At 32.8% G+C, this 144,179-nt stretch overlaps 12 protein-coding genes, 1 long non-coding RNA gene and 1 other non-coding gene across 17 annotated transcripts; 6 read left to right on the top strand and 8 right to left on the bottom strand.

The window, feature by feature from the left end:
• The first annotated feature begins 23,130 nt into the window (after positions 1-23,130).
• LOC137816205 (uncharacterized) lies at positions 23,131-24,187 on the top strand. The gene is made up of 2 exons (XR_011081783.1): positions 23,131-23,319; positions 23,951-24,187. It is a non-coding gene; the product is annotated as an uncharacterized lncRNA (long non-coding RNA).
• A 2,615-nt stretch (positions 24,188-26,802) lies between these two features.
• Positions 26,803-27,252, bottom strand: LOC137816075 (uncharacterized mitochondrial protein AtMg00810-like). The gene has a single exon (XM_068619172.1). It carries the CDS (start codon positions 27,250-27,252, stop codon positions 26,803-26,805), a length of 450 nt encoding a protein of 149 aa, XP_068475273.1.
• A 3,059-nt stretch (positions 27,253-30,311) lies between these two features.
• LOC137816074 (auxin-induced protein X10A-like) lies at positions 30,312-30,650 on the top strand. The gene has a single exon (XM_068619171.1). The coding sequence runs from the start codon at positions 30,312-30,314 to the stop codon at positions 30,648-30,650; it is 339 nt and encodes a 112-aa protein (XP_068475272.1).
• An 11,347-nt stretch (positions 30,651-41,997) lies between these two features.
• On the top strand, positions 41,998-42,372 carry LOC137816073 (auxin-responsive protein SAUR71-like). The gene has a single exon (XM_068619170.1). The coding sequence runs from the start codon at positions 41,998-42,000 to the stop codon at positions 42,370-42,372; it is 375 nt and encodes a 124-aa protein (XP_068475271.1).
• A 5,965-nt stretch (positions 42,373-48,337) lies between these two features.
• LOC137814468 (membrane magnesium transporter-like) lies at positions 48,338-51,401 on the bottom strand. The gene is made up of 4 exons (XM_068617237.1): positions 51,163-51,401; positions 51,013-51,065; positions 50,839-50,939; positions 48,338-48,653 (listed from the first exon to the last, which is right to left on the bottom strand). Exons 1-4 carry the CDS (start codon positions 51,233-51,235, stop codon positions 48,560-48,562), a joined length of 321 nt encoding a protein of 106 aa, XP_068473338.1. The 5' UTR covers positions 51,236-51,401; the 3' UTR covers positions 48,338-48,559.
• A 4,516-nt stretch (positions 51,402-55,917) lies between these two features.
• On the top strand, positions 55,918-55,991 carry TRNAI-AAU (transfer RNA isoleucine (anticodon AAU)). Its single transcript has one exon. It is a non-coding gene; the product is annotated as a tRNA-Ile (tRNA).
• A 14,289-nt stretch (positions 55,992-70,280) lies between these two features.
• LOC137814465 (small polypeptide DEVIL 16) lies at positions 70,281-71,195 on the bottom strand. The gene has a single exon (XM_068617231.1). It carries the CDS (start codon positions 70,950-70,952, stop codon positions 70,755-70,757), a length of 198 nt encoding a protein of 65 aa, XP_068473332.1. The 5' UTR covers positions 70,953-71,195; the 3' UTR covers positions 70,281-70,754.
• A 1,997-nt stretch (positions 71,196-73,192) lies between these two features.
• LOC137814466 (RNA polymerase sigma factor sigF, chloroplastic-like) lies at positions 73,193-78,784 on the bottom strand. 4 transcript variants are annotated; one of them, XM_068617234.1, is made up of 10 exons: positions 78,460-78,710; positions 78,074-78,213; positions 76,959-77,083; positions 76,656-76,847; positions 76,266-76,566; positions 75,951-76,181; positions 75,518-75,658; positions 75,115-75,315; positions 74,743-74,847; positions 73,193-73,789 (listed from the first exon to the last, which is right to left on the bottom strand). In XM_068617234.1, exons 1-9 carry the CDS (start codon positions 78,503-78,505, stop codon positions 74,773-74,775), a joined length of 1,452 nt encoding a protein of 483 aa, XP_068473335.1. In that variant the 5' UTR covers positions 78,506-78,710; the 3' UTR covers positions 73,193-73,789; positions 74,743-74,772. The 4 variants fall into 4 exon arrangements, with proteins under 4 accessions (XP_068473335.1, XP_068473336.1, XP_068473334.1 ...); XM_068617235.1 differs by having other exon boundaries at positions 76,266-76,554; XM_068617233.1 differs by lacking the exon at positions 74,743-74,847 and having other exon boundaries at positions 76,266-76,554; positions 78,460-78,784.
• Positions 78,785-79,435: 651 nt separating this feature from the next.
• Positions 79,436-84,921, bottom strand: LOC137814467 (OVARIAN TUMOR DOMAIN-containing deubiquitinating enzyme 12-like). Its single transcript, XM_068617236.1, has 11 exons — positions 84,613-84,921; positions 83,192-83,605; positions 82,944-83,104; positions 82,407-82,480; positions 82,083-82,137; positions 81,586-81,660; positions 81,402-81,475; positions 81,246-81,294; positions 80,767-80,851; positions 80,379-80,435; positions 79,436-79,742 (listed from the first exon to the last, which is right to left on the bottom strand). Exons 2-11 carry the CDS (start codon positions 83,523-83,525, stop codon positions 79,681-79,683), a joined length of 1,026 nt encoding a protein of 341 aa, XP_068473337.1. The 5' UTR covers positions 83,526-83,605; positions 84,613-84,921; the 3' UTR covers positions 79,436-79,680.
• Positions 84,922-90,465: 5,544 nt separating this feature from the next.
• LOC137814464 (serine/threonine-protein kinase PCRK1-like) lies at positions 90,466-96,065 on the bottom strand. The gene is made up of 5 exons (XM_068617230.1): positions 95,671-96,065; positions 94,594-94,984; positions 93,427-93,687; positions 92,371-92,493; positions 90,466-91,464 (listed from the first exon to the last, which is right to left on the bottom strand). The coding sequence occupies exons 2-5, from the start codon at positions 94,969-94,971 to the stop codon at positions 90,949-90,951; spliced, it is 1,278 nt and encodes a 425-aa protein (XP_068473331.1). The 5' UTR covers positions 94,972-94,984; positions 95,671-96,065; the 3' UTR covers positions 90,466-90,948.
• Positions 96,066-97,633: 1,568 nt separating this feature from the next.
• LOC137814463 (uncharacterized) lies at positions 97,634-105,667 on the top strand. Its single transcript, XM_068617229.1, has 7 exons — positions 97,634-98,023; positions 99,027-99,123; positions 99,209-99,324; positions 101,348-101,389; positions 101,818-101,843; positions 102,041-102,176; positions 105,107-105,667. Exons 1-7 carry the CDS (start codon positions 97,699-97,701, stop codon positions 105,232-105,234), a joined length of 870 nt encoding a protein of 289 aa, XP_068473330.1. The 5' UTR covers positions 97,634-97,698; the 3' UTR covers positions 105,235-105,667.
• Positions 105,668-112,419: 6,752 nt separating this feature from the next.
• LOC137816072 (auxin-responsive protein SAUR50-like) lies at positions 112,420-112,863 on the top strand. Its single transcript, XM_068619169.1, has one exon. It carries the CDS (start codon positions 112,420-112,422, stop codon positions 112,861-112,863), a length of 444 nt encoding a protein of 147 aa, XP_068475270.1.
• Positions 112,864-124,510: 11,647 nt separating this feature from the next.
• LOC137814462 (uncharacterized) lies at positions 124,511-126,870 on the bottom strand. Its single transcript, XM_068617228.1, has one exon. It carries the CDS (start codon positions 126,583-126,585, stop codon positions 125,176-125,178), a length of 1,410 nt encoding a protein of 469 aa, XP_068473329.1. The 5' UTR covers positions 126,586-126,870; the 3' UTR covers positions 124,511-125,175.
• Positions 126,871-129,995: 3,125 nt separating this feature from the next.
• Positions 129,996-133,919, bottom strand: LOC137814461 (adenosine kinase 2-like). Its single transcript, XM_068617227.1, has 12 exons — positions 133,767-133,919; positions 133,529-133,582; positions 132,771-132,817; positions 132,593-132,624; positions 132,404-132,505; positions 132,251-132,318; positions 132,013-132,089; positions 131,801-131,898; positions 131,658-131,728; positions 131,512-131,578; positions 131,235-131,418; positions 129,996-130,309 (listed from the first exon to the last, which is right to left on the bottom strand). The coding sequence occupies exons 1-12, from the start codon at positions 133,847-133,849 to the stop codon at positions 130,167-130,169; spliced, it is 1,026 nt and encodes a 341-aa protein (XP_068473328.1). The 5' UTR covers positions 133,850-133,919; the 3' UTR covers positions 129,996-130,166.
• Positions 133,920-144,179: the final 10,260 nt, after the last annotated feature.

Genomic DNA, 144,179 nt, shown 5'->3' with positions numbered 1-144,179 from the left:
TGCCGGGTTTGATGCCGCTCGAGAACAGTTCGCATGCCTATTCCCTGATCTCGACCTCAGCATGGTGTCATTAAACAATGAAGTAGTAGATGGAAAGGTCGTTCCCGCCGAAGGCTCAACCAATTCTACCCCATCTGCTTCTTTATGAATTCACCTATATTTGCCTTGTAAAAAACTCTTGCACACGTATTTTGAACAGCTTCTTATTTCAATAGCGAAACTCGGACATTTCTTCTGACTCCTTTTGAGCGCTTTACTTTCTTTGTATGTTTAATTCTGCTGCGTTTAACTTAGCGATTTTGCAAACATGACGTTTGACGTAACTGCTCCGAGCCGATTCAAACTTGAGCAATAATCGCTTTAAACAACTTGTACCTCTGAGGCACTAACCTGGTCGTAAGAAAAGTTCCAAGCAACGAACTGTGATCCAAACATCGGTTCAAACAACGTCCCACTCGACCCGCTTTATCAAACAAGTCTCTCAACCTTCTCGCCGTGTTTGCACTTTTCGCGATCGCCTAGACCTCTTGGTAACACCAGCTTTCCTTAGCCTCAGGCTTTGGCAACCATTTCTTTATCTGAGGCAGAAATGCCCTTCGGGATCTTCCTTTACCAACCTGAACCCCAGAGCTAGTGACTGGCTGGCTAGGCGTTCTCTTCGAACCTACCTTAGCCAGCCTTCCAAGCTTCTTCCACCCTCTTCGTCGTACCTGAACTCGTTCAAGACGAGAAGGATTTTATCTTGCCTATACTCGCGCACAAGCGAGAAGGTCTTTTAACTCGCCTGAACTCGCTCATCGGCGAGAAGGACTTTACTCGCCTGAACTCGCTCGACGGCGAGAAGGACTTTAAACGGCCTTAACTCGCTCGACGGCGAGAAGGACTTTGTCAGGTGCCTCAACTTGCCCAGGGTGTACATCTCCTCCCCCCTGGATGCACTAAGGACCTTTTCTTTCTCACGCCCGCACTCGCTCGACGGCGAGGAGGTCTTTGATGGGCCTTAGTTCGCACAACGGCGATAAGGACTTTATCCGGTGCCTCAACTTGCCCAGGGCGTACATCTCCTCCCCCCTGGATGCACTGAGGACCTTTCTCGCCTGCGCCCGCACAACGGCGAGGAGGTCTTTAACTTGCCTCTACGTTGTCCCGGGAGTTACATCTTCTCGCTCCCAGAAACACGGAGGACTTTTTCTCTTTCTCGCCTGCACTCGCTCAACGGCGAGGAGGTCTTTTAACTTGCCTCAAAACGCGCGAGGGCGTTGAGGTCTTCCATCTGGTGCCTCCGATCGCCGAAAAACGATGAGGACTTTAAAAACTTAACTGGTGCCTCAAATCGCCGAAAAACGATGAGGACTTTAAAACTTTAGAAAACACGCGGCATATCTTTTCGTGCCTTAAATCATGTACGAATGACAAGGTCTTTCTTCGAAACTTTTGGAAATAACACATATGCAATCTGAGAACACCTTATACTTCGAAAACTCTTCTTTTATTGGGTGGCCTCCTTAGAGAAAAAAGAGTGCCCCCTTAAAACTGTTTTAACAGAGACATTGCGATGTAATATTTGTGTTTGTCTTTACTTACAAAGCTCTTAGCTATAGTACAACTTCAGGTGTGTGGCGTTCCAGGTACGAGGGATCGCCCCCCCTTCCAACGTCTCCAAGCGATAGGCTCCGTTTCCGAGTGCCTCGGTTATTCTGAACGGTCCAGTCCACTTGGGTGATAGCTTATTCTCCATCTCGTACTGGTGGGCCTTTCTCATCACCAGATTGCCTTCTCTAAACTGCCTTGGCATCACCTTTGAGTTGTACCTTCGCTCGACCCTTCTCTTCACCGCCTCAGCCTTCAGCCTTGCCTCCTCCCTGACTTCGTCCAGCAGATCCAGGTTCAGTCTTCTCTTTTCATTCGAGTCTTCCTCTACAAAGTTCTGGAATCTCGGCGAGCTCTCCTGAATCTCGACTGGAATCATGGCATCACACCCATAGACCAAGCTAAACGGGGTCTCATGGGTTCCTGACTGCTCGGTGGTGTGGTACGCCCAAACTATTCGGGGTACCTCCTCAGCCCAACTTCCCTTGGCTTTCTCAAGCCTTCTCTTCAAACCTCTCAGCAACACCCGGTTAGCTGATTCCACCTGGCCATTAGTCTGAGGGTGCTCGACGGATGCAAACACTTGCTGAATTCCGACCCCTTCGCAAAGCTTCTTCAACAGGTGGCTCGCAAACTGAGTCCCATTATCTGATACCAGGCGCTTAGGCACTCCAAACCGGCACACAATATTCTTCCATACAAAGCCTTCGATCTTGTGCGCGGTGATCTGGGCCACTGGTTCTGCTTCAATCCACTTGGTGAAATACTCAATCGCCACCACCAAGTATTTCATCTGCCTGATCGCCAGTGGAAAAGGTCCCAGGATGTTGATTCCCCAAGTATGAAACGGCCAAGGGCTATAGATCGACTTCAACTCCTCGGGAGGTGCCTTGTGCCAATCGGCGTGCTGCTGGCATTGTTTGCAGCACTGGGCGTACTTCTTGCAATCTTCTCTCATGGATGGCCAATAGTAGCCTGCACGGAGAGTCCTCGCGGCCAGAGCTCGACCCCCGACGTGACTTCCACATATTCCCTCGTGGAGCTCTGCCATGATCCTCGTGCACTTCTCGCCGTGTATACATTCCAGGAGTGGGTGAGTGAATCCAAACCTGTACAGCTCGCCATCAATCAATGTATACTTGCTGGAATTTTTCTTTACCTTCCTAGCTTCTGTTGGATCTAGCGGGAGGAGGCCATCCGCCAGGCACCGTTTGTACTGTGTTATCCAAGTGTCTGGCTCGTGGGTGGCACAGACATGCATCACGTCCACTTTCTCTCCTCGACATGCTCTAATTCTCGGCGATCTCAGAGTTTCTTGCGTCAAAGACTTATGGCTTCTCGCTGCTCTCTCTGTCGACCTGCTTATCTGAAGGACCAGGTGATCTGCCACAAATGCCCTCGGCGTCTTCAAAGTTTCTTGAATCACTGTCCTCTGCCTACCCCCCTTGCCTGAGCTGGCGAGCTTAGCAAGCAAGTCAGCTCGGGCATTCTGTTCTCGGGGCACATGCACCACTTCAAAAGAGGCAAAGGAACTCTTCAATTCCTGCACATACGCCAAGTAAGCCGCCATTTGTGGATCCTTAGCCTGGAACTCGCCTGTTACTTGCCCTGTGACTAGCAGCGAGTCACTCTTAGCCATCAGCACTCTGGCTCCCATTTCCTTAGCCAGCAGAATCCCGGCGATCAGCGCCTCATACTCTGCTTGATTGTTGCTGGCTTTGAAGGCGAATCTCAACGATTGTTCGATCAGCACGCCGTTGGGTCCTTCCAATATGACCCCAGCACCGCTACCCTGCTGGTTTGACGATCCATCCACCGAGAGAACCCAACGGAAATCATCTCCTTCAACCCGCGTCGCCTCTGAAGAGAGCTCGACTACAAAATCTGCGAAGATTTGCCCTTTGATCGGGCCTCGAGGCTCATATTTAATGTCAAACTCTGACAACTCCACTGCCCACTTCACCATTCTTCCTGCAACGTCAGGCTTCTTCAAGACCTTCTGGATGGGCAGGTCAATCATCACCAGTATTGTGAAGCTGTGGAAGTAGTGGCGCAACCTCCTCGCCGAAAACACCACAGCCAAAGCAGCCTTCTCCAGGGCCTGATACCTCGTTTCTGGGCCCTGCAACACCTTACTCACGAAATAAATAGGCTTCTGAGCTTGATCCTGGTCCTGGGCGAGCACCGCACTCACCGCCCTCTCAGTCACAGCGAAATACAACCTGAGAGGGATTCCCGCCAGTGGTTTGCACAGAACCGGCGGGCTCGCCAAATATTCCTTCAGCTTGACGAAGGCTTCCTCGCACTCTTTCGTCCAAGCGAACTTGTTATTGCGCCGCAGACACTGGAAATAGGGATGTCCCTTTTCTCCGCTCGCTGACACGAAGCGGGATAGGGCCGCCATCCGACCCGTCAGCTGCTGCACCTCTTTCACTGTAGTCGGGCTTCTCATCGCCAAGATGGCGGCACACTTGTCCGGGTTGGCCTCTATTCCTCTTTCAGTCAAGAGAAAACCCAAAAATTTTCCAGCCTCCACGCCGAAAATGCATTTCTCCGGGTTGAGCTTCAACTTGAACTTGGCGATCGTCATGAACAATTCTTCCAAGTCTGCCACGTGCTTGCTTTTCTCCTGCGAGGTCACGACCATGTCATCGACGTAAGCTTGCACGTTCCTTCCCAGCATTGGTGCAAGTACTCGGTCCATCAGCCTCTGGTACGTGGCCCCCGCATTCTTCAGCCCAAACGGCATCACCTTATAGCAGTAGCACGACCTCTCCGTCATGAAGGCTGTTTTTTCTTCATCCATGGGATGCATCTTGATCTGATTATAGCCCGAGAAGGCGTCCAGGAAACTCAGCAGCTTGCACCCTGCAGCACTATCAACCAGGGCATCAATGCTTGGTAAAGGATATGAATCCTTTGGGCAAGCCTTATTCAGGTCGGTGAAATCGACGCACATGCGCCATTTCCCGTTGCTCTTCTTCACCAGCACGACATTCGCCAACCACTCAGGGTACTGGACTTCCCTGATGTGGCCTGCAGCGAGGAGTTTCTGGGTTTCGTCCCTAATCGCCTGCCTCCTCTCTTCGTTAAATTTCCTCCTTCTTTGCCGCACCGGTCTCACCATGTTGTCCATCGCCAGATGATGGCACAAGAAGTCGGGATCGATCCCGGGCATGTCCGAAGCGGACCAGGCAAACGCGTCCAGATGCCGTTCAATCACCTTGGCGATCTGGTCCTGGAGATCGACCTCCAGAGATCTTCCGAGCTTAAAAACTTTCCCCCCGATCTCCTTCTCGAGCCACTGCTCGACGGGCTTGGGCCTTGATTCTCTGGCGATCACCGCCTTGGCGATTCCGAGTTCCCTTGCTCCCTCCGGGCGATTCCGCGCCTCTTCCTCCTCCAGGGTAGCATTCCTCTCCCCCAGCTCAGCATCTACCATCTCTACGTCCCTTCCGGCAGCCTCCTCCATCATCGGCGGTCTGGGCTTCACACCGGGTGGTGGGGTGGTTGTGACATAGCTCACTGATCTTTTATTTTTCAGGCTATTCTCATAGCACTTTTTCGCTTCCTTCTGATCAGACTTTATCGTGATTACCACCCCTTCCATGGACGGCAGCTTCACCTTCATGTGCCGAGTCGATGGAATTGCGCCTATCCTGTTAAGGGTGGGCCTTCCCAGCAGGATGTTGTATGCTGAAGGGGCGTTTACGATGAGGTACTTGATTTTCTCCGTCCTCGACCCAGCCTCATCGGTAAACGTGGTTCTCAGCTCAATGTACCCCCTGACTTCCACCTGGTCGCCAGCGAACCCATACAAGCACCCTCCATAGGGCCTTAGCTGGTCAAGGGGCAATTCTAGCTGCGTGAAAGTCGGCCAGAACATCACGTCTGCCGAACTTCCTTGGTCCACCAGAACTCGGTGAACCTTCCTCCCCGCCGTGATCAACGAAATAACAATGGGATCGTTGTCGTGAGGCACAACGTCCCGAAGATCCTGCTTGGTGAACGTAATGTCCACTTCGGGCGAGTGATCTTCAAACATGTCCACCGACATCACCGATCGCGCGTACTTTTTCCTCTGCGATGCGGTGCATCCACCACCTGAGAAACCCCCTGCAATGGTGTGGATCTCCCCATGGATAGGCATCTCGTGTTGCTGGGCTTCTCCCCCCGCCGGCTGGGAACTCGACGCTCCTCCGGTCCTTCTGTCCAGCAGATAGTCGTTTAGGAACCCGCTCTTAACCAGATCGTCGAGCTGGTACCCTAAAGACAAACACGAGTCCAGGTTGTGGCCAAAGCACTGGTGGAACTCGCACCAGACGTCCGGCTTCGACCCCAGCACCTTGTCGCCCACCTTCTCGGGCGCCTTCAATCTAGCAGATATGTTAGGGATAGCGATCAGGTCCGCTAGTCCCATGACGAATTTGTGCTTAGGCGGGCGATTGTATTCCCGGCGTGCTGGTTGTTGGCGTGCCGGCGGTTGGCGCGCTTGGCTTCTTCCCTTGTTTCTCCTATCGTAAGGATAGCGAGTCCTTTGATCCTTTCTGGCCGCCGCTGCCGCTTCCAGCACCCTCTGTGGCTGGATCCTGGTCTGGGCGGGTGGCCTGACGGGAACCACACTGCCTCTCTTCTCGGCGACCTCACTCTCGTCGGCGATGTGAGCCATCGCAAGTCGCCTGACCTCAGCGAACGTCGCTGGATGAGCCCTGATCAAGGCTTCGCAGAATGGCCCTGGCTGCACGCCCTTCTTGAAGGCATAAACCAGCATTTCTTCATCCTTGGCCGGCGATCTGACCATCTGTGCTCCGAAGCGATTGAGGTAGTCTCTGAGGGACTCCCCATGGTACTGCCTTATATCAAACAGATCATAGGACACTCTGGGCGGTGCCTTGTTCACAATATACTGCTCGACAAAGATTTTCGAGAACTGCTGAAAATTAGTTATGTGGCCATTAGGCAGGCTCACAAACCACTCCATCGCCGTTCCCTGGAGCGTGCTCACGAACATCTTACAATAGACAGCATCCGACCCCCCTGACAGCATCATCTGTGTGTGGAACGTGGTCAGATGAGCCTCTGGATCTTCCACGCCAGTAAAAACAGCTTTAACCGGGACCACGCTCGTGGGAATTGGCGTGTCGGTAATCGCCTGAATGAAAGGCATTGGGAAAACACGAGGCGGCGTCGACGGTGCCACCTCTTCAGCGGAAGAACGAACCTGCTGCTCCTGAAGAGCTCGACGTAGCTCCTCAGCTACCTTGCTGAGCTCCTCGTTTCTGGCGCGAGAGGCGACCAGGTCTTCATGTATCCTTGCCTGCTCGACGCGCGAGGCTTCTACGGTGGCCTGCAATGAGCGCATCATTTCTGCCATCTGCGCCATGGTCATGGCGGCGTCGCCTTCAGCTGCGACGGGAGCCACGGGACTGGAATGATTGCTCCTCATCTTTCTCATCAACTTCAGCGAACCACAGAAATACAGCAAATGACACTCCAACCACGAACGAACCAGCTACAAATCGGGGAAAACTCAAGAAACTGCGCAAGAAACCAAAAACACCGCAAACCTTCGCAGAAAACCACCAAAGAACTCGAACCTCCACCAGACAGATTGCGCGCAAGCAACAAAAGACCTCACTCCATCACTCCACCGATTGAAAGACAAACAAACGGCACAAACACAAACTCACCGAACGAAACTCAAAGAAACTGCCAACGACGGTTGCACCGGCACACAACCGCGCAGAAAACCTCGAAAAACTCCACGAACTCACGCTGCGGATGGGAGCACGTTTTACACGGCCCCACGGTGGGCGCCTGATGATCCTGCCTGTTGACCGGAGCGCTGGAGAATGCCTCGTCAGAGGATCGACGTGCGCGCCGCTTCTCACTTCCGTTCCTCCTCTGGATCTATCTCAAGAACCTGCAAAGAAACGATACGGCGCCGCTGCGGCCGATCGCACTCCGACGCTCAAGTCAGTGACGGTATCACCAAATACTAAGAACTGGAACCGTGCAAATCTCTCTCACAAACAGCTCTGTCACTCGCAAGCGTAAAGTATGAACTGAACGTGCGTACCTTAGGAAATCTGTTAGGAACTCTTATATACCTGGTGATTTTCTCTCTCCTGGCAGTTACTGACTTGGACACGTGGCTCGTATCCAACCGTACACGTGCCATCATCTGGAGGCTCCCTGACTTGGCGCTACTTCTACTCTTATTTTGGCTAAGTTACCTATGCATGGTGCTGCCCAGTGCATAGCTAACTCAGGAGTGCGATCTCTACTGAAACTGGCGAGGTAGGGCCTTCATACACCTTCCCTGTGGTCTCGCCGGCCGCCTTCATAATCTGCTTCTCTTTTGACTTCGGCGATGTGCTTGTTCTGGCGATCTCCGACTGCCTGGTCACCTGAGTCTGCATCTGGCGACTTCGTCCTCAACCTGGCGATCGCCTATTCTAGTAAGCTGGAGATCGGAACACGCCAACTTAACTATCGGCGACTACACGTGCCTCCCGACTTCCTTCCCAACTGTCAACCTGGCGCCTTGTCAACACGCCTACACTGTAACAGGATGCCACGTCATCGCATCCGACCATCAGGGCGGTACACAAGCTAATACCTTACAGAAAGGGCCATTTAATACATACTAGTAAATGGTATGAATGAGAGGGACAAGACGAGCAACGACGGAAGAAGAGGCAAATGGGGCCCCAAATGTGTTGGGAAAAACGGGTAATTTTCCCACTAAAACAAAACCCTAACAGAGCTACCCGACAAATAATATTGAATAAATAAAGCGGAATAATAAAAGAGATAAAGAGGAAATAACACACCCGAAAATTGTTAACGGAGTTCGGCCTGTTTAGCCTAATCTCCGAGCACAGCAAAAACAACTCCCTTTTATTATTATGAGAGAAGATATTACAAATTGGGATATATAACAGTGAAGGAGGGGATGTTAATATATAACCCTCAAACCTCCCTCCCAAACAATGAACCCACCGATGTGGGACTTGGGATTAAGCCAAAATCAACAAATCTCCACCTTGGCTTAATTTCAAGTCCCACCTAAAACAAATCTTCTCAAAACATAACAAAAACAAAACTTTACAGTGCTTCAAATTTGCGCCTCTGGGCGCCAACTTCAAATGTGCAAAATATTAACCAAGTCTAAACAATGTTCAAACTTGGCCCTTGTAACCACCTTGGTGAGCATATCTGCAGGATTCTCCGTAGTGTGAATCTTCTGGAGAACAATCTCCTCTTCTTCGAGAATCTCACGCACAAAGTGATAACGAACATCAATGTGCTTCGTCCGTGCATGAAATACTTGATTCTTTGCTAAATGAATAGCACTCTGACTGTCAGAATATAACTCAAGTTGTTTCTGACCAACTCCCAAGTCTTTAAGCAACCCATGAAGCCAAATTGCTTCTTTCACAGCCTCTGTAATCGCCATATACTCTGCCTCTGTCATAGACAAAGCCACCGTAGACTGCAAGGTAGACTTCCAACTAACTGGCGCTTTTGCTAAAGTGAACAAATAGCCAGTTGTAGACCGTCGCTTATCCAAATCACCTGCATAATCAGAATCACAATATCCAACTATGCATTGACCAAGTGATTCATCTTGCTCAAATGCCAATCCAACATCTAAGGTATTTTGGAGGTACCGTAGAATCCATCTCACAGCTTGCCAATGACCCTTGCCCGGATCATGCATGTACCTGCTAACAACACTCACAGCCTGTGAAATATCTGGTCTTGTACACACCATTGCATACATCAAGCTTCCAACTGCATTTGCATATGGGACTTTCGCCATGTATTCTCGTTCTTCATCAGTCGTCGGAGATAAACGACTACTCAATTTCAAATGAGGAGCAAGTGGGGTACTTACAGGTTTTGTATCTTCGTGTATACCAAAACGTTGTAGTACCTTCTGCAAATACTGCTTCTGTGACAGCCAAAGTTTTCCCCTCTCTCTGTCCCTGTTTATCTCCATGCCGAGAATCTTCTTGGCTTCCCCCAAATCCTTCATCTCGAACTCTTTACTCAACTGAGCCTTTAACCTATCAATCTCAACTTAGCTCTTTGTTGCAATCAGCATATCATCAACATATAAGAGTAAGTAAATGTAGGAACCATCTTCAAGTCTGCGCAAATACACACATTGATCATATTTGCTTCTCTTGTACTTCTGATCCTTCATGAACTTATCAAATCGTTTGTACCACTGTCTCGGAGATTGTTTCAGTCCGTACAACGATTTGCTAAGTTTACAAACCCAATCTTCTTTACCATCAACCTTGTATCCTTCTAGTTGAGTCATATAGATTTCCTCATTCAAATCACCGTGTAGGAACGCGGTCTTTACATCAAGTTGAGCAAGCTCCAAATTCAACTGTGCTACCAAGGCCAACAAAATTCGAATGGAGGAATGTTTAACAACTGGAGAAAATACCTCATTATAATCAATTCCCTCCCTCTGAGCAAAGCCTTTAGCAACCAACCTTGCCTTGTAGCGAACATCTTCTTTATTAGGAAATCCTTCTTTCTTTGCAAATACCCATTTGCACCCAATTGCCTTCTTACCTTTCGGTAATTGTGCCAGCTTCCACGTCTTGTTCTTCTTCAAAGACTGCATCTCCTCTTCCATCGCACCTGCCCAATTACCACTCTCTGAACTCAGAATGGCTTCTGGGTAAGTGGATGGAATGTCATCAACAACTGGAAGTGCATAAGCAACCATATCCATGAAACGAGTAGGCTTCTGAATGTCTTGTCTCTGTCTTCTAACTGCAATTGACGCTGATTGTTGTTGAGATTCTTGGGTAGGAACCTCTTCCTCATCTGACTCTTCTTCTGCCATAGGAGAGTGACTTGTGGTATTTCGTGTTGGGATCACCACTGTCGGCTCAAACTCCACCTGCTTCCGGGCACACTCCACCTGTTGTGGAGTACTATCAGCTCCTTCTGGATTTACCTTCTTTAACATGGCAGATTCATCAAAGGTAACATCCCTGCTAATAATCGTCTTCTTTGCCTCTAGACACCACAAACGGTATCCCTTCACTCCAGGACTAAAGCCCATGAAAAGAGCTTTCTTTGCCCGTGGATCCAACTTTGATTCAATCACATGATAATATGCAATAGAACCAAAATATGCAAAGAATCATAATCAGTTGCAGGTTTTCCAGACCATACCTCTAACGGGGTTTTGCCATCTATAGCAGATGATGGCAAACGATTGACGAGATGTTGAACGTATGTCACAGCCTCAGCCCAAAACTCTCTGCCTAACTCAGCATTAGACAACATACAACGAACTTTCTCCACAAGTGTCTTGTTCATACGCTCCGAAACCCCATTCTGCTGTGGTGTTTTTCTAACAGTGAAGTGCCGAACTATGCCACAATCTTGGCATACCTTCAGGAACGGATCACTCTTGTATTCTCCTCCATTATCTGTTCGGAGAACCTTAATCTTCCTTCCTGTCTGGTTTTCAACTTGAGCTTTCCACTTAAGGAAAATTCCAAGCACATCATTTTTGTTCTTCATAGTAAACACCCAAACTCTCCTGGAAAAATCATCAACAAAAGTGACAAAATAATGCCTACCTCCGATTGATGGAGTCTTGGCAGGTCCCCACACATCTGAATGCACATAATCCAGAATACCCTTGGTATTGTGAATTGCAGTGCCAAACTTCACTCTTCGTTGCTTTCCCAGAACACAATGCTCACAAAATTCAAGTTTGCAAGCCTTCGTACCTTTCAACAATCCCTGCTTGGTAAGAATTTGCAAGGATTTCTCTCCAGCATGTCCCAACCTCATATGCCACAACTTCGTTGCCTCAGCATCCTTCTTAGAGCTAGAAGTTGCTGCCGCTACTGTCCCCACCACTGTACTACCTTGATAGTAATACAAATTGTTCTTCATCACGCCTTTCAACATCACCAGTGCTCCTGAAGTTGCTTTAAGAATTCCATCTCGCATCGTCACGACTAGGCCTTTAGATTCTAAAGCCCCCAATGAGATGAGATTCTTCTTCAACTTTGGCACGTAGCGTAGATCCCGCAAAATTCTAGTGGATCCATCATGATTCCGCAACTTGATTGAACCTATCCCGACTGTCTTACATGGATTATCATTACCCATGTAAACAACCCCGCCATCGAGTTCTTGAAAATCAAAGAACCATTCCCGAATGGGACACATATGATAGGTACAACCTGAATCCAATATCCACTCATCTGGATACGATGATGCTGAAAGCGAGACAATTAAAGAGATATCTGATTCCACATCACTTTTGCATTCTACAACATTTGCATCTTGCGGAACCTTCTCTTTCTTCTGCAGTTTTGGACAGTCTTTCTTCCAGTGTCCTTTCTCATGACAGAAAGCACACTCATCTTTGGCAACGGCTCGACCTTTAGACTTAGACATCCCTCTTCTCTCCTTTGTTTGGCTTTGCTGACGACCTCTTGCCACCAATGCTTCTTCTGATGTCGTTGATTTGGTTTTCATCTTATCCTGCTTTCTCAATTCATGACTATATAAAGCAGAACAAACAGCATCTAACGACACATTCTTCTTCCCGTGAAGGAGCGTAGTCTCCAAATGTTCAAATTCATCAGGAAGAGATGATAACAACATCAAAGCCAAATCCTCATCCTCAAACTTCATATCTAAATTCAACAGGTCTGCTACTAATTGATTAAACATAGTGATGTGTGCATTCATAGTAGTACCTTGTTGGTAGTCAAATCGGAACAACCTTTTCTTCATCAGGAGCTTGTTCTGACCACTCTTCTTCAGAAACTTGTCCTCCAATGCCTTCCACAGTTTGTGTGCAGAAGTCTCGTTTTTTACAGCGTACTTCTGCTCTCTGGACAGGCAGGATCGAATAGTTCCGCATGCCAACCGGTTGATGATGCTCCAATCTTTCTCCTCTACCTCTTTTGGTTTCACTCCTTCAATAGCAATATCAAGACCCTGCTGAAAAAGAGAGTCCAAGACCTCTCCTTGCCACATGCCAAAATGTCCAGTGTCATCAAATATTTCCACCGCCAATTTCAAGGTGGACACCGGGAACCTCGACCATGATGAAGAGGAGCCCGACACTCTGGATACATCCTTGGCTTCTTCTTCTTGATTTGCCATTACAAACTCAAAATATAATATTCAATATTACAAATAATTTCAAACAACCCAAGGCGAACCTTCGGCTCTGATACCACTTGTTGGGAAAAACGGGTAATTTTCCCACTAAAACAAAACCCTAACAGAGCTACCCGACAAATAATATTGAATAAATAAAGCAAAATAATAAAAGAGATAAAGAGGAAATAACACACCCGAAAATTGTTAACGGAGTTCGACCTGTTTAACCTAATCTCCGAGCACAGCAAAAACAACTCCCTTTTATTATTATGAGAGAAGATATTACAAATTGGGATATATAACAGTGAAGGAGGGGATGTTAATATATAACCCTCAAACCTCCTTCCCAAACAATGAACCCACCGATGTGGGACTTGGGATTAAGCCAAAATCAACAAAATGGAGGATCCCTACCGGATACAACACGTATGTTGATGAAGATGATGGAGGCAATGAGGATACATAACGATGAACGTGTTGAGGATTTCAGAAGAGCACAGGAGGAAACAAGGCTAAGGATGAAAGAAGCATTAAGAGGATAGGAGCAACTCCAAAGGTGAAATGAGGAGCTTTAGAGGCAGGTGGATGGTCGGATGTCAGGTACAGGTGATGGAGGAGGTGAAGCCATATTAGCAACCTTAAACCCTAAACCCTAAAAATCAAACATGACTTTAGATCCATACACCATTGAGCATAGGTAAAAGATGCTAACCTTTCTTTACACGTGATCCCCGACCACGCCTTTAGTTGAGCCATAGTAAAAATCTCAGAGCTATCAACTCTATCATTCTTAAAAATGATGAGATTCATTTGCTTTCAGATTTCCCCAACCACAACAATCCACACACTTCCCCGAATAATGTTAATCTAATTTGAAGCCCATCACAGTTTAAACTGCAAGAAATGGGATCTGGCATCCCGATGGTATACCATAACCTCCCCGATCCACTTACTACACATGCACAACCCTCCAAGTTACTTTACAATTGAAGAAAATATGACTTCCAGATTCCTTAACCTCCCCACACATAACACACAAGGTGTTTTCCAAAATTACTCTTTTTTCTCCAAGTTAACACAAGTCGGTAGCCTATCTCCCAAAACTTTCCATGCAGTTGTCATTGATGAGGTTAACACCTTAATGCTCCAAAATGCCTCATACAATGATCTAAATACTCCCCCTTTTGTCTTCTTAAGACAAATATAGACCGAGCTCACCGTGTAAACTAACCCTTCATCCGCCTTCCACAACCATTGATCCGTTGACCCCGTTGAAGGGACTTTGTTAACCAACCAAGACAACAAATGATTTTCTTCTTCCTCCTCCCAAGCAAACAAACCATGCCTCCAATACACTCTCTAATGCCAAATGTCATTAATCCAAGATCTCATTTGTGATAAATTTGTATTTGTATTGTTATCAATGGTAATAGAAAAAAGTCTCGTAAACTTTATTTCTGTAGCCTCACTGTGAAGCCACTTATCTTCCCAAAACTTTATTCGCTTCCCATCGCCTAGCCTCCAGGTGACATTATCCTCAAAGTTAAATCTCCATTCCTCCGACCTCCAAACTTTCTTTAAATCCTTCCACCAAAAAGACTCCTTAGGATTACTTTCCTCACTTCTTAGGTTTCTCACCATACTTTGATTCAAGAATCTCTTTCCACAATTCATCCTCCATAGGTTGAAGACGTCAAATCCACTTTCCAAGTAATGCTACATTAAATAACCTAATATATTTTATTCCTAGCTCACATTCATCTCTAGAATCACATACTTTTTCCCACGCCACCCAAACCGTTTGCATGAATTTGTTTGTTATATTGTGTAGGTGGTTCTATTGTTGTGGTAAATTGCTGCTCTTATCATGATAAGATTGATGATATCATGATAAGATTGATGATAGTGGTGACTATGCATGTTAAAAATATGTGGGAGTTTATTTTATTATATGTGTATAATTAATTTGTGTTAAAGAATTGATTTTAATAGATTAATTGTTTATTTAAATTTAAATTTAAATTTAAAAATTGATTTTAATCCTACTAGTGACCCCAATCGTATTAGTAACCTCAAACTAGTAATCCTAATATTACATAAATTTATTTAACATTTTTTCTTTAACAATATTATTAATATAAATAAATAATAATAATAAAAAATAAAATTATAACATAACAATAACATAATTATTCATAATAAAAAATTATATAATAATAATTATAAAAAAATTATTTAAATTTAATACAAAAGTAGTTTTTATTTATATATATTTTTTAAATTATAAATATTTAAATTATATATTTTTATCTAACAATTTCCAATTTTATATATATTGATAAATTTTCATCTAAATATTTTTATAATTATAAATATTATAATTTTATTTTAAATTGAAACACAACTATTTTCTCACAAAAATTCACATAATTTGTTTTTTTTTTTAAAATTAATTCCTACACAGAATAGAAAATAATATTTTAATTATAAATAACTAAAATACATAAATAAAGAAATCATATTTTTCTAAAATTATTTTAAATATAAGAGTAAATTTGTATACATTTAAATAATATTATTTTTATTACAACTTTCTATATTCCAATTTTTTAAGTAATTCATATTTTTTTTCAAAATAATTATTACTAAAAATAATTTACAAAATATTAATTAACTAAAATCTAAAAAAGATAACTCATATTATTTAAAAGATTTTAAAGATAAAAATAAATTTATAAACTTACAATTTATCTATTTTAAAAAATTAAAGATTTTACCATAACAATAAAATTTTTCACCAATTTCAATAAATGTACTCAAGAAACCTTAATCCACACAAACTTTTAGTCAAACATAAACATTAGTTAATTTACACTTTTCTTAAAATTTGAAAATCATAATTTTTTTTCTATAAATTGATTTCTGCGTGAATGAGCTCAGCCCATCTATTTTTATCTTACAATACCTCAATTTACTTTTATAGTTTGATTTTATTTTTCATTTTGAATCCAAACTCCTGAATTATTAAAAAAGGTAGATTCAAACTTGATGTAAGAAAAAAATCAATTTTGATGAGTTTCTAAGTTTTGTTATGGATTGTGTTTTGCAGAGCTTAACACAACTGGTGCATTGCGTACTGGTTTAGTTGTTAAGGAGAAGAAGTAGAGAACAGCATCCATAAAGCCAAAACACGCACTTGACATTGCAAAGTAGCCACCACCATCCACTTACGACGACGTTCGAAAGAATGAGAGTGGTTGTATTAACCATTATTTCTAACCTAGACATGTTTGAAGGCCAAGGTAGGTTTTTGTCCATTTCTCTGATCACAATTGGAAGGTTCCACGAAGCTTCATCTTGTCACCACCACCATGCCACCACGGCCTTTCTCCCCAACCGTACACCACTTCAGCTTTCACGTTTTCAAATTAAAATAAATTAAATTACAATTCACGCCGTCCAATTCCACCTACGGTGAGTCATGCCATTCAACAACCAACGAAACGGTTGGTTCCTTTTTTTAGTGGAAAAATCATCTAAGAGATTAAGACTACGAATTGATTAATTATATTATTAATTATGTTTATGACCACAATTAAGCCACATAGGAGTCTCTGCTGGATACTGTTTCTTCATGACCTAATCAATTAGGTGAATATAATTAATTGCACATAAAACATTTTATGGTGACCACAAGCCAACAATATTATTTCCATTCTGTAACATCACTACTCACAACTGCCATTTTCGCTATCCATCTCTCATCTACCTAATTTCAATTCATTTGTACTTTTTTTTAATTCATAATTCAATTGTATTTTATAGATTCCAGTTATTAATTTTGTTTCCTCTTAGTTATTTTTAAAGAAATGAACCTTAAAGAAAGTTCATAATGCATGCATGAATCTCAGTGATATTCAAGTTTAATGATACGATTGTTGAAGCAGAAGTTATTTGTTGTTTTCTTAAATGACGCTAGATAAAACAAATAATTGATCACCAAACATAAGACAAATTACAGTTTATTTTATTTTAAGTTATACTTTTAGGAAGTTATATTTTAAAAATCACACACACAAATGCGAACTCCCCAAATAAATATTCATCTTATGATGTCAACTTTTTAAAATCTTGTAATTAACTTTGTCGGTCGATGATGACATATTTGAAAAAAACAATATATATAAAAGATGGAAAACAATGAAATATTTTGAGAATGTAACAGCTTCAGTCCAGAAGATTTTCATCTAATATGCTTCTAGATGTGTTTCCAAAGAGGACTATAACAATTTAAATATCAGAAAATAATGTAATTATGATTGGCCATAATTAAGGAAAAAGAAAAGAAAACGTAGATACAAGTATTTTTCTTATGTATGCATACGTAAGTAGATACGAATATTATCGCATATTATTTTTCAACGATATTGTATTTTAATGGCTCGTGGTGTCTTTTAGTTAATAATTTTTTTTATCCGCATCCATCTAAGAATAAATTACTTTATCTTACCCCAAAAGGGTAATAATAATAGCCTTTCCTTTGCCGGTTTTATATAATAATGTATGAGAACTATAATAACATTACAAAGGTTAATATGTTTATAGTATAAAATGTTGGGTATGTGCAAATTTCTGATGACATTTTTTCTGAATTTTCTGAATGATTATTGTTTTGTAATATTGCATCAGGAATATCCTTGTAAAGTGAATTGGCTCAGTATTATTTGTTTGATTGATTTAGATTGAAAAAGAAAGGATGGTGAATTAGGTGATGAAGACACATCATGGACATTAAGGTTGTTCTTGAAAGGGTGACACGTGGATTTGTACATAGTGTCTGATTTTGAGGAGGAACTAGTTTACAATAAGTGAAGACAACGTTAGTTACTGTTAAAGAAGATTTTGGCAACAGCGTTTTGGTGAAATAAAAGATACGAAATGTTGTGGTGTTGTTGAAACTGAGAATGAAGAGGAAGGTGAGTCATGAGTGAGGTCCTAATTATGACTCACCCTTCATTGTGACACCAAGGACAATGTCGGTTTCTTCAACATTATTCATGGCCCATCATTTTTTTCTCTGCATCATCAAATGTTAACACATACATCATGGATCATGGATCATGGATCATGTGTCATTGGAATGATAATAATAATAGTCTTAGGTTTGGAATGTTGTGGATGAAGAGGTCAAGGAGTTTAGAAGTAGAAGGTGGAGTGAATATTTTACTTAATTTATTATTTAAATATTTATCTTAATTTAGTTGAATCGAGTTAAGCCTAGCAATCATGGGACAAGATTTGATTTGGTGGGTCCAATCCAAGTCATCGACACGTGGCGCAGTGTTGGCGTTTGAGTTCGCACGCGATAGTGGGGCTCTGCTCTGTTACATGTCTCTTATTCAATGTCTCTCTTGTTTTCCAAATGAATAATTAAACTTAATGCGTGGGTTTTCAAGAATTTGGCTAAAACTATGTTAAAACTATGATGGTTAGTTCAAAATTTAATAATGGAGATTGTGTGAATATTTTTCCAAGGTAACACGTTTTTCCATAACAACCCAAAAGTCTGAATTCTTAAAATGTACTTTCATTGATTGATCTTAAAATTATTTCATCTAACTTTGGTTGCAATTTGATCTTACACTAAAATTTGCCCAACTTGGTTTGACTTGTCCTAATCTTTGAGTTGAAAAAGAAAAACTTGTGAGTTGAAAAAGGACAATGGATTGTTTCAATTCTTGACTTTTAGAGGCAGATAAGAATATGAATTAAAATCCCTAATTTTGTGTCTGAATTTTCAACTATTTTGACGACGCAAGTGTTGTAGGTACAAACTGGGTTGTGTTCGATATGAAGATGTCAATTACGTAGACGAAGGGGGAAGAGGAAAACCTTATAAGTTCCACAAATATGAGAAATGAATATAAAATGCCTTTTAAATAGATTAAAAATAAAATAAAATAAAATAAAATAATCTCTGTCTTAATGTGCAGCATCATTCATACAGTGTCTTTCCATGCAGTCTTGTATCGTATCCAACGTACAGAAAACTCATTATGCCACATTACACAATAATGGTAAAAAGTACTTCCCATTCCGAATAACACATTTTAAAAAACATTTCGGGTAAGGTATCACAGAAAACAAAAGTGTTATTATGATAATATTTTCACCATTTTAAATATATTAAATTACAGAAAAGAGATAAATTCGGATAACAAAGAAGTGGGTAAGGGGTATTTTTGAATAATATAAAACATATTTTAGATTAAGCATTTTGAAAGAGTAAAATATCTTTCAAAACAACCATTCGAAATAATGATAAAAAATTTCCTGAAAACATGAAAAATTATGTAAAATGAACACTATTTACCTAATTTTAGACACGACATTCCCGAAAAAGAAATCCAGATATGTAAACTGAATCCTAGACACTTTAAAAAGGAGAAGGGGAAATGAAAATTTGAAAAAATATGAATGTGCAGGAAGTAAAGTGTGTGTGGAGAAAGAAGAAGCCTTTTTTTTTTATTAAGCTCTTTATTATGCTATTTCACCTTTACACTACTGGGCCACAAATTGGTTTTGTTGAGTATTTGCACCATGTCAAGACTGTTTCTTCCTGCACCTCCATATCTTCTTCTGCCACCTCCATACACAACTTGAAAATACATTTTTATCCTTCTTGTGTCACTCCCATAGATTAGTTTTCGGATTATGTAATCCGGAAACTTATTTGAAAAAAGACTTCCGGATTACATAATCCGGAAATTAAATAAGACTTCCAGATTATGTAATCCAAAGAGTAATCATTGATCTGAAAAATGACTTCCGGATTATGTAATCCGCAAACTAATTACACATTTGAAAAATGACTTCCAGATTACGTAATCCAGAATATTTTAAAAGGGTATTTTTGGAAATTTAAAAACTTATGGAGGTGAGAGAAGAAGGTATGGAGGTGCAGGAAGAAAGAGTCCCATGTCAATAATGGTGTATAAGATATGGGGAATTACTTTCTGCACCTCCATATTTAACCTGTACCTTACAATTAGGTGAAATGACCAAATTATTCCTTCTGCTCCTCCCTATTGCACTTGTCATTGCTTTCACCACTGCCGTCATCATCAGAGGAGCTCACACTTAAGGAGAAAAAATAAAATAAAATTAGAAATAAACTTTTCAGAATATATATGAAATGTATTATGGAAAGCTCTCTTAGAACACATAAGTGTGTTATGGAAAACTTATTCCAGAAAAAAGAATTCTAGAAAGTATTATATATGTCATAAAATTTATTTTAAAAATATTTTTTGTATTTTCAAGAATGTATTTCATGAATTTCGGAAAATTTTTAAAAGCAGAGATAATCGGAAGTTACTTTAAATAAGGGCAAAATAGTCTTTTCGAAATCTGTGGGGGTGCAGGTTCAAATTGAGGGGGTATAGCTAGCAATCCCCTAAGATAACTTATGATACAAATACAACACTTGAAAGCCCAATGCAAGTTCGGGAGGAGACTGTTTCTTCCTGCACCTCCATATCTTCTTCTGGCACCTCCATACACAACATGAAAATACATTTTTATCTTTCTTGTGCCACCCCCATAGAATAACTTTCGGATTATGTAATCCAGAAACGCATTTGAAAAAAGACTTCCGGATTATGTAATCCAGAATATTACAGAAGGACATTTTTAGAAATACGAGAATCTATAGAGGTGAGAGAAGAAGGTATGGAGGTACAGGAAGAAGCAGCCTCGGGAGGATGAGTTTGCTTAAATGTCTTCCTGCACCCCATCATATTTGAAGAAAATTGTTTTACCCATTTTAAAAATAAGTTTTGGATTGCTCTTTCCAAAATATTTCCATAACATATTTTCCAAACACATTTTATTAATTCTGGAAGTACTATTTTTGAAATAAAAAAAATGTATTCTAGAAGAATATTTTGGAATGATTTTTTATCTTACCGATTTTGGAATGATTTTGTATTCTAAAAACATCTTTTCTTACGGAATTTCTATTCTTAAATCACTTTTTTTCTTATGAAATTTCTATTCTAGAATTAAATAAAACTGTGAAAAAGAATAATTTCGATATTTCAAAGAATATAGGGATGCAGGAAGAAAAAGGAAAAAAAATGTAGGGTGCAAGAAAAAACTTCTTATTTTCATTTTGTCAGTAATCAAGAAAGCAACTACACAGAATTGTGTTAGCCTGGTTCCAGAGCACGTTCATGCGATTGAGTAAAATTTTACAGCATAAAATATATTTTCCCAAAGTATCTTGAAATTTGGTTTTAATTTTCTAAAAATTATATGTTATCTAATAAAAATCCATGCGTTTAAGTTAAGCGAGGATTTAAAATCACAATAATTTTAATAAATATTAAAACTAAATTTGTATTAAATTTTTACAAGGACTACACTTGAATCTGAAAATATTTTAGAGCAAAAATATATTTTATCCTAATTTGGATTGACATGTGAGTTATAAACAAATAAATGATAAACTAATTAAAAGTTAAAATTTGAAGTCTAGTTTAAGGTGCATAAGTAGAGGTTAACTAGTTGAACTGAGTCAATAATTAGAAATTTAGATTTAATTTGTGTAAAAAAAAATAGGTGGCTAAAGTTTGAGTCATTTAATTAAACAATCATAAAAGAACTTAGGTTTCACTTATTAAAAAAAAAGTAAAGCTTGAAACTTTACTTGTTGAGCTTGTTTATAATTTAAATTTTTATTTTAAAAAAGTTATAATACTAGATAATAATAATTTTCAAATAGAAATGTATGCTAATTATACATTTGTGGAATGATGTTGTGAATTACATATGGACACAGGAAGAATATATATATTAGAAGTAATTTAAAAAAAAAAACTCATTTCTATTATTGATTTTCTTTTAATTTAACAATTCTACCATTAAAAGAACTAGATTTTAATAGCTTCCAACAATTCCTTACAACAAATAGGTATTTAAAATTTGGCGTCTGAATACAAAGTATATATACGTGTAATAGTTTTTAAGACTATTCAAAGTGAGTATTAAATATTTTATTCTTTCTAACACCATTCCAACAATCATGAAAATCTTTATTTTAGAAAAAGTGCAAATTATATATGATAATCAAAAGTGAAGGGTCACTATATAATCTCTGCTTATGAGTACTTGATCCACTTAACATCGATGAAAATTTTGACCATAGCTTAAAATTTGAACATGAATTAAATATGAATCATTTTAATCAGATTTGGACTTAGTTTACAAAAGCTTGTACAAAACTAGGGTTAAACTACTTTTAACAGGTTGAATTAAATGAGTTTTCTTGTTCTAACCTGTTAGTAACATCAGGCTTACATTTGTCTTAAATATTTTTTTTTTAATTTTAATCACAATTTATGTTTGAAGTTTTTTAACCTAATTTCATTATAACCCATAGACCCATATAGTCTTAGCGATAAAAAAAACAATACTCACCTGTATAGGCTTTTTTTTCTGGAGTCTCATTTTAAAAGTTAAAATGTACTTTTTTTTTTTATTCAAATTCATTATATAACTTGCTATTTACATTAAGCTCATGTATACTTGATGAAACATATACAGAGTTAGTATTTTAAATTGTTAGTAATAAAATCTATTCCATTCACTTATGGCCAATCCTAGCTTGCAAAAACCTGAAAAAAGATGTAACATATTTATGTGACTGTGCTCTCAATACAAGATATTAATGGAAAAAACGCACGCGTAGCAACACACATAATCACGAATCAACTGTTAAAAATAAACAATACAGAATTTAATGTGGTTCGGTTGCCAACTGCAAGACTGCTGTAAGTTTTCGATGAGATTCTTAATTTGAATAATGTCTTAAAAAAATGAATAATTTATCAGAAAACTAAAATTTGAATACAGTGTGAATTCTCGATTTTAATATTGAAATTTTTCGATATTTAGTAAAAAATAGGAACCTTTCATCATTTACGTTTTTTGACATCCACGACAACTATTAGATTTTATTTCTGTCCAGTTGCACACCAATTACAAATATAATGATATCTAAAAAATATAAATTATAAAGAAACACAATGATTAAACTTACTAGATATGATATCTAGTGAGTCCAACACCATTGGTCGTAACATTCTGTAACATTCTTACAAATAAAAGGTAAAAAAATTGGAAAGACAAAGGCATTATTTTCAAAAAGAAACTTGGAATGGAGGGTAAGAAAGACGTCAAGAAGATAATTTTTTCATTTGCTTAAACTTCCAACTATTTGCTCTAACTTCCAACCACTAGTACAGTAGGTTTGACATTGGCTGCAACTCTGCAGTTGAATTCAACAAAATGAATTACATTATCTGAAATCAAATTATGCAAAACCAATGAACTATGTTGGTGGTGTGGGCAGATTCTCCCATTTCCATAATCATAACACTCCTTCTCCTCTTCTTCCTCTTACGCTTTGCTCTCCTTTTCCTGTTTCTCCTCCTCCTCTTCCTTCTCTGTGCCAACCTCGTTCACCTCATCTTCCATTGATTCTCGTTCTAAACGGTAAGCTCCACTTTCTCAATCCACTTCTCATTTATTTATTATTTTGGTTCTTGCATAATATGCTACGCTGTTTGGGGCACCTGTGCGTACCCCTTGTACGTAGCTTCTTTTGATTTGTCCTCAAACCTTAATTACTCCCGCATAATGATTCATACCAAACACTAACAAAATATTTTTGCCCCGTCATGTACGGCTACACATGTACCTGAGACCGTGTTACGCCACGTGCCCTGTCCACTTCTATTTATACATACCCATACAATTTCCAAGTCGCCCACCCTTCTCGATGCGGGACTCCAAAATAACTTAATTTGTTACCTCTTCCTCTGCAATTATTGATTTTCCTGTTCTGTGTTCGGGTGGGGGTGGTAGGTTAAGGTTACTATCACGCAGGTGTTAGTTAAGAAACAAAATTAATTATCACGCACGTTCCATCACTTCTTCTATGAAAGGTTATTTTTAATTGTCTCTCTTTCCTGTCTCCTTGAATTTGGGGTAAAATTAATTTCAGGAGTTAAGTTCTGAGCTTAATGGATACCATCTTTCTGGATTGATCGGATTCCTGTTTTGCTGTCTGTTATTTTAAAAAACTGTTTCTAATTAGAGTACAGGAATTTCTTATACTTTGCAGGAGGCACTGCTTCATATTTCACACTTCACATTACTACTGATGATGATGGGGAACTTCACGGGTGTTCTTTTTATGGACAGTAGAGGGTTGAAGTTTTAAACCACATGGCCTTTCCAAAACATGCTTTTGTACAAGTTAAAAGTGTTTTTTACAACTTCTTTAGAATTACTTTTAACTTTGTATCCAAACAGATTAAATACTAGATTTGGTTAGAACTATTTGTTGTGCTTGCTTACAGTTACAAGTGTCTTTTATAAGTAGGTTCAGGATGGTGTTGATAAAGTTTGGAGCAACCTATTGAATTTCGGGTTGAAAAGGAACAAGTAATCTATGTATAAAGGAATTTAACTCTTCAAAGGTTTCATGTTGTTACTTGTTGGGTCCTTCAAGTATAATAAGAAAGAAAATGTTAATTTTACAATTGCATCATAAAACACATCACTATGATGTAGTAGCACAATGTAATTTCAGAATCTCTCCAAGTTGTATAATATATCAGCACTCAACTAAGAAAGAGTTGTATATTGTCTGCATGGGTGTTTGTAACGATAACTTTACTGCACTCTGAAATTATCCTTCCACTGCTCCTATACCCAAAGAGCCATATGCAACTTGGTAGAACATACCTGCTGTGATACATGTGCATGTTGCCTTATGCAAAGGATAATACCTCAGATCATTGATGCATAAGAAAGTGCCTGAGTAAAAAAGATGAAATCATATCTATTTAAAAAACCACATTTTTCTGGTCTTACTTTAGCATCTACTGACCTTGTATGTTCAATAGGAGAAAAGAATAAAAAAAGGTTAAATTAACCATTTTACAAGTTAAAAATTAGTTTATCTACCATTTAATTTATAAAAAAAATATTTTATATAATTTATTTAAGTTTAATAATCTTAACTTATATATAAATTAATTTTAATTTATTTTTTCTGCTTATTTTTTCCTTCAAAATTATTATGGAGAATCCAAACTCATCATATGCTATACATTCATATACATCTCAATTTGACATATACTTTTCGTTATATTAATGTATGGAATTGTGGTTTAAGGTTTTGGACAACTATCACTTTATTGTGTTAACAAACTTTTATATAAAAGGGAAGCAACTAGTATTTATTGTAAAACCAGTTTTTTAGTCTTCTCTCCACTTTCGCTACTCCTCCCTTTCATCCAATTTTTGAGAAAATGAATGATTCTAATTTTCTTCTATTGAGGCAACAAGTTGAACTAATGATTAAGGTGCATACACTTTAACTCTTTGTTGCAAACTTGTGATTTTTATCTGGTTTCTCACCGAAGAAAATCATCTAGTAGGAAGCAAAAATCCGGCATATATATTGAAGTTGGGAATCATATCTTTTTGTTGTGGCTTCAATCAAGAAGCTTTATCCAACATCAAGAAATTAATTCTTCCAGTTATAACTATATTTTCAACTCGCAAATTATATTAACATTTCTTACATGAACCCACGTCTATACTCTCGGAACTCATTCCTACACATTCACTTTTATACCCAACAAATAATTGTTCTTCTAACATTATTTTAAGAAAATAAACATAAAAGCAAAAAATAAAAAGAAAACTTGGGGACCAGTCAATTATAGGTAAATGTTCTTAAATAATTTGTGCGTAGTTCGATACCTTCATCTACTGGTCGCTATCATGGTAACCATAATTTTCTACGCTCTTTCCTGTATATCCACTATTGTGTAAGCAGAAGTGTCTTATCAATAGTTGAGAACATTCTTGCCCAAGGATAAAGAATAAAAGTAATGGGTATTGCAAGGCAAAAAATTAGCTTTTTTTACTGCATATTACAATTGCTCTCTTCATTTAAACATGCAATGAAAATGTGTTTGCTCACATTTCTTTGTCAATGCCTAGTTTCAAGTATTTGATTGTAATTGCAGCTTTGTGTATATGGTTATGTTGGAGATATTAGAGCCTTTCATTGTATATAAGTGGGTGCAAACCTCAACCCTATGAGCCGGTTTTATGGGGTTGAGTTAGGCTTAAAGCCCACTTCGTAATAGGTTATATAAATGGGTTTTGATGTTTTGACTTAACCCATTGACAGTATCCACCAAAAGATATATATGTATGCACTCTTTTAAAATCAAAGTGTTTGACGTGATTTTTGAACCTTAATTACATGTTTATTGAGCGTGTGTCAAAGATGCACTATCTATCAACAAATTTTTCATTATAAAATAGAAAATAAATAAACAAAAAATAAAAGGAAAAGGTAAAAGATATGAGAATGAATATCTCTTCTATTATTTCTTGGAATCAAAACAAATAGTCTGAATATATACAAGCAATACACTCATTTTAAGTATAAAGAGAGAAAAAATCAATCAATAAATACTCAAATCATAATAGATAAAGACAAAATAAAAGTTATTCACTTTTACAAAGATAAACAACTATAAGAACTATAAAAGACACAATTAATATTAGCATCCTTCTATAACTCTTGTATCCATATCTTTTAATACCCCACAAGCTGGGGAGCAAATATTGATGAGACATAGCTTGGAACAAATACTCTTGAAAGATTGAGGACTTAACTATTTCTATGGTGAAAATGAGAAGCAAATGGATGAGACCCTTTTTTAATTTTTCTAACAGCATGACAAACTATTTCTATATGTTCCGTACGCTCTCGTGAAACACTGGATTTACTGCAATGTATCTTGCTAAGTCATTGTCATAGTATAAAAGAGATGGTTGCTCAAAAGGAACTTTGAAATCTTGAAGAACATAAGTTAACCATTGAATTTCACATGTAACAGTGGCCATTGTCCAGCATTCAGCTTCACAAGAACTCTTTGATATTGTTCATTGCTTCTTTGATTTCCAAGATATGAGAGAATTCCCAAGATACACACTAAAACCAGTCACTGATTGTCTTGAATCACTGCATGTGTCCCAATCACTATCACAAAAGGCTTTGAGATGAGCAGAAATGTTGGAAGAGAAAAATAAACCAAGACTTTGAGCTCCTTTAATATCTCTGAGAATTATAATCGCTACAATATAGTGAGAAATTGTAGGCTTAGCAAGAAACTGAGTAAGTTGTTGCACATAAAATGTTATGTCAGGTCGGTTATTAGTGAGATACATAAGCCTTCCAATCAATCTTTTATAGGCTTGAACATCTGTGAAAGGAGGAACACTTCCAGTAGAAGAGAATTTTTCATGATTATCAATAGGAGTGGGTGCAGGTTTGCAGGATAAAAGATTTGCATCTGTTAACAATTCCAATGCATATTTCCTTTGATTCACCATTATTCCTTTTTTACTTCTTGCTACTTCTACACCAAGAAAATATCTTAAAACCCCAAGATCATCAATCTTGAATGTCTAATTCAAGGCTTGTTTAATTCGAGCAATCTCTTCTTTATCATTTCCTTCGGAAGAATGAATGAACAAGGAATGATCATTCATAGATTGAGTATATCCCATAGAAAGCAAAAAGAATGACAGTTTGACAAACCACACTCTGTTGGCTTGCTTAAAGTCATATAAAGCCTTTTTTAGTTTACAAACTTTTACTGGTGGAATAGAAGTCAATCCAAGAAGAGCAACCATGTATAAATATTCTTTCAAATCTCCATGTAAAAAGGCATTGTTTATGTCTAATTGTTTCAATTCCCAATTATAGATAGAAGCTAGAGAAAGAAGCAACCTTATGGTGGTCATCTTTGCTACTAGAGAGAAAGTATCAAGGTAGTCAAATGCCTTCTGTTTATGTGTATCCCTTTGCCACTAACCTTGCTTTATACCTTTCAATTATCCCATCAACCTTATATTTTATTTTGAATACCCATTTGCAACCTATGATAACTTTGTCCTTAGGCAGAAGAACACTCTCCCAAGTTTGATTTGACTCTAAAGCAAATATCTAACATTGTATAGTTTTTCTCCAACAATCATGTTTCACAACTTCAGAATAAGTGTTTGACTCACCATGTGAAGAAAGAGACATAACAAAAGATTTGTAAGAAGGTGATAATTTGTTATAAGACAAAAGAAGAATTCAAATGATATTTAACTCTTGAAGATGTATTGGAAACATTAAGATTACAATGATAATCCTTTAAATACCCAGGTGGTCTTTTTATTCTTGTACTCATTCGGACAGATTGATCTAATTCAAAATTTTGTTATATGTCATGATCTTCATTGAGGTTTTGATCTATATAGGAGCAAACATCTTATGGAACCTCAATGTCTGACTCAGTTATTATCACTGTTATTTTCAGCATTATCACAAGGTGCAAGAATGGCTTGTGATGGCTGACTTAAGACAGGTTGATCTTCAATAAACAAAATTTGATCATAAATGTTAGGACTGTTAGTTTCCTTGCTAGTATCTTGAACCCTTTGATATGGAAAAAACATTTTCATAAAAGACAACATCTCTAGACACAATTTTTTTTCTAGATTGAATACTCAACAAAAGACATCCTCTTGTCCCCCTTTTAGAACCAAGAAAATCACATTTTGATGCCCTTGGATCAAATTTCTTTCTACTGGTTGACAAAGTACTAGCATAACACAAAAATCCAAACACCTTTAATACCTTAACATCAGCCTGCAGTTTTGTAAAACATTTCATGAGGAGAAGAATAATTTAAAACAAGTGTTGAAAGCATGTTTATAATATGCGCAACATGTAAACAAGTTGTATCATGAGAGCTCTTGCTACATTTAATATATAACCATGTTTTCTTTCAAATATGTTATTTTGTTGTGGAGTATTGACACATGATGTTTGATGCACTATTCCTATGTTAACAAATAAATTAGTCAATGAAAAATTCAGTCTCATTATCACTTCTTATTATTTTTATTGCTGTCTCAAATTGTGTTTGAACAAAAACAACAAAAATTTCCAAAATCTTGACAACTTCAAATTTTTGTTTAAAAAAAAAATCCACGTGTACCTCCAATAATCATCAACTATGGTCAAGTAATATTTTATTTATGACCATGAATTGATGGTATTGAGTATGGTCCTCATACATTTACATGAATCAATTCAAAATATTTTTTAGATTTAGATATACTAATATAAAATGGAAGGAATAACAGAGACTTGACTATAAACATTAAACATTGGTAGGCACTGGATTTGGGCTTGTTGTAAAAGAGCTAACAATGTTTGATACTGCTAAGGAGTAAAACCAATTTGTTGAGACTCCACTTTTGACTTTGAACCTTCATGATTCTGCTCATTATTATTAAAATTTGTATTATGAAAAACTGCATTAGTATGACTTTGATCATGGTTATGATTTTTAAACTTCAAATGAGGTGGAAAGTCATGTTTTTTATAGCATGTATCAATGGTATGCCTTGTCTTTTCACAATGACTACAAACTTTGGAAGTATATCCTCTTCCATAGCTTCCTCTTCTGTATCCACCACCTCCGCCATAGATTGTAGCATTGTTTTTATAACCTCCTTTGCTAGTAGCAATCATTGCCTTGGATTGATCACAAAGATCTTATCATCAACTTCACCCATGGAATAAATGTAGCAACCAGAGCTCTGATATCATATTATAAAATAGAGCAAAGATGAACAAAAGAGAACATATATGAACAAAATAGTAAAAGGAAGACAAAGGATATAAAAATAAATATCTCTTCTACTATTCCCTGGAATCAAAACAAATAGTCTGAAAATATACAAAGCAGTACACTCATTTTAAGTCTAGCTAAAGAGAGAAATAATCAATCAATAAATACTACAGACAAAGACAAAATAAAGATTATTCACCTAGAAGAAACAACTAAAAATTAGAAAAGACACAATTAAGATTAGCATCCTTTTATAACTTTTTGTATTCATATCCTTTAATAGTTTTTATATATTGATAAGACTGGAAGTCGTTCTTGTTAGATATAAAGCTGAAATGGATGAATTTTTTTGTTGACACTTTTAAAGGTGATGTTAGCATCCTTCATGTGTTTATTGAGAGGCCCCCTAAACCCTTATTGAATGAAGGCAAATTGAAATGACTGTAGGGTTGTACCTTTTGCCTAGTCTTCCTTGCATATGTTTTTTTTTTCTTCTTTGCATGTAGTGAGTTCAAAGATGATGCATCAAGAATGGAGCTAACTTGGTATCCAAAACGGGGGGGAGCAGTGACATTAATTAACCTTTAACGAAAGCTCACATGCCATTGTCCCCACCCCTATGCAATTATGAACTCCAATTCCATTGTCACCTGACACTTATCTTTTGGCCACACACGCCACTATATATATATATTCCAGCTTTGCATGTAAGAACTTCCAAAAAGCTTGTTCTGGTTATTACTGTTTGTTCCTCTGAGCATGGGTAAAACATGTACAACTTGTTCTTGGGGACTGTGGATGGGAGGGCTCGGAGTACTGGTGCCTGTGATGAGGAAAATACAAACCTCTTTCTCACGTTCAAAAGGGGTGAAGCAGGGCCATTTTGTGGTGATTGCAACTCAAGGGTGGAAGCCAGAGAGATTCTTTATTGAATTGGGGTATTTGGATCACCCTGACTTTGTGAAGTTGTTAAAGCAAGCTGAAGAAGAGTTCGGGTTCTCTCAGGTGGGAGCACTTGCAATTCCATGCGAACCTGATGAACTTAAGAGAATCATTGGAAGGGAAAAGAATAGGAATTGCATGAGACTTGCCTTCTAATTTTCTGTTCCTGTTAGTTACTTTCTTTGTAATAATGTTGTGGCCATATATATATATTTGAAATGCAGTTTGAAGTTTGCTAATGAAAAAACACAATTTCTCATGCACAAAACTCAAACAAATATTTGTCTCATTGAATTAAATATTAGTTATGTTTAACGTAATTTTTATTCATCGGATTACTTTTGTTTTTATCTTCTGTTTTACTGACAGTTTCTCTTCAATTTCTTGTCTGTTTTTAAAATTTGTACAGAAAGACAGTGCAAACATTTGTCAGATTTATGTTTGTTAGTCAAACTTGTGGCACAAGAAGGCCATATTACCATCTGGTTCTCTTATCAGTGTTGTCTCGTTGGGAATGGACATTTTTTTTTTCAATAAAGCAAACTATTTTGACCATGGAGTACCTACTGAATTACACGAATATTTCACAAACGAGTTTTTATATGATATACAAGGAAGGACATCAATCTAGGAAAAAAATAACGTACGCAGATTAGCATGGATATTGCCCCGTTCCTAATAATTTCGTTGTAACATTTTTAAATTTAGCCTTGGCTTTGACTAACTTCTAGTTTTGATTATTTGCATGACTTCACTGAGAATACAGATTAAACTAAAATGATTTCTGTGCAACGATAAGATTACACATATAGCTAATATTGCTTATTAGAGCCTCCAAATTTGCTTGTATTTCCTCTCTTTTATAAGAAATGGTTGTGATTTTTGTGAATACTGAAGGCCTTGCCAATAAGTATATAATTACGAAGTTAGTGCAATGGAGTTACTGCTATGAGAAGGACAAAGAAAAATTGACATGATGGAGACGAGGTTGGTGCTTGGATATCGGAAGATAATGAAGGTGTGCTATCTCCTATTTTCAACTGTTGTTTTCTGATACAAGTTCCTTTGTTCCCTTTTGTCTCTCGAAATCTTTTTCTGGTCTGGATTCTGGCCATCTTAGTGCTTTGAGAAGAGAGTTATGATTTAGTCCAAAACATGGGAGTGATAGATGATCTATGTGACATGGCAAGCCAATTTTTGGGAAACGAGAGAACATCCAAGATCCAAATGAAACGCCTATCATCCTCAATCTCTAGAAGGAAAATGTTGTAATTTTAAAAGATTTTTGTTCCATAAGCCTATGAAACTTTTCCAACAAAATAGCCACCTTAGCACAACACTTAGGGAGCCTGAAGCACAAGTTGATTGATTCCTTCTAAGTTAGTTTTGTTCTTCACATGGAGAGGACTAATAATATTAGTCCATGAAGTTTTTTACTCAATGAGAGTGAAGAAGGGGCAAAAGTGTTGAAAGACAATGAAGATTGATCTTAAGAAGGCGTGCTACTATAGACTAAATTGAGATTTTGTAAGAGAAATCCTCTTAACATTGGCTGCTCTACTATTTTTGCTCATTTTGTTTGGTATTGCATATCCTTGGTGAACATACACATGTTGTGAAATGGAGAGGCTTTAGACAGGGATAAGACAGGGATCCTTTTCCCTGTATATCTTTGTCCTCTATTTGAAAAGATTCACACACCTTATTATAATCCTGTTACTTCCAAAAGCTGTTGGAAATAAATCCAACTCAATAGAGAAGGCCTTACATATTTTCTCTCACTTAAGCTTTGTCGGTGACTTAATTTTGTTTGTTGAAAGCCTCAAAAGACCAGGTTTATGTTATTAAACAAACATCGAAGATCTTCTGTGAAAGTTCTGGATCCAAAATCATCACTGATAAAATAGAGATTTCTTTTTTGAGAAATATGAAGTGACAGATTAGAGATAATCATTTCCACTAACATTTGGAGAAATACCTTTGGACTCCCATCCACCAAAGACTTGATAAGCAGTACCTTGTTTCTATGGCTAGCAGAGTTACTCTCACCAAATATGTACAACCTGCACGATGCAAACTACTACTATTCCACTTCTGTGTGCAATGCTATTGACCGAAAGTGTTAATCCTTTGTTTGGAGAGATAAAGCTGAAGCTCTAGAGACCAAACTTTATAGAATTTGTTGGCGTTGGCTAGGAACAAAAAGAGTTAGATTGCACCTTTGGAAGATGGCTAATAAGAATTTAATCACGAGAGTAGGATGAGCAGAGCTATGTCTCCCTTTGCTCTTTGTCCTATATGCATGAACCTGAATCAATTTTCACACTGCAGGAGAGAGTGTTGTCTTGCTAAACAAGTTTGACAAATCTTAAATGATAATCAATTTTCTCCTTCCTTCAATGTAGATTTTAGTGATTTTTAAGAACCCTTATGCAGATCCACCTGCAACTCATGAAAAAGTTCTTTTAAATATCCACGAACATGTGAATTGTGTAAAGATAAGAACGCCAAAACAAAAATGATTTTCTGCTGAATTTTGAGAGTCTCCCTCAAGTTGGGAATAAATATGGAGTATTCTCAACTTTAACAAAGATTATGAAAAGCAAAAGGAGGAAGAGCTTTTGGTTAAGATGTCAGCTTGTTGAAGATTGGAACATACAAGTAAGACCTGGATGAAGTTTCTCTCACATAATGTGACAATCAATTTTCACATGCTTGATGTGTTATAAAAGACTTAATTTGAAGCAGTTTAAATGGTAGACTGATTATCTGTGGGAGATTTGAAGATCATACATGAGATAAGTGAGCCATTAAACTTCACAAATGGTGGAAGCAAGAGCTTTATTAAGTTTTGAAGAATTTATGAGTTGGCTGCTTATTTGACTTCTAAGATATAGGAGAACCGAGATAGACTATGCATATTGACAAAACGACGAGAATCAGGACATTCAGCCTAATTTGAATCATAGAGGCTTTGAATTGAATTTCACTTTTAGCCGCAAGAAAGATTCCTTATCATGGAGCTAGTTTGAGATACCGAAGAATACGTAGAGAAGCTTGATGAAGACTTGTCAGAGTGGTGGCGGGAAGGTTTATTGTGTTTTTTCTCCCGTCAAACCTTTTTCGAGCAAGGATTGAGGGGAAGGGTCTTGGACCGAGGGGCAAGTATATCTATCGGTCACATTCCACATCAAACACATTATATAGTACTCAAAGAAAATGGATTTTTCTTTTCAGGCCTTTTCGCTTTCAAATCAGTTTTTAATCTTAAACTTGAAAATCCGATATAACTACACTTGACTTGAGTCTTATAGTATATTTACAGGTAATCTCACACTATATGAGAGAGGAGGATGAACCGAGACAAAGGATCGAGTGACTTGAAGATAAAAAACTTAATATGGGATATTCGACTTTGTAAGAAGAAAACATATGAACATATACTAGATAGAAAAAACTGATTAGGTTATGGTTATGAATTGAGTGTGACCTAATAATTAAAATATCTGTGAGTACGATACCTAAGAGCGAGTGTTTCGGGGATAGGTAATGAATGAGTCACATGTTGCATATCCAATTTAAGACAAGAGGACTTGCAAAGTCTATCAATCTTACTATATCTACATCTTTTGTCAATATTTATTTTTATTAATGTTTATTATATTGATCAAAATTTTAAGAATTTTATTAGAATAATAATTTTTAAACCACCTTTAAAATCTGATTTAAAAAGATGAAACACATAAATATGATAGTATAATTGGTCAATCTTCCTTTGCACCAAAAACATATATAGGTGTATCACAATTTTGGACTATTGCATGTCTTTAGTTGCGTATGCAAGTGCATGAGAAATTAGTGTCATATCTTTAACGAAGTGATTGATAAAGTGTAATCACTTGTCATCTATAATTGCAAAAACTTCACCTTCATATGGCATGGAAGGTGGAGAAATAGTCTCTTCATACTTGAACTGCTGCAACACATGCTCAGAAAAATGTTGATGCCTACATGTATCTAAAGTTATATATTTAAAAATTAAGGATATCGACTAGAATAACCTATTGTAGTGATGATTTTAATTCATATGGACCCCATATGACAATAACATGAGTCAGAGTGTCTAATTGGATTTATAGAACGTCAAGGAATGGAAATATGTTTGTCTAGTGCATATTGTCAACATCCAATTTCATTAGGATATTTAAAATTTTGTTGCGAATAAAAAAATAAAATAAATAAATAAGATATACCCAAAAAAATTCGCTTCCTTGAAAAAAAAAATCATCAAAAATTCAAAAAAGATTATTTAGTGTTGAAAAAGAATAAACAAAACAAACAAAACATAATAATAATAATAATAAAACATTCCCTGTTACTTTTTACACCTGCACTCCTCTTCTCACATCCTTTTTTTTCTCACTTTCGCTGCTCAGCCCACCTTCACTTCTCTCCTTAGGCTGCTTCTTTCTGCACCTCCATTCCTTCTTGTGCCATCCCATATGTTTTTTATATTCCAAAAATACTTTTTTTTAATATTCTGGATTACATAATTTGGAAGTCTTTTTCTAGGTCCAGAATTAGCTTCCGGATTATGTAATCCGAAAGTCTTTTGTGATTAGCTTCCGGATTACATAATCTGGAAGTCTTTTCTATACATAAGATTAGCTTCCGGATTATGTAATCTGAAAGTCTTTTTTTTTTTTCAGATGTGTGATTAGTTTCTGGATTACATAATCTAGAAGTCTTTTCTAAATATGAGATTGACTTCTGGATTAATCCGAAATATATCCAGATTACATAATCCATAGGCTTATTTCAAATGCAAAAAAAAGTTCTAAATTTTATAAATCTCAAGAACACTTCCAGATCCAAAAACACCTTCCGAATTATGTATGGAGGTGGCACAAAAAAGGAGAAAACGGTATTTTACATTTAGTATGGGGTGGCAGAAGAAGTTATGGAGGTGTAGGAAGAAAGAGTCATCTCCTTCTCATACCCCTACCTCTTATTCAGTGTACCCCCTCATCCCAGCTTCGCTCCTCACTTTCACATCTTCCTCTCTTACTTCGCGCACCCCTAGCCTATTTCGCTCTTTCCTCTTTACACTCCTTTCTTTCACTTTTCACACCCCTTTCTCAACAACACTCTTTACCTCTCCACTTATATCCCCTTCTCTCTTCTCTCATTATCTCTCCCCCATCCTCTCATGGCAACAGTTTTCATATTCATTCTCTCATCTCTTACTCTTTCCACCTATCAAACACTGACGGTTCTCATTTTCACACACATTCCTCCCTCTCTCCAATACCCAACCCATTCAATGTACCCAACCAGCCGCCGCCACCAGAGCTCACCGTCGATCACCGCGTCACATAGCTGCAGCATCTCCATCTTCCACCATCATCTCCATACCTTCTCTTCCATCACCGCAGCGCACTACCAGCTCCACATCTCCAACGCTAGCGTCTCCGGAACCATCCACCCAACATCTCTTCGCTGCTTGCGTTAACCGTACCAGTTTTGTGTACATGGGGCCCACAGACTCGTGTCTCTTTTCACTTTGATCTTGAGGTTTTAACCATGCATTCACGTGCCAATCCGTTGGTGGGGTTCACTTTCTTGCTCGTTACATTTTATATGTGGTACAAGCGGGACCGCTAAATTGGAATTTGCATGCAAGGGAAGCCCACGGATTTATTTAATGTTTGCATACAAGGCAGTTTCTTCCTGCACCCCTACATTTTTCTTCCTGCACCCCCACAATGTTATGCAAAGACCAAATTATCCCTATGATTCTTTAAAAACCTTAAATTGCACTTGAACTGTATTTATTTTTTGCATTATGGATTATGGAATCCGGAAAAATTTCGGATTGGCACTTCCGATAAAATCCGAAAAAATTTCGGATTGGCACTTCCAATAAAATTTCAGATCCACCAATCCGTAATTCAAAAAATACATCATTAAAAAAACATTCTGGATCCACCAATCCGTAACAGAAATATGCATTCCAGATTTAAAAATCCGTAACTTATAAAAAAGTCATTCTGGATTCATAAATCCGTAATAGAATTAGACTTCCGGATTCAGCAATCCGAAAATCAATAATTTATTCAAAAATTGCTTTCGGAACACCCCCTCATCCAGAAAAAAAAATATTCATTTCCGGATTGCTGAATCCGTAGCACACTCCCAGATTTCTATTTCCGGTAATCACGGTGTCCTTTTTCAAATAAAATATTAAGGCCAATTTCGGGATTTAGAAAATTGTGGGGGTGCAGGAAGAAAAATGTAGGGGTGCAGGAAGAAGAAGCCTGCATACAATTTACAATTCAGATTGAGATAAAAAAAATGGGGCCCATGATTATTGTTAGTTTTGTTCCTTCACATTCACATTGGGCCTTTTTCTTTTTGGAACCCCATGTTAATATTTTCACTCCAACACTTTCACTATTTACACTATGCTTCTTATATCTGCACTGCACTGCGTTTTAAAGCCTGGGTCCATTCGGCGGGCCAAAACTTTTGCTATCTTTCACCCCTTTTATTTTACACACCTACCAACTTTTATTCCCTAAAAAATATATAATTTGAAAAATATATTTTTTAAACAAACAGATTTAACTTCTAGAACTAAGTGATCCCTAATCTTCTGTTATGAACATATAGGAACAAGGTTCATTTGTCCCGGTTTCACTTTTTTCAAAAAGCACAACTCACACTAACACAATCATTTCCAAATTGTTTAACCTTCATATGTAAATTCTGAATTTTCATTTTAAATTAAAATATACGTAGGAACAAGGTTTTATCCTTGTTAGGCCCTTAATACAAATTTTTAAAAATATTTTCTTTAATTTTAAACATATTTTTGCAAACCATCTTTATGATTTTTATGTAATTTTTCGCTATAAACTATGTTGTTAACTTCATTCTTTGTTTTTCATCAATAAAATTTATTTTGATTTGGTTTGCCGTCTCGTCGTCGTGATCCTGATTGCGACAAGTATCATATCTCGTAATTTATATATACAATTGTAATATCCTGAATTAAACACAAATATCCCAATTGTAACAAAATAATAATACTAATAGTAATTACAATAATAATGATAATAATATTAATAATATAAATAAAATTAATAATAACTACAATAATATTATTAATAATAATTACAATGTATTAAGTACGGATTTTGACCATCGGTAAAAATTAGTGTTTTTAACAACACCCCTTCAAATTCATTACTATACATAACAAATAATAAAATAAACATAGAACTTAATTTATATATTTAAATAAATCACGCATGAATATAATTCTTATTCCTTATACATAAATTTATTCTTACATTAAACACTTCAGGATCTTAATTTTTTTTGTCCACTATTTTCTTCTTAAATTTTGAAATATGTTGTTATGCTGAATATGCTGTTCTTAAACAAATGAGTAGCTAATAACATATGTACATCATTGAATGGTCATTTATTTCGGCTTGTTCTCTCTCTCTCACACACACACACACACATATATATATATATATATATATATATATATATATATATATATATATATATATATATAAAATTTCAGTCATAGATTTGATTATTTTTATTGTTCATAATAATTAAATTAGATGCTTTTTTATTAATAAAAAAAAAATAACTTTAAGAATGTTTTAATCCTTGGTAAATGCCAATCATATATGCATATCATTCTTCCCATTCTAAACTTTGTGTATTTTATGCCCAACAGATGCATCTTTAATACTTTTTCTTAAAAATTTAGGGTTTAGGATAATATTTACTTCGTCTCACGCTTCACTCGTAGGACCTTGTTGTTCTCCTTATTTTACTTCACCTGTTACTTACACTTAATTGTAATATGGTACAAATGAAACTGTGGAAAAGAGAATAAAAAGAATGAAGAGAAACAATATTGCTTGGTACGAAAGAAATTGATACACTTTTATAATTTTAATTTACACTTTAACTTGTTATAACTTAAAAATTAATTTAATTTTATAATTAAATATTTTTTATTCTTTAAGACACGAGATCTATCCAAAACTTAGACCTTAAAGATAAAGCTAAGACAATTATCATGTTATCAATATATTTTCTAATGACATTTTTTTATAGTATATATTTTTTAAATCTCTCACCTTCCTTTTTTTAAACGTTTATATGCATGTGTTTCACGTTTTCATTTCTATGTTAATATTGAAATTAATAAAAATGAATAAAAATAATAATAAATATGAATATAAATATTGAAATTAATGAAAGATAAATAATAATAAATTTAATATTAATAAAAAATAAAATAAAATAATATTTAAAAATATTATATTATTTTTCTCCACCAAAAAAATCTGCATTCATTCTATTTATTTTTAATGGAACAATATTTCATCGTATTTCGTACTTATTTTTCTTTAATAAAAAATTAATTTTCATTTTATTTGTCTCCTATTTCTCGTTTTTCTTCTTTGTTAAAAAGAACATTAAAAAAATATTAATAGTAATGAGACTGGGATGCTAATTTAATTAAAAGTAGAATAGTATATTAAAAAATAGAGATTGAGTGGAGGCATATGTCCCCATATGGTTGAATATATATGTGGTTCAACCCATGTATACATAATACATTAAAAATATATTTGTGTAGAATGTAGAAAAAAATGTGCGATTAGAATAAAATGCATGGTCAAAGAGGCATACACACCAAAGTAGTTGAAACCCAAACCCAAGATCTTACTTGATCCAAAAGAGTTTGCATGTCTCTATCAGTCAAAGAGATCAAATAAGCGCATGGCATAAAAAAAAGTCCAAGTTAGTTAGTTTTCTTACACAACAAAAATAAGTTCATTTTTTTAATCACAACATAGATACAATGTATTCTGGTTTGGATTGTGCTGAAAACTTAAATTATTCTTAAAAAAAAAATTCATCACTATATACTACCATAAAATCCTTACTTCTAGTGAAACTAATAACTTCGAATATAAAGTGACATTAATGTGTTTTATTTGGTTTTAGTTTGAATTTTCTGATTCTTTGTTTTGTTAAATTGGAGAATTGGTTAATCTGATTTTTTTTAAAGAAAATTTATTTCTACTTATATATTTGTTTTCTTGTTTAACTGTCCAAGACCAACTTATTAATATTTATTTCAAATCTGATTTTATATATAGGTTATGACACCTAAATAGACTATTTTATTTAATTATTCTTTATTTATAAAAAAATTGTACCTACGTTATACTAGTATATACATGAGTAAAACTATTATAGATAATTAGAAGTTTGATGTGATTGAAGAAAATCCACAATAATGTGAATTTCATTCGAAGAAGTTGTTTGGTAACGGTTAGAAAGGGTAAAATTAAAGTTGATGAAAATAAAATGGATGGAAAGAAATACATGAGAAATAAAGTGAAAATTGAATGTGTTTGATTAAATATATAAAGATAACATAGATGAAAAAAAAAAGTAAAGTGAAAAAAATATTCTTGAAAATTCACCTATTTTTAATTTCATCTTTCCTATTTTTTTCTATTAAATATGTCAAATAAAAGCAATCTTTTTTATTTTCTTATCTCCCTCCAACCAAATATACTACAAAGTTTGATGGTAAAACAATTTATGAGAGATGAGATTAACAGAAGGTGTACCTAACCAATGATGATCACCGCTAATTAAGTAATTAAGATTGAGTGAATTAACATATATTAACATACCACTCGTATTAACAAATTATCAGCATGACCACATGATTTTCATAGTGATAAATAATATTGGTAATTAACTGCTTGAATTCACTGCCCTAAAAATAAAGCTCAAACCATAGTCTAGTACACTAGTTATTTAAGTCACAATTTCTTTTAAAAGTCAAAATCACTTTAGAATAACACTTTTTTAATTATTTAATATCTTAATATTGGTTATCTGTAATAATACCTAAGCATTATATATTGGAAAATGCTACTTTTTTGGGGAAGGAAAATGCTACTTATTTACTATTTTTTAAAAAAATAAAAAAATTATGTAGCTTTTTAAAACTTTTATATTATTTTATTTAATAGTTGAAACTTAAGTAATTTATTGACAATAATTTGTTCACACTCAAACAATCACCTCATAACTTATCTTAAAAGTTTTTTTTTAATCAGTAAAAAAAATCAATAAAATGGGAGCACTATGCTACTCTAATCCATTCACACACAAAAATTTAGCTCTTCAAATACAAAGACATGTAGCCATTACTTAAGTGATGCATGCTAATTGAAACTGTGAATATAAAACAAAGCAAATCAGGTTTAATTATTTTTAAGAATAATGTGATAATTAAAAAATAAACTAGTATAAATATAAAAAAATAAAAATAAAAATATTGGATATGAACTGGTTGTATAAATTTATTGATAGTATCATGCCTCTAATTTTAGTTTAACAATTCCAGTCCATGTAGTCCTAATTCCAATCCATCTTCATTCAACTTGCCTTTTCAACCCCAAAACAATTAAATGAAGAAATATTCCCAATGCGTTCCTTTCAAAACAAATCCAAATATGTTAAGAATTGAATTTGAATCAAACAATCTCATTCTACATGATTGGTACAATTAAGAAAATTGTAGCAATTATTTTTAAGTATAGTTGCACTAATGTTTTACTATACTCTTATTATTTTTGTTGAAGTTGACATGCTTTACATAGAAAAGTGTTTAAGTAATATTACTGACAGAATTATGGGCAGAGAGAGAGAGAGAGAACAGAAAAGAAAGGAAATGGTGGTATTAATGTATGAACACATACGTTGAAAAATCTCATCGCCGACATCTAGAGGACGTAGAAACACCGTCAAGAAAACCTTGATTTGTTTTGTGGCCTCGGATGTTCCCTCAGCAATGTAATCCATGACTTTGGAACTTGACACATTACTTTCATTCCATCCAACTAAAGCAAATTTGGTTTCACACCTTCGTTGAGTACGTTTGTTAGTAGTTACATATTAAAATATATACATTTGTAGTTATAAAGACAGCAAATTAGTCCTAAAAGGATAAAGTACTATGCTGCAACAATATCCTTCTCAATTATGGTACAGTACAGTCATACAAACAGCACATTAGTCCTAAAAAATTGTCGACTTAGTTTTTGGGCTACAAGAAAGTCCCGCGTATAAAATTAGAGAACAAACCGACGCGTCAAACTTGCATTAAATCATATGTACCTAGCTGCAGCACGCGGAAAAATAGACATGGCTCCACATGCAACCCGAGAAACTTCCTCTGTCTTTCCTATGCTAATATTCCCATTACATTATGCTTTATCAAATCCACACACCACACACATATATATATATATATACAATGGACACTGCCACTGAAAGATCCAAAAGCTAGTTTTTTTCAACACTAACTGAATCTAGCTCACAGTACTACCGTCGTTGTCAATTCATCAAGCAAGAACATTCAAGAGTAAGACATAGAGTGATGGAGCTTGGAAAGAAGAAGATGCTCAAGTCTTTGATCTCTAAGGTGATAAAGAGTCTTCCATTCTTGGCACCCAATGGAGCACGTACGAGAAGGGTTTGTTATGTGAGTGACGTTGATGAGGAAAACGAAAATGCAACAAGGGTGCCAGAAGATGTTAAGGAAGGACATTTTGCGGTTGTTGCAATGCGAGGTGAAGAAACAAAAAGGTTCGTTGTTGGGTTAGATTATTTGACTGATCCTGCTTTCTTGAAGCTGCTGGAGCAAGCTAGTGAAGAGTATGGTTTTGAACAAAAGGGTACACTTGTGGTTCCTTGCAGCCCTCAAGAACTTCAGAAGATTATAGAGAAGAAACGATTCAATGTCACTTCCTGATTCACACTCTGTCTATATATGTTAAGCTGTTACACAACAGATCTATTCATACTTTTCTTTTCCCCTTTTTTATACATTTTGGATAGGTTAGACATCTAATTATAATGGATGGCTTTACCTATTGCCAATACTCTCTTTTTTTTCCCAATGTAGCTTGAACATATGACATTGTTTGTGTTATAACTTTATTGCACAAATATTACAGAAAGGAAAATATACAAACATTTACTTTTGATCAGAGGAGTAGGTATACATGAATTTGTTGCATATTATAGAAAATGAGTTAACATGAAAATGGTAAAGCTCATTTAATGCATAAGTGCATTATTCATGTTACAACGATGTACTAGCTGTCCAGTATATATGGCTCTCATCACTCTTACATGGTCAATCAGAAACAGAATATGAAGAAACCAATTGCAGGTATATTACATATATAGGATAATGTTACTCATTAAATTTACACAAGAAATTTTAAGAAAGAGATATAAAAAATAAAGAGAAAAGTATTGTATGTTAAGAGAAAAAAAGTTTTATACTACAATATACACGCACCATTTGAAGGTTTTTTCACAGTAAGATACAACGATTAGAATATCAATCACAATTTGCAAAAGGAAAAAAAGTGTTAAAATGATATAGTTGGCAAATTACAAAGTTTTACGTAAGATAAAGATGTGCGCATCTCCTCAAACATAATCATAGGAGAAGGAAAATGAGTGATGGGATATTCCTTTTTTAGGAAAAAAAGATGATGATGATGATGATTATAATTAGTGACGCTGTGCATTAATTAGAAATTTGAAATAGGTTTTGTAAATAATATTAGTGAATGATAATATATATGATGAGGGAAAGAAAAAGAGGATAGAATATTGACAGTGACAATTGATTGGCACTGAGTTTTGGTTTGATGGTGAATGGTGGTGGTGGTATCACATGCAACGGTTTCGTTTTACGCGTGAACAAATCAAACTAAGCAAAACTATATGATGTTCCACTTTTTCTCTCATCCGTACGTACCTTTTGTTCTATTGATTTAGTTTAAGCTACAGTGTCATGGTTTTTCCTTCCAACACACGAAACTTCAAAGAATTTTCGAAATTTGGAATGCTTAGAAAATTGTGATAAACAAATTTGGAGAACACCGGCGGAGAATGATTGGGAAATAGTTATGAATCATTGCAAAGTCAATCCACCTCCAGTTGTCATCACACTTTTTACACAAACATCATTCTTTCCCATCACGCATATTTTTCTTTATTTTTTCTTTCAATCATAAAAAATTACATCTTCACGTTATAAATCTCGTTTTTTAATATTATCCCTATCTCTACACCTCATCCACTAATCACTATAAATTTTGTAATGAAAATGCATGTTATAACCTATTAGGTCAAATTTCCATGAAACAATAGAGAAAATTCAAATTTGGATGTGGAAGTATGAATGAAAAAAAGGATAAGAAAAAGAGGGTGGAGAAAAAAAAAAAGGGAAAGGAAGTGATTGTTGTATGTATAGTCCGTACAATGTCCCATGTGAAGAGAAAAGGACTGAACAAATGAGCATTTTGCATTAAATGAGATGTTTCAGTGCCAACAGGCAAAAGACTCCTCCACACCGTCTCTCAACAAATTCATGTTTCTTCTTCTCTTCATCTCAATCTCATGTTATATATATAATATTCACATTAATCATTTTCTTTTCATCACAATTCCCACATTAAAATCATGAAAATTTCAACCTATTCATTTTTTTTATCACAAATTAAAATTATATACATGTTTTTTCAAAACAGCTATTTGGTTCTTTCCGTGTACACGATGGAGCTTGACATTTTACAAGGACTAAAAACAATTAGATTATAGTTGCGGAAGTTCACACAGATACTTTATTGAATTTCTTTATGAAAATTTAGAAAATAAAAAAATAAAATAACTTTTTTATAAGCTAAAATTAGCTTATGTATAAATTAAAGATAATAATTCAAAAAATTAATGAGATAATTGGCACTAATTATTTTTTTTTATTTTTTTTCCGTAAGTGCTTATTAGTTTTCTTTTCAAATATCCTTAAATCATAATTCAAACTAGATCTAAATTAGAGACATGTTATATGTTACTCAAATCTATAATATAAGTCAGCATAAACAAATTATGTATTTAATTATTCGTAACTAAATATAAATAGTTAGGATCAATTAATAGCTCAACTTTAAACCTCACATTTTTTTAATCAATATAGAGTTATTTTGTTCGATTTTAGTAAGAAAAAAGCTGTCAATTGATATATTTTAACTTTTTTTTCAGTTAATAACAGCATGGAGTTATTATATAGAAGATATAATACAGAAACACAAATATGAAAAACTCCATCAGGAGTTATTTTCCCTCAATAAAATATGAAACATTATTAGCCAGAGGTACCATTGGAGAGCAAGTAGGCCATGATGCATTAAGAAGTAATTTGAACAAATTAAAATGCAATTAATCATGTTTAGAGCAAACTAACTTATCACTATCATTAGATTGATGCAATAAATTTTATAATTTAAATCAAATTAATTAAATTATTTCAAATTGATTTAATTAATTGTTTCCTTTACTTCAAACCAAATCTTATTAGTTATAATTAGTTTGGTTATTTGGATTTATTTTTTTAATTCAAACGAACCTGATAATTCTAGTCAATTGTTTTTCAAGTTTAATATTAGTACATTTTAGACTTTGGCACATGCTTTTTCTTCAAAAAAAAATATTAATTTGGTCTTATAAACTTATTTAATATTATAATGTTCTATTTTTTTTATATTTATCATGGAACTTTTTCTTATCACATTTTAAATAAATAAATAAGTTATTAACTATAGAAATAAATGACATGAAATAAAATAAATATTTAGTCAAATATCTTCTATGATAAATACAATTTCCAAACACAAATTTTTAAATAAAACCTTAATGATATGTTACATTAACAGTTATAAATTTTAATAAAAGTTAATAATATGTTCTACTATACAAAATCGTTAGTCATAATATGATCAATTACAATAATCACACCAAAAAATGATTTTCACTTCTTCCATACCTTTTATTATCCTTCAATGAAGACAGATCAATAAATATGTACATAATTAAATATTTAAAATGAAATTAATATTTATATATATTTAATATATTTGAGTTAATCTTAAATTACATCTTTCTGAATGAGTGTTATATTTACAAATACGATTGTATATATATCTCATTACATAATATTCAAACTCACAGTTAAAACTTCTATGTAAATACTGTAAATATAAATAATATAATATAATATAATTGATTTATTACAATTGAATGATAATAATAAGAATTATTTATATTTAGTGCAGTCCTGCAAACTCTTTCTAACAATTTGTGGAAGCTTCCCACTACCTCAAATGAGTTTCCATAACTCTATATTCAAATTATATTAATTATTAAATATAATGATATTAAGTTATAAAACATAAGAAATACAATGATGCATACATATTATATTTCTAATTGCCAAATTGCTAACCGAGGTTAATAAATTATACAGAATGCCTTAGTTTGTACGAAATGTGCAAATCTTCTAATTAAACTAGGTGTAAAATAATCTGGATCTCATGCATAAGGCAGGGACTTTTACTCTGGCACATGCTATGACAAACTTTAGCTCATTATGCCTACCTAAATAAAAATATAAAATAAATAAAAATTTTAAATTATATAGAATTATAATAAACATAAATCTTAAAATGATTTAATGTCTTAGCGAAGATGTAAAATAAATAAAAAATTTAAACTATTTAAAATCCTAAATAAACACAAATTCTAAATTATTTATTATTGCCACCAATATTACTCTAAATTCTCTTTGTGACTTATTTGTAAGTTTTTGCCACCAATATTACTATGTATTAGTTTTTAAATTCATTAATGACCGATTGTTATTAGGTTCATTATTTTAAATTTTTGCCAATATTACTATGTATTAGTTTTTAAATTCATTAATGACTGATTGTTATTATATTCATTATTATAAATTTATTAATTCAATAATATAATGTACTCTAAAGTAATATTTTTATGTACATATATATTTTGGTAGTTACATTTCTGTAAATATATTTATGTTTGTGCTTTTTTTTAGTTTGTTTCTACATTTTTATGTTTAAATCTTATATACGATTTTATTTCAAATGTGTTATGTGATTAACACTTATAATTTAAGAACTACATTAAAATAGTTTAATTTATATATATATATATATTAATTGTAATTATTATTTTTACATCTGTTCTTGAAAAATAATATTATGTTTCACTGTTATAATATATTTTATTAATTAGTATTGTAATTTATTTATTTTTAAGAAATCCCATCCTGTACACGGCTACAGTGCTAGTTTCTGACAAACTTGGTGAGAAAAATTGATCTAACTCAAAATGAGTAAATCATTTCTTAAAAATGTATTAGGATACTAGATTTATTGACCATAATCATTCCTCAATAATTCCATTTTCTTCTTATTAGATTGAAGCCCGTCAATCAATTAGGTAACCATAAGATAAGTAGTTGGTTAACACTCAAACTTTGATAATTACACATTTTTTTATTATTTTTCATACTTCATTTTATTTGTGAATTTCTTAGGTTTTGTCAATTTATATCTATTAATTCCAATTATCATGATTACATATAATTTTTATTTTCTCTAACTATTTTAATTTCTTATTAAGTACAAGACTTATCACAATCTTTCCTTTATTCACACACTTACATGGAATGAACAGGACATACTTCCTCGGTAGGATAAGATTGAACAAGCAAGGCAGCTCAGGAAGGTTGAAAGGTCTTTGTTGTGTTTTTATAGCAAGAACGATAATATAATGTAAACCTTTATAAGGTATACACAATCACTCTTCACAATTCCTTGTTGAATTCCTATTTGAAAATTCCTATGTTATATTTATATTTAATAATATTTTTGTTGATTAAGATACTATTATTATATTGTTAGAAATTGGTTGTCCACTAAATTATATATTACAAAAAAATTGTAAAAAACATAATTTTCTTTTTAGCAGTTATTTTCATTACATGACAGTTTTAACAAATAAGTAGAGGTGGCAAAAGAATCTATTTATCTATCATCCATCATGTCCATCCTTAGTTAAATTTATTCATTAAAAAACATAAAAAAAAATAGATGATCAAATTCATTCATGAAATTTTATGAAAAGTTAACTATTTATTCGTTATTTCTCAAAATTTAACGAACCCCCCAATCAAAACAAAACAAATCAAAATTCATCCAACCACTTATTTTATAATTAAATTGAACAGAACCATTTATTTGACACTACTTATTTTAAGACCCTTTCCAATTAGGAGAGGTAGTACTGCTGCACTAGATCGAGGATCGGTTGAAAGAGAACCTTTTTCTTCCTTCTTTTAATCTATGGTTGTTTGGAAATGCAAAATCAGTAATTTCACTACTCTGTAAGGGTGGAGCAGACATGTTTTGTAGTTTAATGCGAATGGCAGTGAGTGGAAATGTGGATACTTGTTGATATGGTATTTCGCTAACCAGGGTTGAAATATGCAGTCTCATATGTAAAGATATAACATCATCCCGAATTCCAGACTTCTATAGTTACTATCCATCAATTACATCATAAAAAGGAGTTCAGGGTGATCCCATCATAATAAACAGCCATGCAACACCAAATTTGAATTTGAACAACCTATTTTATCATCCATCAAAATCTAAGCCGGCCAGGTTATATGATCTATCATATTGGACAATCATATAAAATCACCACAAACTCAAGGACTCATTCCCCTAAATGAAGGAGATTATTTGCTGTCATTTTGGACAGTCAAAGGATATAACTCCCGTAGAATGTTTACTCGATGCTTCATTTAGCAAATAATTGTATGGAGATGGTTGAAAATGCAAGCTAACTCCTCATATGTATCATTCAAGTAATAACATCCTGTCAAAATTACAACGTCAAGTGGCCAGTAAATAAAGTACAAGATACAAAAGAAAACTGCCAGACTCATACACCAAACAACGGATATTCAAACACATTCCAAATTTTTAATTTTCCAGAATAAATATTTTTCCTCCTCGTGTGAGCCATAAAGGTACTTGATCCAGCAGTCCTCATTGTCTCAGCTTCACATCCAATTCCACAGGAAAGACCTTGCCTCGGTGATTGAAGGTCATGAAGTCTAGGTTGGCAGGTAAAGAGACAATCCTGCATCCAAGGAGAGAAAATCAGGAGATGGGGGATCCACATAATTCCATATTATGTGATATTTGCCAGTAGTGCCAGAGTATAGGACTACAATAGGAAGGCATATCCCTCAACTAAGAGCACATCACAACCAAAGAAACTACAATGGTTTTCAAGAATAACTGTTCTGATAAGTGCCTTTACATAAATAGTTAAACACCCAGGCCACAATATGTTCAAGAATTTTGAAGTAAGACCCTTTAAATTTAAAATTATAAATGAAATAATTGGGTCCCTATAGAGTTCAAACAGTATGTTTATTCAGGATTCCATTAAAAGAACCTCTAACCTACATGAACATATCTGAATTTTTTAGATGAAGTATAGGAACCTGTGGACCAATGAACTGAATATTAATGATGCATGACCAGCACATATAAGAACACTACTTTTCTTTTGTTTAGCACACATCTCTTAAAACATTGTTCTATGTATCACATAATATATTCTCATAAAATATGACTTACACACTCAGTATTTACGCATTATATCAACAGTAACCACAAAAGATCCAATAATAACAAAATAGGTGTCAAAATGGTGTCCAAAAAGCATTATATAAGCTCTAAACATAGGCGTAAAAATGTTATCAATTGAAGTTGCTTATAAACACAGAATAATATGAATGAACATGTTTAAATGATATTTTATATGAAATTTAATTTAATTTCATTAGTTTTAATTATATTGATACAAATAGATATTGGGTATTTATAATTTAGCTTTTTTAATTAATTTAAACTCTTCAATTTTTTATCTATAGATAATTTATTTTAATTACATTGTTTAGTTTTAATCACTATTTTTTCATATTGTATATTTTATTATTAATCTTATACAACATCTTAAATACTTTCAATTACGTTTAAAATAAAAATAGCACGCTTAAATAAACGACATGTTTTTAATATGTTAATTTGTGTAATGACTAAAATATAATAAAATTTTACAGACCACTTAAAAAAGTTCGTAAGTTAAACACAATTATAAAATCAAACAAGTTATTCAGCTAATAAAAAGAACTAGAGACTAACTAAATGTCATACCAAATATGGTCAGAGTATAAAATTCCGCTTTTTCCTTCTCATTTTTTATGAATGATGTGGATAGTGAGTATATTAGACAAATAAAACCCAGCCAACCATAATCTACCAAAAGAGTATGAATGCAGAACTTGACAGAAGTAACTTAAGTGGCCCCTAATAATGGACACAGGTAATAGAACTGGATTAGAGTATAGATAGAAAAACTATATTGACAAAAAAAATCCCTATTTCTTAGTCTGTATTAACGGAATACAAGATCAGAGGCAAAAATGAAGATACAATGATAGTGCAGATGAAAATAACCCTTTGTGCCAGGTACCCGAGATCTGGTCCTCCTCTAACTAAATATTTCAATCAAAAACCCCAACTGTCCTGAGTCCTCACTTCCCTCTCCCCTTTTACGTTTACAGGCCCCATGTGCCTACTAACTGTCTATTAAGAAGACTTACGTGAGGTCCTGATACCTTGCCAAATCAATGAAGACATATCAACAATTATCGGGTTCATACATCCAGACCATACCTCCTAGAATCTCCACTTCATAAAGCATGATAGAAAACCAAAGATTTGATCGGTATAGATAAGACAGGAAAATCTCAAGAGATTTGAATTAATTAATCATAATCCTATCAAATTATGCCTCTAATGTGAGATCAAAACACGCGAAAGGAATTAAATAAAATTAAATAAGCCCAAAAAAACACCTAATAATGTGAGAAACTTAAGTTAGTACAATATATCCTTAGATAAACTTTTCCAAAGGAAAAGAAAAAATAAAATAAAATTCTCCATAAGCTAAAATTAACCTATACATAAACTAAAAATCAACTTTTAAAAAATCTAATGAGAGAACTTCTAGAAATTAGCTTACTGACAAGCTAATTTTAGCTCACGGATAATCTTATTTCCTTTTTACTCTCCTAACATAAACTTCAATCTTCCAAAACTAATAAATCAAAATTTAATTCTCCTAGAAGACCATTCACCACATCTTATCCAAACAAGAACATAGAAATAAGAGAAGCTATTTCAGAATCAGTTTCATCGCTTCACATTCATCTGGTTACAGTTACATCCATCTTAGCATTACTTTTAGTTACCTGTTCTCCTCAGAGTGAGGGTGTATGGATTGAAACTTCCCAGGCACAGTGAGCGCAGCCCAAAAACAAAGCAGCAGTCCAACAAAGAGCTCAATCACCACCTGCATTTTCCCAAAAAACATTAGATACATTACATGAAATCAAAACCCTAGGTTGCAGAGTTAACAAAATTACGTTAAATGGAGGCCCTGAAAACTCATCCTCCGTAATCTTCAACAGACCCTTGTCTGGAACAAAAATCAGATCCAATTTCAGATCCACGAGCCCTAACGCTCAAACACATAATAAAAAGTAAAACAATCGTAAGAATCAGTTGTAGAATACACTGGATAGTTGAATAAGCGGCGTGAAATAGAACCAGAACACCGAAGACTCCGACGGTTATAGCTAGACCCATTTATATGATCTTCGTCTTCCTCTGCAAGAACTTCACAGGGTTTTCAATCGCCGGCCACAAACGCCAATTTCCAGTTTTACCCAATGCCCGCCTACAATTAATTTATATTTTCAATTCATTTAATTACTATAATATATTTTATAATAAACTATACATAATATTTCATTTGTATCATGTTTTAGAAGGATACACGTTTAATGTTTTTAAAATAACTAAAAATTATTAAGATAGTTTATGAGAAGAGTTAGTGAAATTTTATTAAAATAATTAAAAACATTCTCGTAGTCCCAAAAATAGAAGTATCAAACAAAATTTTAAAAAATATAAATAAAAAAGGCAAATATAATTTAGTCAATATTTTACCTTCTTAACTATGTAGCACATACACTTACACTGATACGATATGAACACGAATACGAAGATACGTAAAATTTCTAAAAATGTAGGACACGGGGACACGGATCTATATATTATATAATTAGAAATTATATAAATTTACAATAAAGATTTATGTGCACAAATATGTTTGAGATTATTTTTTGGAGCAAAAAGATGTTTTTCATGACTGGTTCACAAGAATTTGTTTCTTATTTTTATAATCATAATAACAATTTATACAATAAAGTTTGAATTTTAAGAAAATTAATGTATTTTTCCTTTTTAAAATTGTGTTAGAACCGTACTACAATTGTCAGAAATCTAATAAATACTTTTTTAATTGGACATTTCACGGATACGTTTCCTACAGGTGTCATACGAAGTGTCCGATACCCAACATGTCATTTGAGAGGAGTGTCCGAGTTTCATAGCTTGTTAATCCGTGAACGGTTTGTTTTAAGAATCTTTCATTTTGAAATACAATTATTTATTAAAATTTATTTAGTGATATGAAAATTATATATAATTTTATCTCTCTAAATAATATATTTCATTTTGGTATCCACTTTTTTGTTGGACATTTCTATTCTTCGTTCTTATTAAGTAGTGATAATAACCACTGCTTTTTTACATTTCATTTGTATTTAACTTTTTTTTTCTTATATAAAAGTTGATTTTTTTTGCATTGAAATAAAATTAATTATTTAAAATAACTTTTCTTTATCAAAATTATAAAAAAACTTATTCTAATTTGTAACAGGCAACAATTATTTATAGATATAGTCAATTATTTAAATAATTTAACTTTTGCAGTTATCTCAAACACACCATTTGAGACATAATTTATAACAATCGCATTAAAATGGAAAATGTATCACATAATTTAATTTATTTTCAAACTAAGGGAATGTAATTTAATTTACAATTAGACATGATATATTATGTTTTCAAAAAATAAATTGAAATCGCCTCTAACCAAATATGTTATTTGGAAAATAGTTCCTATTCTTCTGTACATGACAAGTTTTGATAATGATTTAGGTTTCTCCATTAACACAATAACCATTGTTTCAAGTTGCTATTATTATACGGACTTCAACTTCCGTCCTAATTCTAGTAACAATAGTCAATTACTTAAAAGTTTCCCTTATATTTAAATACATATATTTTAATTATTATAATATTTAAATATATAGATATTAAATGTATTTTAATTTTTTATTTTTTAAATGTTTTAAATAAAATTGATATTAATAATAAAAATATAATCACTATAGAGATATAATATAATATATGAATGTAATATAGATATATTATGATATGATTGTTAGATCTTTAATCTAAGATTGGTATCGTGTTGTTATTGTTACTTAGAATTAAGAGTGATTAAAAGATATTAAAGTATTTTGAGAGTTATATACATTGAAGATGTCTTGTATCATCTTAAAAAACTGATTTTTTGGTCCAACATGAATAGTTACAACACAGCAAGAACAATGACGGGCCACTAACAAAAAAGGGGGCCCAAGAGAAACTCTCCCAATAATACAATAAACCAAACAAAAAAAACATCCAAACACAGTTTGCTCTATTGCTCGTGAATCTAATTCAGATGCAAAATCTACGACACAATAAAACAACCTCAACCTATCCGTAACAAAACAAAACCCAAGGACAGGCAAGGATCTAGTCCGTACGTACATCTCGTGGTCGATATCTTTGGGCTTTGTAATAATCCTCGAACATATGTCAGATATCATTTCACTGTTTTCCAGTGGGCTCGTTGGGCTCTTTTACTTCATAATTGACCTTTATTCTAGGCCCGAAAGTAAATCCTTATATATATATATAAAACTCACTCCTAAGTATTTAGTAATTTTTCTTCTACCTTATATTTTACCTAAGTTGCTCTTATTCAAACTTTCCGTTATTTGAAACACTTTTTCTTAGGATATATATATCTTACACGGTTTGTTGATGAAACAATAATAAATACGCGGGCCAAAAAATGATGAAATAATAAAGAAATAGTACAAGCAGAATCTTTAGTAAATTGTAACCTTTTTTTTTTTCTTTATTTGACTATTTGGTCCCTGTTGTCTCTCCCCCGTTATGCACAAACCCGTGCACTTATGATTAAAAGTTTAGGAAAATAGAGATGCAAAAATGTCGTATTAGTGACCCTCACATTCCAAGTGGGTTAGTGGGTGGAATATTTGTTTGAGTCAAATAAACGGGGTCACATGTTAACGATGGGACTTGAACAATGGCCCAAGTCAAGCTTTGCGGGAGAAACAGGGTTCATGTTCCTCTACGCAAAACAACCCACGAGTTTGTAGGCTTAGGGTTGGTGTGGTACAACGAATTCCAAACATGTTTTTTCTTTATTTCCCTTTTTTCCTTTGGGGGTATCTCTATGTCCAATATTACTTTGGGTAGAGACATGATTTGAGTCGAAGATAAATGGCTTTCTGAGGGGCACTCTCATGTGGAAACTCAACTCCTAATCATCACTTTTTCTACCTATCATAACATAATTTGGCCTTCTTTGCATTTCTCTGTCAGGTCACATACTCACTCTTTCATTCTTCAAATCATGCTTCTACATAAAGTTATGTCTAGAATCTACATCTACATAATCTTACGTAAATCATAGAAACGGGTTATTTAAATCAGATTGATTAGAAGTATCGAGTCCAGGAAAATCTTAGTACATATTGACAAAGAGTTAGTAATTTTGTAGTGTCCCAATCCAATGATTATGAGTGCGTCTTCTTCTTACCTACATATAGACACTGAGATCTTTATAACCTTTGTTTAAGTAGGAAAGTTCATAGAAGAGATCTGAGATGAAATGTTAGTGATGATAGAAGTATGAGTCACATAAAAGTACGATTTCAATTATATGGTGAAGCGAAGAGGGAGTGGTTTTTGTGAGTTGGTTGGCAATGATGTAGATAATGCATTAGTGGCACAATAATTGGAAAGAAACACATCAAATCATATGATATATAGCTTGAACTAATAATGGAGATAGCAGCATCATATCATACACGTAGATAACAATTATGCTGCAGAGGAAAGAGGAATGCCTTGTACCCTCCAATTAATTTCCCTTCTTTTATTTACCATTTTCCATTACTTCATTTGCAACATACACATCAAATTATGCCAGATAACACAATAACTTTCCCTTCACACTGCATTTTTCTTTATGTCTCAAACACCAACTGAACACTCTTGTAACTATAGACTAAACAACAAATACACAACTATGCATCTAAAGTGACCACAAAATCTCTGTCTATCTACCCACATAGTGAGTGTCACTAACTCTTAACTATAGAGTTTAACCTAAATATAAATACATATACATTAAAACTTATAATGTTTATTATTCTTTAAGAAATTAGATAAGAAAACAAAATTCAAAATAATATAATGTTAAAATATATTAATTAGTATATTATATAGATTGAGAAATATATATGCTTACTCACAGTTTATGTTAATTTGTACCTGATTGTTTTTATCTGTAGATTTAATTTAATTCAATATCCAAAACATCTTTTCCATTATTGTGGTTCTTAACATAATATAAAGTGATTAAATAAATAAAATGATGTGAATATAACAATTAGTTTATGGACTTTTATTCTTAATATATTCAATTTACTTAAATATTTATAAAATTATTTTTTTTGCATGTATAGTAATTCATATTTTTAATTATTACCTTAAAACATTATTTAAACTTAACTAAAAAAACTGTAGTATTTACTGCGAATATTATTTATAAAATGTATTTTAAAGTGATCAAATTAAAAAGAACTCTAATATATAATAATAATTTTATCATTAATATTATTAATCTTTCATTTTAAAAAATTATTATTAATTATTTCTAATGGTGGGTTCATAGTTATAAAATAATTACTTCTATTTACAATTATTCATGAAACATATTTTGAAGTCGATTCTTTTAAAACATGGGGTGTGAGTATATTAATATAACATTTAACATTATTATAGTATTTACATAGAACTATAAATAAGCATATTCTTATATAATATAAATATTGTAATTAATGTATATAATATATTTTTAATATTACTATATAAAATTATTAAATATTTTATTTGATTAAATGATATATTTTTTATTATTCTATTAATATTATACTTATTTTTAAAAATTATGAAATTTCCTTGAAGCAACTAAACTTTTTTAGCTAAACATGTATATTTGTATTTGTGTATAAAATAACGTTGTAATAAAACTAATTGTAAATACTAATATACAAGGCCTATTAGCTCAGCTGGTTAGAGCGTCGTGCTAATAACGCGAAGGTCGCAGGTTCGAAACCTGCATGGGCCATTTCACTTTTAATAAGTGAAATATATCCCTTAATTTTTAAGTAATAATAGTTTGCCACTGAATTTAACATATAGTTATCAAATTAATTATATTATTATGATTTATTTTCATTTAAAAGAATTTGTAAAATTACTTTTTATTTATTGCTATTTGTAAGTTATACTGTAAAGTAACCGAAAAAAAATTAACACATTTTAAAATCATTTAAAATACTATGTAAAAAATTAATTTAATCTAATAATTATTTTTACATACGATCTTTCTCATGTTACGCATATAAAATAGTTGACTGAATATATATCATGAATTTTTCAAATTAAAGGGTGTTTTATATTAAATAAATATTTTATATGAATTAAATAAAATAGTAAGATTATTTTTTATCTTAATGTATTATTTTTAAAAATTATGATTAATGTAAAATTCAATTGTAATATACAAAAATTGTTTTCCAATTTGACATGGAGAATACCAAACTAAATTTAACTAGTAATTTTGTGAAATATACTTTATATTTAATTAAGTTGTAGTATGTTTTTTCTTTTTTTTTAAAAAGAGGTACATATGTTTTTTCTTTTAATTTTTATGTTTTTTATCTCTTACTTTTTTTTGGAATATGTTACTTATTTTTATTCACAATCATATAATCATGAAACAACATAATGTTATCAGCAATCCACTATAAAGTCAAATTATCTTGCAAAAAGATGTTATTGCTGTGTCAATGGCATACCCAATATCACAAGCAACATTAACATCAATGTCTAGCAGAAGAAAAAAATATCTACATTAGAAATATGCACAAATAAGACTGACCTACAAAGATAACCATTTTTCAAATTCAGGTTAAGTTACTTCATAAATATAAAAATGTGTTTTTTTAAATATAAATTTAACTATGTCAACTTAATAATAATTTATAAACAACATAAATTCGGCTGTAGGTGGTAAGTGAATATTTTTTCTCTCCTATTGTTTTAAAAGTTTTTCCTTAATTCTTATACATCTTAAAATTTGATTTTACTCCTCATAAAATTGCATTTCACAAACAATTAAATTAAAGGATCCTAACATCAAATGTCTGAGATAATTATTTCTATTTTTTCCTCTACCCAATGATATTATATAAACAAATATTATATGAGACAATCAGGGTAATTATTCCCAGGAACACAAAGCAAAACCTCTATAACTATTTCTTTGGACTAAATGAGGTTCTTCACGTGTATAGTGCGCAAAATTTGACTAACGTTAACATAGAAAATACATACCCTTTTATTTTAATAATTTATAAAAATAAGGAATATTAAAAAACAGATATGAGAATAAATTATTATCGTTATTATATGAATAACTATTAACATGATTAGCCAATTATATATATAAATATATATTCAAATTGAAAAACAATACGGTTGGATTATATTACAGGTATGCTTCAAAGAAAAAATGGATAAACACTTCTAAGTAGAGGTGTAACTAATTTGCGTTTAATCGAGTTTAATCTAATAAGCTTTGTTGAATTAAATTTATTTTGAGTGGGATTATTTTTTTAAGCAATCCAATCCAATTCAATGAAATTATAATTGGATTGGTCATAAGTAATATTTTGAATATTTTAGAATATTTATAATAAGATAAAAAGAATAGTTATAAGATATAGATAATTGGTGGAAATGTTGCAGAAAGAAAGGATCGAAAGAGAAGGATGGAAGAAGTGGAGAAGAAGATGGAATGGAGAATTATGGTGCACTGACAAGTGGTTGGAGAAGATAACCTAAAAATAGGTATGATTAAAGAAAAGCATTGAATGATGGGAGTGACGTGGAAGAGAGTGGTAGTGTGCAGTAGTTTTATGAACAGGCACACGTGCGTTTCCACGTGGGAAGTTGTGAGTGGGGTGGTACAGAAAAACACAGGAGATGATGGGCACTCACATTTCATTTGGTTTTGGGTAACACAAAACACATCACACATCACACATCACAATAACACTTCACTCACATTTCAACCTTGTCAGGACTGCACGTGTTTGCCTCTAGGTCCCCCTTCCCTCCTTCTTCATACTTCAACTATCACTGCAAACCAAAAACTCCTATGAGAAATACCAATACTACTGACACGACACGGATATAGATACGAAGATACATATAATTTTTAAAATATAAGATATGTGGACACGAATCTATATATTAAATAAATATTGATGTGCAAAAGTATGTTTCAGATTCTTTTGCGAGAAAAAAATATTTTTCATGACTGGTTCAAAAGAATTTTTTTATTATTTTTATAATCATAATAAAAATTTATACAATAAATTTGAGTTTTTAAAAAATTATTGTATTTATACCTTTTAAAATTGTGCTAGAACCGTGTTAGAATTTTCAGAAATCCATAAAATATTTTTTGAATTGAACACTTCATCGATAAGTGTCATACGAATGTTGTACAAGTATTGACACTGATATGTGTGTCTGACACGGATACGCCATTTAAAAGAAGTGTCTGAGCCTCGTAGCTCCCCAGTACTCACTTCATGCATGCAATTCAATTCTTTCACATTTCTTTCTTCTATTTTCTATAAAATATCAAATTCTCTTAGATCTCACACGTCAGAAATCAAATTTTATTTTATAAAATTGAATTAAAGAATGTACAATTTTTATTTAAATAATAATTTTTTAAAACTAATGTACAATTTTTAAAGGAATTTAATAAGGTTTTAGCACTAGGTTAATTAAGGATGAGTTAAGATGTGTTCATTCCCTTTGTCAATTGGGAACTCCAGTTTCTCACGTAGACAAATTTCTTGAAAAGTGATTTTGAGCCTTCGAAATTGTGAAAACTGACAAAACAAAGGAAACAAACAAACACTAAACAAATTTATTCCATTCATACACAGTGGGATACAGTGATAGCTTTCACACCATGCAAAAAGAGACTTTGGTCAGTTAGAACCATAATTTTTAAAATCAATGGTTACCCTTTTTTTATATTTTATTTATTGTTTTTTTTTTCATTATCTCCTCTATATCCCTCTCTCCCCTCTTTTTGACATTGTGATGAGATATTTGACATTATTATTCCTTTATGTTCTTGTTCAAATCATTGATATTATTAATTTTTTTTTGCAAATACTGTATTTCTTAATAATACACAGAAGCCGCTCAAAACTTTAATTATAATAACTTACAGTTATCATTTGAAATTTAAAAATTAAAATAAAATGTATTATAAGAGTAGCATGATATATATATATATATAGTAATATAATATAATATAAAGTCAATCAACAGATCTATAACCAAATCCGAACATATGATTTCTTTACTTTTAGATGTCATCTCATTTCCAGAAAAAAACTTCAATTTAAACATTTCTGAACACTAAATACTGTTTTAAATGTTATGAAAATTCTCATCCCACGTAAAAGAGCTTGAATACATTAAACGTATCATTCCTTGTTATCTCTATGCATAAGGAACCTAGCTCTAGGTTAGAAGTATCTTTCAAATGTTACTTTTTTTTATTAACAAAAAAATTAATTGTGTCATATTTTCACTTTATAATAGTTTTTTTTTAATTTTTATTTTACACCCGTTACAATAAAATCATTAATAAAAATTAATTTCAAATATTACAAATAATTAGTCACTATATTAACTAAATTACTAAATTAAATATAATTTTAAAAATTAAACAACTATCCATATCTAAAATAGTTTCTATTATTAATAAAATATTTAAATTAGTTTATAAATTGGTAGCTAGAACTTGGTAGCTATTTATCAACTTAAATATTAATTTACAAAATTTATTAATAATAAAAATTATCTTTAAATATTAATAATTTTTATAATTTTTATAATATTATATAATTTAGTTAATATAGTAATTAATTATTTTTTTCTTTGAAATTAATTTATATTTAATGATTTTTTTACTAACTATTTTATTTTATAGAATAACTTGGTTTGCTGATAAAGTAAAAAGAAATTATTAAAGTTATTTCTGTTAAGGTTCAACTGAAACAATGTTCAATCAATAAGACCACTAAAAAAAAATACTTCGTAACCATGACCAAATATGGATACTAACTAATTAATTAATGATATTGGATATAATTTTAAAAACCAATACTAATTAGAAATGAGTATGACCGTTATTAATAATTTAATTTATTTTTAACAAATTTAATTAAGATTTGAATACTTTCTAAAATAAGAATATTTTTAATTGATTTGCTATTAAAAAAAATTACATTCAGTATTTAAAATTAAAAAAAAGTCATCACAACAAACTTAATCAATTTAACCCAACGACTCTTAATAAAAAAAAAATCATCCTTATTAGAGAAATGAAAATTAATAAAAATTTGTCAAACCCAACTCCAAATATGCAAAGCATTAGGACAGTAAAAAAAATAAATGCTGATATTCCTCATGTTTTTCACAAAGCCTACACTTAGAACATATATGCAAACATTTATTATGAATATGTTGATATGTAAGAAGCCGCCTATGATAAACTTTTCATATTATGTTGATACGTTGATATGGAAGATGGAATAGATGAAGACCAAATGAATTTACCCTAACCACATGGAACTCCTAGTTCCAAGAAAAAAGTCGTAGTCGATTTAAGAGATAAACGACCAAACTCATCTAGAATCTAATTAGGAATATCGTGTTCCTTCCTAACCATGATATGATTATAAAAAGGAGGCATCTGCTGTAAAAATAAAAGAATATTCCAATCACAACCTGTCCAAAACTGAGAGATTGTATCCGGAATGTTAGCACCATCATAACCTTACAATATTTGCTAAAGAAGTAGTAGAACATCATTTATCATTCCAAAAATTAATAAAAGTATCTGTACCAACAGTCCAAGAAGTATAATCAAGTATAGTATAATAAAACTACTTAATTCCATACCAAAGAGATGGGGATTTATATTTATAAACCATTCTAAACTCGTATTTTGATTTAAGAACCCTACCTTTCATGAGAAAAGACCAATGCCTGTAGCTATAAGCAAAGTTCCAAGCAAGCTTAAAAAGATATGCATTATTTTCATGACGAAGATTAATAATCTTCAAACCTCCATTCTCAAGAGAAGAACAAATCGTACCCAATTCACGGTGACTATGCCTTTTTTTATAATATCACCAGTCCAAATAAAATTTTGACACCACTACTCAACTTGGTTAAGAAGTGAAATAGGTCATTTATATATATTAAAGCTATAAGCTAGAAATCCAGTAATCACCGTATTGATCAACTGAATCCAACCCATCATGCTAAGAGATTTACTTTTCCAAGATGCTAGCTTCAATTTGATTTTACCAGCCAAAGGTTGAAGAAATTGACACTTTGGAGCACCAACAAAGATTGACACTCCTATAATTGAAAGGCAAACAACCATCACTACAAGAAATAATACGTTGAATTTTGGTGATAAATATTGTAGAATTATCCATGGTACTGACCAGTTCATAGTTCTCGGTAGTATTTTCGTATGCTTGGTTCTTTTGCACCACGAGAGACTTGCTTAGTTCTTTTTGCACCGAGAGAAACCTGCTCGGTGTTTGGGCCTAGGTAAACCTGTGCCAATGGTCTTAGTCAAGTTGGCCCAGAGTGCGTGATGGGTACACAAAGTAATTTCATTGATGCACTCGTTTAAAGGATATATTTGTGTGGTAGATATAATTTTGTTATTATTGTTTGTATGTGGCAATATTTTCTTCGTTACGTATCTGTTGCATGTTTCTGTTGCATATATGTTACACATGACTAGTTGTTATTAACCCTAGTAAGATAGGGAGATGCTTGGGTAAGAGAAAATGGGCCTGCGAATAACATCTGAAGATCATCAGTGCCCGTGATAGGTGGTTTTCTGTTACATATAAAAGTTTAGTATAATTATTTTCAGTTAAGATTCACCGATCTCCAAGGAGAATGGTGGCCTATTGCATGAGCGATGATAAAAGGAGAATAGGTCTTCAGGTAAAGGTACGCTATTTTTGCACACTTGACTAAATTGCTACTTTTGGTGAGCCCTAGCTGACTTGATCGTTGGAATGTAATCAACAGACAGGGTGATAACTGTTGTTTTGCTGTCAAATTAATATGATTCTAGCGTAGACTTGTCTAACACTAGAGAGATGATAGTATAATTGTGGTCAGATGACCCCAAGTCGTCTCCCAACGAATCCAATAATGATTCAGTTAACCGAATTCAAAATCTATCTATAAGCAATGAAAAGTTAGTAATAACAAAAATAATAAAAAGGGGGTTAAGATAGTTATGCAGAAAATATATAAAAAAAAGATTAAAATAACAAATAAAAAAAATGGTTGATCCCAAGTTCTTCCACCATTGAATTCTTCACAGGTTCTCCAAAGATTAATCCTTTCTCAATCCTCCAACAAAGCTAAACCAGATTGAACATGCGTCGATCTGATTCAACTGAAACTCACTAGTAAAACATGCGTCTACTAGTTTAATCAATACCGACTTTGTTCCATGCGTATACTCCATGGGAATGCTTATCTCCTCTCTCTTGAATCATGAGTTCAAAAAATTAATTAAAACAATGCGAATTAACTAAGAAACCAAATTTTAAGATAAGGAAGACTCTCAATCATGCGTTCAAGTACAACCTCTTACAAAAACTAGTTTTCCAGAAGATTAGACGATAAAAACAACTGCTATAAAGAATTGAAAAATGAAACTTTTATTAAACAAAACCTCAAAACTTAATGGGGAATTACAAAAGAATCAACCAAAAAGGTTTAGCCTTCCTGCAGAGGCAAAACAAAAGAATTATAAAGAAGAAAAGAAACTGAGAAAACCCTATGAAACTCCCCCTTTTCTCCTTGATGCTTGTGTCCTTTTATAGGCTTTTCTGTTCCAAGGATCTTGGGTAAATATTGTAGTTTATATTTTGCTAACAGTTTCCAAGTTTCTATCTTTCCAGAATTCTTGTATTTTGCAAAAGATTTGCTTCCAATTCTGTTTCTGAGATCTTGTAGATTTTATTTTCTCTTTCTTCTCCTCTGAATTTGTTTATGTTTTGGTTCAAGAAGTAACTTGGACTTTTGCATATTTGGCCCATTCACAAAGGTAGATGCTTCCTCTGGATAATTTACTCTAAAACCACAAACTTAATAATAATAATAATAGTTAAGGCCCAAATAAACCCAATTATAAGAATATTAATTAAAACAATAGGTTTATTTATTATTATAGTCCAATAATCTATGAATAAGGCTAGTGAGTGTGAATAAATATATGCTCATCACAGGGCACCCTCTGTCTCAACGGAGCTTTATTCTAGCACAACAAGGAGACGTGATTCTAATTCCAGAGGAGACAGATCTAAGAGGCAGCATTCAACCTAAGATCAACCGGCGAGAACAGTGAAAAAAACTACTTTTTAAAGTTATTAACATATTGACAGAAAAATCACCATATGTTTTAAGAGAAATACTCAAATTTCTAAGAGACTTAATATCCCCCTACAAGAAACAAATATGACATCAACATATAAAATATGAGAGGGAGTGAGATAGCCTTGCAGACTAGTCCTATGTAAAATTTTCGTATCATTCACAAGCTTAGAGATACTTTTACTAAGAACTTCCTCTGGAAGACAGAAAAGTAAAGGAGACAAAGGATCATCTTGTCTGACACCTCTACTGCAAGGAAAAAAACTCACCAAACTGACATTTATTCTGATAGAAAGCATAGCTGAACGGAGAATTGTACTAATCCAACCGATAAACGAGGGGTAAAAACCAAAGCGTGTCAAAACTAATAATAAGAACTTCCAACTCAGAGTGTCAAAGGCTTTATGAATATCAACTTTGTAAGCCACATTACCTCCTCTAACCTTTTTAGAAAGCAGTTAATAGCTTCATAGGCAATACCAATGCAATCCTGAATCTGTCTACTCTGCACAAACTCATATTGATTAGGAGGAATGATTCTAGTAGCCACAAGTGCAAGTCTATCCGCTAGTATCTTGGAAATAATCTTAAATTTGAAATTAGCAACGACAATTGGCCTATAATCTTTAATGGAGTCAACACCCTGAATCTTAGAAATAAGAGATACCACATTATTGTTCATTCCACGGAGAACCCAGTTTTATTTAAAAAACTGTGGAACAACATTACAAACATTTTTCCCAATGATGTCCCAGCAAGAATGATAGAAAACACCTCCAAAATCATCAGGACCAAGAGCACTATTACCATTAAGATTAAAAAAATAGTCTTATTTCAAAAAAATCAGGACATTTAATCAACATCATATTCTCTTGAGAGGAAACTAGCTTAGGAATATAAGAACCAATAAAATTCTTCATATTACTATTGTATCCGGAACAATAGAAATAGACTCAGCATAAAGATTTTTATAAATAGTTTAGGATCCTCAGTAACCTCATTATCAATCTATAGACGATGAATCTCACTAGAATTATTTCTCTTTTTGACCACAACATGGAAAAACTAGTATATGTTTGCAAATATTTAAAAAGTAGAAAAAACTATATTTACTTCCCTGGACCTTATGTAATATATATATATATATATATATATATATATATATATAATTCACATTTCAAAATAAATTTTCTTACAAATTTGTAATAAAATGATAATTAGATTTTTTCTAATTTTTAAAAAACACATTCATCCCTGATGTGTTTAAATAGAATGATATTTATTTCCTTTATTTTATTTAAAAATAACATGTTAATTAAAACTTCAAATAAAAAAGTATGGAAATTTAAAATTATTTAAAAAATAAAAATGAAATAACTTCTTATATATAAAAATTGAACGAATTTTTATAAATAAAGATTTCATTTAAATATAAAATGTTTTTATAAATTTTTCAGTTTTTTAACAAAAAAATCCTTACTTTTTATATTTTAAAACTTATGTTCATATTTTTTATTTAAATTTTAGTGAATACATCTTTTAAATAAATTAAGGGAGTTAAATACATATGTCTTTTAAAATTCTAATACTTTATTTTTTTTTAAAAAAATAGTGGGAAGAGTGTTTATTTTAAAGTTAGAGAATGTCGCCATCCTTTAATATAATCTCTTATGTAAGTGTAATTAATAAATTCAGAAATCCTATTATTTTAATAATATAAACTAAAATAAATTTTGAAGATTACAACTGGGGAAACTAATAATTTATGTAACTAACATCGTAGTTTTATATGTAAGGATAAAAAATAATATTTTAAATGACATCTGAATATTTTATTATTAAAATGAAAAGAACATATAAATAGAAAATTCATTTATTCAGGATTCATTTTAAAAGAACAATCATGTCTCTAAAATGTTCATTTTTCCTTTCCTCTTCATTCTCTCTAAGATTCTGACTTTCTCGCTCATCAATTTGACGATCGAAGTACACCATTAGACTCCTGGCAGCAAAGACTACAAGACTGTCCGATCAGAATCACTGATAGAGTAAGTTCAACTTTGCTCTTCTCTTTGAGTCAAATTTTGAACTCGTAGGTTTGTCTCAATCTAGATTTTTTTGCATGTGACTCTTTTAGCTTTAGGACTAATATCTGTTAGCTCAGAGTCTTAGTGATATAGTTAGATTGTTGATTAGAACTCTGTGTTGCAGGTTAAGCTACTCTTAAGCTTTTGGTAGAATTGGAGCTCTTAGTGAGCATTTGCTCAAGTAAAGGTAAGGGAAGCTAGTTTAAATTACCAATAGAATCCTAGGCTAGAAGATCTGAATGTGGGGGTGACGTGGTCACCAGTCTCAAGTTTTCTTGCAAGATTTCTTGTTTTTTTAGTAGATTGAGATTTGTTTGAGATTGAAATGTGAGAGTGTAGATATAATAGATGATGTAGAATGTATGTGTTTGGAATTGAATGAGTTATTGAATGTATCTGAATAGTTTGTTGAATTAATTCAAAATAAATGTTTGATAAGAATTGGTTGTTTGATTTTAAAAGATTTTGGTTTATAAATCATATATATTTATAGATTGACATAATAGCTAATTGACTCAATGAGAGTGTTTGTATAATGTTGAGCAAGAACTGACAATGTAATGTGTAGTTTTATAAAATTATGAGTTAAATGAAATTTTAAGCTTTGGAATAATTTAATTGTGTGATATTGGATATTGTGAGATGTGGAATATGAATTTTAATAAGACATAGTATTTTCAGGAAAGAAAATACCGTGTTACGATTGTTTAGGATGTGCATTGACTAGGGATTCGTCTAAAAGGAGATATCCTGACTCTCATGAGATAATGGAATCATATAGATGAAGTTATTCATGTGGTAAGAGTCGAAGGAGGTTCATATGAAGGGGTAAGCAAGTGTTGAACCTCCGTCAAAGCAAAACAACATATGAATGGGTAAGTTGTTTGAAAGATAATTAAATGAGTTAACCCTGTCATACTAGAATAAATGATATTGAGATTATTTATGCACATAGTTGTGTGGATTTCACAATGAGATAGTATAACTAATTTGATCTGTTAAATGAGTTAACCTTGTCATACTAGAATAAATGATATTGAGATTATTTATGCACATAGTTGTGTGGATTTCACAATGAGATAGTATGACAAATGCATATTTCTGAGTCTAAGTCAACGCACGAGTCTTTCGGAAGTAGAGTCAAGTGTTTGAGTATGTTGGTTAGTAGAATTATGACATGAGAAACATGAATGATAATTTATGATAGACACTTGATGGTTTGAGAAATTTTATGAGACTTGATGAATTATGTTTGTTAAATTGATATTAAAATGTTATAGAATTTTATAGCTAACTTACTCTATTGTTTGTTGTGTTTTGTTTTCTTTACATGTGATGATCATGTTTTTACACGGAAGCCGATGATATGAGGAGATTGTAAGTAATAGAACTCCTTAGTGTGGAAATGAAGGATGAGATGACGACTTTATTTTGAATGCTATGTTTTAAACTATTGTGTATATATTAAAATATCTATCAAGAGAGATATCTTTTTGAAATACATTTATGAGATAGTTGTATATATTCATATGTTAATTAGTTACTACTTATTTTTTATTTTATTAAATATAGGTAAAATTACATTATCAATACAAAAGTGTTTAATAAATACTTAAAAGTAACTTATTCTAAGATTTTATAACTATAAGTTATTTTATCTATCTATCTTATAGTTTTTAGCTTATATCTTATTTAATATTTTAATATATATTTTATTTATATATTAAGTATTTTTTTCATTTTTTTTAAAATTTAAATTAAAAAAGATTTAAGTATTCAACTAACAAATATTTATTACTTGATATTCTGTGAAAATTACACATAATTAAAATTATAATATTAAATAATTTAAATTAAGAAACACAAAAACAAATAAAAAATTGATTAATAGCCGGAAAAGCTAACAATAAATACAACTTGTTAAAAACATATAAAAAGTACTAACTAGTCAAGTTTGATAAAAAGTTAATTATTTAAAAATATGCAATTGTCTTTAGAAACACAAATTTCACTTATATAATTTTATTATTATATATCATTTTACATTTAACAACTAATTTATTTATTAACTACTAGGTAGTTCAACAAACTAGTTTTACCAAACATAACTAAATTTAAATATATTTTGCTTATCTTTGTGTTTTTAATAGGCTATATATTTGTGTGAGGTATATAAATGGGATAAAAAGATTCCTTTAATTTTATCTTAAAAACTTTCAGGTCTATCTGCAGTAAATTTTGCATCTACAGATATATAGTAGACACAACCTCTTGTATGTTTGAACACTTACAAATCCTTTTGACCCTGAATTATTTTCAACAAATACAAAAAGGGTTGTTGTTGAAATTTGAATAGGGAATCTAATTTTTAAAAAGGTGTTATCCAAAAGAGGCACGAATCAAATGGACAATGAATTTGAAAAGGGTCCGTCAGGGAAAAGCATCAAACAAACACACGTTTGGAATATGTGTACTCCAAGATCCTATATATTTAATTTATTTATAAATATAATATATCTGAGATCTTGGTTATGCATTACCTCATTCTTAAGACACAGCAAAGTTTTCATATAGATATTTAGCTATTCAACAATTAAAAATTGAAACCTTGTTTACATTCAATGATATCATCCACAAGTTTCAGAGGAAAGACATCCCAGGTTTATATTCCAATATACTATTGTTTCAGCTATAGTAAATTTTAACCTTCTTTTCAAGTAAAAAAGACTGCAACAGTTTGTAGAAGAGATGATGGAACAAGATGCTATGGAATAATTCTTTGACTTTTTTTTGGGTTAATGATGAAGTTATCTTCATTTTATACAGTTTATAGGCACACCCTGTTATATAATTGCTAGTGACTTTTCTATCACTCTCTTTAAGAGAGTCAACCATGAATTGTCATTCTATAATTATGTCAGTAGACTTTACACTATTTCATTAATTACACCACCCATGTTCATACTTGGATGGTAAGAAGGAAAAGATGTACTGAACAAGAGGGTATGGTAAGGAACAAATTCCACCACTCAATTAAATATTACCCTATAAAAATGAATAATGATTTGATGAGGGAGAAAACCATAGAGAATGAAGAATGAGGAAGTATGATTATAATGAGGGTGTGAAGAGGAGGAAAAAGAGTGAGTGGGAAAGTGGGACCTGAGAGGATGTAAAAGGAGAGAGCCCACAGTGCAGGAAAAGAGAAGGGAGGGCGCACGAGGGTCAGAGTCAGACTGAGGGCCAGAGGAGCACCTTGGTTGCTTCCCACAACTCATTTTTTTCTTCTCATTACGATTCTTGCTGTCTCCTCTTATGACCCCACTCCCTTCACTAATCCCCATCCACCCTACTATCCTACCTATTCCTATTCCTACCCCTACTCTGTTACAACATGCAAAGAGTTGTGTTGTGGTAAATAATAAATAATGGTAAGGTAAAATGGTATGGTATGATTACTTCTGTGTCTAGTATGACAGGAGAGTAAGGTAATTCATGTGGTTGGGTTGTGAGGGACCCAACTTCAACTTGATGCAGTGAGGTTTTTTTTTTATGGAGATCTATCTAACACATGTTTGAGTTGGTCCTAGGTAAGGTTAATCATATTCCTCACTAGCTTCAGAGTGGAGGAGGAGTAGGGGCTCAGCCATAAACCTAGCTAGAGATATACTTTCCTCCTAAAGTGTAGTTGCTCACTTTTCCTTGCTATTTTCTTCTTCAACTCCTATTTCATGGCTTCAAAAATTTTGCAACAGGTTTTTGTGAGGAAACTTCCTTGAAGTTTCAGAGTGGAAAAACAGGTTCGCTATCAATATGTGGATGTGGGGGGAGGAACAGAATTTATCTTTTAGATAAGAAGAAAAGGGAAATGGTTATGCTAATGATTTGAGAAAGCAACCACACGTAAAGTTTGTTTCATGCTGAGTCATGATTTCACCTACGTAAAATCGAATCAAACCTAATAACTTTGTTGCCGTGACTTCACCACATCTTGTTGTTTTGTGAGCCAGCCTTAGTGGTGGTTATTATTGAGCACCTACGATACTACTATTAGGTAACGAAAAGTTCATTAGTTAATTCAAACTTAGACGCATGTGTTAGAGTTTTATTTGTTGGCCGGATCGAAACATTTTAAGCATAGAAGACGGTGTGGGATTTGAGGACACAGAATATTATAGAAAAAGTGGAAGTTAAAAAAGGGAATGGCGATGGAACCGAGAAAAAATAAAATAAAATTGAGGCTTGATCTTGTCTGGTGTTTCCTTAGCACGAGGACCATTGTCTGAAAATTGACTAATCATGGGTATTGGATTTTGAAGGTGTGGGTTGCATGACAATTTATGCATAAACAACTCATCTATGCTCTACTGTATTAAACTCTTCTTCGGTTTTGAACCTCTTCTGAGTCCTGCTATGCTAACCACCCTGTATCACCACACAAGCATCAAACGTTTTTAACTTGAGTTCTTTTTTTCACATCATTTGTAAGCTTGGCAGGTCCAGATGAAGGAAATTAAATAAAGACAATAAATGTATTTCTGCAGACACGTGCAATGGTTTCACCGCAAATTGAAGTTGAGACAAACATCATATCAAGTTAGTTTCCAATTAGTTACTACTTTATGCATCGTCCGTGAGAACTATGCATAAAATAAGCAAAAGTTAGGAACAGTAATTAATTACATTGGTACTCACCTACCACCTGAGATCTCTGAGTATATGTGGTAAAGTTAGTTTATACACCAATCTGGGCAGATGAAATATAAAGACATGGTTCTATGCAAACAACGAAACCAACAACATTAAACTGATTGTGGAATCCGATCTCCTGGATTATTGCAACAATCAGTGAAAGCCCCTTTTTCCTCATTTGAAACTGAAGAAGATAAAACAAAATTACTCTCAAAATTTGAAGGAGAAAGATTGTGATGGATATGAGCTTAAGCTCCCAATGAGCCAATTAAACCTCCAACATTGTAACATATATGCAAGTTTGAGAGGCTCTTGACACATGAAAAAGAAGATCTACTCAATAGTAGTTGCGAAAGTTGAAACAGATCTAATCTCTTTCACATGTTAGCTGGACGTAATTACACAGAATGCAATAATAATCCTATTAGAAAAAGTAACAATTTGCAGTGTGACATAGTAGTAATAGTACCCTCTTTATGTTACAATGATAGAGAAAGGGATGGATGATACTGTGGCAGGCCTTGGTATTATTATGTCTCACCACGCTCATGCCAACACAAAAGCATGGCGATGCAGCGGCGAAGAATGTAGAATTTGGCACGCTGCTTCTTGACCAAGTGACTGCACTTTTGGCCAAAAGACTTGCAAGGGTCACAAGTTTCTTGTTGTTGTTGCTGCTGCTGCTGCAGCTGAATATTTTGGCTTGTGTTGCTTTCCTTCACTGCCATGAATGATTTTCTTCTGGCAAGTAGTGTACTGATCCTGATTTGGCACCATAAAGCAGTAAATATAGTGGTGGAAACATGGTAGCTACGGCTTCCACTAGGTATTTATATAGCAGAGTAGACATCTATTTGGGCAGGATAGGAAGCTAGTAATTCTGGGTCTTCTAGATCAAGTATGGACTGTTACTATTACAAAACCACCAGTTGTCAGAAGCATATGAAAATAGAATGGGCCAAGGTTGCTACATATTTTACCCTCCTCCAATCTCAACATTTTTATTATTGTTTGGGAGGGACCTATAAGGATAAAGCTAAAAGGAGCAGAAATTAACTAGGTGATTATTCTCCTGCATAAGTTTTTGAAGTATTTTTTATTCTATGTAAATTTTAGATATGATACAAAACAAGAATGTGATGTTAAAAATTGGAAAGTAATAATAATAAGAAGAATAAGTACTAACACACTTGCCTACTGGGAAGGATACAACTACTGGTCCAGGCTATGTGTATGCCTCATATATGCAATAAGACAGACAGAGCTAGCGGAAACGACCCATCTATAGTGCCTATGAGGACCCTAAGGATTGTTTTTTGTTCTTAAAATCTTGTGAATGTAAGCATAATAGAGGTTATCTTTTCTTCTTGTTTCAATGTTGTTTGTGGAAATTGTGACATGAAATTTCCTTCATCAAGGATACATATGTAATGTCCGGGTCATTGCTCACACTTGCTACATCATGTCTAAGGCGTGCACTACTATTCACATTTTGGCATTTCCAGATTCCTTTCTTTTTCTTCTACTAACTTCTACTGCCAAGAGAACATAAAGTGAAAAGGGTGCAAGTTTGACGTTTGATGAACTTAATTATAGCTTCATTTGGGTCACCATGTTCCTTTTCGTGCCTGCAGTGTACCCTTAAAATGATATCATAAAGCAAAATTTGAAGGGATTGGTGAATGTTGACAGCTTTGTAGCTATACTTGAATCATCCGATTTACTATTTTTGCTAAAGAGATTATGAGATTGGACTTAGACAATAAAGTTAGATGCAGAAGTTGAGAGGTTAACATTTAATTAAGCAGAGGTCCACTTCACCGGACCTATCTTGTGTTAAGCCTATCTTGGATCACTTTTTTGTGTTGGAAGATACCTTTTTCTATGAGAAGTCTTCATCTAACGTAATCTAACTCAATTAAACTTTATGATCACCGTCACCCTTTCAAAAAGATTTATACATTTCCGTTTTAAGGATGTAAAATAAGTCCTAGTTCTGGAGAAAGATACAAGAAAATAAACCAAGTAGTGCTATTTGCAAGGCCACTTCTACATTTCCTTGCACATGCATAATTTTGTCGTTTAAGTGTCTCTAATGTGTCACTCACATGTCCTATATCATATCAAATTAATCCCTTTGTTTTGAAATAAAAGAAATATCACATATTTTTCAACAAAAAAGTAAACTTTCTAAAGCATGTGTGTGGTTCTGATTAATTCAAGTACATATATGTCAATGACTCAAAATTAGTCTTATTAAAATCAACTTTTCCAGGCTCTAAATCAATCAGGCCCTTAATAATTAATTCGTGTTGATCTGCATGTGCTGATAAAAAAAAATATGATTTATCAGTAACTGGCAAATTGCTTTTATAAAAAGAAAATACTGTTTTTCTGAAGCTTGTTTTTTTAATGACAGTAACAAAATTTAAACTTAAAATCAGATAAACTGCCTAACCCCACCACCACAAGAAGTGGCGTGTAAAAAGCTGGTTAGTATAACGTTGGATTGAAAAGATATGCAACCACATCCCTTCTCCCACAAATTTGCAAGAGGAAACTTAACTGGTACCAAATATTTGAACAAATTTCTATACAAATACTTCTAAAAGATAAAAAAAAATGAATTTTTTTTTTTTTTTGTATAAACTAAACTTGTCTCTTTTGTGTTAAGTTATAAATAAATATTTTAAAAGAATTAATTCAAAAAACTTTTAAAAATCAGCATGCATATAAACTAATCTTAATTTATGAAAATGTTAAATTAAATTATTTTTTTCTTTGAAAATCCTTTCGGAAGAAATTTGTAGTAGACTCTTAACGATTAATTGATTTGCATAAATGAATTTGATGACACATATCGATTATCTAAATTATTTTACTCATAACTTATATTGAAATGTTTTATATGCTACAACTTATATTGGTCAGTATGAGCTCCCTCTCCTGTGTAAGATAACTTAGTTCGTTCCAGTGCAATATAGATACCTCTTCATTTATAAGCAAATATAAAAATTCAGTGAGATTCCACCAATATACTATAGCAGTTTAAATCAAAATATGTTTTTTTTTTCATTCGCATTGATTTGGCTTCTCAATTTTTACAAACTGCACAAGCTTTTTTCTTCATCCCCAAATAGTTACCCGGTTCATCCTGAATTAGCACGGTCTCGGCTTTCTCTTCAAAAGCTTGATCTAGTCATTGCTTTTGAACTTGGCCAGAAAAAATTGTCACAGAGAAGTAAGATGAAGTGCCATAATCTTGGTGTCTACTTGTCTATATAAGCAAGTCTATGTATGAGTCAAGTCCTTGACTTTCAAGACAGTCCTTGAGCTTGGACAATGCTCGGCTCTCCAACTGTCGGACCCTTTCCTTGGTCAAACCAAACACCTTGCCAATATCTGACAACGTTTTTTCCTTGCCATCCTCAATACCAAATCTTAGCCTGAGTATGCTCTTTTCTTTAGGGCTTAACATATTTAGGAGGTTGTGCACATGCCTCCTCATTAGCTGTTTTGAAACACACACATCTGGGATCTCAATTGCCGAGTCTGCAGTAATCTCCTGCAATCGTAATAAAATTGGGATCAATTTAGAACATTCATATTATTATGTTGCTCAAGAATGGAAGAGGGCCTATTCTGACCATACCCAACCCTCCAAAATTAGGAGACCAGCCTAACAGAAATTTACACCAAAGCAGTACGACAATACTTAATTCAATGCGGGAAAGGATTGCAGGACACTAGCACACAAGCTCAAATCAAATATAGGGAACACATGAAAAAGATTGTGTAATATTCCCAACCATGGCCAAAAATTACTAGCCACTTCAATCAATACTAGGGAATTTTAGACTGTCAGTGGTCTCTATGAGTCAACAAAGAAAGCATATAGCGGGGATTAACTTTAATATGCGACCAAATAGAGTTTAGTGACTTAGAGTCTAGTCACTATTTCCGATGTACTCTCTCCATTCTTAAATATAATACATTTTTTTTTTATTTTTGTCCCTTTCTACAAGACATATTTCACATTGTCCTTTACATTAATGAATTCTTTTACAAAAATATTCTTCACTATTTTAGTACATAAATAATAATGTCATTGTCTCTCTCTCTCTCCAATGAATATTAGAGAAATAAGAGTTTTTTTTTTAAAATTAAAACTTCACTACTATTATTCTATATCCATACGTTAACTATTTAAGGGTAGTTGGATAAAAATTACAATTACAAACAAATTTAATGTTACTAACTAAATTAACCAACTTTTTTTTAATATGTTAATCAGTTAGAAGTACCTCATATTTAGGGACGGATGGTTATTTAGTTGGGGATGATTGTGGTTTCTAGAATGTCGTGTTCAGTCCGAGGATCAACCTCAAAACAAACCAAATTTCACAGTTCACGACAAAAACCATAATTCATTGGTATTCCAAATTCTACTAATAAATATATAATGCACATATGGCATTATATGAGAAACATATTTAAGATAATGCATGAAGTCATTACATTATTGTTGGAGTGAGACCTACGATTTCCTTAGCACCACAATAAAACCCTTCCTTTAGCTTCTGCTGCTGAGTCATTTCCATCACACTCAACAGAATGCAATAACTATGCAAGTTTGAAATTGTGCACACAATCAGTTACATTTTCATTTTGATTTTCTTTGCAGTTTGATTTCTGCCAATTTGTTTATACAGTTATCAGCATAGGCAAAAGACTTGATACATTGCCAATTTAAAATGGGAAGCTTAATAAGCATCAGCTGTTCTAAAGAATCATCATAACAATGTAGAACTTTTCTTTTAACTGTTTTTAAATTTTAGATCTAATAAATCATATCACAGTGGAGAAAAACAAATTTACTTAATGCCCTACCTGGAAAGTTGTCTCTTGGTCCGCCCACACACTTTGCTGCATGGAAATTGGATTTCTTGAAGTAAATAGTAAATTTTCCAACTTGTCTACTGTAATTCCCACCCTTCTTGCTAATTCTTCTTTGGATGGGTGAATGTTTCCCTCCTGAATGAATGATTTCTTTGCTTCTAGGACCTTGCCCAAAAGTCTATATAAATTCTCCTGATCAAACAATCATTCCATGTTGCATAAATAGAATTGTTGCTTGTTATACAGATGATATATTATTAAAGAGTCAATGCATGCAAAAGTAACAGTATTTTGTTATTAGTCAACATGCAACAATTTCAATAATAACAACGCTACAGGAGTTAGGTTAAATTTGGCTAACTAGATTATAAAGAAATATGCAAATTGTTTTTACCGGCACACGGATTGTCCTGGAATGTAGAAATATTGCCCTCCTTATTGAATGCCTTATCCACCAGTATGCGTAAGTACCAAACCGGCAACCACCTCCAGGTTTAAACTTGTCAATGCTCTTCAAAAGACCCGTACTTCCCTCCTATAATATCATCAGGAAAGGAATGTCAAGATGTAGTGGCTAATTATGTATTAAGGTAATGATTGCAACATTTCTCAAAAGAAATAATAGATATCCTTTTAGCCAAATCAAATTTTACCCATTTGCAGCTCGAACTTTAACCAAATATTTATTTATGGTATTTCTGTTCAATATAATGCCGAACCATACATGCCAAACTAAGTATTAAGAATTAACAATAACTTCACAACAGTTAAGAAATAAAAGCTTTGGTAGTGGGGAATGTGAAGACTTTTAATTCCTTGGAGGCTACCTGTAATAAGTCCTGAAGGTTGAGACCACGTCCCTGATAATATTTAGCAATGTGAACTACCATGCGCATATTGGCATGAAACAGTTTTTCTTTGCTTCTGTTAGCACAATGAAGTTGTGTCTGCAGGGCACAACAACTAAGGCCCAATACATCAGCCCATTCAGCTAAAGTTGGTTCCCGCCTTATCTGAGATTGAAGCCTGATCTTTACTTCTTCCAATCTTGATAAATCCTGTTATACATTCCACGTTATGGCTAAAGATCCACCATAGAACATACCATGGATTTAAAAAAGATATGGAGTTTCGAGTGACACCTGAAGCTGAGTAATCAATTGAGACTCTTCTTCACGGGTCAAAAGTTGCCTTGATTCAGGATCCGACAAGAACATGCGCAGGGGGTCGTTTTGATCAAATCCTTCATTTAATTTCTTTTCTAAACGTAACTTTCTCTGTACATAAGATTTTCTTTCAAGGAAACTTTCTTCATCAAGAAGCTTTGACTTTGATGTTTTTCTCTGTTTAGATCGTCTTTCTATAATCCGTGTTGACCTCACAATTTTATTCCTTTTTAGTGAATCGACACCCAAACTTGTGGAGGCCAAACTGAATGGCATACTTTAGGCATTATTCTCAAAAGGATATTATCCTATAAACAGAATAAACAAATTAAGGATGTCAACGACCACGAGAAAGATAGAACTAACCCAAAAGAAAGTGGATCAACATCATCGTCATCAACTTCAACTGATGAGGCTGCTTGCTTTGAGGCTGACAAAGCTTGCTGAGCAAGAGAAACCGCATTTCTTGGCAGACCATCTGCAGGCCTCTCTGAATCATTATCAACAGGCTGAAGAGTCAAAGAAGCAGCAATTCCTCTAGTTGGATAACAAGTCAATCTGCAATAGACCACCATACATGCACACTTTAAGGAGACAACCTTGGATAGCAAAGACTTAGCAATTACAACAGATGAAATTAACATGAGGTTGCAATTCAATTTATCTTACAAGTTCTGTAAATGAGAACGGAGATGCAACTGGTGAACAAAATCATGCACTAACGGATCAGGATTGCCTGTGTTACTTTTTTCTTGAACTGAGGTCATATCCATCTGCCTTGTATTTAATGTTGCCTTCAATAAAAACAAATGGGTGATGAATTAATTGTTAACATGTGCGAAAAAAGGGATCATTACATCCAACAAAACTAAAAGCCACTCTAAGAAGACAAGTAAGACTATGATGCACATAAATTATACTTGCATTTAGATATGATACATATCCATTAAGGCGATACTATAATTCCAAAAATATACAGAATTCGATGTGTAAGATACATGTATATGCACAAAAATTCATAAAACATAATAAATATATAATAGCAACCCAACAAATCCAAACTAAGAACATACTAGTTGGATGATATTGAAAACAAAATAAAACTTGTTAGTGAAAATTCCAGGTTGACTAGAGGTATAACCAAGTTACAATATATAAGCGTATGAACCTCCTTACAAGCCTATTTTGTGAGAATGAGTTAGGCTTAATGTTTACTTTTTAAGACTTAGAAGTCATAAATCATTCCTACTGTTTACAAGTAGAAATAGTATGATTTGTTGAGATCATCAACAAAGAGAAAGTTTTCATTTTATACTCAACAAGGGGCAATGCTTTCATGTTTCTATATAATAAACGCTTCTATGTCTTATATGTGGCTATTTAGATCTTCTTAACTTTCTTTCAAGGCTTGGATACTTCAGGAATCGATGATATAACCAACAATATTGATATTAGATAAATACCGTATGTGGATGTCTAAAGCATATGAAGTGTTAGCATTTTATAAAACACTCTTATTATTAGTCTGTTTATATAAATTTCTCTACAAGAATTATTAGGAGAAGAAAATAAGAAAAAATGAAAAAAGAATCTCAAGTTAAAATTAATTTATACATAGTCAATTTCTAAAATTCTTTTATGTTAATTCTCTAAAAAGTTCATTTTTAACTTGTACACTAGTTTATTTTAGCTTATAAAGAAACTTTTTTCATTTCTTATTTTCTTCTATAAACAGATAAACAAGCCCAAGAATGAAGAAATTGGTATATATAAAAAAATTGAACCTCCTTATTATTCACGTGCAGTAGGGGCCTATACTCCTCACGCTGTTCTTGTAAGAGGACAGAGGTAGGAAAATGCCGAGCTGTAGAACTAGAAGACCAGGATGCAACTGCTGGAGCAGCTTGTTCATGAAGCATCATAACTGCACACAGTTTTCAACTAAATGAAATTTCACAAAACGGCAGAACGAGAAAATTATCTTAGCAGGCATAAATCCTCTAAAACCCTCAATTTAAACCATCTCAAGAAACAGCTTGCGGGGAAAAATTTTGAAAAACACAGGCATTTGTGAATTGAATATCTTAGGGACACAAAATCATTCAATTTTCAATTACGATATGTAAAATTTAATAAAATAAAATGAATGGAGCAGTTGAAATAAGGTTACCTGAAGGCGAAGAAGATGAAGGAAACGGTGGAGAGGAAGAGAACATGGTTTTAGATACACTCAACTACTTTCTTCTCTTCTCCGTTTGTATGAACTGTGTCTCCAATTTCCAGTTTCTATGGAGGAATTGCAATTGCAATAGATAATGTTAACATAGTTAAAATATCTCTAAGCCCCTTTTTCTTTTCTAGTTTTCTGCTCTGTTGCTCCTGCTGCTGCTATTGTTATTATTCCTAACCTCAAGTTTCGGTGTGGGGCAATCTCGCGAAGGAAATTTTTTAAGCCCAATTTTTCATGGCGATTTCTTCCTACACCCCATATTTTTAAATTTTTAAAAAATATTGATTTTATATTCTACAATTTATAATAAAAAGTTGTATTACATTTTGGAATACAAATTCTTCTATGGAATTAATTTTTAAAAAATAAAATGAATACTCAAAGTTAAACTTCGCTTATGAAACTTTTGTAAACAAGTTTTAAAATATTTAATTTACATATACATTTCACGTATTATTTTCCATCTACTTAATTTATAACTTACTTTAGCATGCGATATTAAGTGCTTCAACAACAACAAAAATATCGATTTTATAAAATTAAATTAAAAAATATATATTTTCACTTCATGGTATTAAATCTATTTAAAGTTGTTGAGTCTATAACTATAAATAAAAGCAAACAAAAATATCGATTTTATAAAATTAAATTAAAAAATATATATTTTCACTTCATGGTATTAAATCTATTTAAAGTTGTTGAGTCTATAACTATAAATAAAAGCAAACTTCATTTTATGAATCTCGATTTTGATTTTATAAGATTGAGTTTTCTTAATTTCAACTCTTAATTACTAAGAATGTATTTAGAAAAATTATCCCAAGCTTTTCAAAGTTGATTTTAAAATGATTTTTTAAAATAATTAATTTATTTGAAAATCAACTTTGCAACGCAGGCCTAATGAAGAAGGAAACACTTATATAAAGCAACCATTACTTTAATGTATAATCCTTTACGTATAAAGTTTAGTTTCTTCCCCAAAGCATCCGAAATGTGAGTGGAATGCAACTGTGTCAGGTGAACAGATCCAAATCTATCAGTATAATTAATAAAAGAGGCAAATGAAATTAATTATAAAAAATAACCAGCTAAAATATGGGGATATAAATTCATTCCTGAACAAGGAAAATTGTACAGGTTCAAAATGGGTCAGCTAAGACTCTAATGCTTGCTGCCAAAGCTCCACCACCTTTTCTTCTTTCTAGACTCATTTGATGTTATATCTGGATCACCATGCAAAAATATACACAGGATTAGCCAACCAATAACCAATATTTTTGGCAAATAAATAAACATCCAAAAGGACCCTATAAAATTAAATTTTAATATGCAGTGTTCAAATCCTACAAACTATCAACACAGTGAATTTTTTAGAACATTTTTCATAGGTTATTTTTTCTGCTCCTAAAGAAAAAAAACTCTTATAAAGTGATATTAAGTCTATTTGATGAAAATTTCTCCATGAGCATTGTTAAAAGAGGAAAAAAAAAACAAAATTAAATCATTTTTTTCATAAACTAAAATTAACTTATTCAAAAGTTTAAATATAGTATTTTGGAGAATATAATACACAATAGCTTTTATAAATTAGTCTATGTATGCACAAGTTAATTTTAGTTTTTAAAGAAGTTAATTGTATTTTTTCTTTTATAAGCGTTTGTTGAAAAGTTTCTTCAAACATGTCGTCATCAATATATACATACATACACGTGGAGGAGTATCCAACCTTAAATTTGATTAAGGTAGTCGGAGTAAATATTTTCAAACATTCAATGTACCAAGTATCTATTATAACAACTCCAATAAAGTGTTCAAATAATTTCAGAGCTTGTTTAAGAAATGCAAAATTTGAAAAATACCTCCTTGGGGATAAATCGAGTTGTAGTGTACCTCTGCCCAGAAACTCAGGAAAATCACTGCAACAAAACGGACAAATTACTCAAGTTGTCCATATGATGAAACTGAAACAACTATCTTAAAATAATTAATTCCCAAAGAAAAATGCAAAAACTATAATGACACACCACAAAAAATAATTATCACAACTCACGAGTAGGAAAAATTATTTGAACAATCATCTTTAAGATTTCCAACACAATAGAAAAATCAATATTTAAAAAGAAAAAAAAAAAGTAGTAGCAGAGGAAAAAACCAATCTCCACTTGACCTGATCAAGTAGAAAAATTGACAAGGACTGAAAATGATAAGATGAATCCTCTCCCCAGACTCATCATAAAGAAAACCAACCTCCTTTTGGGTTCTCAAAATGAGGAAGTATCTCTATGCAACAGGTGTCCTTGAAAGAAGTCATCACAAATATTCTCACACCATACTGAAGGGAAAAGAAAAAAGAAAATCAAATATATTAATACAAGTAAAAAGGCACATAATTTCATAGCCAATTCCAAATACTATTCTAAAATTTGCAATGACAATGTCTCCATAAACAAAATGTAATTCATGAAAAATTAAAAATGGAGAGAAGATTAACAAACTTTACCCATAAGAACATCCAACAAATGATTCATTTTATAAGCAGATACAGTTGCTAGGTTGTCCATAACCAAATTCAATCATCTACTTCTCAAGAAAAATTAAAAATGATGACTGTAACAAAATAATGGTAAAGCATAACCATCAATAAATTATTTCTATATGTTTGAGAAAACATTTTGTCTTTGAGCAGAGAATTGAATAATAACCAGAGCAGAGAAGAGGAGTAATACCGAATCTGCAGCTGCTTGGAGAGTAACATGATCACCCCATTCGCCATTCCTAGTTCCATTTATGATGAAAGCAAAAGGGAGTGTCAGTTAACAAAACAAAAACTACTCACTTGTTCGTGAGCGCATGCATGCACACATATAGAGAGAGATTATTACTTAGACATCTTGTCCAAATAATCATCATATTCCATGGGAACATATCCATCATAAATCTCTGGATTAGATTTAAGCTGGTTAAAAACACAACTGAAGTAAGAATCCGAGAATAATTGCACAAAATCGTTAGGAGATATTATAAGCCAGATAAGCATAAAAGAAAAAAAGAAAGAAAGCAACAAACCTGATTCACAACTTGTCGTCTCACAAACTTGTGGTGATCAGGTGCGTGATACAATTGATCAGACAGTGCTCGAAACTAGAGAGGAAGAATCATTAAAGAAATTACATGAAAACTACTCTAAATATTGTTAAGGCAGAAAAATATAAATTGTTGTTATGTTATTAGGAAAGTTTTGGAGGTAGGTTGAACAAGCAGTTATGTACAGAGCATAACTTATTGGGCTTTGCCTGCTTAAAATCTGAGGCTCTGTGCTTGCGAATTACTAAGGTAGAAATGAAAAATGAGGATGATTAAGAATAGAAGACCCAGAAACCTCCAAAAAATGACTTCAGAAATGGAAAACTAACCCGTCTTGAAAACTGATACTCAGAACAATGTCCTAATCACATAAAAATAATTTATATTTCTCAATAAGTACATTCTAAAACAAATGAAATCTACTCTGGCTAATGGATTCTCAGAACATTAGAATCGAATGAATATGAGACGTAACACACCTGACAATTACCGTCACCTTGTACTTTGTGCTCCACAAAGTCATATAACTGCAATCTGTTTGAAATTTTGACAGCTTAGTTTGGCATGTCAAAATTACATCAGATAAATAAATGTATGCAATCACTAATTGTTTAACCAGTAACTTATTTACAAATTTAAAAACAACAAAACAATATGAAATGAAGCCCGTATGTGAAAATAGCTAAAGCTTTAATGATAGAAAGAAGCAAAAGTGGCACATGACATGACAACAGAAAACAAAGAAAATAGTGAATACTCAGTTACACATTTTAGCAATTATATTAAGTTTTTGTGACTAATACCTATCCAGAAGCCTTTGATGATCTGAAGTTGCTTCGTCAATTGAAGGAATTTCACCATTAATTTTTGGAACATGCTAAACAAGAAAACGAAGGCATCTTAAGCACCGCATTCAAATACAAAAGTCTCACAACTGATCCAGAGAAATGAACTTTCTTAAAATCATACTACAAGTGAAAGGCAGTAGGTTGACAATGAAGGGATAAAATTCATCATTAAAAAAAAAAAAAGATACAACTTTTAAAACTGAGTGATTGTGATACGACATTGTTAGAAAACTAGATAAATTCAGCATCTATTTTGTTCTACTGAATAGACCACTCTATGGTAGATGACTTAACCCAGAAGTTGCTTCACTCATCAATTAGAATGAAAAATAGTGGACCAGAAAGAAAATCACTAGAAGTTGACAGAAGTATAACACGGTGAATGAGCTTCTTAGTACCTAAATGAGCATTAAAAGGCATAAATATATCTATTCATTGCTTCAATAGCTGATCCAAAAAGGAATCTACAGAAACAAAGGAGGCTTAACATACAGGAATCGGTATCATTTGACTCAATCTCCTCCCAACTTCATCATCAAGTGGATAATTGTCAGTTAGCTCTAATGAATATTCCTCTGTTTCACAAGGACTAGAACATGAACTAGAGGGTTCTCCATCACCAACTCCTTCTTGGGCATAATCATGATCTGCATCTGCAAAATATTTAATTGAATAACCAATACCCAGTAAAAAAAATTCAAATATACCCAAGAAAAATCAGTTTACATCTTTAATGATACCTCCTGAACAGTAGTTCATCATTGAAGAGTTATGCCAATCATATGCAGGCTGAGTCTCAGGAACATGGAACTGTTGTTCACCTTCCTGTAAATATCCTGAAGATTCAGCAATCTCTAGCTGTGAAAACTCTTCTTGAAGTGTACGGGCAATGATCTCATCATTCTCTACATGGTTACATTCATTATCATAATGGCTATGGAAGTAGTGTCCATTATAGATATCTCCAGTATCATGTTGAATTATGTGGCCATAGTATCCAGGACTATAAGCAGGGTCACCATCAAGGAGATTAAGACCCCACTGAAAAACATCTGAATGCTCATATAAAACCATCTCTAAACATTAATCATGACAAGGAACCAAAAGCCTTCTTCTGACAAAGTTGAATAGATTCCAAACCAGAAAGAACCCACCTATACAAATAAGCTTAGATAAAGAGATTGGAGAGTGACATATATAACAAATACAATCACATACAGCTAATTAGGAAGAAATCATAATATACGGAATACAATTATCACTACCAGAGCAGATACAACTTTTCAAAGTTTAACATTAAGGACCTAAATTGAAATGTGTAGATGCAAATTGAGGATGTAAATTCTCATATATAGGAGAAAGATAACCAGTAAAAAATGAACTGTAACTTGAAACTTGTCTTTTGGATTTATTCAATCCAATAACAGAACTGATCATATTTTAACATATACATTTTATCAAATAAACAAGCATACCCTATATCCGGTACACCATACATGAAAATTTAAAATTCAAAAATTTAATAGACATTAAAATCTCCCTCTACAACCTTTCATAGAAGTAGTGAAGAAAAAAGTTAAGCTAATCATGCAATAACCAAGAAACTATACAATATTCCCCTTATAAAAAAAAACCCAAGTGCAAGCTTTCTCCACGTTAAACTCCAATAGTAATATACAATCCCACAAGGACACCTTACCAGACATTGGTCAAAAAGAAGTTAACTAATTGGAAACGTTCATAAAAGTACTATAAAACTATATGTGATATTCGCTTTCAACTTTCAACTTTGAACACTACCCAATATCATTACATCATCAAACGGAAAGCTCGTCCACTTTGTTCTCCTTTTCAATTGAACGAATCAAAATGCGCCTCCTCCGAGGATCTTATGAGTCACAAATAAAAAATCACAGCACAAAAGTATAAACATCCTTCCATATTCTTCATTCATTATTGTGAGATCAAACGACTATTACCCTACACCTTGAGATTACAGCTTACACCAATCTAAAACCAAACAAGCCCAAGTATGTTCCAGGCCAAGTAATCCAATCCAATAACATGCAGAGAAGGAAACATTGAAAAATAGAGTAACTAGAAATTGAACAGCAGAATGGAAGTGAGTGATGAAAAAGAAGAGAGATAAGAAGTTCCCCACCTTCGATTCAGCGCCAACTGAATTGAGAAAGCGCAGAGAAGAAGAAAGGAAAAAGGGGTTGTTGAGGTGAAATCACTGTTCACATAGGGAAGGTACAATAGCAATAGATGAAGACGATGGATGCATTGAATTGAATGAATATTTATGATACGAAGAGGGAAAAATATATAGAAATTAATTAAATAAATAAAGGCGCACTTCAATTCACGCGTGACGCGCTTGTATACGAACACGTTCGTGTATTACTTAGGTTGTGTTTAATTGTACTACTGTTCCTATTTTTTTGTGTTTTTTGTTTTGATCACAACCATGATCCTCGATCCTGAAAATCTCCGAAGCTCATGCTCTTCGTGTGTCGGGGATCTTGGGGTAATTTTTGTACTAATGACCGTTGATTAAGGGGTGGGGTTGGGTTTGGATCTAATCTGAGACTGGAGAAAGAAAATGACGGTTCAGATCTGTTGCTCAGTGAAGAAGACAGAGAATCAACGTCACTGATTGGTGCAGCATTCTCGTAAATTTGTTTTTAAATAAATTAATAGACTTTTCATTTTCTTTTTCTTTTCTTTTATTTTCTTTTCTTTTCTTTTCCTTCTCTTCTAAAAAAGTTCAGTTTTCCCATTGGGATGCCCAAAATACCTATTCTTCGTAAAAACTAATCTCCAAAGAGAAAGTGAAAACATTTTATTCATAATATAATTAAATACACTAAATTTTACCCCAATGATTTCTTCATGTACATTTGTTTATTCACTAATGCTCCTAGTTTATTTTGTACATAAATAATTTATAGTATCTTTAGGAATTTTTGGGAGAAAAAAAAAAGGAGGGAATTGAGGAAGAGTTGCTTTCACTTGAAGCTTTTCAGCAAATTAAATTATTATTTTGAAATTGTTTGAGAATGAGGACCCAACAGCATATATTCAGTACGAGATGACGCACACACATTTTATCATAAATAAAAATAAAATAGAAAACGATGTTGACAGGAATATGACACCATTTTGTATTATAGTACATGAATTTATTTTAATTTCTGTGTACTAAAATTGTACCCATGGCCATTTTTCTTACCAAAATAACACCAGATGGTTAAGAGTGAGCAAGTCAGAGTCTGGTCAATAATGGCAATGGATCAGGATTTTAGAGAGTTTTATAACTTTTTCATATATTTAATCAAAAAAATTAAATGATATAAACAATAATTAAGATTCTTATATTTTTTAAAACAATTTATTTAACAGTATTTAATTAATATTTTTTTGTAGTTTATAAAAAGTTTCAATGAATTCTTTTTAAACATGGACGATTAAGTTTACATTAATTACTTTTATTAAGATGTATGACTATCATAATTATTCAAACAATTTCATTAAAATAATATTTGTTGTTGGTCAAACTTTTTTTTATCATAAAACATAACTTATTCTTTTTTAAAAATATAATATAAACATTTGCTTTGTCGTATTTAATAAATTTATTCAGTATTATTATTAGATAATAAAAGTCATAATATTTAACCTATTCTTCATATTCAATATTACGAATGATGATGCATAAAGGATGAGTATGCAAAGATATAATACTATGCATTTTTTTTAAAAAAATCCATTGTTTTTTTCCTTACTTAATGTTTTCTGAAAACTCAGTTTTTTACTCTTAAATTTTATGAATTTATAAAAAAAAAAAAAATCTTCTAAAACCTTATCACAAGGATTTCATTAGAATTCAAAACTATACACTATAACAAATAATGATGGTAGAGTTTAAAAAATAGCAACACAAAGAGTAAAAAATAGACTATACATGGGATCAGTGTGAGCTTGGTGTCCCAATAGAAATGGAAGTTAATGTTTTGGTGGCTATGCATTAGAGACGACCTCCAATGGAACACAAATTTACAAGATAGTGTTGGCTAAGCCTACATAAAAAAAATATTATTTAACTATAGCTTAGGTTTAAGGGACACTAAAATGGTTATAAAAATAAATAATTATTAAGAATTAAACTTTAAGTCTTTCCTACCACTTATATACTATGAGATGACTCTGTTATTATATTAAGAAGTGGACTTTTTAAACCTAACTCAATCTCATAAAACTAGCTTATAAGGTGAGGTTTACACTCACTTATATACTATGAAATGTCCTAATATCTAGTCCATGTAGGATCTCCAACAATAATTAAACTTAGAGTCACCATTGGAAATACTACGTTAGTTAAAGGTCTCAATTGTAAACACAATGTTTGATATTTATTTTTGTGTCCAACTTGACTAGACTTCACCCACCTTGCTAGTGACTTGCTAGTGACTTCTTTTTTGTAGCCTTCACTTTTTATTGGAAGCTAAAGGGAATTTTTCTTGATAATATCTTAAAAAATTTGGCATTAGAATTCAAAACTATAATATCTTAAATTTTTTGGCTCAATTATAACTTTCCTTCATCTAACATCTTAGAATTCAATTATAGTATTATCTATCAAAAATGTTTTAAAAATTAATATATATATATATATATTTAAATAGTCTATTAGGTGTACCGAAATAAATTTTCAATTAAAAATAAAAAAAATATGGGTTTGTTTTTAGAATCACATTTCCATTAAAAGAATAATCTACTTCAAATTAGTTGAAATAATATAATATCGTTAGAATAATCACTAAATCTAAATTATTGTATATTTTAAAATTCAGAATTTTAATATAACTTTATTTATAAAAAAAATCTCATTAAATTAAAAAATAAAATCATATTTAAATTATTTTTTATCTCAACAATTAAACTTACATAAGCAAGACTATTTAATCAAATATTTTATTTTACTAGTGATGATAAAGTTATATTAATTATATCTTTAGCAACATGCAAGGAATGGTCTCAATTTATAGTTTAATGTTAAACTTGTTTTCACTGTCAATCACTACACAACAACACAATAACAAAAGATAATAGTATACTTTTCCCGTTGCTACTCAACTTTTTAAGAATTAGTCAGACAGAAAATATTAATTACTACAATTTAACTATTGCAATTATTAACTTTATGGATTTATATAAAACATTCAAGACGAAAATAATTAATGAAAAATAAGGAAGGAGTAATAAAGATGAGAATAAACATAAAATAAATATTTCTTTTAAATTTCAATCTCATATGTTTCTTAAATAAATATTTAGATTAAAAAATTATGAATTAAAGAAATAAGTGTTGAAGAGAGTCTTGCTTCTTTAAACTTATTAAGGTCTGCATTGGCGGCAGAATACCATGCAACAAGTAACATCACATTAATTTTCCATTAATTTCTTTTAAGCTTTTGGTCACGTTAAGGTTAAATAATAAAAAAGTATATTAATTTTCTTATAAAAGAAATAAAGATCTAACACGATTGTGAATATTTACATATTTAATATTTTTCTTACAATTCAGACTACTAGACTACTCAGTATCTTGACATTATAGATATTATTCTATATATTCGATGTTTATATAAGGGAGCAATCTTATTGAAAAAAAAAATCATTACAATGATTTCTAGATCTAAAAAATTAATCTCTTCGTTATTATAATTTGTATACTTCATAGCAACTTTCTTATAAATATTTCGTGTAACTTTACAAAATTCATAAAATAAACAGGAAATTCAATTTCTTATAAAAGAACTTACAAAATATAAAATATTTATAGTATTAAATAAGTATATTCTCTATAAAAATGTGTATTTTATTTTTTAAAACTAAGTAAAAGTAGTGGTTATTTTATTTTTACAATAATAGTATTGGAAGATTATTTCAATGATATTTTGCTATGCTTTTTCTCATCACCATTTACAGAGCCATAAAGAGATCAACCAAAATATACAACAAATACTAAATGTTAAGATCTAACTTAGAATGCTGATAAAAAAAAAAATATATCTAACTTAGAATATTTAGAGTTTAAAAATTAGAATTTAGGGTTTATAATTTAGAATGTTAAATTAAAGTAAAATACTTAGAGTTCTATCACATAAATATAATTTGATCATAAGTTATTCTTAATAAGTAAACAAATCTTAGTTAAAAATATTTGTTCTACTCATGTCCTTCTCAATCTCCTCTTTTTCTTTCTTGTTGCTTTTATTTTTGAAACATATCAAAAGTCAGTGCATGCATCTTAAAATTTTAACTTCAAATTTGGTGTTGAATTTAATTCAAAGTATTGGATTGGTATTGAAACTTATAACTTATAAGAGACACTTCTTAAAACACATCCACGAAAGAATCACATATGCAATGACGACTGCAAATTATATGTTTGAATCCAACCCAATTACATTTGGGTTTAATCAAATTTGATCATTATGTTTCAAATAAAATGAAATTAAAAAATTAAAATTTATTAAATAGCTTTTTACATTTGTATTTAAGTTCAGTTGTTTTTATCTTTGCTTTAAAGTTCCATTTGGATTAAATAATTTTTTTTCTTTATTATTCTAGTTTGAAGTTCGAAATTTCATCAGAGTTTTATTCTTAAAACAATAATCGAATGAAAAAAAATATAAATTATCTTTTACTCTTGCTATGTATAATTAGAAATATATATTATAAAATATTACAATCTGATGTGAGATATTTAATATTAATGATTTTATAAATAATTTTTTATTTAAATTGCCTCAATTTCATTTGTTATGGATGTATGTATATTTTGTTGAGAGCCTTAAAATAAAATTTGATTTTTTGTGAGTTTTAATTACTCATATTAATCATTCACATGGTATCTTCAACAGATCTAAACTATGTGGAAGAAGCATCCATGCATTTTATGCATGTAGGACCCTGCAAAAGTTGTAGAGAACTCCCATGGAATTAGTAGAAGCACAATATCTCGATAAAGATTTGTTTAAAAGTGTAGCTAGAGTTTACAACCATTTTCTCTAGAGTGGTTACTTTCCAACAATTATGATTTCTGTAAAAAGTAGAACAGATAGAAGCAGCAATGTGCCTACACTGTCTTCCATGGAAACCTATAGTCTCTCATGAGATTCATAATCAATTTCCTCAATTGCCTTGACAAGACATAAGCAACACCTTTTATAATTCACAAGTTGCATATGCTCGCACATGGCAGATTTATACACATCTCACATTTTGTCACAACATCGCATTCTAAAATATGCATGCCTTCTTCACCAATCATGCCAAGAATCCACGCCCATTAGTTTAATCACTTCTTCTTTATCGAGTCTCGACTGAGGAATTAAGTATGAAGTTCAAAGTTTAGTATTAAATGGAGATCAACCATATACAGAAAAATATAAGAATAAAAATCTACAAACTTAATTATTTAAGATTTTGGATTATAGGTAATATAGAAGTTATTTTTAAAATCATTTCTCACATAAAAATATATTCTAACAGTGAATTAATAGTAATATGAAAATGATTGAAATTGATCATTTGCATGCAAGATTATTATTAGCTTTTTTCAAAGATTGATAGTTTTTTTAAAAATTCATTGTTGTTTTGATAGTAAAATGATGTTCACAATAACTACTTCTAATGGATTGATGAAGTGAAACTTCAAATTGAATCAATTCCACATACAAAATGACTAATTTCAATCATCTTCATACTACAAACATCTTCATGATCTAAAATTTGAACCAAAAACGAATTTTGTGTTATAATACATAAACAAAAAACATATGAATTTCTTTTCACAGATAAGCCAAATGTTTGTGGATTCCCCCAGTTACTAATGGCTGGATGTTGCTATGGACTCTAGTTTTAAGCCACGCTACCCTTGGCTGAGACATTATTACATGATGATTTGATAATAATATGAAAAACTTACAGACAAATCACCATATACAAAATAAACTCAAGTAATATTCATTCGTGCATTTTTTAAGAGCACACAACATATCTCATATCAGTTCAACCAAAGAAACTCGAGGATAAGGTGATTTCCAAGTAGGAATTAATTTCCTGGCTTTTGATCTTTAAGCAAGAATCATTCATGCATTTTGTGCATTTGATGCAGACCATGCAGAACTTCCAGGGACCTCTACAGTAAAATTACAAGATGCGCTAAAGAATAATTTAAAACTATAGCTAAACTATTTTACATCCTCAGAAACCTGCCGTCTCTCCTTAAATTCATAGATCATCGCAGAAAACTTCCTCAGTAACTTGACAAAGAAAGAAACACTATGGTACTTGGTAAGTAGTATGTGATGGCAGATTTATACACATCCTATTAGAGAGAAGTTGCACACGTTGTTTGTGACAGCATGGCTGGAGAAATCATGAAGAAATTTTGCTCAGGCTTCATGGCTTTGAATTACAATAATCAACATGTTCTTAGAAGCTTTGGTCTCCACATCCTAACAAACCAATTACTTTCTCCAGGCTTCTGATCCATGGTCCGTTTCTTGTTATTTGTTTCAGTCTCCTGGGAAGTTTCCACTCTTGCCACACTCCTCAAGGGCAATGGTGGACTAGAACGGGATGAAGAATATTCTACCATCCCATTCACCATTTCCAATACCTCACTCATCTTTGGGCGATTCTTTGGATTTTTTACCAAGCATCGGTTTGCTATCATAGAAAGTCTATGGGCTGATTTGAATATTTGTTTCTTATCAAGTCTTGGGTCTAATATTAGTTGAAATTTCTTCCCATCTGATAAGTATGGTCTTATCCATTCCAAGAGCTTCTGCTCACCCCTGGGGCGATTTCGATCTAAAGGGCGCCTACCGGTGATAAGTTCATAAAGGAAGACACCGTAGCTCCACACATCATTCTTTGATGTTAGACGTCCAGTTTGAATATATTCCGGAGATGCATATCCCATTGTTCCCACAACCTGACAAGCATAGACAGCCATATGAACACAAGTAATGGAGTCATTGGATTCCAGTTTTTTATGGTTGGGTGCTGTTGAGCAATATGCTACACACTTGAACAACAAAAGGGGTGACTAAACCATCTACATGCCCATGTTGAAATAACAGTGATAAAATGAAAGCTGAACTTAGATTGAGTATTATATTATGGTTGTTAGAGTATCCATTATTCTCTATTATCATTTTTGTTTTCTGTTTTATTTAGTTGCAAAATAGTCAGTAGTTGGCTTCTTGACTATGTGCTATTGTTAGTTAACTGTAATCTATCAATTATAGTTAGTAGCTTTCTTGTACAGATATAAATAGCTTTTGTTCACCTTAATAAGGTAGGGTTAATAAAGCTTCTCCTTTCTTTATCTGTTATATTAGAGTCTATCCGAAAGGATTACTTGCCATGTTATATACATATGAAGTCCAACAGTATCTGACATGAGGAAGTGTATTGGGAAAAACCTAAATTTCATATCAAAATATGGTATATATGTGGAGCTAATTTTCACCTCACAGACTGATTATGTAGGGTTGAGTTAGGTCTAAATCACTTTATAAGAATAGTCAAGAAATGAACTCAATTTTTTACACACATTAGCTTCTATAGATGGTTATCAGAAGACACCAAGAAAATTTCTTAAGATTATCAGAACTGAATCAAGATTCATTCTATTATACTTCACATTTGACACAATCTTTATTCAGCCCCATTAGATCTACAGACGACTAGAGATTTCCCTCTAGTCTAAAGTTGAATTTCTCAACTTTCTCAGGTAAATAATCAGTAAAAGAGATTAATGGTAATACCAGTCTTCATATATGTTAGCAAAAATCTATTTACAAAATCATAGATTAATAATGATACACAGCCATACCGCGGTTGAGACATGAGTCAGTCCATCTGATGGTCCCAGCCTTGCCAACCCAAAGTCTGACAGCTTTGCATTCCATTGTTCATCCAAAAGGATATTTGAAGATTTGAAATCTCTGAAAATTATCTACATTATGCGTACACAGATAGCATAGCATTAATTAACTGCACCGAGATATGAATGGTAAATAAATTAAACATGACATTGATCAAAGGATTCAAATTAACTCCTCTTCTTTTTTAGCTAAATTACACTTCTCTCTCATAAGATATGCTTAAATTACACTGCCTTCCCCAAGAGATTAATATATCTTATGCTCTAGTCTATTTTAACATGAACAAACCTCTTACAACTAGTTTGCCTATCTTTGTGAACCTTAGGGGACGTCTGGTAGAAAGAAAAATTTTAGTTTCCCAGAATTCTGAAATTGGGAAACTATATTTTCCATGTTTGGTTTACCTTTTAAAAAAATAACATCCTCACAAAAACATTCTTATGAAAGAAGGTGGGAATCTAACTTTTCTGAATTAAATACAACTTTTAATGAGAAAAACACCATGTTAGCCTTGTTAAATCATTTAACATGGTAATAAATTAAAGATTTTAGTAAATTTCTAGAAACCTTGTATGAATATTTCTTTCTATATTTTTTAATAACCAAATAGAATTTAGTCATTCATGAGTATTATAATTCCTAGGATTCATGATTATCACATATGAAAAAATGTATCTGATATCAAACAGTCTCTTAGCTTAGTAGGTAGACTCAAGAATGCTAGAAGACGAAATAAAGGTTTTAAGTTCCAAGACATTAACAAGGGTGTTTAAAAAACATCATTTAAAGTCCTAAAATCTGTGTAAAATTAATGACAGCATGCTTCATAAGAGAGACTCTGAGAGGAAAGTATAATGTTAGCATATTTTCGGTGAGGAGAATAATTCACCTTTTTTCTTTCGGGATGCTGCCATCTGGGTTATATAAATGTGCAGCGAAAGATTTGTAGAAAAGGCTTATTAAATTGAATAGGAATTTATGAAACTTGTGCCACAAACCAATACCTGAAAATCCATTTCTTCATGCAGGTATGTTAATCCACGAGCTGCATCTCGAGCTATTTTCAATCTCCTACTCCATGAAAGAGGAGCCTCTGATCGGTGGGATAAATGGTGTTCCACACTTCTGTTTGGCATGTATTCATAAATCAGAAGCCGCTGGATTCCTCTTTCATCATCTTCTGCACAATAACCCACTAGTTTCACAAGATTCGGATGCTCAACAACGCCCAGGACATTCACTTCTGTCACCCATTCCCTGTGCCCCTACAAGCCAAAAGTAGAGTACCAAATATTAAAACGGAGGAAACAATTCATATCTTCAGTAGCAACCAGAGCATCTCAGTGTGTTTGGGAACCCACATCAAATTCACATCCAACAGAGAAGCCACTCTTCATGGCTTCAATAGTTAACATTAAATTTGTGCATCGGATGTATGCAATGCAAAAATCAAACATCCATTTACTTGATAACAGATATCTTCCAGCCTCAACTAGGGGTAACAAACTGTAAGAATTTGAAGGTTTTCACCCAAGAAAATTTAAAGTATGCCATGGAAACATACAGTAACATTATTCAAACCTCAGACCAAGTCAACATGAAGCAACTAACTTGACAATTACTAATCATTCAGGTTTCATAATATACTAGGGGTTACAAAACAATCCAGTTATCATCCATCTTATCCATCCTAAATATATCTATCTAATCCTTCCATTATAAAAATGGATCAAAATGGATTGATGAAATTTTATATCCGACCCATTATAATCCAAAATAAAATTTATCTAATCCATCTAGTTTGCTACTCCTTGTAATATATACATTATATCTTTCCTTGTGATATTAGAAAGCATAGAGCATACAGACTAGTGCATGACAATGCCTTTACTAAGGGCATCTCCAATGCAAGGATCATAGGCTTAAGACATGAGTTTTATAAGACACCACAATGGAGTACATTGATGTGACATGAAATTCAAGACTATGGATCATAAGAATAAAAAAATGGGTTTTAAGTTTTGGAAAAATAAATCATGGGTCTTCTGCATAGAGGCAAAATTGCAAGAAGATTTAAAAATGATAGGAACCCACATAAAAATAAATGAGACATCATAGATGGCCCTTACATTGGAGAGGACCTGAGATAAAAACAGAAGCCAAACTCTTACCTGCATTCCCCTTTTACTAAGCTGTTTAATTGCAACTTCACTTTTTCCAGAGGGGACCTCCACACTTTTAATCAATCCCAGGTAGACACACCCAAATCCGCCCTCTCCAATCTTAACAGAGCGACTGAAATTCCTTGTGGCTGATTTCAGTTCAGAAACAGTAAAAACTCTGAGGTTGCTGGGCCTCTGGGACAAACTGGGCATTGCATTCCTCCTGAGGGATTCTGTGCTGCCACTGTCTGAAGCTTCTAGAGAATTTAACTCGGAACCAGATCTTCTAATATCAGCACACGTGGAATTCTCTGACGGGCCCGATGTTGACCTAAAGCCTTTGGGCTCATCTTTCTTCTCTCCATAGGAGAATGTAAAACACTTCATGGCTGCTGACTGACTGCAATTTCATTTTCAGAAGAGAAAAGTAATGTTGAGATTTTGATATTCATTTAGAAGCAACACCACATCTAAAGTAAAGACATATATGTGATGAAAAATCCTCAAATTGAATTCAGAAAAAAAAAAAAAAAACCCACTTCCATCAAATAACCATATCATCAAACACCTTCCAAAGCACCATTGTCAGCATAATCCCCCCTGTCATCAACATCTCCAATTTCATATAACCCAAATATAAATGTTTTCAATCAATGTTCCATATTTCTTTTACCCCGAACAAAAGTTAAACGAGTCAGACGGATTCAGAGAACCAATTTGCCCATCCATTTCAAAAGAAACTAAGTTTTGCTTTCGGGAAATACAAAAGAATTCAATTTTTTGTCTTTGGGGCATATAAATCTCCATACTTTCAGAAATACTAACAGAAACCATCAATCCGTACCAAATAAGTCCATTTTTAAAACTACAAAAGGTTAAAAATTGGCAATAGAAACAAAATTTTGTTTTTGGGAAATAAGATTAAGAGTAGAAAGTATCCAAATTGGTCATCCATATTACAATCTGAAAGTTTTGAAGCCCAGTATCGTTTGAACCGTATTAAAAGATATGGAATAAGTTGCATGCACCCTTTACTTATACAAAAGGAAGAACGAGAAAAGGAGAGATTTTGGGCGTGAAACTCACCTCTGGTTGATGCAAAAGGAAAGTTTTGATCTAACAGAAGTGAGATGTTGGCAGTCCCTTTTGGGTCAAGATTCTGAAGAGGACCAGCACCATTTCATTTGCCTCCAAAAGTGGGGACTTCTGAGACTGAAGATAGAAAGAAGGAGTAAAAGAGAAGTTTTCCACACGGCAGCAGCTGATGGCTCGGTCACCTTAGTTTACCAAACAAAGTGTAGCCTAATAAAGTCGTAATAAACATTCAAAGCTTCATTGAGATGAAAAAAAGGAGTGTGAAAAGGGTGCTGTTTTGGATTTGACCATAAGAACAAGTATTCCTACTGTAGATGTTCGTGTCTTTAACAAGAGACTCTTAAATTTAAGATACTAAATCTTAAAATTATGAGCTTTAAAATTATAAAAATTTACACTGAAAAAAATTCTTAAAAATAATGGTGTAAAGTAAAATAAAACAGAGGCTACTGTAACACTCTTTTATGATACTCATAGTAGTGCCGTAAGAGACTGAACAAGATGCTTGTGTCGTCATCATCAAACTCAAAAGTCCCTGTTGTCACACCTTGATACGTGTATTTGGAATATAACAAAAGTTTAAGTTAAATTATTTAACATAATTTTCTAACACTATTTATAAAAGTATAAGTAGAATGCATTAAATAAAGTGTGGAAATCACATCAACTTCAGATAATTCATAAATATTCCGGTCCATATAATTCTTTTATACTCATCGAATGAACAGTGGATGCAGAAATGAATATAGGCAAAATTTGGAGGAAAAGTGAGATAATTTATCTAAAACCAGATAAGAAAAAAAATAGTAAACATGGAAGAAACAGAGGCTGGTGTTTTCCGTAGTTGACTAAAAAGGTAGAATATAATAAAAAGGATTATAGATGAAAAGTCAAGAGATAGTAATAAAGAAACAAATGCACATCTCATTCCATTGCCATATTCATGTCACGGTTAACCTTCCACGCTTCTTCCTTTCATGTTAGAGTCTTTAGTATTTGACTGCACTGTTGACAGAGTCATCCACTTAATTATTAGTAATTAAATAATTATTTAAACTTTAATTTTATATATTTATACTTTTGTTAAAATTTATGTTTTACTGTACAACTTATTTATATTAATATTTTGTTTGGATTGTATTTTTAAGATCAAATTTTTATTTTATTTTATATTTTAAAGATTTATTTTAAAATATTTAATTTTAAATTTACAAAAAAATAAAAATAACAATTAATACTAGTTAGTAAAGAAAACTCACGAGTATTTTTTTGAACAGGTATTAAGTGAGTAATAAGACAAACTTTTTAAATACAAGTAATGAATACCTACTATCTATGTTAATTGGATATAAATTTTAGAAATATTATTTAATTAAATATCAAATTAGTTTTATTGAAATATTATTATTTTAAATCTTTTGTTCTTTTAATCTTAATTATGTTTTATTTAAAAAAATTAAATAATTTATTTTGTGTTTAACTTGTTTTATTTATGATTTTTTATTTTATTTTGTAAGAGAGTTATCATTTTAATCATGAAATTAAAAGAATAATCTAGAAAAATAATAACAAAAGAAGAAAACAAGATAAAGAGACTAGATAAGCTAGTCAATGATAACAACCTATCTTAATAACCTCTCATTAAAGATTTGAAATCTCGGGTTTGAAATTTGTAAATTGGATATGTGATATATTTTTGTTCCTTCTTAAAGTTAAAATAGGGTAAACTAATTTGATATTTAATTGAATATTTGTTAAACTCTTGAACCTTAGAATCAACACCTTCATGTGATTATGACAACTTTGATAAAAAAAAGTGTAACATTTGTCACTTAGGACATGTTCATTTTTGTAGTTAAAATATCTTGTAAAAAACAATTTTGAGTGCAATTGAAAGTTACAACTGAAAATAAAAAATGCAGATAATAAATGAACATACTTCTTGCTACCTACCTACAGCACAAGGCCACTGCGCCTGCTCCACAAGAAAAAGAAAAACGAAAACCTTAACATTATACCATGCAATATATGAAACCAGCATATCGAAACGTGTCTCCCTACCGCTACGTCTTTTCTCGTTCCTTAAACCCTAACCCTCTCCTTCTCCTATCCCCGTTTCGGAGACCCGAAACGTTTTACCTTTCACCCCCCGTTTCGTGCTTCTCCTCCTCAATGGCGGTGCCTCCGTCGTCGCTAGAGAAGCAGTTCGACGCGTTTAGGGTTCAGCTCGAACAATCTGGAACGCTACGCGACCGAATTCGAAGCGTTGTTTCGGAGATTGAGTCCTCCACTAGGCTCATCTATGCCACTCTTCTTCTCGTTCACCAGTCTGGCCCCACTCCCGGTACCACCGAACACTCTATGCTCCTTTTCTTTCCTTAACTCTAACTATACTAATATCCCTATCTCTTCTTTTGGCTCTTTTGGGCCGATAATGGGTTTCTCTGTCATGCACTTGTTTTGTGCAAATGGGTTTGGTTTCTATGGCTTGAGTGCTAAATAGAAATTGGCAAAACTTAAACATGTATTCAGAATCTTCTGGTTTCATATAATCAGACTATTTTGTTATCCATTGCATGTCTGAGATGAATTTTGAGTGTTAAAGTGTGTTTTGTTTATTCTTAATATTGAAAGAATAGAGAAAATTTATTGTGAATTGAGAATCAAAGTAGTTTGTCATCCCTTTTATATTGAAGGTATACAAAGCAAATAAAAAAAGGGAAAAGGGGAAAAAGCTGTTACAAAACTAATAGACTAACAAACTGCATAATAACCAACAAAAAAGAGAAAGAATCTTAGTTTACATTGATCCAATGGTTCATGAAGAGGATCAGTCTGTAGAGGTTCTGGTTGGCTTTCATGAACAAATTTTAACTTGTTCTTGGATTTGAGAGCAAGTTTCATAGCCTGAGCACAAGCATGGTAGTTGTTGCCATCTAAGGGAGGAGAAATCAGAACGAGGGTTGCGTTTTCGTTTGAATGAAGAAAGAAAGGGTTTTAGGGATTGATGTTGAAATCAGTATAATTTGGGGTTGCCATGATCAAGAAGAAGGCTGGATCAAGAAAGAAAGATTACGTCTAATAGCATCTTAATATTGAAAGAATAGAGAAAATTTATTGCAAAGTAGTGTGTCATCCCTTTTACAGAGAGGGTATATAAAACAAATAAAGAAAGGGAAAAGGGGAAAAAGCTGTTCCAAAACTATTAGACTAACAAACTGTATATTAATGACCAACAAAAAACAAGGTAAAAAATATTATAGTAAAATTTATGGTTTAGTTTATTGTAGCAAGACAATGCGTTCTGTCATTATCTCATGGGTATTTGTTTTTATGGGTTTGAATAGGGCTTTTAGAGAAGGCCAGGTCTCAGGTCAATGTGTTAAAGGAGCAGTATAAGAAACTTGCTGATGTTCTTGGAGAAAGCCCTGGGCAATACCATAGGTGATTAAATTCGGAGGAAGTGTTCATCTTTTGTTTTTGTTTTAGTTTTCTTTTTGTGTTTTTAACTTTTTTTTTGGTAATGTAGGTATCATGGTGATTGGAGGAGTGAAACACAGACTGTAGTTTCAATGCTTACGTTTATGCACTGGCTAGAAACAGGAAGCCTTCTCGACCACAAAGAGGCTGAGGAAAAACTTGGGTGTATGCTTTCAATACTCTCTAGTTACTTATTGGCATATCAATCAATTTTTTTTCCTTAGGTGTGTATGCACGCATGTTGATGTCATTACGAATATTAATAACTATTTACTAATTGAATACACTATGAAGTCCTAAGTTTCTAAGCACCAGGGGATTGGGGATTCAAACTGGTGTCTCTTGTAAAAATAAGCTTCGGCATGCAATGTTGGTGGAATTTCATCGCTCTTCAAAATATTGAAGGACACGGCATGTACCATATTGTAATCCTAACCTTATATCTTCACAGGGTGAAGGGAAAATAAAAGGAACCTCCTAAAAACCGGCAGAATAGGTGGCAGATGGAAACGTTTGGTTAGCTGGCCAATGACAATAATAGGCATTAGCTGTACAGCTTTCACATATTGTTCTGAAGAACACCATATCATGCATGAAGACATGTTGCTTTATAGAAGAAATAGCCATGGTTATTTCACGTAACAATGTCCAACTGAATGGATTGTTATTTTTGGTATATCAAATGTCCTGCAGAATTTGCCAATTGCTACCACCTACTTTTCTAGCATTTTGCATCGATATAATCTAAATCTAAATGAAGGGTGCACTTTACTTTGGTGGAGAATGGTAAGATACTAGGTTCTTCCACACAATTTATTATTTATGCAGGAACTTAACAGTTATAGAATTCTAAACTACTTATTACAAAGTGGACTTTAAGCCTAACTCAACCCCATAAAACCGGCTCATAGGGTTGAGGTTTGCACCCACTTATATACAATCAAAGGCTCTAATCTCTAGACGATGTGGGATCTCCAACACATCCAACACACCCCCCTCACGCCGAGACTGCCAACTCGTGCGTGGGACTATATATTATGGGTGGTTCGATAGCGGCCCGATAGCGGGTGGCCTGATAAGCCCAACAAACACTCGTTAGGATAGGCTCGAAATGGCTCTGATACCATATAACTTATTATCCATTAGTCGTCTCACTCGTTCCCTTGACTGTGTTATTTCTTTTACCAAAGATTCTGTTACTTTACAGGACCGGAGTTCGGGACGGATGATTGGCACCGGATGTGAGTCTCATGGACTTTATCAACTACAGATCTCTGCACATGTTGGCGCAATTATGGATTCTCCATCTCTCATTCATGCTCGGTTGGGTCATCCTAGTCTTGCCAAGATGCAACAGCTTGTTCCATGTTTGTCTAATGTGTCTACTTTATCGTGTGAGTCGTGTCAGTTAGGGAAACACATTCGTAGTTCTTTTCCTCGTAGTGTCTCACAACGTGCTTCATCTCCTTTTGCCTAAGTCCACTCTTTCGTAATATGGTATCAGAGCCATTTCGAGCCTATCCTAGCGAGTATTTGAGCTTCTATCTATCACTCTCGACGTGAGGGGGGTGTGTTGGAGATCCCACATCGACTAGAGATTAGAGCCTTTCGTTGTATATAAGTGGGTGCAAACCTCAACCCTATGAGCCGGTTTTATGGGGTTGAGTTAGGCTTAAAGTCCACTTCATAATACTACTGATTTTCCAATTTGGGGTCTATCAACTCCGTACATTAAAATTTAAAGTCTGCCCTACATATGTTAGAAGTACCAAATGCTTGCCTTCAGTCAAAGGTTGTATATCCTCAAATACCATTGAATTCTTTGCTTTACATTTAAGGGTCTTGCCTTGTGTAAATTTTCCCTTAACACGGTGTTTTAACATCTAAATCAGAGAGCTAAGCATCTTTTGAACAGTTAAATTTTCCAACCTTTTGCAATGCTATTTTAAGTTATAAAGAGGCATTTAACTTAGGATTGTAGTAATCTTGTATGGTTGACAGGTTACGGCAATTTATATATTTATCTTCTATATGCACCATACCGTACATGTCCTTTGTCACTCAGAATAAGTAAATGCAAATTGTGTTGTTTTTTCCTCCCTGTTTCTTTGCCATGATGTCAACTACTTACCACCCATTCCTAGTCACTGAGATTTATAAATTCTGTACGCTAATTGTTGTTTTGCAGTGAGTTCAGACTTTGGTCTAGATGTTGAAGACTACTTAACAGGTGAGTCTTCTAAATATGTACTTGGCTAGCATTAATTGTGTAATAATCGTTTCTGGAGATGAATATGTTCCCATTGCTCGTTTTCTTGGGCTAGCTTCCTTCAGGGAGCGGTGGTCAATTTAAATATGGTTATAATTTTGTAGAACATGGGTATGGCAGTTAGAATAAGTTGGATTTCTGGGACAAGGAGCTCAATAACCAAATGTGTATGTTAGTGTTATATTTAGTCATTACTCATTTCATTAGTACAGAATCTACAGATGATTCTTAATTTTGTTTTCCTCATTAAATAAGTCAACCAAAATCTTCCAACTCCATCTTTTGATTTGAGCCATAGGTCTAGTTTTTGTCAATCACATACTACTACATTGCCGATTATGATTTCATAGTTTTGTTGTATGTGTATTGATTCATTTTTTACCATGCAGGTGTCTGTTTTATGTCTAATGAATTGGTAAGAACTCATTTCCTCTAAACTGTAACGTATCATCTTTAACCATGTTTTGCCAAGAGGACTGTAGACTAGAGATGTGGATAAATGTTTGTATATATGCACCTACAAAAACACAGCAGATTATCAAACTTCTGTATGTTTAAGGAAAAAATATCATGACAATTGCACCCTAATTTACAATTCATTTGACATTGCAGCCAAGGTATGTGGTGAATCAAGTGACAGCTGGGGACTACGATTGCCCAAGGAAGGTCTTAAAGTTCTTGACAGACCTCCATGCTGCATTTCGCATGCTTAATCTTCGTAATGATTTTTTGCGAAAGAAGTTTGATGGTATGTTATTACTTATAACCTTGTCCGTGCATTCTTTATTTTCTTTATTTTTTGCGAAAGAAGTTTGATGGTATGTTAGTACTGTCTACGGGTGTGCAAAAAATCCAAATTACAAAATCCAATCAATAATTATTCATATCCATATTAGTTTTAATCCATTTAAATGGATTTATTTCAAATCCAAATCCATATTTTTGGATTTTAAATCCAATCCATTTAATTGGATATGGATTAGATATAGATTGGATACATTTTTGGATTATCCAAATTGCATTTTGGAATGAATTTTGACTTGGCCCGATCCAAGTTAAGCCAAGACAATCCAGTCGATGTCGAGCCAAGCGAGTCCGAGCCGATTTCGAGCCGAGCGTGCCCGGGTCGTTGTCGAGCTGAGCATTCCCGAGTCGATGTCGAGTCGAGCTGGCCTGGGCTGATGCCCGAACTGATGTCGAGTCGAACGGGCCAGGCCAATGTCGAGTTGAACAAGCCCGGGCCAATGTCAAGCCGAACAAACCCGATCCGATGTCGAGCCGAACGGGCCAAGCCAATGTCGAGTCTCCCGGGCCCAGGCCGATGTCGATTTTGATGGTATGTTAGTACTGTCTAAGGGTGTGCAAAAAATCCAAATTACAACATCCAATCCATAATTATTCATATCCATATTAGTTTTAATCCATTTAAATGGATTTATTTTAAATCCAAATCCATATTTTTTGGATTTTAAATCCAATCCATTTAATTGGATATGGATTAGATATAGATTGGATACATTTTTAGATTATCCAAATTGCATTTTGGAATGGATTTTGACTTGGCCCGATCCAAATTAAGCCAAGACAATCCAACCGATGTCGAGCCAAGCGAGTCCGAGCTGATTTTGAGCCGAGCGTGCTCAGGTTGTTATCAAGCTAAGCATTCCCGAGTCGATGTCGAGCCGAGTTGGCCTGGGCCGATGTCAAGCCGAGCTGGCCCGGGCCGATATTGAGTCAAACAAGCCCGAACTGATGTCGAGTAGCGGGCCCGCACAAATGTTGAGCCGAACGGGCCAGACCAATGTTGAGTTGAATAAGCCCGGGCCGATGTCAAGCCGAACGGGCTAGGCCAATGTTGAGTCTCTCGGGCCCAGGTCGATGTCGAGTGGAGCGGGCCCAGGCAAATGTTGAGCCAAGTGGGCTCAATCCAATGCCGACTCTCCTGGGCCGATGTCAAGCCGAACGGGCTCAGGCCAATGTCGAGTTGAGCAAGCTCGGGCTGATGTCGAGCAGAACAGGTTGGGTCAATGTTGAGTCTCTCGAGCTAATGTCGAATCGATTGGGCCTGGGCCAATGTCGAGTCTCCCGGGCTCAGGACAATGTCTAGTCGAACGGGCTTGGGTCGATGTCGAGTGGAGCGGACCCAAGTCGATTGGGCTCTGGCCGATGTCGAGTCGAATGAGCCCGAATCGATATCGAGTCTCTCGGTCCTGGGCCGATGTTGAGTCGATTGATCTCGGGCTGATCTCAAGCCGAATGGCCCTGAGCTGATGGCAAGTGGAGTGGGCATGGGTCTATGTCGAGTCGTCCGGGCCCAGACCATTGTCGAGTCGTCTGGGCCCAGATCGATGTCGAGTTGTTCGGGCTCGGACCGATGTGTGTCGTTCGAGTTCGGGCCGATGTCGAGTTGTGCAGGCTCGGGGAGTTGTCAAGTGGACCGGGCCCGGTTAAATGTTGAGTTGAGCGGGCACGATCCAATGTTGACTCTCATGGGCCCGGGCCGATGTCGAGCTTAACGAGCTCATGCCAATGTCGAGCTGAGCAAGCCCCGGCTGATGTCAAGTCGAACTGGCCTGGGTCAATGATGAGTCTCCCAAGCCAATGTAGAGTTGATTGGGCCCGGACCAATGTCGAGCTGACCGAGCCTAAGCCAATGTCGAGTCTCTCGGGCTCAGGCCAATGTCAAGCCGAGTGGGCCCGGGTTGATGTCGAGTGGAGCGGGCCCGAGTTGATTTCAAGTTGATTGGGCCCTGGTCGATGTCGAGCCGAACAGGCCCGAACCGATGTCAAGTCTCTCAGGCTCAGGCCGATGGCGAGTGGAGTGGGCTTGGGTCTATGTTGATTCTCTCGAGCTCGAGCCGATGTCGAGTCGTTCAGGCCCAGACCGATGTCGAGTCGTTCGGGCCCGAATTGATGTTGAGTCGTTCGGGTCGATTTCGAGTCGTGCGGGCTCGAGTAGATGTCAAGTGGAGCGGGCCCGAGCCGATGTCGAGTTGTCTGGGCCCAAATCGATGTTGAGTCGTCCGAGCCCGAATTGATGTGGAGTTGATGTCGAGTGGAGCGGGCCCGGGTCGATGTCGAGTCGATTGGGCTGGCTAATTTCGAGTCGAGCGTGCCCGGGCCGATGTCGAGCCGTCTGGGCCCATGCTGATGTCGAGCCGTTTGGGCCCAGGTCGATGGCGAGTCGTCTGGGCCCGAGCCGATGTTGAGTCGTCCGGGCTCGGGCTGATGTTGAGTCGTCCGGGTCCGAGCTGATGTCGAACCGAGTTGGTTCACGTTCAGGTTGAGTCGGCTTAGGCCCGATTCGAGCCAAGTTACTCTCTATCCATATCAAAATAGATTTAATCTAATTAACAAAATGGATTGAATCTAGATTTAATTCACTTTATTTAAAAAAGATCCATTTAAATTTGATCTAGTTAAAATGGAAATGGATTTTAAATCCATATTCACACAAATATTTATCATCTTAAAGCAAGATTAGTCTACTAAGTGCAATGAGTAAGAGCATTAACATAACAGATTCACCCCGAAACCGGCAATAATTAAAAAATATATATATCAGCTATGGATTACTCTCCTTCGCCAAAATACGTGCACTGTTTGCATATAGAGGAGTTGTGTTGACTCATGCCATCTATCTGTTTGGATGATATCTTTCAACCTTTGACTTGGCAGGAATGAAGTATGACCTAAGAAAAGTGGAAGAAGTTTATTATGATGTTAAGATTCGAGGGTTGACACCGAATGGTGAGCCAGTTGGAAACTTGGAGATCAAGGAATCAAAGGACAATCTTTTGTTGTAGAGCGGTATGGAGCTTTACTGACTTCTCAACAATTAACTGGAATTCTATTTTGAATGGTTGATGAAGGCAAGTAAAAATTCTATTTTGAATGACTCTCAAAACCATTGCGAGAACTGGGAACTCTGTTTTCACAATGTTCTAAATGGAAAATATAGTTTTTTCCAATGGGGTCTTCAGTTCAATTCACCGCGGACTGATGTTTTTTTTAATCTCACCTTTTTGGTTTATCCAGCTGTCAAATGATGTTTAATAAAAGAAAGAGAGAATGAAGGAGGTAATTCGTTGATTTCTTAACAACTAACAATATATTTACAAGCTTAAGCTGATGTTTTGATTATACTTGTCTTCAATTTCGATGTAAAAATAACATGTATTTTCGACCCTCCTTAAGGTGAGGTTTTGTCAAGCAGTGGTATTATCATATTTGTGTCTACGTTTGTTTAAATATTATCTAATTTTTTAGCAAGTTATTACTCTGAAAAATATCTTTACGAGAATATGACACCTCATTTAAATTAACATCTTATATGAAAATCTATTTATAAAAAAATTCGAAATTTATGCAAGGAAAGATCATCTATCTTAACGGTTTTTTCCTGCACCTCTATCCTCACTTCTATACTTCTTAAAATACTAAAAATACTTTTTATTTTATTGATTTTTTTCACTTCAGGTAATCTAGAAAGATTATGAATTATAGAATTTAAAAGATATTTTTAGATAGAAAAATATTTTCTAAATTTTATAATTCAGAATATGTTTCTTTAAAGTTTTATAATTTTTTAGGCTTCTTATTTTGTTTAACAGTATTTTTAGATTGAAAAGTATTTTTTGAATTTGAAAATGTTTTTTGAATTTTATAATCAGAAATACAATTTTTTAAGAATTTTTTTTACTTTAGATTGTAGAATCAGATACTTCCGAACTCATCTATTTCGGCCTGAATGTATTTTTTAAATTAAAGTTTTATAATTTTTTAGGCTTCTTATTTTGTTGAATTAGCTAACGAATATTTTTAATAGTAAGTGAGTTTGTAGATGCCAATCTTGAATGAAACACGAAGCAAAATCTATTCTGTTTTTGGTTAAATAGTAAATTTGACACCTTTTGACCCCGGATTTTCGTCTCTTTATTTTTTTAATCTTTCAATTTTACAAAATTATAACTTTGATTTGTACTTTTACATTTTAAGTAATGAAACTATTTTTTGATTGAGTGTATCTTAAAAAATGTTTGGTTTGAAGTTTAACTAATAAAGGTAATAAACTAAAGTGTATATAAAAATGGAAAATGGACAAAAAATTTAAGATTATTTAAAACATGAGACTGAAAAAACAACATCGTGCTTCAGAAATTAAAATATATCAACATTTTTTTGCAACAGTGGAAGTAAAATAATTATTTGACAGCTCATGGCTTATCCTTTCGGGCTGCTTCTATGGATTTTTATTTTTATGTTTTTCTTTGTTTATTTCTGCAGTAAAAAGCATAAATTTTCTTTTTCTTATTTTGTAAAATGCTTTTAGAGTACATGAAAATGCCCTTAAATTATGCATGAAAATGAGTAAGATGAAGATCTGTTTATTTCACATGAAGAACCAAGTTTTCTCACTAGAGATAATGAAATTAGTTTTATCACACATCTCAATTACATTTACTAACTTATAATCAATTCTATCTAACATCAGTAACACCAGTTCTGTTTAACTTTAAAACAAAGGAACGCTGTAATACACATCACATCACATCACCTTTTACAATAGTACCCCTTTGTTGTACCATATACATTTTCATATCACTCATAAATGATTGGGTGAGAGGGCCCTGGGAAGATGAAGGGCACTTGTCCACCACTTTATTTACCAATAAATTCAACAAAACTTACATGTTTTTTACTGTTATTTTTTCATCACAATTGAAATTTAACTTTAATAATCATCATATGGAAATTTACACTAAAGATAAGATAGGATACTAAGGTAAAACTGATTCTAATGGAAAACTATACCAAAAATACATAAAGAGCTGCATATACATTTTATTCTGAACTTGTATATATAAGGATGTTCAAATATAAATTTCTTTTTTTATTTGTACATCAAAACTTGTAACTGTATTGATTTTTTTTAAATAATTTTCAAATTTGAATCCAATCATAGTGAGAAGAGAACAAGCATATCATTCTTATGAACAATGTTAGCTTATGGATAATGCTGATAATGCAGAACATCTACTTATGTAATTTGAGGTCCAAAATGAGATACAATCTTCTGTTGCCTATATTTCTGTCTCCATTTTAGGACATTCTGCAAAACCTTATTTCTGACAATCAAGCTCTAATAAAACATTATTTAAAACTCTTATATGTGGAATGACAGCTAAAGACTATGTACCTTTTTTTCTCCCAAGTAACTATTATTTTTCAAAACCAAGGTTTCCACATACTCAACCGACACTAAATTTTAAATTTCACACACAATTCTGAGATGATAAAATCCCCACAGTAAGTGTACAGAGAGGCATTGCTCCCTAAAAGGAAGCATGGATAGAAATTAATAGAGGGATGTGGGTGGGGCACTTAGGAAGAAGTGGAACAAAGTGATAAAGTGGCCTGTAGCACCAGCTCATGTGAACAGAAAATGCACGTGGAATGGGAGCAAAGTAAGTCGAATCAAATCAAATCATTTCAGTGCACAAAATGGATAGTGATTGCAAGTGTGTTAGTGCTTTATTCACTTTTCACTCTATAAACACAAAATATCACTTGCAACATGAGTCTTATCATATCTCAATTTGAATAACTACCTCGTTTAGTCTTGAAGACTTTATCTTATCAATGTAGTTATGTTGCACAAGTAGCCACTGGATTTGGGTGAATGGAGAGTCTGTTACACCAATAGTTACACAGATATGATCCAATTCAATTTGCAATTGCTCTCTAGAACTCACGACAAAAAGACCCTCTTAACACAATTTGTGTGAAAACAAGAGATCAAGCTGCATTAGTTATACGATCAAATCTTCCAAAAATTGAAGTTTTACTTTCTTTTTGACAGTTCATGATTCTTCCTTTTTTTCACATGTTTGTTAAATTTGGTTAATTAACAGGGTAATTTTTATGGAAATAATGGTTTAGGTTCATGTTGAACTAATCTTCTTGTATTTGAACTCGGTTGGTAGGACTAATATGATAATGAATAAATAGTATTCCATTACAAAATTAATTTCACAAAATCCACAAAAAGGCTTTTCCATAAGGCACAATGGTCCCTCTAATATCTGGAAAACTGTTGCAGGTTGTCTTAAATTAAACATGCTATTCTTTTCAAACAACCAAGCACGACCCACTTTTGTCTATGATGACAACATTGAGTCTTAGTGGTCTCTGAGTATCTGTCTAAGAAGAACAGACCAGAAAAAAGATCTCAAAAAATAGTGTTTCTAGTTCCCTTATAATTTCCTAACTATAGAATGAAAAGATAAAATTTTAAGAACTACCCCACCTTTTCTTCAACATCTATCAACCAAAATAGAATGGCAAAATCATCAGTCTTGATACAAATTGTTTGGTTCTTTGATTTTGTTCATTTTATATTTTTGGTTACACTTTCAGTTGATCTGTATAGCATACTTTCTTATTGCAAAATTATCTCTCTTGCTGAAAATTGTTAACCTTCCTTCCAAGAAAACTTCATGTGCTACAATGATAAGATTAAGATCAATAAAAAGCTGAAAAACCATTGGAAATCAATGAATTTTGTATGCGAAACTAGAATCAAGTCAAACATGTCACATATACCAAGGTCAGATATTCCAGCAGGGTAAAGAACTGTGAGACTAATTCTTTGTCTGCAACTGTACATGTTTTCTTCCATCCCTCTTTCAGTGTATAGCCCATGACTTAGAAGAGATATTTTATTCTAATAATCTGATAACAATTTTCTATAACTTTTTTACTTATTTATTTTCATTACATATTCATTTTATGACTTATCTTATATAAATTTTCTCCTATATATAACTTCTCTGTCTATAGAAACAGTTATGAGAAAACATAGGATAACTCATTCTTAAATGCGTAAGAGCTAAGTACGGACAATAAAACTCATCTCAAACTCATCTTCTTAAAGGACTGAATAAGTAGCACTTTTGTACGGATAGTACCTCCTTATTCCTTGAAAAATGAAAGCCTTAGCTGCTATGCACACAAATTCAAGATTATTCAACACAAGTAGCAGCTGAAACAAGTCGAAATAAGAATAATAAATTCACATCAATACGTGTTTAGAAAAAAAAAAACTAGAATCGACAAATACATAAACTTTCTACAGTCAATGTGTCTGAGTAGTTCTAAATACACTAAAAAAATGAACAAAAATTTGGGTATCACATTCTCTGAAATCATGTTTGTGGCTTCCCATGTTTATTTATCTGTGATATAAGACTAAAATACATAACAATAATTATACTAGAATTTATTATTACTTTAAATAAAGTTTACTAAATTTACATTGCAAAATAAAAAAATTATAAAGTATTGAAATTCAAGGGAAATAAGTGGTTTTGCACTTTACCCAAGAAACTTTATCCCATCCCTCATTCATATCTTATCCTTTCCTACCCAAAGTTGTGGGGTCTGTGAATGTTAAGAACTTCGAAAGGTCACTCTATCAGATACTGGCCTTAATTAGACTATCCTTCATCCTGGGATTGATATTAATTAGAACATTGAATTACTGTTAACTGGCATTTATTAGCAAATATAAACCTTTAAATACTTTTAATATTCATAATGTTACTAAACTCTATTAACAAAGTTGCAGACATGTCAAATTATGTAGTGAAAACATTGACACGGCCACTGATACGATACGGATACGGAGATACTTCAAATTTTTAAAATATAGGACACGGGGACACAAATCTATATATTATATAATTATGAATTATATAAATTGACAATAAAAATTTATGTGTGCATGTTCTAAATTATTTTTTTAAGTAGAAAGATGTTTTATTTTTTATTTTTATAATCATAATAACAATTTATACAATAAAGTTTTTGAATTTTAAAAAAATTAATATATATATTTTTTAAATTATATTAAAATCGTACTAAAATTATCAGAAATTTAATAAATACATTTTGAATTGGACACTTTATAAATACGTATCTTACCATTGTCATATGAGTATCGTGTTCGATATCAAATACCGACACGTCATTTAAAAGAAATTTCTCAATGCATTATAGTTTTTTCTTTTGTTTTTACAGTGTTACTGCTTTCTCTCTCTCTCAATCATATCAATTATTTTATCATATATTTCATTATCTGCTCTTTTCATTTCTCTCACTCTTATATAATTCCTCACTAGTAGCATATAGTTGACATTTATTTTGGCCTCATTAATTCAAAAGTAATTGTAAGTACTATCAGTCTAATAATACTGATTTTATCATCAAGATCACCTAAAAGCTAGATTTTCCAACATGTTTACTTGGTTAAAATCACCTTTAATTTACAATTCAAAATATTATAAAATTAAATTAACTGACAATACTCTCCATGTATATTACATATATAGTAGTTATTTTGACTTTGTAACTGAAATGAACTCTTATCTATTATTTTCTAAGGTACTAATATGGCACTGCATGCTGGTATGCTATAAAGAAGTTACTAACAAGCAAAGTCAGCTAAGTATCTGTGACACGCTTTAGAATAATATATATTGGATTTTGATGTCTCCAAGTATCTGACACACTTAGAATAATATATATTGGATATTGATGTTTCCGCCATAATTGTATAGGCAAAAGCTACGATGTATCATGTCAACCATTTACTGTGTCTTTGGTTTTTAGCTCAATAGAACCTATACGAATGTTCAATAACAAGTTTTTAGCTCAAATAGAACTTATTCTTCCATTTCATGGATTATTTTTAGATTGGAGTATTCTATCATGCTTGTAATGGTAGATGTTTTTATTAAAAGTTGGGTTAGGGATGGTTAGATTAGTAATTAAGAAGACAATTTCTAAAAAGGAAAGTTGCATGTCACACCGAAAACAAACATCTAAAAAAACAAGTAGGTAAAAAAACAGGTTTTTATTTATTACAGTGTGTTTTTTTATAATTAAAATGGGATCACTTTTAAAAAAATTATAAATTTGACTAAGTCTTGCCAATTTGGCACGATTTTTTTAGTTAAAGTCGTGCCAACATGGCACGATTTCTGTAATTTCAATCTGAAGTTGTGTTAACCTGTCATGACTTCTGTTAGGGTTCTCTCCAGTGACGAACATATCATTGATGATCCTCTTCCACCTCCACCTCTGTCTGATCATCACCCTCCATGAAGACTTCGACGACAAATACGAAAACCACATTGTGGCAAGTCTTTCCATAAATAATTTACTTCAAATAGTTCAACTTTTTATTTTATTTTATATCTTGTAATGAATTTTACTAATTTGTCTAGTTATAATTAATCTCTTCTCAACATCATGTGTTCTATAAAACTATTACTTTCCAAGGTAATTTTTCAAATCCGCAACAATTCTCTATTTATTTTCCAAATACAATAACAATTCTCATTTCTCTATTTATTTCCAAATGCAATAACAATTTTATTCATATTTTTTATTAATCAAATAACCAAATTAATATATTACATTACCGTCAAACATGATCCATACACGATTATCCAATTTTTTGTCTCTTAAAACTAACACCCTTAAACAATTATGTATCAAATTAATTTTAAATATTATATAATTTATTACTTAATATATAAACAAAAAAATTAAAAAAAATTAAAACGTAAACAAAGTTGTATCAATTTGACACGACTTTAGATTGATATGACAAGAATCATGCTAAGTTAGCACGATTTCAGGTTGAGATGGCAAAGTCGTGCATTGACACGACTTCTTCGTATGAAGTCGTGCATTGACACAACCCGTGTCAAATTAACACAATTTTCTCAAATTTATAATTTTTTAAAAGCCACCACATTTTAGTAAAAAAAAAAAACAATTTGATAAAAAAATCTAAAAAACGATTTTCTAACAAACATAAGTAAGTATCTGACTTAAAAAGCAAATACACTCCCATAATGTTCTGGAGCATTTGTACTTCCCATGCCGCAATTATATAAATCTTTTCATGTTCCGAGTACTCCATGTACTTTTCTCCATCTCCCTTTCTCTCTCTCACACACACACGATCTAGAAGCTTCAAGAGAAGAATGAAGGGGAAGTTTCTGAGAGGGTGTCTTAACAAGTGGAAGAAAGTTGGGAGTCGAGTGATCCACTGTGGTGCCTACGATTACTGCTGCGAATGGGAAGTGTGGCCATCCATGCACGATGAAGGAGAATGCGATATTCCCAACGATGTGCCAAAGGGTCACTTGGTTGTGTACGTGGGGGAGCATCACAAGAGATATGTGATCAAGATCACGTTGCTCAACCATCCTCTCTTCAAGACTTTGCTGGATCAGGCTCAGGATGAGTACGATTTCATTGCATACTCAAAGCTCTATATTCCTTGCACTGAGCATCTTTTCCTCACTGTCCTTCGCTCTGCAAGCTCTCCAAATAATCAACCACTCTCTCTCTCTGTCTGAGTCATTATGTAGCCATTTATTATGTTGTAGATCCAGGTTCTTGTTTCATCTGTGTTTTTTCTCTTATCAGGGAACATGCAGAGTTAATTAGCACATTGGCCAAGTTAAGGAAAGTTTATAAGTTAATTACTATCTGTAAGGCCACTTGATCCTTGGATTACTTAAGGATGATGAGGATCTCTTGGTAGCAATAAGAAAATGAACTGTCAATATTATGTCTAGTGTAGCAGAAAACTTAAGTTATACAAATATTATATACATATACATATATATATATATATATAGACAATAGTACTTATAATTATAGATGTATGAAGAAAAGTTAAAAGTTTGTGGAGACATGTGTGCCCACAAAAGTCCAAGGTAGATCTGATAATGTACATACATAAATAAATTATGTATAGCCTTTATATTGGGATAAGGATGTGTTTGGAAACCGTTTTAATAGCATAATAGAAGTTTCTTACGTTGCTATCAATACAATAACATAAAAGGAGATGGTAGATGCAAACGCATTATAAATGCTTAGTATGAATAATTCACATATTTAAAAGACATGGAATATACAATTGTAAACGAACATTCAATTAAGACATACCGTTAAGTGTTTTGAAACGATCACACAAATAAATGTCTATAACAAATCAAATATAGTTTCATATTATAATTTTTAAAAAAAAACTATTTTAGCAAGTTATAACTTTTTATGAGTACTGTATACAAAAATCCAGCATGTCACTCTTGGGTTGCTTTTATAGAAATCCCAAACAAGATGCATCGGTTAAGATATTAAGTGGAAAATTTGGGTTTATAAAAAGTTATTTAAGATTTTAGATGTTAAATAAAATCCTAGTTTATAAAATTTTAAAATATGTTAATTAATATTTTTTCACATATTTTGACCCGATGGATGATTTGTTCAATCCGCAAAAAGTATGACCAGTTAAAAAGTGTAATCTAATTGAAGTAATTTTTTTTTCTAACATTTAATCTGCAGTCTAAATAAATTTTGATGGAAGTATGTAGATTTGTGGACATAAAAAAAATAAGTATATTTAAAAAGATTTAATATTACTTTATAAAAATACCTACATATTATAATTTGTATATAAACTTAAATTAATTTTATTAATATGCTTTAAATTTTAAATATATATATTAAATTACTTCTTTTTACTTGTTAAAAATAAGTAAAAAGATTTATTAACTTGTGGACTAAATTTTAAACCAAAAAATATAATTTATTTAAAATATAAACAGAAAGAGATGACAGAAATTTGATTAAGTGATCTTGAATTATTGAGAGGTAGCAGTGGTGATGATATGCAGTTGATGGACACAAGTTTTGTCTTCTGATCCAACAAATTCTGTCCTTCTGCAAATGATAGCTCCTAAACCCTAAACCTAAAGATATTTCCACAGGTTGACCTAGATTCTCAGTCTTCATCTTTTGGAGCCATCAAAATCATTGTCAAGGAAAAATCTTATTATTTTTCATATCCAAATGCCTTCAAACACTTGGTTTCAATTAACTATGTGTTTTGGATTGAAGTTTACAAAAATAAATTTAAATCAACTTCATTATGCAGCTTAAGTTTCAAAAACAACTGTGATGTAACTTTTAGTTGAAACTTGGTTTAAAAATAAATAAATACAGGTATGCAAAATTATTAAAAAGGAAATGAAATGCATTACTAAACTAAATTCAGCAATACAAATATGCTAAAGGCAGATGACCAAATATCAAACATAGCTTACATATACCTCTCTTTTTTTTATCAAAATACAATAATCCATAAACAATATTTTAAAAAAAATAAAAATTATTTAAGAAGTTTTTTTGTTAAATTACACTACCAAAAATCATAAAATGAAAACTAATTTTAGAAACAAAAATAATTATTTGTTATAGTGACTAAATTAGAGATCATTTTAAAGACTAAATAAATTTTTGGTTTCTAAATTAGTTTTATTATTGTTAAATGGTTTCTAAATTGGTATCTAATTAGCAACCAAAGTTTTTGCTATCAAATTTAAAATTTAAATAATTGATAGTTAAAACCTTGGTAGCTAATTAGATACCAATTTAGAAACTATTTAACAATAATATAAACTAATATAGAAACCAATTTTTTTTAGTTTATAAAATTGTCTCTAATTTAGTTATTATTACACCTAATTATTTTGGTCTTTAAAAATTGGTTTCTATTTGATAATTTTCTTGTATTGTTAACTTCACGTATAGAAAATAATTATATTTATAAAAATACATTGATTCTACTAATAATATTTTCATTGATATGTTTATATAAAGTTCGACTATGTTTTTAATATAACAAAAGATAATCTATAGAAATTTTCGGTATCTTTTGGAAAAATTGAAAAGATGAACAATTCTATATATTAAAAAAGTATTGTGAAATTTAAAAATAAGATAAAAGCCAAAAAAAAATCATCAAAGAAATTAAATAACATAAAAAAGTAAAGTAACTCTTAAAAAATAAAGGATGAGGAGTATAAATACAAGAAAAGGTAAATAGTAAGACTTATAAATGTAAAAAAAGCACTTATCAGAAGAAAAATATTTAAAGAAACACTACAATACAAGAAAATGTTTGGTTAGAGATCAAATTTATAGTGTTGGTCACATGCAAAACACTATTAGAGTGGGTTAAAACATTTGTATGTGGACGAAAATCACATACATCACAACGTCGGTTATGGCAACACAACACAAACATAAATGGAGGCAAACATTCTTGTGTGGATTAAACTAGGCAAAGCCAAAATATATAAGGATTTTTGTTGGGGTTGAACCGACTCTACACTTGAGTTGGATGTAGCTAGGGTTGTGTCGTCTCTAGGTTGGATTGAAGCATGCTAGAACCAGGTGTGCATTAACTTAGTTGGTGCATTTTTCTTTTTATCAGCAATGAATTAATGAAATAGAACGGGACACTTCAGGGGTGTCCCAACCCGTATACAAAAAGTGTTCATAGCTTAAGCATACAACTATATATGACAGAATATACTACATCAGTGAGTACACAACTTAGCTATAAAATGACCCCTGCCCCACCTCAGGCGTGATCCACTTGGAAAAACTAAGAAGATGACCACTGCATAATTGCTTCAGAGTTGGATACAAGTCTCCCACCGAAAACCATAGGCACTTTCAGCTTCTTAGACCAGAAAAGCATCATGGACCTCTTCACTTCTTACCACATTTTGCTAACAGATTTTACCTCCACGTTCAGCACAGTGTCCGTGTTGCACCCTGAGAATTGAGTGTTGCTGCTATGATTACAAAGACCTGCCATAACATATGTGAAAAGGCAAACAAAGCATTCCTACTTCGTGATGCCCCTTGCTGCACCCAAAAGCTGTGACACCATCAAAGCCTTTTCACCCATTCGGTCCAAGACCTTGCTTCAGCAAACCAACCTTACAGCATCATCATTCCGCCCCACCCACCTAATGTAGCATTTACTGCATACCGTTCCAGGCCATCCCTACCCCATCCAGCAGCATCAGGTACCCATACTAACACTCCAGTCCAGTGAGCCCAACGAGTGTCCAAAGCCATGTCCATAACCACGTCCAGCATCTAAAACTCCTCCATTCCACCTATAGCTCATAACTGCAGTTTTTAGCAAAACACCACCTAGAGTTGGGTCGTGAGCACCAAACTATAAACAACAAAAGTGTACCCTTTGTAGCTCTGTAAATCCTTCTGTGCACAAGATCATCATCAGGACCTCCTAACATTCCTATACCATATATCTTCACTTATAACTCTTAATACAAAGCATTGGGTTTAAAACCCAATCCACAAAAGAGTAGTTGAACTTGTGTGCCTTGTTCTTCATCCATAACCAAGACTTAAGCTGAGCTTGTTGGAACATCTCTTCTGCATCTGCAACCCCTTGTTTGAACACAATCAAGTTCCTATGCTCCTAAATACTCCGTATAATAGCTACCCAAATACCTTTCCAAACCATGTCTTGTTTGTTGCTGGCCTGATTCAACGTAAAGCTTTCAAAGTGATTTTTTAAGGCATTATGTTGTACAGATAAAATACCAATCCATCTATAGCATAATTCCCACACACGCACAGCCGCATCACACTCTAGAAACAAATGGTGACAAGATTCAGCTTTAGTTTGGCATAAAACGCACAGCGTTGATTCTATCGTCACTCCCCTCCTGTCCAAAGACTCTCTAGTTGGTAATCTGTCCAACAGGGCCCTCCATGCAGTGATCGTGACAGCGGGAAAAGCCTTGGCCTTCCACAATAGTTTAAAGACTTCATTATGAGTGCCATCACCTCTCTTAGTTAGGCTCGCATATGCTGTTTTTACAGAAAAACACCCCTTTTCATTGATCCCCCACACCCGAATGTCTTGCTCCTGCCTTTTAACATTAGCCCTAGATATGTGTATTGCTAGGTCCGTTTCCAACACTGATTCCCACTCGAATCTGGCACGCCTCCACCTTAAATTCCATCGCCATTCTGACCCTTCCCACTCACCTGCTTCTTTCACTGTCTGACCCTGATTACAAGATATAGAATACAGCTTGGGGAATAAGGATTTGAGGTTGGAATTTCCAACCCACACGTCCTCCCAAAATTTTACTTTTTCACCGGATCCTAGGATCCATCCCATTTCGGCTTGGAACCATCCGTCTCCTATTCCTTCTGTGCATACTTTATGGAGATCCCTCCACCACCATGACTGTAACTTAATAGAGGATTGCATAACCTCGCCTCCTCCATCATATTTCGACTCCAAAATGTCCTTCCATCTTCCTTTCTCATCCAAGAGCCAACGCCATCTCCATTTGGCCAACAAAGCATAGTTGAAGTCACGTATGTCTATGATACCCAGTCCTCCCTCCTCTTTTGGTTTACACACGTTTTTCCAACTTACCCATGATATCGGCCTTTTTTCCTTCCCCCAACCCCACAGGAATCTCCTTTGGATACTAATAATGTTCTTACAGACTGAGACCGGAGCTCTAAACAAAGACAAGTAGTATAGGGGTACGGCATTAAGAACAAATTTGATGACACAAATTCGGCCTGCCATTGATAAGAATCTCCCTTTCCACGTGCTAAGCCGAGCTTCTAACTTGTCAATGACTGGCTCCCAAAATTTCTTCCTCCTTGGGTTGCCTCCCACCTCGATCCCAAGATACTTGAAAGGCACTGTCATCTAATCACAATTCAATGTCTTCATGTAACATAGGATATTGTTCCTTGGCACATTAATGCCTGCAAGCTTGGATTTATGGAAATTAATCTTAAGGCCAGAGGCTATCTCAAACCTTCTGAGAATAGCCTTTAAAGTCACCACATTACTAAAGGAATCCTTGCACATAAACAAAGTGTCATCAGCAAATTGTAAAATGCTTAACTCGACCTCTTGTCTACCAATCCTAAGACCGGATAGTAGATTTGCCTTCACTGCTTGCCTTACCAACCCAGCCAATCCTTCCGCAACAATCAGAAAAAGAAAGGGAGCTAGTGGGTCTCCCTGTCTCAACCTCTCTTAGGTTGAAATTCTTCTGTCGGGCTCCCATTCACTAATACTGAGATATAGGCGCTTTTTAAACAGCCTTGAATCCACCTGATCCACTTTCTATGAAACCTCATCTTATTCAGCATATCATAGAGGAACTCCCATCTAACTGAGTCATAGGCTTTTTCGAAATCCACCTTTAAGCATAGCCCACTTTTCCCACATCTTCTGATGTCCTCAATCACTTCGTTAGCCATTAACACACTATCTAAAATCCCTCTGTTCTTCAGGAAGGCCGACTGACAATCATCAATAACCGTAGGCAAGACTTTCTTGATCCTTTCAGCCAACACCTTGGATATGATTTTGTACATAGCCCCTACAAGAGAGATTGGTCTGTACTGATCAAGAAAAACATGATTCCTTACTTTAGGGATAAGTGCAATGAAGGACGCATTGCACCCCTTCGGTATACGCCCTGTTTCATGAAATAAGTTCATAACTTCCATGAAGTCACCCTTCACGAACTCCCACCCCTTCTTTAAGAAGTTGAAGTTAAACCCATCAGGTCCTGGGCTTTTTGAGCCTTCACATTGCCACACCGCCTCCCTCACTTCCTTCTCAGTGAATCCCTCTACCAGGCTCAGATTATCTGACATAGATAGGTACTTGAACTCAACTGCATCAAGTCTAACCCGTAGGTCTTTTGTTGCTTTGAACCTATTATCAAACAACCTTCTTGCTTCCGTTCGTACTGTGCTAGGCTCCTCACACCACAGGCCCCCAACCTCAACACCCTTCACTTCATTCCTTTTTCTTCTCCACCTCAGTGTTGAGTAGAAGAACTTTGTACATGAGTCCCCGTTCTTGAACCACCTCACTCTAGCCTTCTGGCATAAAAGAGAGTCAAGCTTATTATCAATCTCCTTCAGATGACCCACTAAGTCGATCCTTCTCATTCTCTCACTTTCCACAAAGTTGTCATTACAGTCTTGGCAGTCCAAATCCTCAATCTCTTGTAGAATCCTCTTTTTGTTCGTCTCCATATTGCAAAAAGTGTCCCTGTTCCACACTTTTAAGTCCCCCTTCAACCATTTCAGTTTATCTTTAACCTTCATGAAGCTATTCCCCTGTGCTGGATAAGCCGGCCATCTGTCCTTCACCATCTTCATAAAGCCTTTCTCAGCCAACCAAGCGTCAATTGTTCTAAAGGGTTTAGGGCCCCAATCCTTATCCACAGATTTTACTACTAATGCACAATGATCGGAGACTTCCCTGCGTTGCACATACTGTTTGCAGCTTGGCCAAATATGCATCCAATTTTCGGATACCAATACTCTGTCAAGCCTACTCTTGGCCATCCCATTGGAACTGAACCATGTGAAATTCTTCCTGACATAAGGTAACTCGATTAGAAGATTGGTGTCAATAAACCGGTTGAAATCTCTTATTTCGCTTGATTGAGACTCCCTTTCCCTTGTGCCTTTCCTTTCACTTAGGCTTCTAACAGCATTGAAATCGCCACAAAAACACCAAATCAAATCTTGATAAGCCAGTTTGATGCGTGTCAGTTCCCCCCACAACACCTTCTTCTCCCTCAATGAGCATGGGGCATAGACATTTACCACCCCACACCTACAATTAGCTTTAACGTGTAGCCCAAAAACGAATATAAACCCCTTCCCCATCACATGACTATCATAGATGAAAACATCTTTGTGCCACATCGAAAGCAAACTTCCTCCCCCATTGTCCCCTTCGTAGTGTAACCATCCAACTTTGTTATCCCCCCAAAGCGAGTAACACTTGGCATCCGAACACTGCATTGCTTTAGTTTCTTGTAAACAAAAAAATTTTGCTCCCTCTCTAGATATTAAATGATTCAAATACCTAGCCTTGGTACCACCCCCCATTCCTCTAATGTTCATATTTATAATTATCATAGCATAACTTCCCTATCACCCTCCTTGGCCTGTTTCACCTCCTTAGTATCCCTTTCTTCCAAACACACGTATTCTTGGACAACTTCCTCTTCATCCCCATGGCAAACAAGCCCTGTTAGTTTTCCCACCTCCCACAATTCTACTGGTTACGCCCCATGGACTTGTTCACAAAGACGGAAATTGCAATTATTTATGTCACCATCCGAGATTGAGGCAGAAATCTTACCTTCTTGGTGGTGTATACCAGGGCCTACCTGGTGCATGCTAGGACCTAATCGTCAATATTTAGGAATGCATACAAGGACTAGAACGGTGCAAACCTTTATGCACGTGTTAGTTCTGACCGACCTTGCTTAAGTGATTTAAAGACACTTAACCTCATTTTCACATATAAGTTCATAAGTGCCCCATCCTATCTTTAAAATCCCTAACTTTGTCTTTTTCAAATTCCTTTCTCTTTTCTTCATGCTTTGCTCTTCAAATGCTCAAATATGTGGTTTCTTCATTTTAGTTTTGTTGTGGGAAGCTTGGGTTGTGCTCGTTGGTTGTTTGTTGTGCATATGAAGGAGAAGCTTGGTCATGCAAGTTTGAGTTCTTTGTTTATGCGTGGCAGAGTAGCATTTGAAGTTGAAGTTTGGGTTAGTGTTTGTTAAATCCTGATTTAAAATCTAAAATAATAAAATTTTGGTAATTAATATTATATATGAATTTAGAAACTAAATTATAATTTTGTATTAATAATAAAAACTACTTTAAATACCAATAATTTTTTAGTTTATAAAATAATATCTAATTTAATTAATATAATAATTAATTACTTTTTATATAGTAATTTTATTTTAAAGTTAAATTAGATATTATATTTAATATTTTAGCAATATAACTGACCCTCAAATTTATTAAAAAAAATAATGCCTTTTTTTTACTTCAACAATGAATTTTAAATGTCTTTTATGAAAATTATGGATGAAAGTAGAAAAGCCTTAATAAGCCAAACCATTAAAATGATGGTTATATAATGTTTGGCAGTTGTATCTATTCATATTGAGCGTGTGAAAAATTAAAAGAAAAAAAAATAAAAATGTGAGATCAGAGAGATGTGATGAGAAAGTGAAAAACAAATTTAAAAGAAATGAAGTAGTTATAAAAATATTAAATTGTCTAAAAATATTATTGATAAATTTTATATATATATATATAAATTTATTAATATAATTTTTTATGTAAATTAGACAATTGATGGTAGTCTATGACAATATATAAAATTGATACAACTTTTTGGTATAACTTTTTAAAATGTATTTATCTTTATTTATTTTAGATTTAAATATATTTTTAATCTCTTAACTTTAAGTTATTTTTACTTTTAGAATTTTAAATTAATTCTTTTTAATTCCTAATTTTTAGAAAAATAATTGTTTTTCTTTTGTCAGTTACACCCATTGTTGGCGGATTATGCTATCAATATACATGACACTAAAATAATGATGTAGAAATATAAATATATTATATATATATATACATACTATTTTGGTATAAATTTGGATTTATTTTGTTTCCCTAAATCTAAAATGTTATTTTAATTTCTCAACTTTTTTAAAATAAGACAGTCCTTCGTATTTAAATATTTATAGTCCCCAAAATTTAAAAATATTTTTCTAAATTTTAATTTTTAAAGTTGAGAAAAACAAGTTTAACACTATTTGATATATTTTTACTTTTCTCTTTCTTTTTTTTTCCCTCTATTTATAATAGTGGCCTAAGTTTTTACTACTACTGAGGCCACAATGATAAATTATCCTCGTTTTCATATTCAGTCTAGAACTAAAAATATTCATTCAATTTTTGTTCATTAGAGTAAAAATCCATTTTAAAATTGAGGGACTAAAAATATTATTTTTAAATTTGAGAGGATAAAATAAAATTTGACCCAAATTTGAGAGATAATAAAGATATTTTGACCAACAATTTAAAAAATGATTTTGTACATCATAATTTTGGTTACATGTGTCATTGTTGGTTACCCAATAGTTAGTATTGAAAAACTAAAAATGAATATTTAAAAAAGAAGAAGGAAAATAACAGTTTTTAATTTAAAATTTAAAATAAATCTAATTTAATCTTTATAAACGATTTTCTATATATTAATATATGTGAAGTGACGGTAAAAGTTTAGAAAATCCGTATAATAGTTACAAGTTTTAAATTTATTGTTAATTACAATAAATTTTATTACAAATTAATTAATATTAATCATATCTCTAGTTAGTTTAGCTTTATCTCCATTATTAGTTAAAATGAATTTTAATATAAATCAATTAGTATTAGTCTAATCTTATTATAAATGAGTTAGTTTGTTATAATTAATTCCTACATATAACCGGTAATCAATGTTACAATATGTTAGTGAATTATAATATATAATTTTTTTCCTATATATATTTTGTTTATTTTCCAGTCTTTGAATATGACATGTCATAAATTTTACTTCTCGATTGAAGAGTTTTGCTGTTCATTCTTATTATCTTCTCCTAATACTAACTAAAGATACTAACTAGAGAAAAGATTAATATTGACTAATTTATAATAAGATTTATTTTAACAAACAGATATAAGAGTAATTCTAGTAAAATAATTTATATATAAATAACTGGTAGTCAATGCCTTGATTTCAAAAGATAAAGATGTATTGAGTACAGGTATGAATGAACATAATGTATGTCTATATACTATATTCCATTTCATGTTTGATGTCTTCTCAAAAACCTCATCAACATTTTCTTTCTTTGGTGAAAAAACTGTTGAACTAATAATCACGCTGATTCTTTTGGACACAAACACTATAATGGTATTAAGAGAACCATTACACACAAACACAATTCTTACTTTAATCTGTCCACACCACAGAACTATAACTGTTGCTTAGGTGGCTGCCCCCTTCCCCTTTTTTTCTAATAAAATATGAAAACTCGTATGGTCTCCTTTGTTCTTAAAGCTATGTCCAATTTTATGCTTCAAGTTTGCATTTGAAAACTGCCCTCCTTAGGATTTCATGGACACTCGCAGTTATCAAGTATGCTCTAAAGAGGATAAAAACAAATAGTTTTTTTCATTTAGTTGAAGTGTTAATATAATGAAAAGAAAGTAAGGTTCAGTTTGGAAAACAATTTTTTATATTTTTCTTTCCCTCCATTTTTTTTCTTCAATGTACATTTCAAAATTCATCTCCTCTTCCTCTCTAGTTTTCTTAAAGCAATACAAAGAAATTATCTCCTCTTTGGTCTTCTTGCAGAATTACAAAAGAGGGCAAGAGATTTAAGCAAGTGCATTTAGGTTTGATCAAAACAGAAAAACTGACCAATATGAGACATAAGTCAATTCCCCTCCCTTGTAATGGCCCTTTTTGTAGGTCAATTCTGAAGCTATCTGGTTCAAAAACAGCATAGCAATCCCAATACTATCAGAAAAGACCAAATAAGCTAATTAAGTGAAATCATACAAAAACAGATATCCTAAGACTGCACTTATTTTTCATGAAGAATAGAATGATGTATTGATAGTAATGGGATTGTTATCGGCAATAGGTGCGGATGGGAACCATTCAAAGAACTTTCGTTTTACAAGAGTAAACCTCAACATGCTGCCAAGGGAAACCACACTCAAAAAGACAGTTTATTTAGTAAATCATCGAAACTCGAGCTTCTCCACTTTGGTTTTACGTTTCGTTGTTCTCAATGACAACAATACTGTCCAACAATGTTATATGTGTTCTGTTAAAAGAACCGGAATCCTATCAGTCACAAACGGAGGAAGAGTACAATTCATAAAATTGCAACCTAGTTGCTTTTACAAGGAGTTTATATCACAAATCATCTTCAGGTAAATCCATTTCATCTAACAAAACATTTATACATAAAAAAATTACATTCCAAGACGCTAGTCAAAGGGAAAGGGGTGTAAATTCAGAAAGACAAATTAACAGAGTAAACATACAAATCACCAGACAGAAAACATCAACTATTTACTCTGACTATTAATAATCAGTCTAGCAGAAGTAAACACAAAGCTCTTCAAGAATTAATTAAACACTTGGAATGCCCCTTGATGTAGCCCTGTTTTGTTATCAGCCAAAGTTTTCCTCTCATCCAAACTTAGTCAAGTAACCCCATTATGCAAAACAGGTTTTATGAACTTTCTACAAGATGATTATATATATACAGCAAATGTGAAGGCTTGTTTATGAAAGAATTTGATAATCATACAGAACAAAAAAGTTAATTTAGCATGAAAAGCCTTCTTGGAGAATTTCTAACAGGGGAACACAATGCATAACTCAAACTAATAATTTTCCCTGTTCTATCTAGCAGATTAAAGTGCTTTTCATTGTTTGTAGATGATGTCCAAGTCATGCCACCAAATCTCCCTAATGGATGGAGCATAACTCCAAACAAATAGAAGGCTATGCAGTTACTTTTGACATCACAACATAACCCCAAGTTGCATGGAGAAATTTCATTACCATTCTTCATTTCCCAAACCCTGTAATTTGTGACTGTTATCACCAACACATATTTGAGTGAACTAATTCAACAATTCCATGAATAATATACATAAGAACTACCCTCATTCAGAATATACACGAGAAGTATATCAGCCTTCTGGTGAAATACACATTCGACACATCGCTGGTGACAAAATTAGAGAATGGCGGCAACAGCCAACAGCGAAGGCAAAAGTGGGAGACGCAAAGAACCTTTGAAACATTGCTGCTGCTACTTGTGCATCACAATAAGAAAAAAGAAAGAAAAAACCACATCCATCCATCCAAATTGAACTACCCCCAAGTATCATCTGAGACCTTCAACCAAGCCCTCTAATTCCCTCTGTCCAAACCTCCTACCATGAAGATCGGCGTCCCTACACCTTGCCGTGAAGTAAAACAAAAGCCAAGTAACCATGAAGTAAACCTCCATGGTGGACTGAAACATCTTGGCGAAAGACCTCCCGCAAACCCGGCCCAAACCCCATCTGACAAAGGACCCACAAAGTATAGCCTCCAAGCACTTAACCTGAATAGCCTGGTTGAACATAGTAGATATCAAATAGCACCCTTCCTTTACAATCTCCCTCCCACTCTTCCTCGAGTCCACAATGGCAACCCAAGCATCCACAGAGAATATAAAAGCCACAAAAGTATCCACCAGAAACCAAGTGAACAAGAACCCAGAAATCTCTCTCTCAAAGCCCCTAACCCAAGGAGACATAACAGAGAAGGGCATCAATTTCAACCTCACAAAGAGCTTGAAAAACGAGTACTGATCCTCAATTTCTCCGAAGTACCACAACCCCAGAAGCTGCGTCAACGCGTCCCTCACAGCCCAACGCATCAGAATAAACCCCGAAAGCCTCTTCAGACCTAACCTCGAACCATCCCAAACCAAAACCGTAACGGAGCTAAACCTCCCCAACAGATCGTTCACAACGGAAACGAAAACAACACCCAACACCCACGAATACGTCACGAGAAAAACGAGAATCACCCATCCGTAAGCGACGGAGAGGAAACTCACCAGAAAAAACAGCGCCGTCGCGTCCCGGCGACCCACCTCGATCCCCTTCACGAAAAATTGCAAATCCACGCCCTCCTTCCTCTCCGCGTTCTCGTTCAGCTTCTCCTCCTCGTTATCGCTGTTATCGTCGTCGCGAGGCGTTCGCGACGATAGGGAGGACAATTCTTGGGTGTTGAAGGTGGTTCCTGAGCGGATGACTTGGGAAACCCTAACTCCGTCGTCGGCGAGGAGATCGGAGAAGGCGGAAGTGGATGGGAAGGGGAAGAGGGCGAGAAGGGTGGCGTTGGCGGTGGATTTGGGGACGGAGCCGAAGAGGGAGCGGTCGTCATCGTCGTCGCCGGAGAAGAAGTCATCGTCTAGGGTTCCGACGCGGGTGAGGTGGAGGAAGGGGCGGCGTCGGTGGCGGAGGGCGTGGTTTGCGGCAGTGGAGGGGAGGTCGTGGCCGTGGTCGTGATGGTGGGCGTTGCCGGCGAGGTCGAGGCGGGAAAGGAGGGCGCGGAGGGAAGGGTCCCGGTCGATGAAGGAGGTGACATGAGCGGTGCCTGTCTCGACGAGGGTTCGGAAAGAGAGGGTTAGGAGAGAGAGGAAGAGAAATGTGACGAAATTCGATGAGAACGATAACAGGGATTCCTTCAATAGGTGCGAGGTGGAGCGAAGGTGGTGCAGCCGTGGGTGGTGGTCGCTCATGGCGATTCACAGAATGCCTCTGATTTGTTTTGTTAGTTTCTTTCTGATTTCTTTGAGATTTTCTTTCCACAAAGGTAAGAGAACAAGGTGGTGGTGGCTGCCTGGCTATGAGTCTGGGACTTTCCCTCACGCGCTTCGGTAGGGCCGTGCATTCAACGCTCTAGATGACAATACGATACCAGACTCTGAGATGAAATGAAATTATGAAAATGAAAACATGAGTCCTCGGGGCTCTTCGATTTGGGCTTCCACTTCACAACCCCTTACTTTATAAAACATAACCATTCAAATTAAACTACCTCTTTTGCACATAATTCTTTATCTGTTTTAAATTATTTAACTTATATAAAAAAATTGGATTTTGATTTACCAATTTGATTACCAAAATAAAACTTTTTCTGGGTTGATTTAATTTTTAATTTTTATGGTTAAAATTGAATCCAACTGAATCACGTTTTTCATATATTTATGTTGTTTTTCCAATTATACTTACATCTTAAATTTAATTGTTTTCCTTTCATCGAGCATGTGAGTAAAGATTTCGATACATGTGACTATGTAAATGTTATTTTTAAGAACGGATGTAAAATTAAGTGATTATAAGATTTTTTAGGGTATCCATTTCTTTAATTAACTTTTAAAATAAATATATTTTCTAAGAAACAAATAATATATGTATATTGATGGTAAAACTTGTATCATATATAATAATTTTGTTAATTTATTTAATAATTTATTTCATTTGTATCATAAATAATCAAGTGTTTTGAGGTTATTTTAAATTAATTAATAATTTTTTTAATTAGATTAAATATTTAGAACGAGAAAACTATATTCCCTATAGTCATTTTACTTAACTCGGACCAGATTGTCTCAGATGAAAAGTACATCCAACTTTAAAAATAAATAAAACTATCAATGAAACGGCTTGGTGACTTTTGAAATCAAAGTGTATTATTATCTTAAGGTTGATTTAGATTTCGAATTATAGATTGAACAGTGAATACCCATAAAAACAATGATCATAAAATAGTAACTCAAGCTCTGTAATGTCCTTAATTTCCTAGCTAAACAAAATATATTCGTTTATAATAGTTCTTCAACCGACAGGTTTTTATGTCATTTTGTTTTTATTGAGATGAGTTTGGATTATCTGAGTATGGAAGTGATTTTTTTGAAAATTACAATTTTTTATGTTGGAAATCACCAAATAATGGGGAACTTCACCTAAAAAAATCAAGTAAGATCATACAAATATCGTGAATGTAATATATAAGGAGAATCTATATAACTTAACATACTTTCTCAAAATCTTTGTATATTTATAGAATTTTTTAAGTCGGATCATACATATATCTTTGTTTCAGTTATTCTTGTATAATATCATGCAAAAACATATATAAATCGAATTGATCATAATATAATTACATCAATTAATATATTTTTGTAAATCATTAAGATAAGATCCATGATATCTAAGCTTATTTACAAGAGGAGTATCATGGAATGTATTTGACCTTTTATTAAAACTTTTTTTCTTTTTCAGTGGTCACGATCATGCATCAGCTATGAATCTAATTGATCCCAACTTAAGTCAAATTGGCAACGCGTGCTCGGTGCTCGATTTGTCCAGGACGGAACGTCATTTAATTAGTTATAATCTCTCAATCCTATAATCACATGAACTTGTTTAAGATTTTGACTTAACGACTTATCAATCACAAGCTGACCAAAGATAGTATTCAATAAGTTGACCGAAAACAATTTAAGATTAATATAATAAAACCAAAAACGAACTTGGATTATTTGTGTTAATTAGTGATTAACTACAGTGACAAGATTTGAGCTCAACAATAAAAAAAATATTATAAACTATAGTCCAACAAAGTCCGTCGCCTAGTAATATCAATAGGAAATCTCATTAACAAGTATGTATAATCATTTATCACATATTTAATATTTAATATCGAAACTAACTTAATCATCATAGAGATTTTGCATGTACACACTCCACACTTTCATCCCAAGAACATGAGTGCGTGAATATGTAATGGAGTGAACCTAAACATTGGAGCCAAAAATATTGATGACCTAAAAGAGAATTTTGTTGTCATCTCAAAATAAGTCCTTAAATAAAAGTTCTAATTAGGCTATTTTGTTTTGGAGTGTTGTGGTGATTATTTGAACGACCCTTTTACGTGCAAAAGTAAAGAGAAAAGAAAAGCATTGGTAGCAAAAGAAAAGGAGCACGAATTATGGAAAGTACGTATAAAAGTATGATAAATAGTTTAAGAAAAGTGATAGGAAAACAATCTTGCTTACAACTTATTATTGATTAAATTATTAAAACTACAGAACTTTAAAGATCATTAAAAAATTGAACGATCATATTTTACTAAACTTAATGAGCGAAAAGTATGTTATAGAGATACAGCTGCATAAAGCTGTCCTTGTTCCAAGCAAGCTGAAGAGAACCAATCAAATGGTAATTTGGTCTAAGCAAAGCATAATCGCCTGTTAATACTCCGTCACCTTTTTGTCTCATTCTTGTCCGATAAATTATGTCCATATGAAAAGCATGACATTGTATACAATTTTTGAAATAAAAATTATTGGCAGAAAAATATAATTATTTTGAATTATAAATATAATTGTACCGATACGGTCAGAACGAATCGAAACCTTGACTCGACATCTGATCAAACCAACCAACAATGAGGTTGATTAATGATCAAAAGTTTGTTAATTTTCTTTTATTAGATCCATTAACCACAATAATTGAATAAATTAATACAAATCTCAAAAAGGATACAAAAATTTGAACCTTAACGTTATAAAGTACCTTTTACAAATATAATAAGAGTCCAAAACTACCAGGAATGGAAAAGAAGTGTGAGTTCAGCAGAAAAGGAGAGGTAAGGACCGAAAAGTTGTTTAAATCATTCTCTTATATTCCAACCTCGTTGAATAATAATAATAAATTGTCTTTCACCATTAACATTTTGGAGATCCTGTACTCATACATAGTGAAAGCGAATTTAAATTGAATTAAAATATTTAGAACACTAAGGCATATGAAGATGGCAATCAACATTTTACAAAATTAACAAATAAACCAGCTGAACAACCTCATCAAATTCAATGTTCATATTCAAAATTATTCTAGTCGAGCATACTTTTAAATTTATAGAAATGCAACCCAGTAAATCGGGTTTTAGGAAATTTTGCCAATGTCAAAAGCAGTGTTTTGCTGTTTTTTCTCAAACTAGATAAAATTTTCGAAAAAAAAAAACATGTTTTGTAAAGTTAATCAATCGGCCGTTAAGCGATTGATACTCGCAGACGAAGTGGCAAGTTAGACGTAGGGTAACATTGTTCAATATCTAATAAAAAAAGACTTGGTAACAAACTTGGCAAAAAATAAGACTAGGATAAAACAGTTCAATTATATGTTTCCTTCCAGTGAAGCTTTTCCTCGCTTACCCCAGTCGGGATGAAAAATAAAAAAGCAGTTATACCACAAAATGTTTCCTTATGACAATGAAAAAGTTCATAAAGGCAACAAAACCGAGAGAAAACACTCAATGAAAATCAGGCTTCTCTGGGTAAGTGCAGCCAGATCTTTGGATGATAACGTTTGCTGCATAACAGCCACCTCTCACACATTCTTCAATGGGCTTCTCCTGAATCAATTGTGAAAGAAATCCTCCAACAAATGCATCTCCTACAAAGAAAAAAAATAAGAGGGATGAAACAAAATCGACATCTTGCTTGTCACCTACCAATGAAATACTGGGAGTGCCTTAAAAATCATAAATAATGTCATGTTGGTAGCAATGTTGTATGACAATAATATACAAGGCATTTAAAAGTGCAAAGAGGAATTATGTATTAGTATGTGTGTATGAGAGAATTTATAGCCAGTATGGATTTAGAGCATATCACAATTGAAGACAACATCAACATGTGAAAATAGGCTTGCTACACAAAGCCTAAGAGCTTGACTTAATTCTCAAATTTAAGCTGACCAATTCAACTAATAAGGCCGTTCAGGATTTTTTTTAAACATAGTCTAGTCTAAAATCTATTTGGTAAAGAACTCTTAAATAGGTAAAAAAATTCAACTGTATATAGGCCATTAAACTTAAACTTATATGTATATTAACTAGATTAAGCCTTTTAATAGAACAAAGAGAACATATTCTCAAAATATTAAATTAAAATTTTAATATTATAATAATTATAACAAATGCCAAAAATAATGATATTATTTTAAATAATTATAACAATGGTGCATTTCCTCATTTATGGAGTCAAACAATGTTAATGTGTTTCATTATAAACTAAATAATAAGAAAATTAATTCCCCAATTGATCCAATTCATCTCTAACCTAATGATTATGCACCTCTAACTATAGGGCTATTCTCCAACTAATCCACTCTGCCCGGATCATGTATCCGCTTATCACCATGAAAGACCATTACGAGATTTATTAACATACCTAAATACATAAGAAATATATAGACTTGTGTCAACTAGTATCCGCATTTGAAAGACAACCTTTTACCTATTTATAAGACTTCCATTTTATTAGCATAAATAAATAACATATCCGCATTTGAACTCATATAACCAGCAGAACATTACCTGCTCCGTTTGTGTCAACTAGTTTCTCTTTAGGCAAAAGTTCCACGGGGAACTTTTTCACCTTCCCATCCTCAGCAACACATACAGGATCCGCACCCTGTGTGATAACTGTTATCCTTTTATGCGTTCCTGACACCTTTGGCCACTGGGAAATCTTTAGAGCTATCTCCTCGACATTTTCAGTCTAGAAAAAAAGAGGGAGTCAATAGATGTAATGGTTGAACATTCTAACATTCAAAACCACAACTTGCCTAAAGATCTGATATACAAGGGTTACCTCCCAGCCTTGAACTTTAGAAAATGTTTTTGCTTCAGTCTCATTTCCAAAAACAAAATCTGTATACCTGAAACACATAAAGGACATTTTTAAGAACAAATATGTAAAATTTCAATCATTTTAATTTATCCGAGATGAATCCTTACGGTAGAGCTTTCTCCAGCCTCTCCCTAAATAACTCACAGATGAAAGGGGCAGAAAGGTTCATCGAGAAGAGCTGCATACACAAATAAAATTTTCAGAAACTTCCTTAAAAAGGAAAAAAACAAAATTTTCAATTCTATTTAACCTTTTTATTTGCAGCAGCATGCTCAGCAACTAACAGGATGGAATCTGGTGATACAGTGAGGAAAAAGCCAGCAATATAAATATATTTGGCTTTTTCAACTGTGTGAGGGAAATTTGCACAATTAAAAATGTCAGTCAACTGAAGTTTGAATTACTCAGATATGAAGTGTTGACAGAAATAAAAAGAGCCTGCATAGACCAACAAGAAGGTACCTAGGGCCCAATTTTCTGGTTTCTTCAAATGCTCAGACTTGTAGCAATTTGCAGCTGCTAAGTTTGCCACAAGCGACCTGTATTCAGAGACAATCAAAATATAAGGCTTCCAAAAATTTGCAATCAAGTAAAAGTCAGGCTGAAGGGTAGGATATACTTTCTTTATAAACAGCATAAAATAATTTCAATTAGTAAAAACACCGAAGAATAAAAAATACAGAAAAGTTTGATGTCTGACCTTTCGCCACCAACTATACAAACAGCACAAGTTCCAGTAGGTGTAGCTTTATCTTCATGATAGTGAACCTGGTGAATGAAAAATAAGATCATATCTAAGCCAGTACAGAGAAGCACGTGACAATGAAAGGAGAAGATGAGTGATTAAACCTACATTTACACCAGCCAGCTTTGAGCTCTTCTTCATCTCTTCCCCAAACTTATCATTTCCAATGCCACCCATGAAACTTGTTGCACCAGGAACTTGGAGCATCCACTGCAAGAAGAAGAAGTAATGGTAAATTACTTTAACCAAAGCTACTAAAAATCCAGAGTATTACCAACTAACTATATAGATACATACCTGAGCAACCTTGATTGAATTCTGAGTAGAACCTGTCAGCACAAAAAACAAATCGTAACAACTGTCATTACCAATTATGTTTTTCCACTGCTGATTTCTTTCTTTCTTTCTGCTATTGAGTTCGCTTTTGATATTAAATATTAAGAAATTATCCAATACTCCAGATCTAGTGAAATACCTCCAGCAATGTACTCCACGTTATACTTCTCAACCAATTCTTCATATCTGAAATGGAGAACCTTATCAAATGAACTCAAAAGATATCTTTTATCTAACAAAGTAACCATAAAACTAATCTGTAATTAAAGATCAGCAGAGAAAGATCCAAAACCTTATTAAAATAGGAGGCTGAATACCCATGCATTATTGCAACAAGTCTTTACTTTACAATCATGCAAAATACACACACTGATACCAATTACCAGGTATCTAGGGGAAGACATGCCAGAATCTGAGAATTCCTTCAATAGTTAATATAAAACTTAGATCGAGTTCTGTAAACATTTTCTTGTCTTGTATTTCAATTAGAGTTGAATTTTCACCATAAATCTTTTAATGCAGACCTTTAGCATGCTCGCTAATGAAGTAAAGCTTTAATTCTAATTTAAAAACATCACCCAAAGCAACTATTGACCATATAACTGTATAATAAGAGTAAGCCCATGCAACCCAAGAACCACATCAAACTAGCACGTTTATGATATCCCAAAGAACACAATCAAAAACCTCACAACGTGTAAAATTGTAAAAGGACTGCAGTGCTTGCCATTACACAAAACTCGACGTTCCAATGACAAAAACCTCAGTCGCCAAAGCAAATCAACAAACCGCAAACTCAACCACACAAAACGACAGCGTTACAGGGCGAACAAGAGCAATAGGCAACGCAACAGAGAAGTAAAACACAGCGCGTAAAAGCCAACGGAGTAATCTTACATAGGTTTGTGCTTGTCGTGCGCAAGAATCGCATTGTTCAAGGTGAGAGAGTACCTGGCATGTCACACAGAAAAACAAGAGAAAGAACATTCAGAAGCAAACGAAACGATTGACGACGTCGTTTCAGCATCTAAGAAACGAGGTTAATCGTTATTCAGGAAACGAGTGCGACACTAAAAGTAACAAAAATGGAGGAAATAACGACATGCAAAAGTGAAAGGTGGCGAGAGTGATATACTTTTTCAAGAACTCGGAGTCGACGATGGCGGAGATATCGAGGAGAGGGTTTCCCATGCCGAGAATAATGCCTTCGGACGCCATTGTAATCGAATCAAACGAGACGGTAAACGAAGAGTGAGTGAGTGCGGAAATGAATGAATGATGACTAATGCTGCCCTTTTATACGTGGTGCTTACTTAGAAGCGGTGTGTCTCTCTTCGGCCACACTTTGAAATTGAAATTTTGTATGCCATTTTCCACCATTAATCACAGAAATAAATAAAAAAATTAATCACCGATTTCTCCTAGTGATTTTTTTGGATCTTTAATATTGAGTTTTAATGAAATAAAAAATATTATTATTAAATAAAAAAATCAAATTAGATGATAATTTATACTCACATTATTTTAAAGAAGTAAGTAAACAAACAATAATTACATTTTTTTAAATACAAATATGCAACTTGTTAACTTATTCTTTCGTAAACATATGCTTTCTAAAATGGATGAAGTGTAAATTAAAAATACTCATATTTATTTGATAAACATTGATATTTGTGGTAAATTATGTTTAGGGTTTATTATAATGTTAAATATTGGTAGGGGTGGCAATGCGGGCTGACCCGCCCCGCATAGGCCCCCGCATTAGGATTGCGGACTCATTTCACTGACCCGCTCCACATAAGAAGTAACCCGCAGGCCTGCGGGTTGCATAAGATTTTTTTTTTCAAAAATTAAAATTTAATTAATTATAAAAAAGTTATCTTACTACTGAAAATTAAAATTTTATCCATGTTTCAATTTATTTAATTAAGATAAAAATATAAATTCAAATACGGAATTGTTAGAAGGCTTGATTAAAAATAATTACAGTTTTGTTTTGCATCTATTTTTTTTATATATATAAGAGTATCTTATCAAAGTTTTGCTACAAAATATTTTAATAAAGATGACTACTTTTTTAATTGAAATCTCTTCTTTATATTATTTTTTTATTAACAAATTTTAAATATAAGATTTTGCTTAAAACTAATTTCACTATCACTCTCAATACTAACTCCTTTAGATGATTAAAATAAAATATTTAATTTCTTTGTACATTAAATTCAATTTTTTATAAATAAAACAAAAAAAAAGGTTACACTACAATAATGGGTGAATGGGGTATAATTTTTTTTTATAAAAAAAATAAATAATTATTTTTTATTTATGTGGGTCAATGGGCTAACCCGCTCCGCCTCGCTGTTAGCCCACGTAGGCTGCGAGTTATGTGGGATGGGCCAAAACGGATTAGCGGGCTAGATTAGTGAATCTGCCCACACTTTTTGGTAGCAATGCGGCCCGCATGACCGCCCCGCATTGTCACCCGTAAATATTAGTTTGTTCCCTATTCATACCATGGATTTATCTTAATCTTGTTAATATCTAACAATTTTGCATGCTTTGACAGTATTACATAATTTATATTTTTTCAAAAATAATCTCTTAAATAATGTTTTTATCAAGAAAAAAAAAGTAATATTTCAAATTCATTAATCACATCACTCATAAACTTTCACGAATTTTTCTTTCATCTCTCTTCCTTCCACTCTATTCATATTAATCCAAACAACCTAAATTTGTTCACATTTTCCTCTCAAATAATCTCAAATTCACTCCATAATTCAAATAACACATTAACATGGTAAGGGATGAAAACATTAAACTTGCCCATAACTGTCTTAATCAATGGTTTTAATTGTATTTAAAAATTTATGAAAATTTTAATAATATTAAGTATCATATTTAATAAATATACAAAAATGTACAGAAATTTATTGAATTTAATAATTAAAATGTACTTGTATTAAATGTATGATTTTTCTTTAAAATTTATATAGATAAAGATATATTAAATATTAATGAAGAGTGAACTACTTTTATAAATATTTATACTTAAATAGTATTAAATATTACATTAATAAATATATGCCGGTTTATTACATTTAAGAATTAAAATATAACATTACATTTAATAATTAAAATGTAACTATAAAAAGTATGCAATAATTAATAATAAAATTTATTATTTTAATTATGTTTTTTAATAATTATTAAAATCTCAACAAAGTAGAATTGATGTATTAGATGTATAATATACACCTATGATTGTTGGGTGAATGGAAGTTTGTGCGAGTTCATTGTTTTATTATGAAAAAAGGATAACCAAAGTACATAAAAAGTTAAATAAATTTAAAATCATTTACATGTGTAGAAAATGTATATAAACAATGTGAACAAACATGTTTATATAAGTAGTATAATGCATTTTGGAGCAAATTTTGTTAATTAATCTTGTTTAACATCAAACAATTTACACTAATCATTAAATTGCAATTAATTTTAGAAATCAAAATAATTAATTATTTTTAAACTAAATTAGAGACCATTTAGAAACTAAAAAACTTATTGGTATCTAAAGTAGTTTCTATTATTAATAAAAAAATTATAGAGTAGTTTTTAAATTTGTATGTAACCATTAGCTACCAAAGTTTTATCTACTAATATTTTAAATTCTAAATTAGTCTCTAGAAGACTAATTGAAACTAATTTAAAATCTAAAATATTAATAGCTAAAACCCTCCTAACTAATTTAGATACCAATTAAAAAATTATTTTTATAATTTTTATTAATAATAGAAATCACTTTATATACAAATATTTTTTTGTCTCTAAAATAGTATCTAATTTAGTTAATATATTGACTAATTATTTTTTGTCTGTAATTTTAGTTATTATTTAATGAATTTCTTGTAGTTTTATATATGTAATTGTAATTGAAATGAGATAAACAATCAATTTATATATTCAATATATTAATATAAATAATGTTAGATGTGGGTGACCATGGTATCAAGAGAAATAAATATCAATACACCAATAAAGAAAAATATAAAAAACAAAATGAGAAAAAAAAGAATTTATGTGGACCAATAAAGTTACTTCATGAGAATAAAGTTCTTTCATGACAACAAAACTTAAGATCAATAATTTTTTTTATAATAAAACAGGTTTTGGTTAAAATACTCACCACTATTATATTATATAAATTTTTTGTCTAAAATTTCTCAATGTTTTTTTTAAGGATACGCGTCACTTCTTCGTATCATGTTTATGTTTGTTCATGTGTATCATGTTTATGTTTGTTCATGTAATGTGTATAGATGTATTAAATATTTTTTATACAATATTAATTACATAACTCTTTTTCAAACAACAACTTAGTACTTAAAATTTGATGGTCTATGCATAGTTGGCATGTCGTATTTTCATAATAGTTATTGGCATGAAGCAACATTAATGTGTTTTTCGACAGATCTTTAATGTAGATAACTCTTCAAGAAATATTGTGAACATAATATAAGTAGTTATAATATTATATGAATGTCTTATAGTTTGTCCAAGCATAAGCTTATCAAACAAAAATAAGTACGCAATTTGTTTTGCATTTAATGTCGCCAAACGAAATTATTTATTAATTAACTAATAATCTTACTTCGTAAAAACAAAATTTTAGTTTGATCACCACTCAAAGTGATTCGTCATTCGTGGTTACTTCTTATGATTATCAGATGAAGCATTTGCATCTGTCATGATCTAGAAAATTCATGTTTTAACACTCTCTTACAAAAGTACTTAATCAAAACAAATTGGAATCTAATGAACTTTCTCTAACATTATCTTTGTCATCACTATTTATAATAAAACTAGTAAGTAAGTCGTAATTAATAAATCATTAAATATATTTTTTATTATTTACTGTGATGTTTTTCTAACATTCAAATTTATATATGATTTATTAAACAACTAATATGCTAACATTTGATAGCATTTTAAATGTAAAACTTTGTTTATAGATGACTCATATCATTTCCCTCTTTTGTTGTCATCTAGTTCCGCTACTCAAGAGTTTCATCCGTATTTTGGTTTGTCAAAGTTTGGAGTGACCATTTTGATTGCTCTAAAATCATTAAAAGTGTTTGGTTGGGTTGTTATATTAACTGTCTCGTGTTTTACTTGTAACAAAAGCTCAAAAGTGTCAAGATGGCTTACAAATATTGAATAAAAAACATGTTTAGTGATGTTAATAAAATTGTTATTGACAAACAAGTTGCTCTCACTGGCCTTCAAACTAAAATTGTTACTTAAGGTGATTTTCCTTTGACTGACTTGAAATCTAATGAGGAGCTTGCTTTGGATGATCTTAACTTAGCTTTAGATAGACAAGCAAATTTTTGGCAGGAGAAAGCCTGTGTCGATTTATATACTGACAGTGAAGGAAGTACTAATTTTGTTTCATATAATTACTGAATCTACAAAGATAACCATTATATTTCAAGGTTGGTTGATTATGATATTATCTTAACTGACAAACAAGAAATTGATTCTCGTATTTGCATTATTATACTATTGTCTTTGTTGTTGTCACTTATCATAATTTGACTTATATGAATAACTTTGTGCATTATTATGTCTTCCTACGATTTTTAACTTTTAAAATTATTTACTCCTCTTAAACCTACTAATGAAGTGATAAAGATCGAGATTAATCTTAATGTTAATAGTTCTTATGGTCTTGATGGTTTTGGGGGTTTCTTTCCTCAAACTTATTGGATTTAGTTAACAGTGATTTTTGTGATACTCCCTTATATGAACTCCAATGTTATCTTTTATTCTTGAAGTTCAAAGTCTAAAAAATCTTAAAGACTTTTGTTCTTTAGTTGTTACTACTTTTTGTTTCATAATCATTACTAAAATTCAAATAAACTAAGTATTATTGTTAGTTGTATTATCAACCCTCATCAAAAAGCATATTATTGTTAGTATTTGTGTTGCCTTCAAGACCATTATATATGTTTCATACTAAAGCTAAAGGAGGTAATGTAACCATGAAGATTTATAAACAAAATGTTTTTTACACTCTCAATTGAGATTTTCTTCTCATTGCTTTGCATAAGTTTGTTTTTTTATGATAAGTTTTTCAGTTGGGTTAAAACTATTTTGCACTTGACTTTTGTCTTCATTGGGGTTAATGGTGGAGTGGTTGCCTATTTTAATTATGGTAGAGGAGTTCGTCAAGGGGATCCCCTATCTCCTCTTTTGTTTTTCATTACTGAGGAAGATTTAAGCATAGGGGTTTCACTTTCGGTTGATTCTAAGAACATCCTTCCCATGATGAATTTTAAAGATACTATTTTTCCTCCCATACTCTTTATGCAATTTTTTTTTGTCTTTTGCAGGGTTAACAAGAAAAGTCTTATAAGTATTATGCAACTATTTCATATGTATGACTCTGATTCGTATCACTGACTCAATAATATTAAAAGTCATTTTTACACTAGCAACACTTCTTACTCCAATCTTGAGTTTTGATGGAGGTCAACTTTCGTTTACTTATTTGAGTGTTCTCCTTTTCAAAGGTGCACCTAGATAATATTTCTTAGTTTAGTTGTTGATAATATTAAAATCAGATCGAGTTATTAAAAAGTAAGTTGTTCAGTATGATTGGTAGGACCTAACTGGTTAAATATATTATTATTATGACTCTTGTTTACAATTATAAGGTTTATAGATGATCTATGAATCTACTTAAGTAGGCATAAGGGTGAATTTGTAATTTCATCTAGACTAGAGATATCTTGAAAGGTTATAGTGTGATTATTAAATAAGACACTTTACGTTTTCACAAGCAGCATGAGTTATGTGTGATCAATCTTAGAGAATAAAATAATATATACATGCTTAAGTTGGAGTTTTACTTACAGTAATTTGAATTGGTCTTGGGTTATAAGATCATGTTTACTAAAAAAGTATAATAAAATGATTACTCTTAATGATTGACATTTTGTTGTTCTTAAAATTTCTAAATGGATCATTAATAATGGCTAATTTGTTAATTTATGGAATGATGTTTGACTCTTTTTTTATATTTTTATGTATCGAGATTTTGGTATTCCTAAAACTCTTAGGTTTAAGGTTTGTGATACCTAAAATGATATTGGTTGTCACACATCCCAAGTTCTTTAATAAATATTCTAAATATTGACAACACCAATTTTTTATTTATTACTAACAAGGTTGATGAACATGTTTGGATGATGGATGAATTTGGTTTACTTAGTATGAAGATTGTCAGTATCTTTATTCATGTCAATTATGTTTATTGTTATGGGAAAAGATTATTCGGTCTAATATCACTTCACCAGCTAAATCTTTAGTTATTTGGAAATTGTGGCATGATCGTTTATCATCTTATGAACATTTTCATACAAGAGACTTAACTTATGTTCCAGATGTAGTTTATGCAACCTTAATGAGAATAGTTTGAGTTATATTTTCTTTGAGTGTGTTTTGCTAAACTTCTTTGAGCCTAGATAAATTATATTTTTACTAATATCTCTTGCTTTTCTATTAATAATATATTTTTTTTATGAAAGAGTTATCCTTGTATTTGTGCTTTAACCTTCGTTATTTATATTATTTGAAAAGCTAGAAATCATATAAGATTTATAAAACCTACCATCTTTCAGTCGATTGTTCATTTGATTTATTAGAATATTCAAATGACAAGTAAAAAATGTTATAAATTTATTCATAATGATATGATTGATATTTGCATTTTGAAACTTTTTAATGTTTGTACTAGAATTTTCAAAGGTACTAGAGTTAAATAGGTAGATTGGTTTATGCTTGGGGTAAACTAGTTAAAAAATAATGTTGATGGTGTTGTCGGAGGTTTTCCTGGTTATGTTTTAAGTGATGGCATCTTTAGAGGCAATATAGAGGAGTTCGTTAGAAGATTTTCTCTCTGTCATGGATAATTTCCTCCATTTATGCTAAGTTGATGACTGCCATCCTTGCAATAAAGATCTCTAAATCTAAAAAGTTACAAACACAATTGGCTTGAACATGATTTTTCTTTAGTTTGCAATGTTATCCAAAAATTTTGATATCGTTTTGTGGAGGTTGAAAACTCATTAACAAAAGACTTTTAACTTCTGCAAATATGTGGATTTTAAAGTTTCAGATATATTTTGTGAGGGTAATATATGTGTCGGTAGTTTTGCTTACATTGGTCTTGGTAATGTACTAGATTTTCTTTGGTTTGATTTTTTGCTTTCCAATAACTATTTGATTTTTTGTTAGAAATCGTTTAAGTCTCTCAAAGTTTAGTTTATAGAGACTTTACATGAGTTTCAATTTGATCCGTCACACTTTCTGTATATGTATATATTTTTTTTTATAAAGTTTTCAACTAGTGACATGTGATTGATGAAATTATTTTTTCTAACCTTTTGGATGTTAAAAGTTTTATGGTGATGTTCAATATAATATTTTATAAGGAAAAAGCTAAAAATCTAGCTTCTTAAAAACTAAAATTTAATTGAAATACCACTTGAAATTATTCTTTAGACACAATTGTTTTTTAAGATCATTACACGAAGTATTTGTGGGTCATGATTTAATATAAAAATAAATCAAATTCATCTTTTAACACTTTAGTGTTAAAACGTTAAAATAATGTGGAGTAGATACATTTTTCTCTAACATTATCTTTATATCATTATTGTTTATAAAAAACTAACAAGTAACTAATGCATATGCATGTGAAAGCATTTGGTCAAATAATTTTTTAATAATTATATAAATAAAAAATTAAATATAATTTTGATTATAACTTTTTATTTTTATATTTTTTTTATTTTTTGAGATGTATTCACTTTAACACTGTTGTGATAAGACTTAATAAAAACAACTTAAATTTAATGAACTTTTCTCTCAAACATTAATTTTATCCTATTATGAATCATAAAACTAGCAAATATACGCACACAAATGCATTTGGTTGAATAATATTTTTTCTAAAAAGTTATATAAATAATAAAAATTTAAATGTAATTATTATTATTATTTATTGTTGTGTTTTTCTGTGCTTCAACTTTGCAAAAAATTTTGTTAATCAATTAATGATTTAATTTTTAAAAAACTAAATCTTAGTTGAACCAACCTTAAAAATTATTTATGAGATATTTGCTTCTTATATAATATGACATATTCATATTTAACACCTTGTTGTGAAAACACTTAACTACAAAACATGGGTTGATGATTGAAGTGTTTGTTGATATGTTCATAAATATTTTTTTTATGCAGATGAGTCTTTAATTTTATTTGCAGAGCATATAAGTCATTTCTTTAATGAAACTCATAGTATAAGTTTACATAATTAGTTAAATATCACTGGAGCACTCTTCTCACTGTAAAACTGTAAAAATTTGTAGAATGAAACTCAAGTACATGGGAATAAGTAATTAGATAATTTATTGTTTTACATCTAAATCTTCCTTTTACTTTTTAAATATTTTGAAGGAACCACTGGTGAAAATCCAAAACACTTGAATTTTTTACTTATCCTCCATCAATATAGAAACTGAACAATTTTAAATCCATTTCTTATATTACTTTGTTAAATCCATTTTTTACTTATATTATTTTTTCTTCTTCTCTAAGTGTACTCTATCTCATTTAGTAAGTTTTTATTAAGTGGTTGCATAAATAGAGGAGGAAAATGACATGTAAATGTCTTTATTATTGTATATCCATTCAGGATTTATGAGATGGACTGCATTAAGGTGGTCCCTACTTCTCAGATGTTTGTGTATTTTTGTGATGGTTTTAGCTAAAAAGATTTTTCTATTTAAATGTTCTTCACTACTTTGTTTAATTACTTTCTTGTCTTGGAGTAATTTTAAATTTGAAAAAGTGTAATTAAAGAGAAACTTTGTAGATTTTAAATTTAAACAAAATATTCTTAGTGCAAATTAGTGCAAATGATCTCTTAAAATTCTTTATTAATAAGTATACCTATGTATCGTTTTTGTTAAGATTTAGTTCCCATATTTTTGTATTTTTTTTATTTTTCTTTTATTTAATAAGAGAGTAATAATTGTTGTTAATTAAGGTGTCAGCCTAACTGAGATGTCAAGTAGCATAATGATGCTTAATATGAAAGTTTTTTATAAAAAAAATTAGTAGCATAGTGATGCCTAACATGAAAATTTTTTATAAAAAAAAATTAGTGCAAATGATGTAATTTAATATTGATATTTATTTAATTTAACAAGTATACATGTATACATTTTCAATATAATTTTACATTACTTAAAAATAAAGGTAAAATTTAAATACGTCTTTTTCTCTTACCAGCTGATTTTTTTTTAAAATAAAATCACATCGAATATTTAAAGTAACTATATATTTAAGATATAATCATTGATTCTAATAATACTTTCTTAATAAACTTAAAATTGTAACAACATATTTAACAAACACAATATAGAAATTCCTAACCAGAAAAGTGGACATGATATTATGTGTTTTGCTTTTGTAATATTGTTTTGGTTCAGTTAGTAATGCTAAGCTGTTTTTGGATTAAATTGTTTGAAACTCTCCATTTTGAGGTTTTTGCTGGTTTATATTTGATTCCCATCCTAGGTCCTTCAGCCAAACAAAAGAAATTAAGATTTGTTACTTTTTTCCAGTTATGGGGAGTCACAAAGACCACATAGACTCTTTAGTTTTTATGAATCACTATTTGAAAACATTTCAAACTTAACAAAAGGTCTCTAAATGAAGAATTATTTAAAGAACTTATATATAAATATAAATCTTTTATATATACATATATATATCACTACTAGAAGAAAAACATGAAATAAAAATCAATTTTAAATAAAAAAATAGTTGTTATAATAATTAAATTAGAGATATTTAAAAAAAAAAATTAGTTTCTAAATTATTTTTTATTATTACTAAATGGTTTCTAAATGGACATCTCATTAGCAATCAAACTTTTAACTACCAATTATTTAGTTTTTAAATTTGGTAACAAAACCTTGATTGCTAATTAAATATCAATTTAGATATATAATATTTTTAATCCATAAAATAGTCTCTAATTTAATCACTATAACAACTAATTTTTTAATTTTTATTTCATAATTTTCTTTGTACGATATATATCACAACTACCATAAAAACAAGACACTTGTCATTATGACGTTTAATACCAGATGTTGACTCTCATTAGAAATATGATTAAGAATTTATATGCAAAATAAAAAAAATTAGAAAAATCCATTTTACATTTAAAAGGTGTTAAAAAACTTATCACTCAACTTCTCTTTCTTTTAGGATTTATCTGGGTTAAAAGATGGGAAATGAAAAGTGAAAGAATAGAAAAAAAATTAAGAAAAATAAAAATAAGAGGAAAATAAAATAACTTTCTATTGACTGATAAAAAAGAGACAATAAGTATCTTTATATTTAAAAAAATAAAAAATTAATAATAAGAGGCAATTTAGGAAGTATAATTAAGTTTAAGAGAAAAAAA

Source organism: Phaseolus vulgaris, chromosome 1 (genome assembly GCF_000499845.2).
Source record: "Phaseolus vulgaris cultivar G19833 chromosome 1, P. vulgaris v2.0, whole genome shotgun sequence".
Classification (NCBI taxonomy): Eukaryota; Viridiplantae; Streptophyta; class Magnoliopsida; order Fabales; family Fabaceae; genus Phaseolus; species Phaseolus vulgaris.
Note: the sequence above shows the minus strand (reverse complement) of the source record. Positions and strands in the feature narration are given on the sequence as shown.

What these genes read in the sequence shown, in the direction of transcription:
- LOC137816075 (XM_068619172.1), bottom strand. Translation starts at nt 27,252, where the DNA reads ATGGTGAATCAAAGGAAATATGCATTGGAATTGTTAACAGATGCAAAT.
- LOC137816074 (XM_068619171.1), top strand. Translation starts at nt 30,312, where the DNA reads ATGGGTAAAACATGTACAACTTGTTCTTGGGGACTGTGGATGGGAGGG.
- LOC137816073 (XM_068619170.1), top strand. Translation starts at nt 41,998, where the DNA reads ATGGAGCTTGGAAAGAAGAAGATGCTCAAGTCTTTGATCTCTAAGGTG.
- LOC137814468 (XM_068617237.1), bottom strand. Translation starts at nt 51,235, where the DNA reads ATGGGTCTAGCTATAACCGTCGGAGTCTTCGGTGTTCTGGTTCTATTT. An exon ending in CGCTTATTCAACTATCCAGT is followed by an intron (nt 51,066 to 51,162) that starts GTATTCTACAAC and finishes TTTTTGTTCCAG; the next exon opens with ACAAGGGTCTGTTGAAGATT. An exon ending in TTTCAGGGCCTCCATTTAAC is followed by an intron (nt 50,940 to 51,012) that starts GTAATTTTGTTA and finishes GGGAAAATGCAG; the next exon opens with GTGGTGATTGAGCTCTTTGT.
- LOC137814465 (XM_068617231.1), bottom strand. Translation starts at nt 70,952, where the DNA reads ATGGCAGTGAAGGAAAGCAACACAAGCCAAAATATTCAGCTGCAGCAG.
- LOC137814466 (XM_068617232.1), bottom strand. Translation starts at nt 78,505, where the DNA reads ATGTTCTCTTCCTCTCCACCGTTTCCTTCATCTTCTTCGCCTTCAG. An exon ending in TGCACGTGAATAATAAGGAG is followed by an intron (nt 77,084 to 78,073) that starts GTTCAATTTTTT and finishes TTTTTATTGAAG; the next exon opens with GCAACATTAAATACAAGGCA. An exon ending in CCAGGACAATCCGTGTGCCG is followed by an intron (nt 75,316 to 75,517) that starts GTAAAAACAATT and finishes TTGTTTGATCAG; the next exon opens with GAGAATTTATATAGACTTTT.
- LOC137814467 (XM_068617236.1), bottom strand. Translation starts at nt 83,525, where the DNA reads ATGGTTTTATATGAGCATTCAGATGTTTTTCAGTGGGGTCTTAATCTC. An exon ending in GTCAAATGATACCGATTCCT is followed by an intron (nt 82,481 to 82,943) that starts GTATGTTAAGCC and finishes TTTCTTGTTTAG; the next exon opens with CATGTTCCAAAAATTAATGG. An exon ending in CTCGATTTATCCCCAAGGAG is followed by an intron (nt 79,743 to 80,378) that starts GTATTTTTCAAA and finishes ATGGTGATCCAG; the next exon opens with ATATAACATCAAATGAGTCT.
- LOC137814464 (XM_068617230.1), bottom strand. Translation starts at nt 94,971, where the DNA reads ATGAAGTGTTTTACATTCTCCTATGGAGAGAAGAAAGATGAGCCCAAA. An exon ending in TTAGTAAAAGGGGAATGCAG is followed by an intron (nt 93,688 to 94,593) that starts GTAAGAGTTTGG and finishes TTTGGCTTGTAG; the next exon opens with GGGCACAGGGAATGGGTGAC. An exon ending in ATGAAGAAATGGATTTTCAG is followed by an intron (nt 92,494 to 93,426) that starts GTATTGGTTTGT and finishes CGCATAATGTAG; the next exon opens with ATAATTTTCAGAGATTTCAA.
- LOC137814463 (XM_068617229.1), top strand. Translation starts at nt 97,699, where the DNA reads ATGCAATATATGAAACCAGCATATCGAAACGTGTCTCCCTACCGCTAC. An exon ending in AGCCCTGGGCAATACCATAG is followed by an intron (nt 99,124 to 99,208) that starts GTGATTAAATTC and finishes TTGGTAATGTAG; the next exon opens with GTATCATGGTGATTGGAGGA. An exon ending in GTTTTATGTCTAATGAATTG is followed by an intron (nt 101,844 to 102,040) that starts GTAAGAACTCAT and finishes TTGACATTGCAG; the next exon opens with CCAAGGTATGTGGTGAATCA.
- LOC137816072 (XM_068619169.1), top strand. Translation starts at nt 112,420, where the DNA reads ATGTACTTTTCTCCATCTCCCTTTCTCTCTCTCACACACACACGATCT.
- LOC137814462 (XM_068617228.1), bottom strand. Translation starts at nt 126,585, where the DNA reads ATGAGCGACCACCACCCACGGCTGCACCACCTTCGCTCCACCTCGCAC.
- LOC137814461 (XM_068617227.1), bottom strand. Translation starts at nt 133,849, where the DNA reads ATGGCGTCCGAAGGCATTATTCTCGGCATGGGAAACCCTCTCCTCGAT. An exon ending in GACTCCGAGTTCTTGAAAAA is followed by an intron (nt 133,583 to 133,766) that starts GTATATCACTCT and finishes GTGACATGCCAG; the next exon opens with GTACTCTCTCACCTTGAACA. An exon ending in CTAAAGTTCAAGGCTGGGAG is followed by an intron (nt 131,419 to 131,511) that starts GTAACCCTTGTA and finishes CTTTTTTTCTAG; the next exon opens with ACTGAAAATGTCGAGGAGAT.